Below are 144,179 nucleotides of genomic sequence, written 5' to 3'. Positions count from 1 at the left end.
ATCAGTTTGGATGCTAATTTTCTACTAGTCAGTTGTAGAAACTGACTGATTATGCATGAGGTGGAGCACTCATAGCAATAATTTTAATTAAAATTATTTAAAAAAAAATTATGTTCAAATATAACTTCTCAAAACCCAGCTGAAACCTTTCTATTTTCTTCTCAGTATAAAAAAAATGATGAGTGTGATATTGCCCCATAGATGTTTTGTCATTTGTTTATGTCCATTCTCTGGGCCACAAATATATTTTATTAATGTTTGTGTATATTCATGTATGTGTGACAGCTCCAGTGTTTACTGCACCTTCATGATATTACTCTCATTAAAGACAAAATGCTGACCTTGGAAAGACACAAATGGATCTTTAAAAGACAGGCTCTTCCATCACAGTGAAATGGAGCACTACCCATCTCACAATACTGCTATTAAGTTTCATCAAGGCTCATTACATGCTGACTCTATGTCATCTCCTGTGGACTATAAAATCCCTCCCTGCAAACATACAATACCACAATAGGTATATTATCACACATACTCACAATTGTTGTTAGTGAGTGTCTCTTACAATTAATGTTTTTGGGGTATCCAACAAATAAATACAGAAAAATATCTTCGGCAGTGCAAATGACCCACTCACTGAAACTGTGCAAAAATGTTATTCAGGGTGTCATCAGGACTGCGTCTGTTACAAAAACAATATTCATTATTTAATGGCAAAGCTACAGTATGGTATTCACAATGCAATGCAATAATCAGACACCATTGTGGAACATTAATATCTCATTGTTCATAATACATCAAATTGTACCCCATTCATCCTCTGACTGATGCCAGAACTGAATTCATTGCCTTACCAGTCAATGAATAGAGCATTCATTCAAGGCAAAATAGCAGAGCAGCACACCAGAGAGAGAAACAGAGAAAGTGAAAGAGGGTGAGTGAAAGAGACAGGCAGGATGGGAGGCAGACATACCAGCATGCTTATATGATCTTGACCCAGCAGTCGATAGGGAAGGGCAGTGAAACCTGATTACAGACAGCCCACATCCCAGCCTGCTGATTTTATTTCCCTCTCTGCTCATTCGGGTAAAAGAGAGCTGTGACGTTCTGCACCAGCACACTGCATTGGCTTGATTAAACTTTAATTTCTTTTTGCTCAGGTGTGACGTTACCTGTAGTGTACATATCTGTTTTACTGGCAGTTACTTTCTGCATTTACACTCCACACTAATGAAACTAAATGTGTACATTTTTGTCCCCGTTTTGCTCCTTAATTTACACTTGCTTTCCCTAACGAAAGAACTGAATGTGTTGCATATTTTCAAATGTTTATAGGACACTGAAAACTGTGAAACTACACACAAGTAACATTTGTCTAAGCAGCCTGTCACCAGCTGGGAGAGTGTGTGCATCTTCTTTGTGTCCCTCTTGGCCCCTTCTTGCTGCAGTGGAGAATGCAATGAAATGTTCATCTCAACTTTCTTTCAGACACTCTACGTGTTTACGGTTATTTATACTTCTGTCTCCAGAAACACACACCACAGATACTGGTGGATTATGAGCTCTGACACAGCTCTGATTTTTTTCCCTCTACATACAGCTTTTTTATTGAATCTCTAGATTTTAATTATTCTTGCACTGATCAACAGAATATCTTTGAAATGTACTTATGCATGAGCCACTACTTTCTGTAGAAAAACATGCTGTAACTCAAACAAATAAAAACCACAATTAAGGAGTATTTTAGCACAATGGAAAACAAACTATTTGTGCGATACACATTCAATAAAGGAGCCAAACCCAGTGATACATGTTAATGTTATGGACACTTACAAAAGTGTCCACTTGTTATGGGCCATTAAATGAGTGAGTGAATAAAACTGATTTGAGACCATCTAACTTTATATTCACTGTGGAAATTCATCACATATTTTCTTTCACAGCCAAAATCAATTTTTATACCCTTTCTCCCCTCATATTAGCAGACAAAATGCCTCAGATATGACTGTAACGCTGTGTGCCTTCAAAACAAACTTTCTATGGAATTTACTTTCTGGGCGAGATTTATTTATTTCATTATCAAATTTAATAGTTTTTATGTAACAAATAAACACACCAGGAGCCATGTATTTGGCAGCCTAAAAGTATCTTTCTGACATTTTTCTATTATTTACTAGGGATGGATCATTTGAAGGAAACCTGCTAAGTATCCAACAGCTCTCTTTTTTTTTTTTTAATACTGTAGCAAATAATTCACCAGAGCTTGATATTTACAAATCAACCATGTTACTTTCATTTTGTTTTCTTAATTGATGTTTTCCACAAACTAATGACTTTATATTATCTTAACATTGTTGTTCTTTATATTAGTAGTAAAACCAAAACATAATATAATGTTCCTCTTCAATATTGAATTCATAGGAGACAAACCCCCCTTTACTTAATTCATTATACTCAGGTTTTTTAAAGCTTAAGTAGTTCTTGGTCTGGTATGACCAGAAACCTATGGTTGCCTATGTCAGCCAACTTTAAAGAGATGCTGACCAACTCACGTTAATGAGCCTGTCTGCTTATTTGACCTTTTAAAAACCATCATCCCACCCGTGGGACACTTGGCCTTGGTAGAGCTACATTAGATGTGTTTTAGTCTATACTGGACTGAAAATCTTTTCTATTCTATTTTTTGAAACAATGAAAAAAAAAAAAAAGCTAATTTTTAGTGCCATTATGAACAACTTTGACATAGAAATGGTTTAAACTCTATACTGTTTTCCAGTCAAAATGTATTACTATATGCTTTAGTTTAGCCTTTATTTCAAAAAAGGGTGCTGCAAAACCCATGTTTGGCCATTGTAACCCTGGTTCATCTCCTAAATTAAGTTTGAATGTAAAATTTTCAGTTACCTTTCACAGGAATTCAGGGTTATGAGGGTAAAAACAGCAATGTTTTTGTAAGGGATTAGTGAATCTTTGTCTTTTTCTGCTCCAGTCAAACTACATTACAACAGCTCTCAACATCAAGTAAAAGACAAGAGAAATTCAGTCATTGCTTACATATCACTTATGCCAGTGTTCAGCTAAAGTTACGTATAGTCTCACTTAAAGTGAAAAGAACATTTTTCATGACATGCAGCATTGAGTTTAACTCCCATCTCTACTAGGCACATAATTTTAATTTGATTTCACCTCATGATGGCCTGTCCCAATAGACTAGTACTGCTATACAATAAAATGAAAAATCTGCTATTTATGATCTTATGTAAAGTCTATATTTCTGCATGGTAGAGGGATTCACATCATGTTTAATTTAGCTTACTGAAAATTTAAAGTATATATGTGACAATGTCAGTCAGGCTTTAACCCTTTCAGGCCATTATTGTAAAGATAATTTTGTTAATAGGTGGACAAAAAAAAAACAACAAAAAACAAACAAAAAAAAAAACAGTGGATACACTTCCAGTAACAACTGAGCTGAGTTTTATAAGGTATTGTTTTGCCTCCTTAAAACAGAGAAATAATGTTATATCACTTAAAGGAGGAGGTTGTCAAAACAAATTAGCCTGAAATAATATGCCAACACATATCTGATGTAGTGTTGTAATTTTGAGCCACAGTGGGAAACAGAATTGTGGTGTGAGAAGAGCCGGTGAGAAATTCCTCGTCTTGCTACTGATATCTTTCTGTTGTGAAATGTGTTCTCAGTGCTGAAATGTATGCAGTGTAAAAAGCACACAAAATAGTGACAGTAATGACTAACCCATAAAAGCATCTGTCAACTGACCTTATATTTGGTGGTTTTCATTGTTTTTAGGATGCATGAGAGATGCAATAATCAATAAGCATGAATCTAAGGATGATAATGTTGGTCCAGTGCCACCACAGTCCACTACTTTAACCCAGACTGAATTATCTCACCGTTTAGATGGACTGCCGTGAAATCTTGTTCAGACATACAGATCCCCAGAGGATCCCCAGCTTTTGTCATGATGTTGACTTCCACTAGCACCACCTTATGGCTGGCATTAGGAGTTTGAGTGGAAATCTCTGACTACTGAATGAGAGTTCGTATTTAGTTAAAAAATGCAACATCATTGCAGACTGTTACGCTTTTTGAATCTGAACTTGAAGCAAAACATCCCACATCCAAAACATCCACAATTGAAACATAACATAAAACCAGACAAAACAAGAACTAGCTACAGTACCTATTTACTTCTATTAATGTGTGCCCTAAAGACATGAGAAATTACTCACCAACACTGAAATTTTGCTTTGTGAAGATACATCAAGTATATATGTGTGTGTATATATATATATATATATATATATATATACATACATATACTTCTTGAAGCAGTATAAAAGACCATTAGTCAAACAAATAATTCAAAGAAAATTATCTACTTTGTGTTAGTGTTATTTTCTCAGGGAGTCTGGTTCTACAGAAAAGAGGCTTCTTCAGTGCACACTTTAGATAATTAGCCAGGGTGAATGGCAGCCACCCAACACCTCTGTCAAACTAGGAGGCTACTAATGAGGAGAGCACTACACTTTCACCCAGAATATATTAGCATCCTATATGAGGATGCTGTCAGCTTCTGTTCTCAAACGTCAACTACCTCTGTCCTTAGAAAAATATTCTTTCCTCACATGTCTCTTCAGGCATTTCTTTAGATTATTATTAGATTAGATGTGTCGTTTTCAACCATGCTCTTCTTAGATGACTGCAGTGATAATGTGTGAATAATCCACACCTTGCAGAATGTTTACAGTAGACCAAGAGTATATAGCACTATGGCTACAATCAGCAGAAAGTCTCTTCGTGGCACTATGTCTTGTTGTTGGCATAGCTGCTCAGAGATTGTTTTTTTCACTGTCAAATCAGTGTGTCTGAAATAGAAAAAAAACTTAAAAACTGACTCTGGTCACATGTGAAGATCAGTCTTCACACATTCTCAATTTCCACTTCCATGTCAACACACGGTGCTTTTGTAATCCATCTATATATTATATTTATGTATAGGCTTTGCATCATTTTAAGCAAAACAAAGAGCAAACTATGGTTTGTTAACCCATGCTTCAGTTACAGGCAACACTTTAATTGCATTGTTGTGATTATATTTAACATTATGAAATGATCCTTGGTTGAAATGAGAACTGTCTAACCTGCGGTAACTCTTGGCATGATAACGCTGCCGATGCCTTAGAGACTCAAACATAATTAGCATGCTGAATGGTCACATATCAAATAGTTTCAGCAACTTAGCTGTACAGTATTAAGAAAACCTCATTACAGGAAATGAAATATTATCATGAGCTAAAGACTTTGTCAGAGCAATACATGATAAAATGTGTTAGATTCTGAGATTATTGTTCTACTCTCAGTAGAGCGTCACCACAGTCAGTCACATAGTCAAAATAATTTATATCAAAGTACCCCATGCCAGAACCATCATCATCATGCCCGCAGTGCTATTGCCTCCAGAATACATTGTGCTGTTGTCTTATTCTTAATTCTCTTACTGAATGTATTCCATTTTCTAGTTTCTAAAAAAAATAAAGAACAATGAAGGAACAAACTTGCTTCTCTGTAAAGCACTGTTGGTATCAAATGCACAGTACTGTTATTGTTGCCTGTTGATCCATTTTGTACTAGTTCATGTGGTTAGAATTTAGAGTGAATTGGGTGCAGAAATAGCTGCTTTACTTGTCATGCTGTGGGCATGCCCACTGCTTAATTTTAATTCTCCAGAACAGGTATTGAATGCATGGATGAATGACTTATTTTGTTTTCCAATTAAAACAAAACAAGAGAAAAACGCAAATAATGTGGAAATGCTTTCAGTTAGTAGTTTTCTATAAATGTTTTGACTTTCTTCAATTAAAGTGCTGCCTGAGTTTCTACATAGGCAGTACAAAGAATTAATGGACAAATTTGTCACAACAGGTGTTTTCTCGGGCGTTATCATATTCCAATAGAATTGCTGCAATCACTTGTTTTCTTTCAACATCAAGTCCAGGTTTCAATAAATAACCAACTGTGTTTGCACAATTAATACAATCCTAAACGCTCTACAAATTCAATAGTGTAATACAATTAAATGCCCTGACATATTAGTAATTCATTTGTATTTGATCAGACCATATTTGCAGTAAACTGCCAACTTTTATTCACCATATAGGTCAGCTACATATATTTATGTAGAAAGCCACAGTAAGAAACATTTTATGTATTCTATATATATATTTTTTTTAGTATTCATTATTAGTGTTTCTTTCTTCTTCTTTTTTTTACCCATTTCCATTAATGGTCAGGCATGATTTTATCTTAGATCTGTGATGTATTATTGTTATGCACCATCTGCCTGACCAAACAAAAGTATGGTACGACATCCACATAGTCGTTCGGCTCAAACAGTATTTTTGCTTGTAGGTGTTACCTTAGCAAAAGACTAAGATGGCATACAGTATGACACTACATATTGTTTTTTATCTCAAACCCTACATTTTCTAACTTGCAGATTATATGTGCCGAGTGAAATTAAACATAAAATCCTGTATTTAATTCATTACAATGAAAATATGTAAGTCCTGTTTTTCTGGATTGTGACATATGGAGATAAAATGAGTCTGTATATTAACTATCCAGATTATCACTATAATAATTGTAGACTGAGTTTAGTTTATGTGAACAGCTTGAACATAAGATTTTTTTTATGAGTCACAATACTCAATACTTCATTGATAAAGTGATGAATTCAATTTTCTTCTCTATCTGGGCCTTGAAATACAGCGTTAAAGACCGTTATTTAATAAGAAACACCTTCAATTCTGCCCAGTAGGGACAGTGTTTACTGTATAGTATTAATAATGAAGTACTCTTCACATAGCAAATGTGTACAATAAATATACTGAATGAAGATCAATATACTCTACATAACCAACACCTCAAAGGCATATCTGACAAGGACAAATTGATACCAGGGGACAAATTGGGTGTATTTAGGCCATTGTGAGTCTGCACAGTCGCCAACAGTTGATGTACTGACACATTATTATTTTAAACCTCCATGCTGCATGGGTTCACATAAAGCCCAGGGTCACTGCTTACACTCTTCTCTGCACTTTAAGCTTCTTTGCAGGAGATGGTTATGTCTTTACTGAGGAATCAGCTACAATGTCTGTGTGTGTATGTGTGTGTGTGTGTGTATACACTCTTACATGGTGGTTTACACACTCACAATTATGTATGTCAATTAATTATCTAATACCAAGTTTGGTTATGGTCATTATTAGATTAAAGTTAGGGTTAAGGGTTGGTCAGTAAGAGGTATGGTCAAAGTTAAGGTTGGAGTTAGGGCTCTTAGCAGGCCTAGGTGGTTAGGGTTAGACTAGTGGTGACCAGGGTTAGGATGTTAGGTGGAGTAGTTCTATCTCAATGACTCTCCCCACTCTGTATGTTGCAGAGCAGTTTGGAGTAGAGAACATCAACATTACAACTACTGCATTTTAAGTCATTTGAGGTCTATAGTTCTGATCTAGAAAAATTATAAATGACCAAAGATATTGTTGACATTTGAATATCAGCTGTTTGGTTCACACATTATTTGAGGGGCAAAGACGCCGTCCTTAATGTAGTTGTACTATATCAAGGTGACCTTACTTTACCTTGCTGGTACTGGAAGAACATCCTCCTAGAAGCAACATTTCTAAATTATAGACTCATTATATAGTTACAGCCTCTCTGCAGGCTCAACAGTCTTTCAAAATCACACACGGCAAGTCTGCCAAAGGTGGATGGAGCCACGTGAGCGTGACTGATGGGAGCACAAAGGGCCATAAGGGGCACACTGGCAAAAAAAACCAAAAAACAAATTTCTCTCTTCCACTATCATCCTATAGGAAAAACAATATTGTGTGCAGGAAAATGTTAGTCCCGACACACTCCAGTTGTCTCTGGTGAGGGAATGAGTGCAGTTTCTGTTACTGAACCTCAGAAGAGCTGTCTCTGACCTGGGGCTCCATCCACTGTGTGTACGTTGTGTGAGTGTCCAAGCTCTGATGCGTATGCCATGTGCGGTAATGAGAACAAACAGGCAACCGCAAAGAGGTTTGTAGGAGCAGAGTAAATGATAAACTGCAGAGTGGAACAGTGGAAAAAGAGGCAGATCAGAGCAAATGCATTTTAGCAGTGGAGGCCACCTTTTTAAATTTCTTTAAAGTTCTGCTTTCGTTTTCATGGCCATCCACCTCACTTTTTTTAAAGGGCACTCTGAGCTCCTTAAGAAATGACAAAAATGTAAAGAGTGAAAACTACAGAAAACAGACAAAGTGAATAGAATTCCACATTAGTTATGGGGGACAACTGAACCCTCTCCTGTCTGTACCCGTCTTTGTCACTGCCTGAATGAAAATGTGCCTTTGCAGACTGGCTGACTAGTGCATGGTTCCAGTGTCTAGCATTGAAAAAAAGAAATTAAATTATTTAAGGTTTAAATGTAATATTTTAGAGTGTGAGTGTGTGTGGTTGTTTGTCTCTGTGTGTCTCTATGTGGCCCTGTGATGGACTGGTGACCTGTCCAGGGTGTACCCCTGCCTTCCACCCAAAGAGAGCTGGGATAGGCTCCAGCAGATCCCTGGGACCCTGGTTAAGGAATAAGCGTGTATAGAAAATGGATGGATGGAATATTTTAGAATAATGACTGGTTGTGTGGTTAAATTGAAGAAATATTTCTCCTGGACCAGAAATTCTTCTTGTTCTTTGTATGTGATGTGTAGATTAGAACCTGTAGGATCAAACAGCCAAGTCAGGGTTTTATCCCAAGTGAAAAAACAATCCGACCACCTTTTGGTGCATGAGTCTTGTTATTAACAGCACTGTCAGTTGTTGTCTAGTTAAATTAATTGGAGATTTAACAATGAGCATCAAATATTATACTACCACATAAGACAACTGTCGCCAGAAATGTTATTGTATTTATTGTAAAACAGTAGCAGACTTTACTACGGTGTAACTTTAATAACTCGATTCTATGGTTAAAATATACTTAATGAAAGAAATTATACGTGAGGATCATGGCATTGATTATACCCAATCTTACTGTGCACTTTTCAGTGCCCTTGCAGATGAGGCACATTTTAAGGCAGTGCAGTAAATTATAAAGATCTGCCCACAGGCTCTTCCAGGATTACCAGTAGAACTGTGACTGAGTAGAGTCATACACAAAGATTTACAGTGTAGTGGCTAAATACCATCTAGGCAGCCTCTCATGATCCAGTTATGCCAATCCAAAACAAAAACAGTCAATCTGGGGAAACGTGCAAGAGGCAAGGTCAAAGAAATAAAAGAGTCCGAGATAGGTAAGTAAATCCAAAACAGGTTTCACATACAAACAGACAATCTGACAAAGAAAAACAGGTGATGTATTACTACCACTTGTGTGGGTGTGGAGGCTGGAGTGGGTAACAAGGCAGTAAGAGGTGGGTGTGCAGGGCAGAGTTGGAGGAAAAATCTGGGGACATCTGGAGACTGGATGAGGAATGACAGTTCATGGAAAAGTTTAAAAAAAAAAAAAAAACAGGGCCAAAACCATTAAGACACATTATATTCTTCCTTTTATTCCATTTGTCTGCCTCTCGTCTGTTGCCTGAAAGGTCAACACTGTCAAGATGATTTGTCATTGGGCACTAGACAAATTTGCATATTAAAGTTCATCAATATGAACTCAGTGGAAAAGATTCAAGAAGATTTACTTTAATACCACAAGAATTCCACTAAACTGCATTTCTATTGAAATACACAGATTTACACAGTTTTTAAATGTGTCTTAATGAGCATCTCCCAAACAGATTTTGTACTGGGAAGCCCATTGTTGTTTTAATGAGAAAAAGAAGCACAAAGTCATTCCTAGGACAGTTTGCTAAACTAGGAAACTTCTGCATAGAGCTACGAGAACTCTCAAGGTACAATCAAAAATGCCATCTGCAAAAGCACGACTGCATCACTAGTAAAGTGTTTACGTCACGTTTCAGTTACATGGCATTTCTTTATATATGTGTGTATTCGATTTAATAAGAACATGTTTGCAATACTGATCCCCTGATACTGTAGTTTGACCCTTGCATAAAGAAGTGAAAGAGGGGAACCACTGTGAAACTTGAGCAGTCATTAGTAGATAACCACAGCATAAATGTATCAGAATATAGGGACCATGAGTCAAGGTTAATCGACCTAGTCATGTGCTTCTCCTGGGACCAGCAGCTCAAGGCTGAAAGGAAAACACAACCTGATTGCCTTGGGCTTGGTTATATGCTCCTGAGGCAAATACAAGATGGATCAACAGGAGTGAAGGTAAAGGGCAAGGACAAACTTGTTAGGCGTTGATTCTTCTCCCTATATTTGTTCATAGCTATGTTTTAGTAGGCTACATAAGGTTATTATTGAGTGGTTCTAAATTGAGCTGGTAATTTCCTGATAATCAAAAATTGCCAACAGAATTAATGAAGAAAAGATAGAAACTTGCAACAGAGAAAGACAAGCTAAGCCAAAAAGAAAGGAAGGACAAATCTTTTGAATAAATAATTATTTTAGTCAAATTAATCTCAGAAGCAGTATCTTTACTGTGTATGAAGTCAGATTCATTTTGGTCAAAATATTGTAAATTTATGATGAGCTAATTAATACAGAATTCAGCTAACTGGTATTAAACCAACAGATTTATGCAGCACGATTGTTTAAATCTCATTTATAACTCAGGAAATAAAAATGTAGCTCTGTTGCACCGCATCTGTGGAACAGGTCACAGACATGGGAAATGTCTCCATGAAGAGACGAGATCACAGGGTGTGCATGACCCTACAAGAGGCTGCATGTACCCCCAAAAAAGATCTGGAGTGTCTAACACAGGCCACATTTCAGTCCATCAGCTACATACAAAACAACATAAGCTGAGGAAATTTATATAACAAGGTCCCTTTTGAAATGCTAATGTAGGCTGAAGGAAGCACAGAATTTTAATTAGATTGTCTTTGCATTGTAATAGTTGCTCTTTTATTGCTGCTCTCCAGCTCTGATAATTCATTAATTGGCCTTTTGGCTATAGCTATGGCATTTAATTAGAAGTTATGTGTAAATGAAAAGACTTTATCAATTACTTTTCAGTTTGTAAAGTGGATACAAACATTAGCAGATGTTGATGAGCCTGACTTCAGAATTGACAATTTAAGAGTAAGGTTAAACATACAGCAACAAATGGTGCTAAGAGATTGTAAGTGGTATGAATAAACATCATAAATGCATTATTTTCATGCATTTTAAAAGTGTGTTCTAGAGGCTTACTCTTAGTCAGATTTGTGTGGAGAACATTAAAAGAGCTCACTTCACACAATTTAACTGTCACCACTGGTTTCTGTTTACACAATGACCACTACAGTGAGGACTGTAGCTATAAATCTGTACAGTCTGTTTATTATTTGCATTTCCTACATTCTAACTTAACTTGCTGACCAGGGTAAAAAATACATTAGTTTTGTGTCTGGTATGGGAATATTTCATTTTTATTAATCGTTCATACAACAAATATTTTTCTTTGTGCACTCTTCTGGACCTTAACAGATATTTAGCATTTACACAGACATGCCAATTTGTTAGATTCCTAAGTATTCCTCACTGTTCTTCCTTTTGGGCCTGTGTCCAGCCATGTGTGTGTGGGTGCCTGTGAGTGTGTGGCCTCACCTATTGTAGCTGTCTGCACTAAGGAACTAGCTGTCACATCTGATTAGGAAGAATATCACTCATGTTTCCCAGATTTAATTAGCAGAGTCTGGGCCAAAGCTGCCCTTGGGAAGCCAGTTTTCCTTTTTCTTAATTGGTGCATTAATTAGATCAGAAAAGCACATTGTGTTTGCCCACTTGAAAGCTTGACACTGTTTAAGCATCTTATGAGTGTAGGTGTGTCTCTGCATCTAATATTCAGCATAAGAGGAAAATAATTATACCTTCAAAAGCAGAGGGGAGAGACAGGGTGGTGGGTAAAATAAAGGTCTAAACCACAAGTTCCACACATGCTACAAGTGATGGGCTCTACTTAATTACATATCCGCTTTCTTACATTAACTACACTTTACCAAGCTGATAAAAAGACAATCCTACCATATGTTTGTATATGGTTCATCATGTTTGCCATATCTAATCATGCTCCAAAACCCAAACTACTGAAAATAATTACACTTATGAACCCAAAGAGATGCAGTAGAAGCTCATGCTTTGAAGGGACCCATTATATCCAGATGACAAAAAAACCACAGAGGTGCCAGGTAAAACACAGCTGACTGCAAAAAACACCCACCCACTACAACCTGCTATCTTTGTATGATTCACATGACAACAACAGTTATCACTTTTGAAAAAAAAAGCTACATATAACAAGTTTGAATTATTAATATTCTTATGGACTAATTCAATGGCCACTGCATTTCCCTGCATCAGCTACACTGGAGATTTTTTTTTTTTTTTTTTGCAGTTGCTCTGTATTCCAGGGGATGCCATTCAAGTGGCTTTATTCTAATACACATGTATAGAATCTGGGTAAAATTAAGGCTTGCCTTGCTGTTCTCATAAAGTTATCACTTGTCCTCGAGCAAATTAGGCTCATTATAATCCATTAGTGGGCTTCTTAGGGGTCCCTGTAGGCTGAAGGAAGGCATCGCTTATCTAAATCACTGGTAGCCTTCAGAAACATTATAAAGCCTAATATTTTCTGATATTTCTGGTGAGGCTGTGTGTGTGTGTGTGTGTGTGTGTGTGTTCTGGGCAGTGGCACTGGACTGCACAAAGCATCATTTATTGAATAGTTGTACTAGATAGATGAAGAGTTACAAGCATGCGAATAACTCCCTAATTAACTCATGTGGTAAGTTAAGAATTTGGTACTTGGACAGTTTTTCAACATACATACTGTAGATATGACAAGTACCTCTTTGATGTGTTGTGGACATAGATGTAAAATATCAGCATTCAGCTGTCCTTTGCATATCCCTTTATAATTGACTCAATTAGCAATCCCTCACTGTCCCAGTTCTCAAGCAGCCCAAGCACTGCTGGGAAATATATTCAACTTATTCCATCTAAACCTTTGCCCGCCTACAAAGGCAGACGCCTGAAAACTGTAAGGAAATTAGTCCCAGTGCTACGATCAAACTACAGCTCAGCTGGAGAGAATAAGTGGAGATCCAACAGCCTTGTCATGTTTTATTTTATACTCCCCTACCCTCCTCTTTCCTGACTTTGTTTTAAAGCACCATGCCTGTAAATGTCTAATGCAATGCCTCATTATCAAGTGTACCTCCTATCTCCATCTCCACTGTCAGGGTATTCATCACACAGCAGGTTATATCCCCTGTTAACAAGTTTGTGTGATTGGAGACTTGTGGCCCTAACTTCATTTTTCTGTTAAATAGCCTTGTACACATTTTTGGAAAGCCGTGCATTCACCAAGAAGGTAGACAAACTTCAGTATTCTAGTTACAAAAGGAAACATGATGAATAGAAAAAACTTGTTGGTAACACTGGTTTGATTTTGGATTTTACAAAACAGTTGGAAGATACAAAACAGAGACTTGAGAATGATATTTGCAGAGAGCAGAGTAAACACATACCAGACAAACTTTTACTTCAGCAAGTACAGAATGGAAAAGAATAGAGGATGTATTTAAGAAAATCACTCCCCTGCAGTCTGCAGTAATAAGTACTGCTGTAACCATAATTCTTTCCTTAAGCCTATGCATCAAGATATTGTTACCTAAGGACCATTACCAAAACCCTTAAATATCATTCATATGTAGCACTCAACCCCTGTAACTCATCTTTTGTATGAAGAAAAATAATAATAAAGGGTGTTGAAGTACTTTGGGCAAAGCCCTGAGTTATACTCAAACATGGATGACTGGATTACCTTTAACTGTCATATTTCTTTTAACATTTATTCTGAATCAAATGAATGGCAGTGCCTCCACTTAGCAGAGATTTATGAATAATGATTTCCTTTTACCTACTAAGTATAGTTTACCAAGTATTTTAACCAATTACCTCTCCTTTTAGACTCAATTCACACCTTAATAAAACTTAGAAGACTCAATCACTGTATTTCAAATGCAAAACATGAATTTAGTCAAACTTAAAATTTCAAATGCACAAAAAAAAAGTGTACTTGGCTCATGCAATAAAATTAAATCATGCAGAAACTATTCCAAATGGTGCTCGATATTATGTCTCAAAACACTTAACTTATGAAACAAAAAGGGCCAACATGCACACACTCACTCTGCTAAATAAAATTTAAAGTCCTCTGTATAAACTAAATGTTGCAGGCCTGAGACGATGCTTGTGGCATCATAGTCTAAAACTGAGTGACTCCTTTGTTTGCAAAACAAGCAAAAAACAAGCAAAAAGTATGTGCACAGTTTTACTCACGACCTCAGTGGACAGTCAGTTGGTAGACAGTAGGATGAACCCATTACTAGGCACTGATGGGGATGATGAGATGAAGAAACACTAGCAGGCAGCTTCAACAACCAGCATGGCAGCGATGTCCTGTAGCTGAGGTTCAGGTCACGCTCCCCACAGGCCAAGGAATGTCTCCTGGTCCAAGTCCTTCAGTGAGCACACAGTGTCTCTTACTCAATAGTGCAACTGACCATGCTTCTGCATGTACACAAAGAAATTATGTGCAGGTACACAGACAAGGAATATGACCACATTTTAACCCTGCAAATGTACTGAAATTCCAGGACATGAAAATAAACATTTTCATATATATATGTGTATGTATATATATATATATATATACACACACACACACACACACACACACACATATACACAAATGTACTTTACAAGCTATTCATTCATTTATTTATTTTAACTATAAATATTTATCCTTTATCATTTATATTGTAGGCTGGGCCACACATAGTAAACAATTTTGCAAAATATGTGAGCATGAACATGTAGTAGCAAAACTACTGCAGCTGTAGTTGAGTTGTAGTACTTAAAAATATTGAATTTATTAGAGATTTTCCTCATTAGCACTGTAATTGTCATAAAGTTACTGCTATGTTTACTCTTGCTAAAATCTGGCAAAATATATTTATTGCTAATAGTTCAGCTTTCTTTTGACAGTGTTCATAACTCCTAAACTTCACACAGTATTAGAAATCTGATTATAAAACAATATAAGTGTAGTGATGGAAAATCCATTAGTAATTCAGTTGTTTAAACAGGCAGTCAGGACTCACTGTGGCAAATAAGTCATTTGTTCACAGATCAGTAGCAAAGACTAAGCAGGCAGCAAAAGCAATCAGGATCTTCCATTCAACTTGTGAATAAATGGGCTGTTGGGTGAGTGAGTCAGGTTGTGGGGGTGTAATATATAGCTTCAGGGAGAAAACTATGACATACGTAGAAGAGAAGAAACAAGAAATTATACATTTGTGCCCCCCCCCCCATCATCATATACATTTTGTTGTACATTCACAACTACACCATTTTTCCAAAAATGTAGAACTGCTGAATAATATCAGCTCTCTGTTTACTGGCATTCTCCTTCATTCATTTCTGATGGCTCCAGACTTGTCTTAAATATCTAATTCTAGCCTGGTTTACAGACATTTCTTTCCTCAGCAACTCACTAAATGTTAATGCTCTACTTTCCACTATAGGAAACTGTGAACACTGCTGTTAACTGTATTTGTGGCTTAAACTAATGGATGTTGAAATCTTCAACTTCATCTTTGGTTCTTAGAGATAAGGATAGCTTCATCAAGAATTACAATTCATCACATTAACAAACTAGGTATTATTACTGACAGCAGTGTGAATTTTAATAGTCAAAGCGGGAATTTGGCTATTGAGTAGCATTCACCGGGAACAGGAATCCAGGAAATCACAGGGCAGAAATCCAGAGACCAGGAATATTAGGTGATCCTGAAGACGCACGAGGAGCAGGTGAGTACAAACACCAGGGAAAACATGAGTCCATGAAACACAGAGAGCCAGGTGAGACGTATAACACAGGAAACAGAAACCAGGTGGAGATCACTGCAGAGGCCAAGGAGAGCTGCCAGACAAAGGAACATCCAAGGCAGAAGTATTCATAGGAAACAAGAACTACTGGGAACTGTCAACAGCATAACACAACAACTGTTAGCATCATGGGTGAAGCACAACCATGTGTTGTGGAGCACTGTCTTAAATACCAATCCTACTAATGGCCAGATGAGCATCAGGTGTGGCTTATTAATTCATTGCCTCAGCCGCACACATACACATACACAGAGAAGGAAAGAAACATGGAAGGGGAAACCAGGAACTAGGAATCAAACACAGGTGAAATCAATCAAGGACAATGGGAACATAAATCTACCAGGAACACAGGAAGCACTACCAAAACAAAAGTCCCAAACAGGAAGCACGGAGTGGATCCTGACATGCTCGTCTGCATCAGGATCTGTGAGCGACATTATGTAAGTCCACAGTCACAATCCTTTCTTATAGTTGAATTTGGTAGTTTTAAGAAGTCTGCTTATTCTTAGTTTCAGCAGTCTAAGTAATATGCTAATATGGCAGCCCTTTATCACACTCATGTACAGCCACCACATCTGACTTTCATTAATTTGAGCATTACAGCATACTGTTGTTTCAGTCCTAGTGTTGCATCACAAGAGATAAAAACACATAAAGGGATAAAAGAGACCATATATATATTACTGCAGTATTTTTAATACTCCCCATGTAGAAACTAAAACCAACTCTACTCACAGTTAATGTCCACTGTGCTGGGAGTCATATTTCTTCATTACAACACCCCAGAACTACATATTTTTTTAAATGTTCTCCAACATGCATGCAGACTTACTGTACATGCAAAATACTCCTAATACAGAACATGGGCTGCTGTGTACTTTAAAATAGCTGTCTGCATGTGTTCTGATTTCCATCACAATCATAACACCTATTTAGATGTTGGAAATAAATTAAACACCTAGGAAATTCTTTTTTCCACCCTGCTATTTTCTTTCTTCTTCTTGTTCAGCCACCACCGATTTAAAGGTCTTGATAATGACAGGTATGAACACCATTGCAGGAAGCAAAAACAATGGGGCCAGTTGACTGCAGGTTTTTAATTAGATTCTATTAGCAAAGTAATTACATCAGGAATGCTCATAATGAACTCTAATTACTTGTGGAGGTTTAAATGAGAAAATCAGTGGTAGGCAGCTGTGGGTAAGGGAGAGTTCAGATATGCTGCAGCTGACTCTCCTTGGGGAAATTCTGGTGACAATTGACTCAGTGTTCATGTTCACTTACATGTATCCATACTCTAACAGGTTCTGTAGAACCACTGTCTGAGTCCGTGTAGCATTGTTCAGTTATTTCACTTGTTCATATTGCCTTGTGTTGTTTTGCTAATATATAATTTATCTGGAGTAGTAATTCATATCATTCTACTGTTTTCTCCCTATGTGTCATTCATTTTACTCCTGCAGTCTTACAGTAGATGCCTCTGCCTCTCACCTACATCCTAAGGCTAAATGCCCTGTAGTGTTCCCAGGCTGACCAGCTCCTTCCATCTCTCCAGGCTCTATGTCTTTGTGTACTTTCAGTGTTGTTGTGGTGTCAGAACAGGAGATTAGTCATTCAGTCAGGCTGAAGAGGAATTGTTTTGCAGATAAGGCCCATGCTGAAGGAGCTTCTTCTCCACACTGCTCCATATATCGCCTGAGATTGGCTTCCTGCTTATCGATGCAGTACATTTGCATCTCTCCCCCTGTTTCTTCTCCTTTCTCTGTCTTTGCACCCTCCCTCCAACTCGCTCTATCTCTTAGTTTTTCTGAATTACATACTTATTTTCTTCTTCTCTAACTGTTTCTTATTCTGCTCTCATCCACCTATCTTCAATCAAATTGTGCTTTTATCTAACATTAGGAGCTGGAGACATAAATGAATGTTCTCATCTCTTTATTTGCTCCGAGTATAGTCAATTATTTCTGTTTTATATTCAGACATTCAAAAGACATGAGTGAAATTGTTGAGCCTGCAGCCATGCTTGGGCCCCCTCTGTGTGTGATAGGCAGCCATTTTTGCTCAGCAAGTGTCTGTTCAGCATGTTGTGGTTATCAGAGAGTAGAATGACAGATGCAAGTGACAGGAAATACATGTGCTGTGCAACTTGTGTGACAACAAACATTTAAGATAGCAGAAAATAGGGACTTATTTTAGAGATTGCTGTAAAAATGTTTCCTTCTCTTAACTAACATCTCTGTATGTATTTGGTCCATATATATATAACAGTGTGTCAGTATCTATTCCTTAAAACAAAATAAGTGGGCATTAAGTGATTGAAGTATAAAACATCTGCTGACATTCCAGCATTATTGAAGTTGGAGCTTTCAAATAATCAGTGTTAGCTTTTTTTGTCATCATTGACACACAGCGTGACAGTTTTGACCAGCATGAGCAAAGCGACTAGTTCATTTTGTTTGCTAATGAAAATAAAATTGGTGACTCTTTTCTGAGGAACATAAATTTGATGCTTTTGTTGTTGGGGATCATAAATAGCAGACATGCTTCTAACATCCCACACTAAATGAAGCTACGTTGCAAATGAAAGGCAGAGATAGCTACAGCCAACATTTAATTTCTGTTCACATCTAATACTCAGCCATTCAACAATATTCATTTGGGTTACATTAATAATAAAGCACCTATAAGGATTATATACATGATGGAAGGTAATCAGTGGTAGCCCCATTTAGTTTCTGTTATCTAAAAATCATCCTCCAATAGAGAAATGCGCAGGAGTATACATGTCCAATAACCATACATGAAGTTCTGCCTTTTTCTTGTTTTTCAAATTAAATTCTGTCTGTATCTTTCTCTCTCACACTCACTTCTTCCATGAAAATTGGCTGCCTCTCCTCTGTCTGTTTTCTGGTGCAATGAATGATTCTACAGTGTGACGTTCTTCTTCTAGCCTGCAGCTTTCATTATATATTTACCACACTATACATTTATGTGTCTGTGCTGTTACCACAGCAACAAATGTTGATGATGCTTTCACACACAATTCACTTTGATTGCTTGCAAATTACACAGCGGACAGTCAGACCTAAAGGTCAAACCTGAGAACCAAGTTGGATTTGCCAGAAGAAAATGGTTATAGTTTGTCTAATTCATGGCAATGAGTGAAATGTTGTACTGTAAATTGTTTATGTCAGGTTCAGCAATTAGGTCTCTTAGATCTCAAAATTGTACCTGAGATCTAACTGTTTTTACTGCATTTACACTAAAATGCAATAAATAATGACAGTTAGCAGTTTTTTCTTTGAAGCAATATGCCAACATCTCAAGTTTTTCTCCCACAACATTAACGCCTAGAGACACACTTCCACACAGTCAGCGGCATTCATGCCTGTAGAGCCTGATCACACCTTTGCTGGTAGAAATCGTTTAGAGCACTAATCCATGTCAATAGCACATGCAACCTGATTGTAAAGAAGACAAATTAGCAATAGGATTCGGTGATCCTGAATATCATCATCCATTTAACTTCCCATTTAACCACCTCTGTGTTAATTGCATGGTATTTACCCCATTGTCTCACTTACAGTATGTCTGACTAATCCCATGGGGGCTCTTGTCACAATCACTGCTGACAACATTATGTTGGAAAAAGTGTTAAGCATTGCATTTCCATGCCAAAGGACAGTGGGAAACATTTCATGTGTGAACTCTATCCAAACATATTCATCCATCAAAGTCATTTGGGAGGAAGGCATAATCACCAAAAGGGCATTTCTGTATGGATTTTGTGCTGTTGTGGAAGGAAGCCGGCTAATGAATCTCAATGACTTGCAATTACAGCTGCTGTAGTTACATGCCAGAATCTGCCAAGCATGTCAAGAAGTGAGGCAAACTGCTGTAACTGCAGTGGGACTCCTTCCCCAGGTACTGTGCCGTGTCGTGTGGAGAGGCTCTTATTGATTCTACTGGAAACAGCTTCTTTATTAAAACCATCTGCTGTATGAATCTTAGCGGTGTCCATACAAACTGTGTGAACATTTAAACAGCAGTGTGTGTCCAAAGTGACTTCACTTACCCTCTGAATGTAACATGTATTATTTATTCATGCATGCTCCACCACAGCTGTCCTCCTGACCTTTGAATTCCTAGGCCCTTGATCATTTCATGTGAACTGACAATGAAAATATGATTCAAGATCACACAATACTATTGACAGTATGCATCACTGAATATACAGAGGATGTTTACCTAGGTCATTTTAGTGTCAACAGAAACAAATGTGACATTTTGCTTGTCATTCAGTCATTATCTGTGTCTTGTTGTGATGTATAGTCATGCCTATTTGGAATATGTCACAGTCCAAACGCACTGTAATATAAATATCCACACACATGCAGAGGACACAGACATATACTGTCGGACAGTTTTAAATAAGGTCTGAAACTTGTTATATCTGTCTGACGGTGAGTGATCAGTGTTCTGTTCTTGTGGATACAATTGAAACTAACTTGTCCTTGCGAATGTAATAACTGGAAGTGGAAGCTGGAAGCCAAGACAGAATCCTTCAACCATAACAAGACGGTTTTTTAATGTATGTAATTGCAGCTTGATAAGCTCAATTGATTTCATTTCATTTTAGTTACTACTGTTTATTTTTTATTGTTTGTCTTGTAGGGTTGTTTTCCACATAACCTACTATTTGATTATGATTTCTGATTAAATAGTACAATTTATGATAGCTACTAAAACGGCTTAATACAGGTGGAGAAAACAGGTATGCATCTGATACACCTACATCTATCTTTTAAAAACAAAAAATGTTGCTTGTAGTATGCGCTGTCTGGAAGGACAGTACAGTTCAATTCTTTTATTGCCTCAAGTGTATTGTGGGCAGTTTTTCTCATCACAGTTATTCAAACATCTATATTCTTTTCAAACTTCAGCATACCAGTATGTAGTTTGGTAAATGATGTAAAAATTAAATTTAAAGCTGAAAAAGTGAAGGAGCCTTTTTTTAAATCTTGGTAATCAGAAAATACTCAACATAGTTTATTCAAAACCAAGAAAATCCTGTAATGAAATGTCAGGTAACAATGGAAGCATATACTTATTTTCTAGAAAAATCACACTTCCAAGGTCTTTTTATTTCTTCTCTGATGTCTTCAGTGTTAGAGATACCATAATATCTTATACTAAAGTTATACTAAAGTTTATACTAAACTAAACACACAATGTTAATGACAGATTCCCTAAAAGGTTCAATTGGCCATGAAACTTAACAAATATGGTTATTTTATTAACTTGAAACTGGATCCAAAATGGAACCAGCTATTGCACATATCTAGAAATTAATTTTGATTCAGAACACACACTGTGACTTGACAAATTGTTCAGTTTCTAAGGTTTTGGGAATGTATTACTGTTGCACACTGTGTAATCAACATATGTTCCTTGTTGGTGTACTGTATGCCTGCAAGCAGGTAACATCCACACATCCAGAACCTCACTGCCAAATCAGATTTTTCCATCTAAATACCATCGGGCCTCTGCCAGAAATTAATTAGTTCTGATGGGACATAGTGGACACAGTACATGCCATTATCCACTAACTGCATCCTCTTTCTCTGCCCTACCTCTTTCTTTCCTTTGTAACCCTGAAGGAGAATTTAATGCCTCCATCTTGCCAGGCATCATAAAGCTCAAACTTTGAGATATTCTTCCAGGAGGGCATGAATCAGTGTTGTCCACCAGCAAACCCACACCTGCATGCCATGGAAACTATGACTTAGCTGAAATTGCTTGTGATATTGAAAAGTGAGCCTGTTGCTGAATCATAACATTAGTTTTTCTGACTGAAATTTGTTTCCCTGCTCTACAGTGTAAAAGTCGACCAACCCCAGTGGAATGAAGGATAAATTATCAACACAACAGTTTGAACACTTTCTTCCTCCTGTTTACTAAAGTTCTTAACCTTATGCACAACATGAGGATTTTAACATGTAAGTGTGCAAAGTGGAATAACCCATTATGACATTTCTGTCAGCACCTGTTTGAGATAGCTACGCTTAGAAGCAGAAAAAAACAAAGAGAGAAAGGATTTAGTGGAATAAAAATACGGACAAAGTGACTGAAAAAGGTCAGAATGAGAAGAAGGATGAATGAGAGAAAAAAGACAAGAAAAAGATTCACCAGGATCTGTACTGGCCCAGCAGCAGCTGTCACTGGACTTGCACTGCTTCCCACAGCGCCACGACTGAACCCAATGAGGAATAATGAGCTTTAGAAATCCAAAAAGGTCACTCACTGCAAAGATCTCTCTCCTCACACAGCCCAATCAGAAATGCCACCACCAGAGCTCAAAAAGAAAATTCTATAGTTTGGAGATGGGGGTGAAAATATAGAAAAAAGCCTCAAGAAGGAGAAAAGCAGAGCCAAGCACTCTAAAGAAGATCTTCACCTTTATCTGACAACCTCAGAGCAGAAGAGCAGTGGGGGGCTACAGCGGGAGATGAGAGGAGAGAATTGAAAAAGGGAAATAAAGAAAAAGGAGGCAAGGAAATGAAAACATTAAGGATAACACAGGGAGACTGTGTACTAAAAGGAAGGAAGAGATTGTTGAACTGGGGCACGAAAGTCTTGGTTGTGGGGCCGAGGCAGAGAGATGATAGAATTGGAATCATTAGAGAGACGGTGAAGGTGCGAAAATATTCTATAAAGCCTTAGTGTGTGAAAGAGAGCAATCTCAGTGAGGACATACAGAGCTTCTTTAATGCTGGATAAGTGTGCTGTCCTTCTATTCCTGTTCCCCCATACTGAATGGGAAAAAACAGGGATGAATGAAGTCCGGCCCACCCAATCGATCATTCCTGAACATGTAACAAAGACATATAATTGTTTCACCTGAACTTTACAACAGATAAACCATCCAGTACATTAATAATGCACTTTAATTTAAAGCCCCAGTATGCAATTAATGTATACAGCAGTTTCTACCTGACTGTGTGTGTCCTCGTGTCCTGCATTTCAATTCCATCTAGTGTAATAGAGCCCACGTGGTCCACATTTTAATACACAATACCTGAGCCACACTGGAATGCAGACCTTGAGAAAAACACACAACATGTTCCCACGTCTGTTAAGGCAAATTTGAAGGTTTAAAGAGCTAAAAAAGATACATTTGAGAATAATTTTAAAAAATGAATCAAAACAAATTTACATAAAATGCCTAAAACTATCAGTTACATTTAAAGAAATAGTTTGGCTTTTTGTTATGTGCTGACATGGTAAGAGAAGGAGAGGCAAAGGCAAATGCCGGACGCAGAATCTTTATTTACCTTGGCTCACCAGGTTTAGGTACAAAGTAAAAGCTCTCTACCAAACTAAAGAACCAACCAAACCTTGTTAATGCTTCAGCAGAGAACCAATGAAAACCAGATGTATAAATACACAAAGAACTCAGGCTAATAGGAAACAGGTGAAACTGATCAGGGAACATAAAGCTGCCGAGGACTGAGAAGGGAAGACAGCCCCAGAAGAGAGTCCTAACACTTTTTGGAAAAAACACTTACTTCCTTTTCCTGTTGAGAGTCACATGTCCATGTACTGTAGGTAAATACTGAGAGAAGCTAGAGCAGACAAGCCTTAGGTTAGTATAAAGGCTGGGATCAGGTTAAGGCAGCTAACCCAGTCCAGAGCTCACAGAACATAGTCCATGTTAATCAAGACTGCAACTTAAAGCAAGTAGTGAATTCATCCTTTCAAATATATGACACTCATGATTGAGTGAGGGGAGAAAATGTCCTAATATACTTGAGATGTTTTTCTGAAGTACAATGCAGCTGCAGCCCAGTCTTTCATAAATCAAATGATACAATATTATCTACTGTTAAAAGTGTAGTTCTATGTCTATAAACAGAACAATGCCAAGTGCTCACATTGCTGTACTGTATATTATGGACAATAAAAAAAGCTAATAAGTTTAGTAAAGTAGGATGAGAAAGAGACCTTTGACGTCAAGCATGACATCAATATTAGATAAGGGTAAATTTCTCATCCTGTTTGCTGTGACCCTACGCTGAATAAATCTGCTTCTCTCTCAAACTCTGATTCAACTTGCTTCAAGTGCTTTTGTTCCTCTGCCTCCTCCTGAGAGCTTTGTACCTGGTTATCAGTTGACTCATTGTTAGAGTGAGAATCAGTCAAACATTTCAATCCCAGTTTTGCTCTGGGACTATGCAGTAAAAATTTCATTTTGACTACAGCAGTGTATCAATACACAGCTAACAAAATGCATAAAATACATAAAACAGCTGTTATGCAGTGTATGTCACTCAGTCAGATGCCTGGACACAGTGCAAGCAGTGATGATTTCAAATGGAAGAGATACTTGTGCAAACCAGTGCTGGTATATTCAGGTGTTATCTTCCTAGAGTATACACTAAGTGAGAACCTCTGAATCTATTAAGTAGTGTTTTGAGTATTAGCCACTACACACCTTTAAGGCCACGGCTCTCTCTGAAGTCCACAGGCAGATGGAATGAGAGGTAATGGCAACAGGTTAACATGCTGAGGGCAGCAAGTATGTTCCAGAGCTGGTATAGCAGTAACTGAGGTGAGTTTAGTTAAGTATACAAATTTGTACTACTAAATGGTCTCAGCAGTGAGATGCAAGGCTGGAAAAATTGTCTGTGAGTGTCTGACTTTAGAATGTGAGCATACAGCTACTTGGAGAAAGTGCATACAAGCATAAACTCATAGCAAACGAAAAATACCAGCGTACTAGCACTTAATTTTTCAGACTACACTGTTTGACACTTGAACCCCTTGGCTAAAGTAACACTAATCAGTCTGTCAACCTCATCAAGGAAACAGGGAAACACGGAGGATGTGTTCACCACTGTCAGGCTTCATTGATGAGCATAATGCACATAAGAAGTACGTCATCAACATATAAGGTTAAGCATGAACAAAAGAAGGTTGGAGGCAATAATGAAGTGAAGTAGAGAGGAGGTGGAATAATAATGAATGAGATGACCAAGAGTGAGAATGCAGACTGATATATGCTGAGGCATGTACTGTCCTCCAGTTGAGCTCAGGATGACTTTTTCTTATGGTACACTGCAGCATCTCTAATGATTCAAACTACAGAAGTGCTTAGATCATCACAAGTGCACTTTTACACAACACACTCATCCAGAGTTGGCACCAGCTAAAAACACCCACAACACCCACAGACTACATGAGTCGACACAATACTGACATAGAGGTTCATAAAAGATTCCCTTTGAGCTGGGCCATTAAATCTCAGGATATAAAATGAATGTTCTTAAAAAAATCTAAAATATTATTTTATTACATTGTTATGTTATATATGTAAACTTGCATTATTTTCTTGAGAGTGTGCGTGTTATTGAGTACATACAGGCCATAAGATGTCTTCAAAAGAACACTACATGTCTCCAGAGTGAATCAATTCATTAATTAATCAACAATTAATTCTATAACTCTAAAGGATGGGTGAGCATCATTCTTCAATAATATGTTCCCTCATTTGGTGTGTGAATGATGGTGATGAACAGCACTAACACATACTAAACCAGTTATTTTCCACTGGAGAGTTTCTCTCATTCACTACAGTGTGTTTTAATTCTGGGACAGTTAAGTTTGTTTATAGATTACAGAGGTCATCACAAACCATGTGTAAATTGTATTTCACTGGGGATTAGAGATTAAATGTTGCTCCTTGTTAATTTTTGTTTGCTACGCTATAATTACTTTGCATGTCTCCTTGAGATCAAGGAGGGTTTTCCTCCACAGTCCACGCACATGAAGTCTGGGTTTACGTTAATTGGTGACTGTCTGTATGTGTCAGTCCTGCGATACAGTGGGCCATCTGTCCAGGGTGTACCCATCCTCTGAGCCAATGTCAGCTGGGAATAGTTCCAGCTCACCCTAGACCAAGGGTGCAGAGAATGAATAGATGGAGAACAGTTAAGTAGGCCATCAAAGCTGGACTGTAACCTGGAGCAGGTCTGGGCTACCTTTATCAACATTTCACAGGCTTTATTTGAAAATGCAGAGTGGAGGATAAAGTGCAGTATATAGAGAGTAGGTGACATGTGAAAACTGAATAATAGAATTAGAATAACATTTCTGATAAGAGCTACCATGGCCAAATAATGAAACAAAACAAAGAAGGCTACTAGAGAACTTATTTCTTCCAGTTGATATGGAATAAAGGTTGTTTTCACCAAGACAGAATACATAAGAAGGTGCTGTGTGAGAACCACTGGACATAGAAAAGTAATACTGTTTTAGTTTGTCTGAATGTGTAGTGGGCTGGTTTTCACAAGCATATACAAACACACAATTACACATCAACTGCACACTGACACATTTGCATGAACAGAACAACAAAAGGAGAAAGCAGGCCAGAGAGAATAGGTGAGAAATTACTAAAGTTTAAAAAGACCATAAATGCTTGGTCCCACAGTAATTGTATGGTGCTCCAACAGTGGGATTCAGATTATTACACCAGCATTCAGGTACCTCTGCATGCATTGTCACCTTGGAGCTATTCATCATACAGAGAGCTCTTTCAAAAAACAATTTATTTGTAACACAAGCCACGTAGAATAAAATTGCAGAAAAGGTGCAAAATAGGAACATTATCTGAGGAAAAGAAGAAAATTAGTGGAAGGACATCACAGCTCTTAGCCTCAGAAGTAATCACAACCACCTCACTGAGATAAGCCTCAGAGAGGTCAATGAGAAAAACTATATTACAAATGGCCACTGCTACGATGTCATTAAAAACTCAGCCTGTAAGACTCACAGGGCACATATCAACACATGAAAAGGAATAACAACAGTCTGAACATTAAACATAATGTCTGTCAGTGATTATCTCTTCATTATTGCTTTGAAATAACTATTAAGTTGCACTACTGAGATGTAGATGGGACATTTCGGTCATTTCAGGGCTTTAATTTGTGGCTCTAAGCTCTAATCCTCCATACTGTTTAGGCTCAGAGCTCAGGCAGTCTCACATACATTATAGTTGGCCTTTTGGATATAGCCAATATGAGGAAAACTTTGAGTCTATTCTTAGTCTCTTTTCATATTTGGCCTGTGGCGTATTAAAACAGTCGAGATGTAGGATCGGTGTTGTCATTTACACCCATTGTTCACACTGCCCCCTCCTCTTCTGTTCCATCCATATGTCCTGTCCTCTTGTTTTCTCTGTAGTGTCTTGCTTTTCACGATCCCTACCTCCTCACAGCCTTCTTCCTTTCCTCCCTCCACTGACTTTTAAATGAGCAGAGCACCCAGTGGATATATCAGTAACTCCATTAAGCAGGCACTGTTAGCCTTAAGGTGCAATCTAGTGTGTGAATATGTGTGCTTGTGTGCACTCGTGTATGCATGCATGCTTGTGTGTAACTACATACTGTATGTGAATATAGTGAGAGGAAGAGAGCGAGGCAGGAAAAGGGCAAAAAAATGGAGGTAAAGAGTTGGAATAGTGTGTGTGAATTAACTGCATGTGTGGGCGGGCTGCAGTCACGTACCACTGAGGTCAAATTTGCAAAGATTGAACATAAACGCCCACATTCCCCTTTCCCATTCATCTAAGGTGGAATTGTCATTAAATTAATGAGTAGGCCTCCCCACCTGTGTGCGTGCATGAGCCTGTACATGTGTAAATAATGCATGTGGGTATAGGAACACAAACAAATATCTGAAATAATGTAAATTATTAATGGCAGATAAAAGATGAGCAAGAATAAAAGACCAGACAGCTGTAGGTTACGCTTTTAAGCATGAATGAATCATGTTTATCTGTTACAATGCACATACATGATATGAACTAGCTTTATGAATGTTTTTCTCCGGAGAATTCCTACAGTAGTAGACATCAGCTGTTAGTGCTTGAAAAAGCACAAACAATATAGACATTCAGGAAGAAAAGACCCACTATTTGCTCCTCTATTCCTCAATGCATCCCAGATCGATATTAGTACCACCTGATTTGTTATCTCAGTGGTGCAGTCTGTCTTGACAAATGATGCGGCCTGTGTAGGAAGTGTGTAATGTAAGAGTGTAACATTAATTGGACTTACAGGAATCATTTGACTTTCTAGCTTTAGTGCTGTGTTTATTTATTGTAACTGAACACTGTTTAGTTTTTCTAGTTGGGCAGAATCTTTGGGAGGAAAATATGAACACATTAATTTTCAAAACAACATATTAAATGAAAGCACTCATTAACATAATAACATACTGTATAATCTTATGTCAATGCAATAATAATGTTTCTTCAAAGAGACGTGGGTAAAAAGAAAACAACATATTTTTCTACCCACAGCTATTGTGAATGGTTTGAAAGCCAACTGTGGTTAAGTATGCAAGTTGCAGAGAGAGAACAGCTTATGTCTAGTATTAAAATGATGAAGTGATCAATATTTGCATATTCATAGATTCATGACAGTGAGGGAGAAGGGGTAGATCTAGATTTAATTGTCCATTGTTGTGGGAAATCTACATTAGACACAAGTTATTATTCCAAATAGAGAATCTGACATGTCAAAAATAATGTTTGTTGAAAAGACATTTCCTTCTTACCCAATTCTTTACTTCTCCCCTCTGTATCAGGATACATCCTAGGAAAATAGTACAGTGCTACTGAGGGGTAGAGGAAATAAACCATATGGAAAATGAGGTTCTGAATGCTGCATAAAAGCAGTCTCCTTTGGTTCCAAAACTGTGATGGTCCAGAGTTGGCGACACAAATGGGAGGGCAGATCAGTCTATTTACAAAGCAACTTGAGCCCACAGCAGCTATGCCCACTTATGGAAAGCACAAATTAAAAGTGCAAATTGCAGTGTAAAAATCTCAGAGTCAAATTTAAATGTAAAACTTGAAGCCAGGGTGCGTGGAGCATTCTAATGCAGCTAGAGAAGAGGATTAATATGGTGCGTAATTGCAGGATCTGTCTTTCTCTCTAAAGCCATTTTTAATCAACAGTCAACTAATTACTAAACCCAGGAATGTGCTGAATAAAAAGTTGTTCATTTCAGGATGATGGGAGGACAGAGAGCTAAGAAAAATAGAGTCTTCCCTGCCATTCTAAAGGTATTATGTGCTTTTGATTATATATTAACAGAAAGAATTGCTGAAGCTGCAAATTCTGGGCCTCTGACAACAGCTTAACAACAGTTCAGACACCATAAATATCTACAATCCATGGTTTGATACAAGGCCTCTGTCCAGCCCCAGTCCCCCTAAATCACTGAGAAGATTTCTGTCCTTAATGGCACTCCTGTGCAGGAGTGTCACATCACCATGTTTGCCGGTCTCATGAAACTCTGAAACTGTTTTAGAGAGGTTTCTAGATCAATTTGTTTATTCTGTTCACTGATTGTTCCCCATGTTTTAATGGCAGATCAATTAATCATATCAGTCTCACAGCAGACAAATCACCCTAAAAGGAAGATAAAATATGGACTAATGCCACACAAAGCAGACAAGTGGGTGAGTTGCATTTCTTCCCCATTGACAATGCATTTTCAACATTTGGATATCCACAGAGTGTTCCTGGTAAAATCATTAGTCCAATTAGTAACAGTGTTGAAAAGGTCCAAAATTGTGAAGTCCCAACAGTGAATGACCAAGCTTAAAATTCTGTCTACTGCTCCACTAATGGAGTGTTTACAGTCAGAAGGTTTAGCCAGAGCTCATTAAATACACACAGCTGTAGATAAGCTCTGTTTGAGTCAGAAAAGGCTAGAAATACTGTATGCACGGATACCTTCAGATGAAGCAAATAATGTTTATCTCCTTATAATACATGCCTTGATGGTGAGTGAACAGTTCTCACAATCAACATGTTGAATGTGGGAGAAACAAACTCATTTGAAAACCTGAGCAACTTCAAAAAGGGACAAACTGTTAAATCCAGACAATTGTGTAAGAGCATCTCTAAAACAACAAGGTGAACATGGTGCTCCAAGTGATAGTATCTAACAACAGCATAGGGACAAACTGCAAATTGGCACATCATCAGTCAACGAAGGCCATCCGGTCTAGTCTGAACCCATGCTGTGTACTGTAGCCTGGGTACAAGGCTGCATAGCTGCAGATTGGTCACAGTGCCCATACTGGTAATAATGTTTTGGCCCATCAGTGTATCGAACCAGTGGAGCTAATATGAAAGATTATTTTAATTATTTCAGCCTGTTTATCGTAATTTCTAACAATACCTTCTCGCACTAAAAGGTTAATTGCACTGGCATGCATTATGCCCCTCTACTGTGATTCAGACTCCTTTCCTACCCAACAACTGTCCTTGGTGTGTTTCCTGAGCCTATCCAGTCACCTACATACACATATTCTTGTTCTCTATGTCAGATCTAATTCAATCTTTAACTGAGCAAAGACTGTTTTACTCCTCTACTGCTGCCTCATGATTCTTCAGATCCAACTGGAACCACTATTCTGGTTAGCTAATCCAGGAGTGATTATCCCTACAAACCCATAGAATCACCACCATCCTCACCAGTCAAATCCAGAGAGCAAATAAAACATGCAGTTTCAACATTTAAACACACTGCAGTTAAACTGTTAAACAACTGTTTTAACAGTCCATTTCTTAGCATTGCCCTCACATATTTACTTTGCTTAAAGCAGTCTTCTTTCACATTTACATCATATTAGAAGAAACCAGAAGTATGGATGTCTTAATATGACAGCTTGAAAGCATTTTTGCATTTTTCTCAATTGAACGCCCACCACAAGAATTGATTTTATGTGTAGGAATTACGTGTATAAAATCAAAACTAAATGAGCTAGAATGTCTTTTCTTAGATTTTGTAATTCCCTGCACAGCATACATCAGTTTTTGATTTTCATAATCCAAAAAAAATCACTGTACCAGAGGCTGGAGTATCACAACTTCAATTCCTAGCACAGGTCAAGGTGAGTCCAATCCACAATTCCCATAAGCCATCTCAAAATACAGCGTCTGTGTACGTTGTTTTTGTACATGCACTCCTTTTTTTTGCACTCCTTGTTTTTGTTACCTGCACTCCTTCTCCATCCATCCATCCATCCATCCATTATCTATACCCACTTATTCCTATTTAGGGTCACAGGGATCTGCTGAAGCCTATCCCACCTCTCTTTATGTGAAAGGCAGGGGTACACCTTGGACAGGTCACCATCTTCTTTTAATTTAATTTTAAGTTAATTTTTTTACTGCTTTTTATTTTAATTCTTGCCTATGTTCTTTTAACTTGATATTTAGTTTTGTAAAGCACTTTGAATTACTGTGTATGAATTGTGCCGCACAAATAAACTTGCCTTGCCTTAACTCTGACAGTGTCAACATGATGATTTCAAGTGTCAACTCCTAACATGGCTAATTTTCTTTCACATTATATTGGTACATAAGTAAGCTGCCAAGCAGATGTTTGTGTTGCTTGGCCTAGTTTACAGCATGGTGGCTGAGTTGTTGTCTCACAGCAAGAAGGTCGTGGGTTCGCAACCTGGCCTTTCTGTGTGGAGTTTGCATGTTCTCCCTGTACTTGTGTGGGTTTTCTCCAGGTACTCTGGTTTCCTCCCACAGTCCAAAAACATGTATGTCAGGTTGATTGGTGACTCTAAATTGCCCATAGGAGTGAGTGTGAGTGTGTGAGGTTGTTTGTCTCTATGTGGCCCTGTGATGGACTGGTGACCTGTCCAGGGTGGACCCCTGCCTTTCACCCAAAGAGAGCTGGGATAGGCTCCAGCAGAACTTTGTGACCCTGGTTAAGGAATAAACGGGTATAGATAATGGATGGATGGATGGCCTAATTTAACATCATTATCTGCTAAATCTCACCCAGAATGGCTCTCATTAAATTCTCTTGCCCTTATGAAAATAAAAATAGTTATTATTCAAAGTTTTTCGAAACTACAGCAAAGGCACAAAGCTGTGCTTGTCCGGTTTGTAACACATGTGGAAATAATTTCTCATGAGAAAAGAAATGGTTTTAGCTCATGTTGACTATTTTCACTTTGTATTTCTTGTATCAATTATGCAAACAGAAAGTTACAGAAACTTCAGTACCTGTAAATATACTCCAGTGCATGCACGGGATGCTGCATTTAAAGTGTATTGAATTCAATACATTATTGACAACATTTTTGAGATGTATCACACAGTCGTGATAAACAAAATGATAAATTTGAGAGTTTAAATTTTTATTTTGATATATTTGTGTTGCATGCTTTGGTAAAATGTGCTGAAAAACAGAAAATAACACTTATTGTGTAGTTTAGTATATGTCCACTGTGAACACTTTGTCTTTCTGTGTAATAATATTGTGACCAAAAAGTTACAGAGTTGTTATACTGTACATAAATTTATGATGGTTTTGTCAGGCAAGATAGGTCTTTCATAAAGGTGTGTGATGGCAGGAAATTTTTTTGTCGACATGGCACTTGTGCAGCGCTCATTAGTTTGTCAGATAACGTGTTCCCTGTGGGGATATGGCATCCGCCTCCTGCATTGCTAAGTGAAGAGCTGACAGATGTGTCATCCAATCACTGTTTGAAAGTGTAACTCATCGCTACGACATTTTGTCATAAAAAGGAGGCCATGCCTGCTAGTCTCAGTGCAACAAGCTTCACATGATGACAGCCAGCTGCACCAATCTGCTGCATGAAAGAAGTAGGAGGCAGGTGGGTGCTAAAGGATCTGGTGAAAGAGGGGAAAATGAGAAGTTGCATGGAGAATAGCTGAAGAGAATAGCAGAGTGGAGTCTGAAGTATTACATGGTGCTTAGGGAGAAAGACATGACTGGAAAAGAAAAGAAAGAACAGAATAGAGCACTGAGAAAGCCGAAGGGATTAAATCAGAGAAACAGGTGGATGAGAAAAATCCGTCTGAAGTTTGAACAGGCTGACATGAATCTCATTTGAAACAAACTCCATTTGAAATGAATATTCTGTCCGTATTAATTTTCAAGTTGTAAAAAGGGAGGGACCAGCATATCATGACAGTCAAAGACTTTGTCCAATCACAGCCTCAGGCAGGGATTCAAAAGGAGCTGACTGTAGTCTGGTAAACATAGCCAACTCTTACCCAAGCAGGCAGATGGCTGTTTCTTTAAATGCCTGGAAAGAGATGTATCAATTCACACTGTGACATTGTGATGTTTACTTTCTCTGTGGAAAAAAAGTGACGAGAATATTTTTAAAGTAAAACCACACTCTCGTTGTTGATGCAACTGTGACATTGTTTCAGAACACAAGTGACTATATGTATACGACACATCTCTACATTCATGTCCTACAGCTTCTGTTTGACATGTGACTTTCAAAGGGAACTACTTTGTATGAAGTCGGCACAGCAGTTTTGACAAGTTGAGTCTCACGCTCTGACTGTGTGGTCCATCATCTTTCCCCGCATCACAGAGAGTGGGTGGTTGCACTTGTCTGAATGGTTTCAAAACAGTAGGGGGTCCCAGGCAGTAGTATGCCCTTGGGTGATTTGCAGACTCCCTCCCTAGTTTAAGCAGGTTCCATGCTGAGCTCATCCGGTAAACTCAAATACCGGCCACAGTTTTGACATCAAGAACACAAGTCTTCTGTTGACTGATTTTTTTTTTTTTTTTTTTTTTATAAGACTGAATCTCGAGCTTGCCAGGTGTGTCACAGGTACGATGGGAAAGACCTAGAATACCTACACAGGCAAACTTATCTCTCAAAATAAAAACACTCTTCTGTAAAATAACACTTTCCTAAATCTGTGTTCCTCCATGCACATGTATACAATTATCTATTTGCATATTGATCAAACATGTTGTTTTGCCATGCAACAGTTGTGTTATCACATACTGCACATTGCATACAGGTGGAGAAATAATGAAGCTGCTTGATGAATAAAAGTTTGTTTGTTTGCAGAGGCATTAAATTCTTCATCATAATGGCTGAAGCACATACTGCCAAACAGCTTTGAAGCCAGGCCTGCTCTCGTCCAAAGCCAGCAGAGGATTTCACTGCAAATTGATGTGATCCCTTTTACAGTGTCCCTGCCTGAGTACTGATAGAGCTCCAATAAATCAAGGCAATCACAAGGAGAAATGGGAAAGACTTTGCCATAAATCCCACTGGGATCATAAATGTACCGCATCTAAATGCGTCAGTCTACACTACCTGTCTTTCTCTGCTCGTGCTGTCTGTCTTATTGCTTTCTTTTATTGTTCTTTCTTTTCATTGTCTCCTTCATGATTACAAACACTCCCATGTTGACACTGATCCTATCATTATTTTAATTGTACCAGTGCTGCTTTGCCAGTTTAAATGTTCACTAGCTTTCTGGATGACTGTGCCAAAATTGTAATAGAACACAGCAATAGTAAAATCATTCATACCAAGAGGATTAGTGCACACCACTAGACTTCATTAGTTGTGGCTCTCCATAACCACTTGTTTGATTTCTTATTACCCTTTGACATTGCAGTTGGTGCTGTGTGACCAACAGCTCATTAGAACTACTGGCTAGACAAAGATGCCAAAATGTTATGATTACAGTTCCCTAATCCCCATTTTATTATGGTACCATACTTAGCAATAAGTTACAATCTACATAAAACATTTATTTTTAATGTGAAAAGTTATATTAGTGACTGCAGTGACTTATGGTTACTTGTCATAAATTACCCCTTTTTTAAATTATACTTACATCCATACTTATGGATGGCTTACATGGAATCAGAATGAATTACAGGAACACGCAAGCCAGTTCTCACTTTTGTTGTCTGCACCTTGAGTAGGTAACTTTTTCACTTTTGCCCTGTTTTTATAAAGAAATGGCCCCTTTAGGTCACACAAATCCCCAGAGCTAGTCCTCTTTATGGAGATGACCCGTGCCTGCTGAAATATTCCAGACAGTTTTAGCACCTCTAGTCCTCCACTGTGAACCACTAAAGTCAGCACTTACTACAGTGTCCTGCTGTGAGGCCAACTGCCAAGTACATTTATCACCATGTTGCTGATATTTTGTGCTGCTGTAATTGGTGAATGCAGGTGCTTTGGTATTCATTACCTCACTGTCCAACAGTGTAAGAATCTCACAGCCGCATTATGGAAAGATTTTAGATTTTTTCAGAATGTGTTGTTCCTGTCAAAAGAGACTCTTTGACCAATGTCTGCTTTACATGTGATGCTAATGATGGTGTGGTCCTTATGTTGACCAGCAGGTGGAGAAGTTTTATAGATCCTCCAGCCCCCACCCCTTTCCCTTCTCTGCCTGTCTCGTGTTGCCCCGATGAAAGGAATTCCTGCACAAACTTCAATACACTCCACAGAAGGAGAACATATGTTGGAGATACAGAGGCAGAACAGAGAAAGTAGAGAAGCACAGCCCACAGCCTGGACTTATTCTGTTTCTGGAATATTGTATGAGTCTGAAAGTCTGTGTGTGTGTGAAGTGTCAGTGTGAGTGTAACTACTTGTAGACATGGATACATTGTTTGCTGTGAGCTCTCTTCTCCTGGCCCTTTTACTTTGCCTGCATCTACACTCCCACCTCCTTGTCTGGGCCGCGATGGACTCCTGCTATGATGAGCGGGGAGCCCCAAGCCGTTGTATGCCCAAGTTTGAGAATATTGCCTTCAATCGCACTGTGGATGTATCAAATGTGTGCGGCTCCCCAGCTGAGGACTATTGCATGCAGACTGGCTCAACACGCTCATGCCACACCTGTGATGCATCAGACCCAGACCTGAGCCATAATGCAAGCCTCCTGACAGACTTCAACAGGAATGAGGAGCCCACATGGTGGCAGAGCCAATCCATGTACTATGGCATCCAGCACCCCAGTTCTGTCAACCTCACCCTCCACCTTGGTAAGAGCACAGCAGAACATCTTTAGTTCAGTCTGACACCCAGAGTTCAACTTGCAGTGCAGTTTGTGGTCAGGTTGAGTGGTCTCGGTTAAGTATGTGTTTTCCCTTATGGTCTCGGTTCCTGTAATGTTGTGTATAATTTCCTATTGAAAGGTTTTCATGTGCACTGCACTTGCTGTGCCCATGAATAGAATATGTGTCCTCAATAGGCTGATGGTTTCCAGCTTTAAGAACCTGGAGATGGGAATTCACAGCCACACATGTTGTTGGTTTCTAAGCGTCACCAGTTCTGCACTTATTTTCTGCATGACAAATATCCTGATACTTTACTCTGTGTACTACTTGCTGGGGAAGAAATCTTTAAGACGAAGAAGCTCTTCTTACTAACGCAGGAGTTTCATTATTCCGTCATGGCCCTGAGCTGGCTTCATACAAAACAGTTTGGCTCAGACATAGCATAAACTTGGAGTATGTGTGAGTGCATAGCCACAAGGGCATGTCAGAGAATTTGGTTGGATTTGAAGTGGATAAGGAGGACACACAGTTGCATATCTCATGCCCAGATAGCAAATGAATGATGGCCCAGTGCTGGCCCATGCTTACTTCCAGTCTGCCCACATACCACCATGGAGTATTGGTGATGAAACCATCCAAATTTGGCTGCCATAATGCAGTCACCACACGAGATGATGAGGCTTTTTTTAGGCATGATTTTGGCCAGAATGACTTGATGAGAATATAACCATGGCACACAGCCTTCACAGAAACATGTCTCCAGCATGATTTGTGCCAGACTGTGCCCACAAATCAACTTTTATGACACCATTTCAGCTTGAAATTTACATTGCACATACAATATAACAAAATCAACATTAATCCTTTGCTACAAGTGATTAATGGGTTTTACTACAGCAAATATACAACCTGCCTGTAAATGAAACAGAAACCATTTGATTTTTCCAGAGAAATTATAGGTAATAAGCAGCTGATATGTTGCAGAAAATTCCTGAGTTTGGCAGTAAGTCTATGATGCATTTGGAATTCAAACGATATAGTCACTATACTTATTTTTCAGGAAGGTAAATTTCATTAACCCCTCAGCTAGAGCCATTTTTGCATAGCCAGGGACTTGGTCAGCAGGTCTGCTGTCACTTGAAGTTATGCTAATTTTACCTTCACTTATATGAAAGTTTTACTGAACTTTTGGAAAGAAATCACCCAGAAATACACTTTACTCTAGATTTTGGAGTTTGTCGTCAAATACCTGGAATTATTACAGTTCCTGTAAGAAGAAACAAATTGCCTTTGAAAATCCTGGCTGTTACTCATTGTTTGCTATGTTTACGATAAAAGTATCTTTAAGGTTTCAAAATTTGCGTTAAGATCACACAAATGTTTTTGAGTTAAGGTTTGATGAGAGTAAAATGACAAAATTAGAAACTTAAACAATATGTAACCAAGCACCACTTTTACCAAATATGACTTTGTCAATGCTTGTAATCAAATTGTATTGCCTTCTTCTTTTCCTTTCCTTTGCACATATTTGCATTTCATTTTAAATAATTTTATGAGACCAGCTTAAGCCATTAGCTTCATTATCCCATTACTATGCTGTGAAAAACTGAAATAAGTAACAGAACATATTTGTCACCTTAACTGAATTAAATGCTGGTGATTAATGTTACACAGCATTAATACAAGTCTTTCTCTGAAATTAAATGTCCCATTTCCATTTTTGCTGAGCTGGGTTTCAGTGTGTGTGTCTGTCACAAAGGTGTTCACAAGAATTTGGGGTTGCCTGAATGACTTGTTCTGCAGCACCCACTCCCCACGTGTTTATTGAACTAAACTGAATTAATTGTTATGTAAAAAACACATTTAAGAGATTGAATTTATTCTTAATTGGAACAGAGATGCTATGAGTAAAACATCAGTTTATATGCTGCTTATCCTGTCTTGTCTTTGCTTCTATCCAAAATACTCCTGTCTGACTCTAGAATCAGCAAATAATATAATATTCTAATATTGTTTAGAAAATGTCATTGACTTTCCAATATTATGCCAATGGTACAAGCTGGCAAATCCACAATTAACCTGCACAGGCCGCAATTGCTCCTGTATTTAATCTTAAGTATGACAGAAAAATACCTATTGGCTTTCTCAACAAGTCTTGAATGATGAATCTGTTTTATAAATAAATATGTACGTAGTGATTGAAGCATGAAAATTTATTTTGAAAGAGTTGAGTCTTGCTAGAATGGAGGTAATCCATCACAGTGAGCATTATTGTTATTTTTTTCATTTTTTTCCTCGAAAGTTATGTTACTGTTTGGAAATGTTGTTGTATCTCTTCTAAAGTGCTGAAGAGAAAAGCACTTTCTTTGTGTGCTGCTAGAAAGAAGGGACATAGTGAGGCAAACCTACACAGGAATGTTTGAGCTTTAATGGCAGGGGATACATCAGGGCTTCTGAGATACGTCTCGCCCGCCGTCATATTTCCTGGAGCTGTTCTGGCCAGTTCAAATAGTAGTAAACACCAGACCTTTGTGCTACTTTTGGATGTTTCGATCAAAGAAATGTCAAAACCAAGCAACAGGGGGCAACATTTCATTCTAAAAATACAATATTAATAATAATAAGTATTATTTATATAGCACCTTTAAAAACAGGTTTACAAAGTGCTTTGACAAACACATAAACAAACAAGTAAACAGTATTAAGAAGTAAAGTAAGATATATGTGCTCAGTCAATTAGAAGCTTCTGATTAGTTGAACACACCTGGTCCAGGTAATCAGCAGTGAGTAGAGCAGGGATAGTTGGAAAACAAACAGGACAGTGACCTAGAGGAACATACTGGTAGGTTGTTCTCCCCTGATCTAAGTCTATATAGCTAGGTCACATATGACATCTTGTTAGTAAGCAGTTAACATCACTGTTTCTGGCCACTTGGAAAATGTAAGTCCACTATCTTTTTAGCTTTTTGTCTCCACATAGCCCTGAGGGAAATTTCTGCCTCTCATGGTTGCTGAATGCTAATGTTACTTACATCATGCTAATCAGTCCCTGTCCATCTGCCACTTAAGTAGCTACAGTGGGTTCATTCAAGACTTGTTGAGAAAGCCAGTAAATATATTTCTGCCATACGATTAAATAGAAGAGCAATTGTGGCCTGTGTAGGTTAATTTGTTGTGGAAAAGATGAAAACTTTGAAATGAATGATTAAATAAAGTCCAGTAGAGCAGAGTGAAGCATAATAGTCGGGTGATAATTTTCTGTGGTTAATCACCCTTGAGAAGTTTGATTCATTGTTGTTGAAATGATTGTTTATAGCCATTTAAACTAAGGTTAGAGTCACCTTAACGTTAACTTGATATAAGGTATCATTGATTTAATCATTTGAAGTTCCTGAAACCTGTGCAGTGCGTGTGTGTGTGTGTGTTTTGGCTCCGAGAAACCAGTCCAGCTCCTGTGCAAAACCAGAAATTTTCTTGATGGGTTAGATCTCCTTCGGAGGGTGAGAGTGGGTGTTCCCCATCAAAGAACTCTGCTACAAAGACGAGATGGGGACAAAATGATGACAGAAATTGAAAATGTCAGAGCTTTGCTCATAGATGAACTTTAAATCACATGCTCGGAAAGAAAGAAATGCCTTTTTCATATGGACAATAATGATTTCCAATAGTAAGTCAATAACTGAGAGTGTTTTGAGGATTTGTTGTTTATAATCTCTGCCTAGATCTTTTTCTAAAGAAATGTGCTGTTGTGGCCCTTTTTGTCTTGTGTGTAGGGATTGTTATTCTTCAAACAATCCCAGCATCCACAAGTCTGTCTCTGTCAGACTAAACTGACCGTTGCTGCTTTTTGAGTCTCAGACACTTGTTTTTCTATAATCAGATCCTCTGTATTATTCTACCTGTGCTCTGGATTTTTAAAATGTATGATTACAGGTTCATTACACACAATTTTACATAATTGAATACACTTAAATGATGTATATGTGGCATCTCTTTGGTCCTTATGAAAGCTCTGTGATCCATCTGGGTTGCTGGTGGGGGGTGCTTTCGACAGTACTGTTTTCTTGTGCCTCTCCAAACCAAACAAGCACTCTCTGAAGGCAATACAGGCAAATGCTGGGATGATAAACACGACAGTAGGATGCAGGGACACATATTGGAGCCAGGTCAGAGTGGGTCTGTGGAAGAGTAGAAAGGAAAGGGGGAGTTGGGCTGCTTCAAGGGGAGTAAACAAAACATAATAAGGAAGAAGGGGGAGAAAAAAGAAAATGCTGGGTGGTTTTGCTGGTAAGGAATTGGGGTCAGGTTTTTCCCACAAAGTCTTGGTGAAAAACACACACATTCAAAAAGCACACTGATGTCTACAGCTGGTTCTCATTCAGCTGTCAAAGAAAAGAAACATCCTGTCTTTGATGTAAAACAATGATAAAAGTCTGTCACAGTTGGCATTAGATTCTCACAAGCCAGATTATTCATGTGCATATGAGACACATTTGTCTGGAAAAAATAAGAATTCATTTTTTAAACCTTGAGATGTGACTGAGCAATAAATCCACTCATCTGTATTTGTGGATCACAAATATCTCAGCTTGGTGTAAACAGATTGGACTGCCTGCACTATTTGTGTTTAGTCTCAGTCTGACCAGACAAGAGCAGCTATGTTAAGTTGACATAGATGACGCAGACCAGATCAGACGCTGAACTTCTGTCGCTCTAAGCTCTTACTCTTAAAGCAGTCTGTGTCCCAGCAGTCATTTTATTAGTCTTTACACAACATGAACAGCAACAGCTCTATTAAATACATGAAGTATGCACTCCTGCAATAGGAGAGATCATGAATCATTAAACATTATGCTTAAAAACATACAAGTATCCTTTGCAATTAGTCTGTATTTCATCACAGGGGATATCCAAAGAATGTTTCATTTTCTGCCTCTTTTATGTTTTTTTTTCCTTCAGTCCCAGCAGGGCTGAGTTCACCTCATGCAGGGAGTAAATGAAAGCTAAATGATCTTAGGGCTCCTAAAGGAAAGATACCATTAGAGATTTCTGCAGAGACAAGAGACAAAGATGCCTGGTTCTGACTTGGCAGAGAAAAGCAACAGATGTCATTATGGCTCTACCGGAGGATGGCATCCCTCTATGAATGTGCAGAGTAGCTGAGGCTTTGTGTCTAATGATGTAGAAAAAATTCCCCAAGAGTGCAATGAAGAAGCCTGTTAAGAGAGTTGCTATATGTCACTTCTCACTCTGGTCACAGTATGACTTCAGTTTGTGTCTGCCCAGTTAATCCCTGTTCAAATTGCACAACATTTGGCTGATTCTGACTGTGTGCTCATAGTCAGGATGTATAACTGTGCAAGTCTCCCTGATATGACTCCAAGATTATTGTTTGAAATGTCCACCATGAGTAAACAATGGGAAAAATTGACACCACTCAATCAAAATGTAAGTTTTTTTTTTTTCTTTAAGATTTGTGAAAAAGATCTCAATATTCCTACAAACCTAAATAAGATCATTCCAGTTTTCCACACAGGATGTGAAAAATGTGGAAAAAAATTAATCTGATTATGCAGTATGAAAAAAAAAAAACATCCCAAAATGCATTCCTTTCTAACCGTTCCTCTTGTTTAATTAAATATTTACGCGGGAGACTCTTGCCTCCTCTTACTATGCACATTCAAATAGTACTGTACAGTCACTTCTTCTGTTACAACACAACAATTAGAGCACAACTTATTTGGATCTGCTAAATCCCCCAACACTACCTCAGATGAAAAATCTGGGGGCATATCTCCTTGTTTGCTTTGGATCATCAAGGTGCACAGACTGTGCTTTGAAACCTGTTTTCCTTCTTCACTGATTGAATTCAGATCATTGGAAACACAAATATGTTTTTCACCATGATACTGTAGCCTATACCAATAAAACTCTGACTATAGATCGGTATGTTTTATTCTGTGCCATACTCAGCCCCTCATGGCACTCATTATTGTTTTACATGTTCTATCACACACTTTTGTCTTGATCAGGTTAATTTCCTGTCACACTTCAAATGTTGCATCAGATGTATTTTACCCAGTGATTCCTCAATACATGCACTCTTACTGTTGGTGATTTTTCATTCATTGGCTGATTCTATTCAACAGTTAATATATGAAAAACTACTTTTTTGCCTTTCCCCTTTGACCTATGTTTCACTTCTGGGGCTCATTATTATTTGTATAATGAGAAAATAATCCTGGGTATTCTGGTCCTACAGGGATGACATTCATTTACCCAGCATAGAGGCATGGGAAATTAAGCCTGTCCCATATTGTTTTCCTTCTTTCTGTAACGCAATTATGTCTTTTTTTTTTTTTTCTTTGCTTCCAGGCACTGAACTTGTATTTGTCTCATGTGTAACCAGCTCTAGTCTGTAACTACAATGCATCCTAACTACTGCATTATTTTAGTTATTCCATTGAAAGCTAATAATATTTGTTCTCCACAGGGAAGGCCTTTGAGATCACCTATATACGACTGAAATTCTACACCAGCCGACCAGAGAGCTTTGCCATCTTCAAGCGTACAGAGGAGGATGGGCTCTGGTTGCCTTACCAGTACTACAGTGCCTCTTGTAGAAAGACCTATGGGAAGGATGCTAAGGGCTACATTCGCCCAGGAGATGATGAGAGGACTGCTTTATGTACAGATGAATTCAGTGATATCTCCCCCCTCACTGGAGGAAATGTGGCCTTCTCCACCCTGGAAGGGCGACCCAGTGCATACAATTTTGACCAGAGCATGGTTTTGCAGGTGAGACTGTATTTCATTGTGTATTTTGTGTTGATATCATTGGTATATTTTCACATGTTTTGGTTGGCTTTTATTGGCTCTAATTTCATCTGTTACCACTCAAAGTAAAGGTCTCTCACACCTACTTATATAATATTACAGATTTTGTCTGTAGCAAATTAAATAATTGCAAAGACATAAGAAAACACTGATTAAGTGAAAAATATCTTCAGGGAGACAAATGTTATATATATTATTGTACATTTTTATGCCTGTTTGCTGATGAATGAATGTTAGATCCTGATTGTGTTGACCTTGCCCATATTTTTTTTCCCAATAACTAAGAATGTGAAAAAAGCACTGTGTCTCAGGCTGACAGTGTCAACAGCTTTCTTCAACAGACAGTTTTCTATAGAAAATGGTCCCATAACATAGATAGATGTTTTAACAGTGCTTTGTAACCTGATTGTATTAATACATGTGGTGCTCACGGTCATCACCTCAAGCATAGCTTGGATTATAAAACTCCTGTACTCCCCAACACTTTTACCCAGACAAACATACTGAAGCTATACACATATATATGCATGCCTTCAAGCCTTTTTGCAAAGCTGCTGAAGATCTAATGTTGATTAACATTGATGAAGCCTTGAGAGGGCTGCGCTGAATTAATGGCAGCCTCTTGAGGGAGCATCTGGGAGGGGTGGGCACAGTAAAGTGTTGCTAAAAATAAGTAAATAAAGCACTTAATGTAGCCACTCCTTTCCTTTCACGGGGCTCTGCGTGTGCATGCGTGCATCTGTTCATGCATCCGCTCTGTATTGCTTCGGGGGCTGAAAAACTTTTAGACTCTTCTGTCATTAATTCCTGAGGATCTTTGCTGCCATGTGTGTGTGCATCAGTGCCTATATCTGCCATTACTGGAAACTGTATACAACCCTGCTTCCAAAACTTAACACTGGTTATAATAAATCACAATGGACTGAAATTTAAAATTAATGTAACCTTTTCCTGACAAATTCAATAATCTGGCCAATTTGAACAGAGCTCCAGGACCATCTACTGATAAATAATGATAAACATGATAAACAATCCTCATTCAGAATCTGTCTTCTTCATAAATATCATGAAGGTCTATATTGTGCTTTGTCACAGCTCCATTTTTGAGCAGATGAAACATGTATATGTGGTCTCACACATAATAGGATATGAAGTTATATTTTAAAGTGACCAGTCAAGTTACAGCAGATTACGCCATTTATAGAAATCTATACCAACATGTAGTCAATATATATATAGCTAATATTTCATTTTCTTTGGTTCAAGTTCATTTCAAGGATTCTGAGTTGTGTTTCTATACTGCTAGTTTGTTTCTAAGGATATGTATAAGGATCATTCAGAATTTATTTGCTTATTAGTAAAGGTTCCACTACCTTCATAATCTGATTCGCAGGATGTTCACTATGTATAAGCTTCCCACTGGCCAAGTGTTTTCATTTTGCATTTTTGTCTTTCAAGCTGTCCTCTTATGCTTTCTGCATAATGCTGTTTTTATTCTCTGTCTCTACAACAACAACGGACATTCCTACCCTATAGTGGGCATACATTTCACACAATACTCTTTAATTACTGTAGAGAGAGGTTTATATCACAGTGATCACTCCACAGTTATGCTCTTCTCCTGCCATGAGCAAAATGCTTCTCTAGGCAAAAAATAATGTGTTTTTGTCTGACCTTTCTCCTAAAATGTAGTCTGGAAATAGGTCTGGCTATGCAAGTGAACCACCCCTGTAAAGGAAACTGTCCTCCTCCACATCATTAAATAAGAAGAGTAAGTGTCTTTTGGAGGATATGTGGAGGATATACAGTGCACAACCATAACCCTCTCCCACTACTATGAAAGAAGCCATCTTCCAAAACTTAATAAAGTAAGAATGACAGAATTTCTGAAGAATATGTGATACTCAGCCTGCCAGTATATTTGCTGTTTACTGTATATGATTGTTATAAATCAGTTTAAAGATTATTAAGCTTAGCTATAGCAAACCCAAACCCCAATATTTCTTCCCGGCTCCCTCTTGATTTTTTGAAACCCATCTGTGAAATATGTTGTGTTTCAAATCTCTGAAAACAACATTCAATGAAAAACTGCTGAAGCCTGATACTGTGCAAAGAAATTACTTTTTGTCCACCAGTGCTGGACAGTATGAATAATGTTCCCCTAAACTAATAAATAAAGAATGAAAGTGCTTTTGTAAAGATCTAATTGAAAATAAAATCACTTTATTCATTATGGATAAAATTAAGATAAACCTTGAAATAATGACATTTACAGGAATATCGAGCACATCGGCTCGTTCTAATAATTTGTAAATAATAAGGATTTATTGCAACACCATCAACAACAACAGAAATGTGCATGCAGTGGATGTGGTTTGTGAGGTTAAGGTCCAGAGATTCCACTCTGTTTGCAAGGACAACAAAGAAAGGAGATTGAACAAAAAAAGATTTTTGTGGCTTAGCAATCTCCTCTTAACACATTCTCAGTAAAGACCTTGCCCCCCCAAAAAAAACAATGATCTTTTCTCTCCACCCCATTGTTCCTTGATTCATCCCTTTGCTTCCTGCTCAATGTGTATTACTTGGCTTCATCTTCTGCGCTACACTTTTGCATGAGAGCAGTTTTAAAGTGCCTACAAGTAAGGTAGCTGCAGCCTAATTTTCTAGTTCAGAGATTATTATACTGTCCTTTTCTGATTAATCCCTTCACACAAACTGTCTACTACTGTGCTTTCTCAGCCTCTCCATCTATCTGTTATATAATTCTGGACTCTAGCAGGCTGGGACAATGTAGCTAGAGCTTAGTTTTATAGGACATCCAGGATTCAGGACTACTGAAATTTGGTGAAGTGAGCTCTAGTTGGAAATACATGTACCATGCATTAACAGAGAGAGAACTACTTTTTCTCACCATGGAAGGATTGTGTGGTATTCAGGAATTAAAGGGACTAAAGATTATGAGAAGAACTCATGGCAAGAAACATGTTGTCTGAGAATCAACAATAGTGTTATAGGAAGGAAGTACCTTCTGGTCTGGGTGGTGAAGACTTGCCTTAATCTCTAATAACCCGTGTTCAGTTACAATTTGTAAAAAGAAGAGGAACAAAATCTATATTCTGTTAACAAACCTATTTGTTTTTGTTGTGTTTTTTTTTTTTTTTTTTGCTAGAAAACTGGATTGAAGTTTATCTCTTATTACAGTTTGTTTATTTTGACAGCTTTCCAGTTTGTTTCACACTGTCACATAATTCTGTGGAGATGGCATCTAATTCTTGTCTATGAATTCATCTTATTACATCTGTACACAGCAGAGACATTTATGATTTGACATATTAAGCAATTAGTTCTGAATTCGCTTCATGATGATAAATAATGTTGTGAAGTGCAGTGTTTTTTATATTGTCTTATAAGGTATTGTCACATGTTAGGTGTAACATGAAGTTATACAAAAAAAGCATGTTGGATGAATGTGCTATTAATGATATATTTACCAAATCATCAGTAATTTTGTGTATCAGTGTTGGTCTACAGAGGCCAGTGTTGATGATATATTGCTATGAATTTCAATACACATATTCATACCTGCCATACCTTTTAAGATAAAGATTTTCTTTGCAGGAAAAACAGTGCAACATTCAATAATTAAACTATTTTCATAACAGACAAAACATTGTATATTCATACTGTACCTCTTGAACCTAAACTTCAGTGACATCTATTGAATTAGTTTTGTTTTTTACACTTACAAGAGTAATTAAAAAGGTCTGTTTTGTTTACCTAGGAAACTCTGATTCCCAGGTGTGTCCACAGCTCCAGCTTTTAGCTGTCTCATTTTGTCTAGGTCAGTAGCATCACAGCTTTTCCAGTCTAAATAAGGAACAACAGGCACTTTTGATTTTGGTGTCTGTTCTTCTGTGATTATTCCTGCTGTTCTGCATATATGAAACCACTGTGACCAGCTGGATGTAAAAATCAATCATTCAATGGTTCAGCCAATATTTTAAAAAGTCTTTAAAAAAAAAAACTGCATATACCAGTCAGTACTGGTGTATTTCATTCATTCCTGCTATATAGATGTTTGTGTTTAGAAAGTCTTGGCTCTTCTGTAGACATCTTGTTATATTAGAACATCATGTCTTTGCTGTAAAAAAAAAAAAAAAAAATATATATATATATATATATATATATATATATGTTTACATAAATGACTACCACTAAGTGCTGAATATTTTATTTTCTGTAAGTAATTAAGATCACTATCGAATACACTAATCAAACTTCCTATATTTGAATGTGAAAACTTGTTGGATAAGAAATAATTCTGAGATAAAAAAATTGTTTTTGAGTATCAAGAAGATTATATTACTTACTATAAAATGAAATATAAACATTTAAATATTAGCCCCATAGATGTCTACTTCACCAGATTCATGAAGTGTTTAAGGATTTACATTAATATTCCTAAATATAGTGTTTAATAATAGCTGATAAACAAAATCTTTATATAATGTAGTTTAAAGTTAAAAAAAAATAATTGTGGCTTTATATGTATTGCTAAATAAACCTGAGTACTAATGGTGTTGTTGGCTGTAGTACGCTTTGGATGATATCCACCCAGTTTTTAGAGCTGTGAGGATCAATGTAAGCCAAAAATACATAGATTGGGTGGCAAATCTCCGACTGGCCAAACACCTGCTCTTCCCCTTTCTCTCTCAGCCTTCTTCTTAAACATCAACATGTGAAGACCCATAATTGACTCTGATCTGTTCTCCCATTAGAATAAAAGGCAGACCAATTGCACTATTTCTTTCATTAAATCTTTCATTCCCCCTCCATTTAAAGGCTGGTGGGACAGATGAGTGTAGTGAGCAGAGACAAAAATGCATTAGCTGTCTTGTGTGCTGCAAAAACAAAGCTGGGGGAATAGAAAAGACTGCTTTTTCAAGACAGTGAAACATCAAAATAAAAATGTGACATACTCTTAATGATGACATACTAGCTCAGACTTGAGCTATGAATATGGGCGTAACAAGTAGAAGAAAAAGGAGCACGAGTAGGAAGCAGCATGTAAAATTTTGATTCCCACAACAGCACTGTTATTGACTCTAAGACAAAGGTCATAACAAGGGGGAGAAGAGGGCAGGAAGGAGTGAAGAACATGCAAGCTATTAGTTTTCACAATACATGTAAATGAAACCCTTTACACAAACCTAGAACATTTTTTCTCCTGTACTGTAAATAGTGCATTGTATAGTTTATTTCATTTCACAAGGATAATCCTCTCCATATCATACTGCTTTCTTCCTCTCCAGAGTCTTTGTTATTAACCATGTTGTACGGGGAAGGCAATGTGATGTTCAGATCTAAAGACCACGGTCTCTGAGGACTACTTCAGTAGATTTGCCAAGCTGGCTTTACGTGCTCTTTCATAGTGTGACCTGTCATGATGTAGCCAGGTTTAAAAGCTATGTTTAGATATGGAAAAATAGAATTTGTTAAAATTAAAAAAAAACATTAAAATGCTTAAAATTTTACTTCATCAAAGGTTAAAAAGAGTTTAGTCTTTGTAAATAAGTAAATAAATATGCACTGTTATTTTTTTAAATCCATTTATTTTATTTTGAAAAGGTCTTAACATGAATTGATTTGTGTATATGCAGCCTTTGCAATTTTTTCTGGTCAATTCAATTTCAATTCAGTTTATTTGTGTAGCTCCAAATCACAGTGCAGTCATCTCAAGGCACTAAAGAGGGAGAAGTGGGAGTTAGACAGGAAGAACATAGTCCTGTGAAGGGAATTGGCGTCCTCACGAAGGGTCGGATTGATTAAGTCGTAACAGAGAGAAAAATTCGACCATATTGTTGAAAATGTTCGTAACTTGTCTGTGTGACTCTAATTGACAGTCTGCTTTAAAATATAGCTACTACATGTTTTCTGTGAGCCACTACAATTTAAAGTTCATGCCTAACTGTTCCTGTGTGTATGTGTTAGCATTCATTAGCAAAGTCAATGGTTAGCTGTATAGTAGTTAAGAGCTAACTACTTTACAGCTAACACAGTTTAGCATAAAATGAACAAATCTGTTGATCACCGGTTTAATCTGGTCTCACTGCTTCTGTTCTGTCACAGTAATATTTACTGAAAGACCTAGTTTTTGAGAGTTTAGGGTCAGGTTATTGACTCTGAATCTGTGGTTTCTACATTCTTTACTAGAGTATGTTGACATTTTTGAGTAGTAAAGAAGCATATCATCAGCATACTATTAGACAGTAGACAGTAAAACAAAGTACATCTGTACTTTGTCAGCTACACATGGATTCCCCAAGGAAAACTGTGTTATAGAAAAAATTAAGCAACATCTTGAACCACTTTAGCATCAGTTGCCTCTGTGAAAAATACAGTTTTGAAATCATAACATGACACTGTAGACAAATCTTAGTCTCAGCAGAATTTTGTGATTACATCTGTTGAAATCTTTAGATGAAACTAGTAATTTTGCTAAACAGCACATGGACAGCAGTCACTTTCACTGAGGAAGTCCATAAATTTCACATGCTCCTTAATTAAGTCAAACCCTGTTTGTGTGAATGTGATTATGTTGCCATATGCAGGTAATTTTGGATGACTGGGTGGTTTTTATATGTTTAATGTGGGATAAGGGTAGTACTGCAAATGGATAAGTGTCACTCTCTTCTATTTGTAAGTAAGCCACATGTTTTGACCTGACAGTCTCACTGTTTTGACAGGTTGAATATTAACATGACTTGAAGTATAAGAGCTACAATACTGTGTAATACTCTTCAGGTATTTTTATGCTAGACCATGAAAACAGTTAAACGCATTAGGTGACCAAAGAAAACTTTCAGTATGACATATAGTTCATTAAATCTGGACTTTTTCAACTTTTTCTAGTAAACATATTTCAGTTTCAGGGGCAGATAATGGTGTAGACACTCAAGGAATTCTTATTCCTAGAAGCCATATTTATCACATTTATAATTTTTCATAGATATAAGGATTTTGTGTCAAGGGTTAAAGCCCCAGTCTTTATATACAGATTTTTTAACAAAGCATAAAATGATATCTGTTCCTCTCTGTGGCATGTCAGTGTGCCATTTCCTCTGCATATGGCTCATACACACCTATGCATATTTCATGAGGGTTTAAACAGAAATTGCATCTTGCCTGTTTTATTAGCATTTTAATCCCTTCGCAGATTTGCCCCGCGTGCCTCAGTTGAAGGAGCACGCAGTTTCAATATAGAGCCTTCATACACTTCTTCTGTTGCTTTTAAAATATATATATTTTAAAGCTAAATCACATTGAAGAAAGGAAAAAGGGGCAGGTGTTTTTTTTTTTTTTTTTTGTCATCTATATGTCTGCATAAATGTGGTGTTATGTGTTATAGTAGTGAACTAATGTGTTGTTTGCCTTGCCAGATGATTTTTATTTGGAACAAACACTCACCTCGTAACATGGCATTTAGATGTTTTCTCTAAAGTAATGGCTTACTTCAGAGGGGGCTATGTTGTCAAGTTTGTAAAGCTCTCTTTTTCAATAATCACGCAGGAGATGAAAGCTGCTGTATGAATTCAAATTTAATTTGTTCAGCCATCCATTAAAATGGTTTGTCTGTCTCCCCTGCCACCAGTCCATCCTCTCACACTTTCTCTCTCTCTCTCTCTTTCTCTCTCTCTCTTTTCTCTCTCTCTCTCTGTATCTATCTCTCTCTGTCTCTTTCTCTAGAAAGCTGTGTGGCAAATTGGAGCTCCAGCATTGAATGACAATGAGTAAAAGGGGGAAAATACATATTGAGGGCACAGTGAACTTAAGCAATTAAATTAAAAAGTTATTAACTTTGGAATGAGGGACACTGCTCTCTTTCCCATCACTGCCTGCAGCCAGAGGCTTCAGAGTTCAAGGAAACACACTGAAACAGGATAGGGGAGACATGTAGAAAAAAAGGAGTTAGAAATTGACAGGGAGGAAAGAAATGGGAGATTTTAGAGGTGGGGGTGAAGGTTATAAGAGCCTAAGCTGAGATGTCCTCTAAAACAGTGTTTGATATTGTCAGAAACTTTCCTGAGGATAATAAGACAAATATTATACTGTTCATTTGATCATTAGACCGTTATTGTCTTAAGCAAAGGATTGGCTCATTGCCACTCTTAACACCTTTTCCTCTCCCTAAGTCAGCATCATTGTAGTATTGTAAGCCCAAATTTCAAGGGAGTGAAAATCAAAGTTAATTAAGCTTTTGCTGTGGTTTGCACAAATAATAAGTAATGGACTGACTACTAATTAACCCTAAAAAACTGCTTCCTTTCAGTGCAGTAAGTGATATTTGGGACTATGTCTGCTTTCCCTTACATAATTAGTACTGTTCTTCATAGCATAACTAATAACTCTTCCTTGTGATAATGGTCTCTGTGATAAATGGAAGAGAGTATTTGCTTTTACTGCGTGTAAGAATTTTGAAATCCTAACAATTCATTTGAAACATTTTATTATCAATATGTGTGTTAAAGCATGAATGCTGGATATTGGAAACAATAGCAGAGAAGTACCAGTGTCAAGAATTGCCCCTAATTAGTAGAGATGTGATTCTTATGAATTTTTACACATATAATCGTCAATTTACTAATCATTTATATAATAATTTGACTAAAAGGCAGGTCATGTCTGTTATATCCTTGTTTTATGTTGTAAATACTAATTTTACACATAAAAATGTAATATGTCATCAGAAAATCTAACTAGTGCAGGGTTTCTCCTGTCATTTAATAACTGTATGCCCACAAAGTATAGTAATACAATTCTTTCACTGGCAATGATTTAGTTCTATTTCGATCCATAAGGCTTCTATTGTCAGAATCTGGCAAGGCACATTTGTGAGTGCCTTGCGCAAACCAATTCTACTTTTTTGGCAAATAGAACTTTTCATTGGCAGCCATAATATTTGGCATGTTTGCATGCTTTGGGCATATTTGGCTTTCTACTTTCACAGGCTTCCTCTGCTCTGCTTGCAACATGTCTCAAGAGATAGCAGTGCCAGACATCTTAATCTTTATAGGGGCAAACTTTTGTTATGATAGAGAAATCTGTTACTCATCATAAAAAAATCAACATGCAGTAAATCATCTGACCACATTTATCTCCTGAGAAGTTAAACTATATATATATATGTATATATATATATATATATATCATTTATATATGTATATATTTTAAATGTATTAATTTATTTTGTCGTCATTTCCTCAAGCTTACTGCCCCTCATTTGCCCCAATGTGCTTCCTTGCAGCTAAGTTTCCTATTTCAAACTTCATAGCCCCTCTCATAAAATATGTATGAAAACCATGTCATGTCCAGGTAATGTAACGCAAAATGAAGAATGAGCATCTGCTTTCCCTGGCAACTGCAGTGCATAAGGGTCATTCACTGTTGTCCAAACCCCATTAGCCAGCAGAGCCATGTCAAGCAGGGGCAAAGTCGATAAGCACTGGCCGGAACAATAGCACGCCAACCAACTGCACTCCATTCTACAGCACTGTATTCAGGGTTACTACAAAATAGCAGCTTTACAGCCCTCAATAGCCAATGTACAGAACAATATGGAAATCCTTAAGTACATTCTAGCTAGAGGGAGAATGTAAAGATAAGGCTGGCAGAAGGAGAAACAGTAAAATAAATCTGCAAACTAAAGGGTGAGAGGGCATTTGGTTTAAGAATATTAAAGAACAAAGGACCAAACTGCTAATTATTATTAATAGTGTATTTTTTGATGTTGCCACTAATTGTACAATACTAAGAACTCTAAAAAGTCAATTATTCAATTGTACTGACCATAAGTCCAGCAGTCATGCTGACACCACCCATGTAAGGGTTACATCCATCAGGAACATGTGTAGCTTATTCACACCAGATGTTCCAATAAAGAGCTGTTTGATGCCACCGCGGTATGTTTCTTGGAACTGCAGACAGAGACCACACAGGTGGTCTGAAGTTTCCTTTGGAACAAGAGGATGGGTGTCAAGCTGACAGAACAAGAAAAGCCATAAGAAGCATTTATTTAAAACACATTTAAGTTCTGAACTTTTACTGCAGTTCTGCTCAGGCTATTTTAGGCTGTGAGAAATCATGAAAGGTACCAGTGAAGCGAGTGTCATATTTGTCTTATTTCCTGCTACTAACCAATTAAGTCTTTTTTTTTTCTTACTTACTGAACACAAATGTAGTGCACCCAAACTGAGAGCCCAAGAACTAGTGACCTGTGAATGGCACTGCAGCAAACAGCAGGAGGCGATACCGCCACCTCAATCAGATGCTGTATTGTCAGACTCTCTTTGATCATGAACAGACCCTGCAGAGTTAACACATCGGCTCTGTGAGCCCTTTGTATTGGACAGACTCCCCTGATCACAACCAGCCATAAATCCCTTTAAACCATCCCTTTAGCAGCTGAACATATGTTCACAGATATGACCTGAAACTAACTAACTGGTTGATCCATCATCAAGGGATCTGGTGCCTCAAAATTCTGATTGTTCATAATAGTAATAATAATACTAATAATTCAGAAACCAAACATTATAAACATATTCATGTTTACTACACAAAGTAAAACTACAATGTTTTACCTGTTGAAGCAAAAGAATGGAAATATTCTTACATTTGCTCAGTGCTCATTAGGTACTATATGAACTATATGTGTTTTAAAGGACTATAGTTCTACTAATTTCATAGTTTCCAGTGTTTTTTGTTTCTTTCTCTACAGAATAAAAATAAATTTGCAGACATTTAAATCTTGCTTGAGATGAATAATCTATGAAAGGTGACTGATTAAGATGCTGTCATTATAGGATAATGCAGCTGTCAGCAGAGACTGAAGGTTTTCTGGATTGTAATCTCATATACTGTGACCCAAGATTTCCCAATCAGCTACAAAAGAACAACTTCTTTTTATTCAGCTTTGTTTTTCTTTCTCTACCACAACGTCCTAGTTTGCTTATTGCTTGGCAATGAAAAAAGCAAAAAGTGAGCACTACAAATTAGCAGCCAATGAAAAAGTATCCATAAATGCACCATTTAATTTCCAAAGGGGTCCCCGCTTTCAGCTGCGTTTCCACATTAACAGTGGTAACTTTAAAAAAAAAAACACCATTTGTACACTGTGATGAATTGTCTTTCTCAAGGAAGTTAGCTGAAATCAATAGAAATCAGGACCATGAGCCTAACAGCTTTGTGAGGCTGTACTCAGGCACACCAGCTGGCACACACTGGCATGCTAATATTCTCACTATGACAATGCAAACATACTGATGTTAAGCTGATGTTATTCCGGCATGCTAACATGCTAACATTTGCTAACTAGCACCAAACACAAAGTACAGCTGAATCTGATGGGGGGGCTATAACTGCATGTTATCCTTATTCTGGTGCTAAGGGAAAAAGTCAGTAAAATTAGTCTCTGGGGATCATTAATATCTGTACAAAATGTCCATCATCTAAGTTGGGAGTGACCAGCCTTGGCCCTCGAGAGCTATCCCTGCCCTTCCAGGTAATTAGCAGTGGACAGGACAGGCATAGTTGGAAAACAAGCAGGACAGTAGCACCTCAAGACCAGAGTCTGCCACACCTGATCTGGACCCATGCTGGCCAAGATATGGTGTGGCGTATATTTTACAATTTACAAATTATAACAAGATAAAGTGTAAGTAGAGCCTGTACTTAACAGACTAAAATTGGCTTAACCTGGTTCTATCCAATAGGTGTTGCCTGGGTGTTAAAACTACAAACTATAATGCCACAGAAAAGCATGAATGAAAGAACTCATCACATTTTTAATCTGAAGCCCATCTGCTCAATTGTCCTGCTCTGCCATTGCTGCACTTCAAAGATACCTCTGGGGAGAAGCTTCAAAACTTATAGCATTACAGTTGTTTTCAGGAGTGTTAAAGTCCCAACTCAACTAAGAAATAGAAAGTTTCTCTCCAGCTATTTATTTTAAAGTTGTTCCTGTTCATGGGTAAAAGATATTTCATGTCATTTGTTCTCCTTTTTACCTGGCCTCACTTTTATCTTCCACCTCACAATTGCACTTCCTGTTTGCTTCGCCTCTGTTTGCATTGTCCCTCTTCACCTTCTTTTCCCACTCTTGCTTCATCCTTTACCTTTGCAGTGGGCTCAAAGAAAGGAGCTTAAATCATGTCAGTAATGGGAGTTTTGCCAAGTGCCATCCATTTTAGTGCTGTCATATTTCTTCTTTTTTTTTCCATTTGGTAGCTTTTGTCTCCATTAATCCCCTTCTTTTTCACTTGTTTTTCTGACATTAACTCTATTTCCTGTGTCACACTCATCACCCACTGCATTTGCTCTCCCCTGCCCTTATACCATACCCTCATACTCTTTTCCTTGATCCACCAACTCTCACTTCTAACTTTCAACTTTTGCTGTCTTACAAATCCTTGCTCCTGTTGTCTTTCTCTTAACTAAAGCCCAGTTTCTGTTCTGTCCTTCCTGTGCCTGAGTAGCAGCAGGTAACACACTGATTCTCTTTCATTACGCTTTTTAAAAGTGGGTGACTTCAAAAGGTGTTTTCTAACATTTTTCTTATCCAGTTGGTTCCTTCTTTTTCCATTTGTTTTTTTTTTTCTTTTTCAGGAATGGGTGACAGCCACGGACCTGCTCATCTCTTTGGACAGGCTTAACACTTTTGGAGACGAGTTCTTCAAGGACATTAATGTGTTGCGCTCGTACTTCTACGCCATCTCTGATTTCTCTGTGGGCGGCAGGTAAGCGACACCTGAAAATGTGCTGTCCAGGACAATGTCACTCCAGATAGCCAACAATGTGAAATCTGAAAAGTTAAACATGAATCACTTTAGAGTTTAACCTTGAGCCAAATTAAATGGAAGTGTTTGTGGTGTCCATTTGTATTTTTGTGTTATTTATTTACGTATTTATTTTTTTTGCTTTAAATAACTTTAAATTTCTGGCTTTTATAATACCTTATCTCAAACATCATGAAACATCAACCTTGTTTCCTACAAATGGAGATAATTTATCTGAAGTTCAGGAGCAGGACCACGCCTCTTCCAGTCATAGGCTTGCATCTAGTATGTCCTCTACAAACAGATCGTCTTTCATTTCTTCATACCCCCAGCCGCCCTGCTCCCTCTGCAGGGGGTCTGCTAGCCGCAGAGCAGCAGTGATTCACTCAGAAGTCTAGCCCACACTGCAGAGGCTACCTCACCTTTCATCATCAGTCAAACATCAATCATTCATTCTGTCCTGCTTCGTAAGGAAACTATCAATCTGATCTCCATGAAGTCGTGGTCCTTACTTGTGAAAATGCATTTCTGTAACAGTATTTGGCTTTGCCAATTGTATTTTGTCGGAGACAATTGCTGGTTGGACATTAACAGCATAGATTTTGATGCCAGGTCCCGTGATTCATGGGCATCATCCCACATGTTAGATTCAGCTCCTAAACATTTAAAAGTTAAGTAAAGATCATTACATTAATTGAGTAGTGAAAAATCCTGTGTCCTGTCAGGTATTTTACAGTTAGCATGACTTTCGCAGCGTTCAACACATACCACAAGCTTTTCTGGACACATTCAATGTGAACCATTTGTATTTCCAATGAGTTTACAGATACTGTATGTTCAAAATAAAGTGTTTTTGTTATGATTATAAAACATTTTGGTAAGAATGACCTTTCCTTCAAAACATATTTAACATGTGAATGTCTGCAAAACAAGTAATCAACACCTTATCCAGGACAGCTGCTTGCAAAACTGATAAAAACACTTTGCTATCTGTCAACGTGACATCAGATAAGAATAAACCAAAAATAATTCTCTAGTCTCCTTCCACTTTTGGTTTATTACTCACGGTAATGAGAGAAGACGTGGCGCCTAAGCCAGGCTGCATGTAGGTGTTGCAGATAGAAGTGGACGATTAAGTGGTTGACATGAAGCCTTCAGAAAGAATATAAACTTGATCTGACACCTGTCATAAACACTTAAGATCACTGCAGCAGCATGACGAATTATCCACCAATGTCACAACACCTGGGGAGAGACCACATGACAACATATTAGTCTTGTGCCGGTGCTTCCTGTACAAGTACACATGCCTTTTTACCTCAGTGCTGCACCTCACCAAGTTGGCCAGATGTAGCCACAGATGCTGTGAAGAATTCCTCATGATATACTACATACTATCAATGCAGGCTGGACTGCTATGTGGTGCAACTATCTTCCAATTTGAAAAATGCTGTTTGTGCACCTTTGCTTTCCGGTGTAACATAAGGTCTCAACATATTGCACATCACTTCTTAGACTGCACATATGCTGCCTGTAGAGTTGAGGACAACTCTCTTATCACGTACTCAGTTAAAATTATTACCTAGCAGCTCAAATCTGCTCTGGTAGAGAGATCTGATATGTGGATTTGGAGCTGCTAGGTTGTTGTCGTCTCAATGACAACAGAAATAACTGGGTCTGAGCCCCAGGCAAGCAAATGTCTGTATTCAGGACAGCTGGCTAAATTTGACAGAGCCTGCCACTCAGTGACAAGTCCCTGTCCCCAATCACCACCACTCAGCAGAACCAGTGACACACAGAAAGGTGTCGCTGCTGCTGTGCTTGATCTGAAATGATACGCTTTCTACATGCAGAGGAAAAAGAAATGAGCCGATATTTTGCGTAAATTTGAAATAGTTGATCTCATGATTTGTTTTGCTACTTTCTCTTTTGAAAGTTTGCAAACACAAATTTTGAGATTGTGTGTATACACAAAAGATATTCCTATATGTAATTATGGGCATGCACCACTTTAATATACATTCACATACTAATACTCAGAGATACTGTATATGAATGTTGCTGTTTATTATAGTCTGGGACAGTGCACAGTAGATGAATAGTGCAGTTTCTGAAGGTGAATGAAAATCCCTCATCTCAGTGTTTGTATGAGAGATAACAGGACGTGACAACTGGTTACGGTGTAAATGCCTTCTCACTCTGCGTTCTCTGCTGCATTGAACTCCACACACTGTGTGTATAACCATGTTTACAGTTGGTGCAGTGAACAAAAAAAAGGGAGAGTATAGGAAAAGTTGTATTTGTAGCTTTTACTTATCTGGCTTTGTTTCCCTCAGATGTAAGTGTAACGGTCATGCCAGTGAGTGTGTTGAAGGGGAACATGGTGGCCTGGTCTGTTCCTGCCAACATCACACAGTGGGAGTCGACTGCCAGAGATGTCATGCCTTTTACCAGGACAGACCCTGGGCCAGGGCTACTGGGGACTCCGCCAACGAGTGTTTGAGTGAGTAGCCTGCTCCTGGGTCGCTGTCACAAACCCACTGCCTGTAGTCCTCTGCAAAATCCACAGGGCATCCTTGAATTTAAATGACAAGCTAAGGCTGTCAAAGGTCCCAATAAATCCATCAGTGTATCAGCTTTCATCCATCTCCAGTTTATCTTAAAATTTTGATTTACTCACTTGCAGCTTTTGCATTTGCTGCAACATAAGTAGATACCGCACTCCAAAAAAAAAAAAATTACAGTCTGCCCACCAGTATGGCAGTCAAGTGCTCCTAGAAATTGAAGTTCATTGATTCTCATTATGCTGAAAAATGTAATGGTATTTTAATATGGTTTCACACAGCCTTTAACTATTTGTCTGGTTCTACATCTTAGCTATGTTTTTGAGCAAATAAATGAAATTAATTTTGTAGTTGCATTACACCACATAATGATTTTAAAATGTCTGCTCTGTGAAAACTATAAATACGTGTGCGTATTTAACTTTGGTCATATGCACATATGTTTGCAGGCATCCCCTCTTTAGTGCTGGTGTGTATGAATTAGTATGAATGAGTATTATCACGTTTGACTCATCACTGAATGCTTTCTAGGATGAACTGTAATTGGCTGAGGGATAAAAATTATAAAGGTAAGTGGCTTGCAAATAGTTTGCTGAATTCTATTAAGCAGTAAGCCTGTTTTAATTACTTTTAGTCTTAGTTCCAAGCAGATGGAGTATTGCACCCAACTTAATCAATGCAGTATATTAATAAACAAACACACACCATATAAAAGAGACACAGGATGGACGTGTAAAAATGAATGCTTGGTGTAATTGCATGTTTCTATCTAACACAAAACTCATTTGGACTCACATTGGCCCACCAAACCTTAATATTTCTGTGTCAAGCACAATATTCTTTCTGTGTTTGGGCAAAGCATTTTGACAAAGGACGGTATTTTATTTGCTGGGGATGAGAATCAGCAAATCTGCATCAAGGAAATTAAAATTGTAAAATATAAACTAAATCAAAACATTGTAAACAATACATGTTTACAATCTATGTTTATGACACATTAACATTTAGGTCTTGTCAATTATGGCTGATCAGTCAACACAAAGGTTGGACAGCCTCACTTTTATTTTTAAAATAATATTTTACTGAGCTGTTAATGAATAAAACTTTGCATGAAAAATACACATACTGTTATTTGATTTATGTTTGTCATTGTGAGGTGAAACAATGTTAAGATGATGATCTTGCCTCTCTGCTTGGTAATTATAGGAGAGACACTTTCATGCTAGCAAATACAGGCTGAGCTGAGGTTTGAAACACTTGTGGACTTGAGGGGGCAGAGACCCTTAGTTATACCTGAGATCAAAGTCTGGGGAGTAGCAGCACCATTTTTGGTATAGAGGCTGCCGCATGTAATTTTAGACTCCAGAGAAATAGGTAAAATCGGCAAGATGCAGTTTCATAATATATTTAGGCCAAATCAAAAAAAAAGGAACATAATCTCTTTGCAGAAATTGATCTACAATAAAACAAAGCTCAGTCATGTAGGGCATTAGTTTTGGTACAGGCATTAATTGGCAGAACTTTTATACATGTGATATTTGTACTGTGTTTAATGATTGCTATTTTTAATTTCACTCTTTCTTATAGTGTGTCCACGTGTCATGGTATAGTGTAACACCTAATTGTACATGTTGTAATGATGGGAAAATGTGAATCCTTAAAAAGCAAACAGGAGTTAATTATTGTAGTTTTACTTTTTACTTTTTCATCTTATCAATGCTACTCTACTAGTCTGTGGATGATTTGATGTCTGAATTGAAACAAATCAAACAAATACATTGAAATACTTTTTCAATGTATTTTCTTTTTTTTTTTCTCAGCTTGCCCATCAATCTCAAAGCTCAGATGGTGTGAGATTAGTATTTGTGTGACAAGCATCTGTTCTGAAAAATATTCCTATTGGTTCTTTTGCAGCATGTCCTTGTATGATTCTATATAAAAACAAATTGAAAACCATTTGACAGACTTGAAAAAATAATATTATTTACATAGTTTGTATAGAAATGGGAAATTGCAGTATCAGTGCTATGTCATTCTCATAATAGATGTGGTCAGCATTCAGGCACTTGAAAGACCAATAACATTATGAATTGCAATTATGTGCTAAAAACTCAGGTTTCTCTTGGACATGAGTTAAAAAAGACAGAACTACTGTGCACTATTTTTGCATAACTGCTGGACTTATTGCATTTTGCATGTTCGGCCGTCATCGGGGCACTGTTGGACTGTACTTGAACATGGCTTGAAAATTAACGTCTTTGCTAGGTTATAGTAGAGGTGTAGGCAGTGGATCTGCTGGGTTTGTACACACCTGCATCTTTTTTTCTTTGCTATAATATATGTATATATATATATATATAAATATAAAATATAGGACACATATCCTCACACCACAAGATGTTTGCCCCTCTCCTTCAGCTTTGTATGGCTTTTTCCTGTAAATATTTATATCAAGTTATACAGCATTTAATGACTTCCTGGACAGTCAACTGCTTGCTAGGAAACCTGTCCCAACCAAGAAATAGTCTTGTATGTAACCCCTGGAAAATAGATATTATTATTTATTATTATTTTCCACAGTGGTTTTTGTGCAAACAGTATACAGCCAGTTTTAGAGTAATAGTAGGTGTTTTTGACATTTAGGGAGAGCCAGGTTAGCTGTTTTAACTCTAACTCTATTTCTAGTCTTGGCGCAGAGTTAGGTTGCACAGGTTTTAACTGTACAGTAGCTTCATATGTATTTCCACCCATAAATACAGCACATAGCAAGCTAAACAAATCTAAATTGTAATCCACATGTTATAACCAATGAAATAAAAACATTATAGCTTTTACAATATTCTAAACTATTTGCTAAAGCACAGTACAGCAACAACAGCTGACAGCAATATACTTATGTACACTATATATAACGCACTTAAATAAATGCAAATAAGAGGCAGCACCTAACAAACACGTCGTATTATGGGCTCCAATTTTTGTGGCACAAAAGAGGCATTCTGAAAGGAGGTGGTAATTGTGTTGTGTTTACTATGATGACTATCACTTTTAATAGAAGCTGAAAATTTACAGCAAATCTGGCAAAAATGTCAAGTGTCTCTTTCAAGCAATATCTTGGCAAATAATCTTTTAGAGGGTAGAATAGGCCATAACAGACTCATGACCTTTAGAGGCTTAGAAGACCATGAAACACAACAATAAGAAAACAATTTAGATAAAACCTGAACTTTACAGAATAAAAACAAAGTATAATATGGTTTATAAATTACTTACTTTGTGTATTGGTGCCTTGCTTGCTTGCTTCTTTAACTCTTCATCTGTAAATCCTATTTATCATGATCTTCTGTGCAGTAAATCTAACTGTGAGGAATTGAAACTTGCTACTCAGGTGTATTTCTTCATTTTACATAACTGACTAGCATCATCATGTCACATACAGTCATCCTGGAAAATCCAATTCCAGATTACTATCTATGAAGTATCTATTGATCTTAGCCACTGCTTGTAGTTTGTAAAGTTCTTACATTTCCCATTGAAATAAATTATCTACATTAAACAGAAGTGCTAAAATAGCGCCAAACAAGCACAGTAATTCAAACATGTTAAGGTAATTTCACTGCTGACCCTTGATGGAGTGTGTCAGTGTAATGTTTTGCTCAATTAGGCAAATAAATGTAGAACTCCCACATTCAACTGCACAGTGCCAACCTGCTTTAAAGATACAGAATGACTGTATTGCGTATCGCTAGTAAATACCATCTGACAGCAACTCAACCTACTCCCTATTATTAATATGTTATCTACAACATGAGGGACTTTGGAATAATTTGTGGTCAGAAAAAATATGCTATGCAATATATGTTTCTGTCTGCCAGATAAAAAAAGATGGAAGAAAGATAACCTAAAATATATTCTGGCCATTAAAAAACAGCTGCATGTCAGTTGTATTTAATATAATTTAAGATGTTTATTAGGCAGACTGGGGAGACTGCTTTAGCTTTAAAACATTTTCAAAGCACAGAAAGCAAAAAAAATGGTGCCAGTTCTGATCATTACAGCTATTTTATCTATTGTTATTGTGTGAATGGTAGTAGCAGGTGGTAAATGGAAGCCTCAGAGGGCTGTTTACATGAGTGTTCAGTGTTATGTGAACATGTCTGAGTGTTTTTATTACTAATTTCACTGTCACTCGAGGTGGTTTATCTACACTTGAAAATGAACTGTTGATTTCTTTTTTATTTTTTTATTTTTTGGCATGTTTGCTTTAAGGCATGAAGAAAAATGCAGTGGGTTTACACAACTTTGCTGTTTGTGTGTGTTTATGCGTGTGTATCGGAGGTGCAGTGGGATGTCATTCTCGTCAAGATTTTCCCCCTCTGAGAGTGAAATCATTTCTAGCCCGAGCAGGTTGCTGCGGGTCTTCATGATTTTCATTATTTGTTTGATGTTGTCATCAGCTTAGCCTGGGGCTGTTCCAGTAGGTAGACACTTCAAATCCTTTCTTGCCACTGATTTAATGTCAAAGGCTACAGTTATAGTTAGAAAACTGTGATCATTTTCCTGTATAACAATAATGTGGTTTATAATGCTGTAAATATATCAGATCATCATCTAAACCTCCTTACACTCAAACTGATATAGGATAAGGAAGTAGATGTAAGCCTAAAAGCTATTTAATCTCCTCTTCTATTTTTTTTTGTATTTCATATTCCAGATAGCAATATATGACAACACAAAAACATAAGATCTACTATTCAGTCTCTTTCAGCACAAAACAGACACAATCATAAATAGAGAGCTTTCCTATTTCCAAACAGTCAAGTAGCTGGTGGGTGGGAAACTAACTGCTACAATGTCATGAGCACTAAGACGTGGACATTTATTAGAATTTAGAAATAAAGCAATTTGTTGGAAATATGACGCATGAAATTCCATTAAGAAACACACAGCTAGTAGCAGTGGTTATGCTAAGTCAGGGTCACAAAATTAACTCTTACAGGTGGTAAGAAAAGACAGCAGGTGTTAAAACCATAAACTATACATTAGCATAAAAAAGTACCATTCATATAGATAAAAGTCCTGCTGTTCACCTGCTGCACAAGTAAAAGCACTTCCCTCACTGTGGATATTATAGTAGTAGTCGGCATGTATTAAAACCCTGTAATCTTATGCTGGATAGATACAAGACACATATAATTTAAAATCATTTATCAGTCATAAAGGATCATAAAAAGAGACTGTATACGAATGTTTTTCTGAGATGTGACTGTCTGTGGTTCTCTCTTTCTGCAATTCTCTGTCTGCTGACTATAATTCATTAGTTTTTGTACATTTTTCTCTTGATACTGTTTGTTGGTTTATGGAACATGAACCAACAAACAACTTACAGCAACATCCTTATGCTGATGTTGCTGTAAGCCTCAGCCTGCAAAAACCCACATGTTCTGATGGACAAAGAGTGGTGAAAAACACTAAAACTACTTGTAGTGTAGTAGTTTTTACTTATTTTTATTTTTCAATATATATAATTAGTTCAATACCATCCAAAACAATTTCCAGTAAAGTATACATATAATGTATTATACTGATCATGTTACCATATTGCTCATGTATGTGTGTTTTTGTAAGCAGTGTAACACAAATCTGAAATCTGCTGTTTTACTCCCACAATGCAAATTGGCACCTGTCACCATCCTTCCACTTCATTTCCTGCTGAGTCCTTTCCACCTCAACTGTCACATGGTTGAGTCCACATGAACCATTACTCTTTTGCCGAGTCTGGTCTGTGTGAACTCAGCTATCTGTGGGCCACAAAAAGTCAGGACAGAAAGTGCACTGTGTGGGATAAGAGCTTTATTTATTGAGCATATATGTAAATGGTAAATGGACTGCACATTCATCTTAACAAACAAAGTGCTTTACAATTTGCCTCTCATTCTCCCATTCACCTAAAGTACCACAAACCTTATATCTAATGGACACCTCACTGTATGTTCTGTGCCACAGTTGCCCTGTTATGTTTATTTATGTGAATATTTCATATACTTTATTTATGTGAATATTGAATATACTTTAGGGACTTGTGACATCAAACTGTCTCTGTAATATAAAGATTTAACTGCGGGAAGAGGAGAAAGTGGACAAAAGTAACAGTATTTATACTGTAATGGTCTGTGATTTATCTAATGTTTATTATTAACAATAACATTAGCATTAAGCAATAGCATTTATCATAACATTAACAGTGTCAGTCTCCAGTAAAGTACATAGATGTCAAGTTCAGACAATTACAAACGTTTACTCCTCTACTCCTTTAATGTGGTAAACAGTGGTGAATGGACACCGGGCCTCATGTTTTCAAATTAGCGTTTTGTTTTTTATTTTTTTTGTTTGTTTGTTTTCACCAGACTTATCAAAAAAGCACATCTTAACTTAAAATGCTGAATAGTGCGTGGGTTAGGTAGAGGTTTGATTTGTCTACAACAGTACGCTAAAGGTCGTGCAGATATATATGCAGCATGATTCCTCATAAACTGGTTTCTTATCACTGCTGGTGTTCTACTCTCTTGGCTAGTCCGACATCTCATTCGTTCAGCAAATTAGATATAAAAATGAGAAATTGTTTTGCCTGCAGGCATAGTAGTCCCTCTCTTCAGTGTGTTCTGCAGCAGTACTATGAAACTATTTATATAAAGAGTGTAAGACAATAAGATTGTGGATTGCATCATGCAGGTGAGATGCTGTGGAAACCCCCTTTATCCTCACGAAAACAGGTGTTCGTTGATACTTTTTATTGTCACTAACAACTAATTGAATATTCATAATTTTATTTTAAAATGTTAGATTTTTTACACGAACCAGGTTCCTTTTTTTTCATTTGATTATTTTACCTCTAAATATTAATCTTTATACTGTTGTTTATGTATGAAGTGCCATGTCATAATTCACTACTGGCTTTCCCTGTGTGCCCAGGCTAATCTTTATCAGACAAAGCCCCAAGGAACAATAAGACTAGAATGCCCATGCCTATATGGGCATGTTACGCAAATTAAAGAATCCTTGGAAGATCTCAGACAGCAGTGTGAAGTGTTGAAGGACCAGCCACTGGGCCATCCCAATGCAGGAAGTTTTTCTATAGTTGAGACATTCACTTAGACTTAGCTTGTACTAAATCTGTAGTGAAGGGTGGTTCAGATAGTTTAATAATATAGAGGTTGACCTTGGTATTTGTATTCCTGACTTAGTGTGTTAACCATTACTACAAAATAAAGCACCTGAATAGTGCTGACAGAATAATGAATTTGTGACTACTCATATCAGACTAATGTCAGGATGTCGGTATTAACACCAGTCATGTCTCACAGAAAGTGCTGTACATAACTAATGCTACTTATTACTATTGCCAAATAATGTACTTAATGAGAGAAACATAATTGTTCTTATATTATGTTATTTAGCGCCATCATTTCAAATGGAGGGAGTGGCATCTTTTTATACTGCAATCAAGAATGGTTAGAACGTATTTGCTCTTGCACATTAGTAGTATATGAACAGTATAAAGACAATTTTTAAAACTGCACTTCCATCGAAAACATTTTGCAAAAAAGTCTCCTTACCTTTGTTATTGAGAAACATACTGTAGAATGCATGGGTGCTGTGGCTGCATCTCATCACCAGTACACCCTTTAGTGTCTCCATCCATCAAAGAAAGACCTCCTTTGTACACTGTTTACCATGAGTATGAAGCTAAGTCTGTCTCCTTACTTGCTTGCAGCCTACACAGTGCACAGTCTGAGTGGTCACCAGGACAGAACTAAGGAAATCCACATATGGAAGAGGTGGCTGTGGGGAGCGAGACCTATAAATGTGGTAAAGATGGTCAAGCACAGGCTGTAGAAAGCTGTGTTGAGGTCTTTGTGTTAAACAAGTTGAAAAATCACTTCAAGTGATTTGCTCTTACTTCCCCTCAGACAGACTGTATATTTGCACTGCTTGTAGCAATCTTCATACCACATACACAATCTTTAAACTTTTCAGCTATTTTCATTCTTCCTACCTTTACGGTAAGAAGCATACCCCTGAATTTTAATATGCGTATCATATTATGTGTAATGGCTTAATGCCACTTCTTTCATGATAGGTTAACCACAAATGGCACCAATGTCTAACACTGTTACTGTATGTTACATTTAAAAATACACACCGTTAAAAACACATTTGAACCACAGTTGGGATTGAAAGAAAAAGCAAATTCATATAAATAATCTAAATGAAAACAGTAAAAGTCTTAATGACAAGCAGGTAGTGAAACAAGAGCAGAAAGTAATTAAAACATTAGCAAATATACTTTTGAACTTGCTGAGAGGGATGAGAAGCCAGATGTTCAGTTTGCCCTGAAGCTCATTTCACGATGAAGAACCATAATTAAAAACTCATTTTCCTCACTTCACTTTACACGTGAAGTAACGTTCCACATAACCTAATGCTGGACCTGAAGTTACATGGGTAGACATCATTTTGAGATAACTGTTAAACTGGACTGTACATCCCCCAGTATAACAATATATGTATTACATCACATTTTGTTGGACATAATCAGCATTGACTCGTACCACCAAAGGGGAATACAAGAAAGGCTTTGGCGGTTGTTGACAGTACTGCCACTTGAATATGAGCAAGCCTGACCAGCAGTGGCAGCACCAATAGCTGGCATGATGGAGTGAATGGGAGCTGACAAGTGGAGCCAACTGGTCGTGTTTGTGCTTTATTTCCCCACCAGTGCCAATCACAACTGAGTCATGCTGCAGCAACTTCCTATATGGAGTGTTATTTATTGTCAGATTCTGCTGCCCAAAGGGCAGAGGGATTGCAGATGTGATAACAAGGGACTTACCATTTGTCACAAGAGGCATGTTGTGTTCAAAAGGTCACTTCTAGCAGTGCAAAGGGTTTAGCTTTGTGCAGTGTCTTCTGACTCTGTCCATCTCTATGGTTTTAGCATTGGTGATTAAAGCTGCACTTATTAGTAGCTTTATGCAAACAAGGAGTCAAGTGACTGTGCAATGTGTAAGGAGTTGCCCATGGTGCAGAACCCAGAGATTTATTGCCCAACAGTTCTCCTCAGCACAGCGCAGCTTTGAGCTTATTGTTTTAGTTTTGCAGCTCTAGTCATTTTCAGACACAGCAGGAAAATGTTTTCAGAGGACAATCTCTGATAAAATTACTTAGTACATATTGCTGTTAGAAAAATGGGGTTGCTTTATATTATTATAAAAAAATTACTATAATTTGTTATATATGTTGCATCTTCTGTATTTAACGTGTACACAAAGAAAACACTGTAGTTAAGCAGTCTACAGTTTGGCTTTACAGACTGGCTCATTTAAGAAGACCTATCTTCCCTTCCTGTCGCTCAATGTCAGCTGGGATTGGCTCCAGTCCCCCCAACCCACCCCATGTCCCAGGATGTAAGGAATATAGTAAGTGCTAGAAAAGGGAGGAAAGAGCCAAATGAAATATAAAACTCTTTATTAAATATTAAATCAGTTTTTTAACAGCAATCCCAAGTTTATCCCATGTTTAAAGCACTCTAAGTAAAGTTCATTTTTATCATTGAAATAAGGTGAACACTTGAGCCTTCTTATTAACAGGAAGGAATAATCATATATTTATTGCCAACACAACAGGGAGCTTAATTCATTATAAAATGGGCAATTTCACCTAAATCCCCCCTCAGGGTAACTGGTAAACTAAGGAGGGATTTGGTGTGAGGGGTATGAGAGCTGTGATGGTGTTTTATCAGCTGAGTAATTTGCTCTTGTATAAACATGAATTACTGTTATCTAAGTGCCCCCTGACAGCCGATTGGCTCCTCATTAGGCCTGTGTGAAATGAGATTAGCAACAAACCTCTAAATTATGAGCCAATCCCAGAACAGATAATCTCTCACACATGTACCCTCCCTATGTCTCTCCCCTTCGTCTATTTTGGTCTTCTCTCTTTTTACCTTGTTGCCTCTTCTGCCTACTTCCCTCCCATGTGGCTGCTCTTTCTGTGTTATTCACGTCTCTCCTCACTTGACCTCTTGCTCTTTCTCTTTTTTTTTTTTTTTTTTTTGCTTTCTTTTCTTCGCTCGCAGAGTGTAACTGCAGTGGGAAATCAGACGAGTGCGTGTTTGACATGGAGCAGTACCGGAGCACTGGCAGTGGGGGGCGCTGCCTGAGCTGCAAAGACAACACTGATGGGCCCCATTGTGAGCGCTGCAAAGAGAATCACTACAGGAGATCTCCTGAAGAGCCCTGCCTACCCTGCAACTGCAATATCAATGGTAAGCTGCAGAGACAAAATCCTTAATTGTTTTGATAATAACTTAAGAACCCTAATTATAATCCATGCCAACATCATTACTTGCTACTTTTGTTTTCCCTGGTATGAGCAAATTTAATTATGGTTAAATTGGAATGCTGTATTGGCACAATAAGGCACCATAAGCAAGATTTTTCTACAGACAAAACAGACTCAAAGGCTTGATTGTTGCACAATTTATAGCCAAATGTTTTTCAATCATTAATAACACTGCATTAAAATTTACTCCAACCAACTACTCAACAGCCAAACCTTGCCCAACAGTAGAGTCTTTTCTAATGCATAATGTACACTATCTTGTTCATCTCATGTCTTTTGTACCTCATCAGATTTATTCTCAGCTTAGGTTCCCAATTGACCATTAGAGAAATCCATGACTTTACTCACCCCTGTTGTAAATTGATCCAGTTGACTCACTTGAACATTATCAATGAAGAGACTCGCTCCTCATTAAACAAAGTCTAATTTTAGGTGAAGGGACATTAAATGTTTGCACTTCCAATTACACCATCATCAGGGTAAAGAGGGAGAACTAAAGGCTGACATGAACAAATACACAAGATATCTTTTGCTCTGTGTTCTGAAATAGCATTTGCTGATTGGACAGCCCTGTTGGAGTCCATTATATTGATCAAAGGTTATAGCAGGCTCCGTTTTCTCTTATGTTCACAATATCTCAGCTGGTCCTTTATCTCCATTAACTAAAGCTACAGTGTGTTAGCAACAGAGTGGTTCTAAGGTTATATCCTGGTCTTCCCAACCCATCTCTAGGGCTTTTGAACAGAAATTCAATAACAGGTATTCATCACTTATTTACCCCCTTTGTGACAAATTATTAATGATATACTGATTCACTTCATGTCATTTACCAATAACCCTTATGGATTCTGAAGCTTTTTCAACTATTCATTTTTGGAAATACTCCTATTTTTTTTGTCTTTTGTCTTTTTGTCTATCCTTTACACTCTCTTTTTTTCTTCCTGTACAATCCATCTGCCGTCCCTCCTAGGCTCAGCAAGTCTGCAGTGTAATGTAGAAGGAAGGTGTACGTGTCGAGTTGGTGTGACAGGACAGAAGTGTGACACATGTTGGGCTGGCTTTCACTCGCTTGGCCCAGGTGGCTGCAGGTGAGCAACATGCACAGTCATAAACCCAGATGCACAGACATACTGACACAGAAGACATACAAAAACAAAAGCTGGGAAGAATAATAATGGAACTAGTGGTAAAGAAAGAAAGTGGTAAACAAGCATTTTAAAGTAAAAAGAGGTTAAGAGACATAAACAGGCAACAGATGTAACTAGACTGAAGCAGACACAGACTTGTTTAATAAATCTTGTCTGTTTTCCAGTTACCATCTAAAGCCCCGCAAGCCTAAATTTGTCAAACTACACAGCAGCTGTAAACAAGAGGATTTCCATTTTTCTGTGTGACACCACTGTGAATTAGTGACCCTCTTATCAGTGAGTACCAGGATGTGCCAAATACAGTATCAGACTGCTAACAACAGTTCAGTAATTTTCCACATCGAAATACGAACAGGGATAAACTAACATTTCAGTTTAATCAAGATTTCAATAAATATTTAAATGACAGGATAGTTAAATGTCACATGTCACATTATATACAAATGACAGTATTGTCACAAATATGTCACAAACATAAAAGTTTAGATAATAATTTTTAATGCAGTCTAAGATTTATGAATCTATAAGTGAACAACAGCAATTGATATGGGTTTAGTTCAGTTTAACACTACACTATGTTACACTCATCTAAAACAGGGACTGGCCGCCTGCAGTCATTTTTCACATAACGACAACTCCAACATTTGCCATGAATTCCCTCCTGCTGCTCATGGTCAGAGTTTTGGTTGGTCAGCCAGCCGTCCTGAAGAACAGGAGAGAAAGATCTGGTATTTGAAGTGCCCTTAGAACCAAGCCAGAGACTATGTGGGCTCCTCCATCTGTTACCATGGTGACTGAATCCAGACTCTGCCTCAGAAACTTTAGAGAACAGCTTTAGCTCCAGCCAACATTAACTCTGCTTTCCTCCACAGATAGTTGAATGCATGATGTTATGTCTAAGGTTAGTGTGGCCTACAGTACATTTGTATAACGTTATCCTATGCTAATCTGGTTTTACTATCCCAAAACTTCATAAGCTCTTTTTACTTTTATTAACTATTTATTAATAATTGATCCTTCACAATAAAAATATTAGCAGTAGTAGATACTTCAGGTGTATCACTTTATATTATGTTGCGAGGTTATATACTTTTCTTGCAGAGACAGGCAAATAACTGACTTGAAAAAGGTCACAACTGTCAGACTGATGGTTGATTACAATTGTTGTCTATTTTAATTGAGGTGGCACTCTAAATAAGAACAAAATTTCTACAACCATTAAGAAGTTGTTTTTAGATATTTGTACTTTGTGATTTGATTACTTCATTGTGCTATAATTGTGCTTTCATTCCTGAGATACATTACAAGTGTGAATGTGCAAAGAGTTGAATCACTGTCTGGGTGTTTGTCTGAAAAATGAAATTCCAACTTTATCTGACCTGAGAGTACTCATATTTAGTATTTCTGCACAGGACCAAAGTGAATATGCGTAAGAGTAGGCTACATGTGAGAATCATGCTGTAGTATTTATATTCATAAGTTGTCCAACTCCATCCAGCTCTCCCTGACCCCTCTCTACCTGCAGAGAGAATGTTAAGTTGTCATAGTGCTGAATTGCATATCAATGACTGTTGGTGTTTATATTATTTCTACCATCCCCTAAATGTGGATATGGTCACAACAGTGTTTAACAAACTGTTATTTATATATATATATATATATATATATATGAGTTTAAAACTGCTATAATACATGCTTGTATATGAATCAGATGAGAATATTCATATGTGAAAGGGGTTGTCTACAGTGATGAACCCACAGAGACCTACCAGATCCAGTTGTTTACCTCAGATCTACTGCCCCTTTTTTTTAGCATGTCCCAGCTAAATTTTACTGCCTGCAACTCTGATGTTTAGGTTCAGCCTCATCACTCTCATCAGTCTTGGTTCCAGCTGCAGCAGGCAGTCATTTTCAGCAAACAGGCTCTAAAAAACCATTGTATACTGTTTGCCCAGCACCACACTGCAGCCAGCCCAAGTTAGCAACTAGTTGGTCACTAGGGCTAAAATTATTTCTTGACCAGAAAAATAACTGCAAATTTTATTTTTGTATTTTCTTAATGTATAAATAGGTAGCTATTTGATAAGGATGATAATATTATATCATGCCTTTTAAAATATTGATTTATTAAATAAATTACCAGGTATTGAATTGTCAAAGTTTGGGCAATAATAAGTTTATAAATCAAAGGTGTATGTCAGAGATGCTCATGCCAACATACACACACACTCACACACACACTGCTTTCTCTCATTCATTCAAACTCAGTCTGTTGAGTTGAGGTGTGAATTACTCAGATCACTGGAGCAGAAATAAGTAGAGGCAGCTTGCCTTGGGATAATTGAATTATTTGTAATAGCACCTCATTAAAAATAGATTCTGTGTTACGTTTTCAAACAAAAGTAATCAATCAGGGAAGGTAATCACATAGGCTACATGCAAACTAATCGCTTTTTGGTGAAAACCACTATTTTTAATCAAAATATGTCATTTATCTGAATTGTGAGTATAGTGGTCTTTTTCCCAATAAAACATCTTTGGTGTAACATCTTGAGACATTTGGCCAATCACAATCAAGATATTGGCATTGCCTTATCTATGGAGGAAGCCAATTTTTTGTAGTACTGTGCCTCCACATGCCCCTACAAGGATTAAAGCCACAAACCTGTCATCTTTTACCATCTTTCACATCTTATGAGTTTGCAGGTCGTTGCTGAACCACCACCTACATACCTGGTATTATCAAGGTTTATTCTGCCTTCAAATTGTGAGTCCTAACTCAAGCATCTCTGTGTTGAACTAGTACAAGAGCACTTGTGCTTTTTGAATGAGTGTAGTGATCACAAAAACACTGACAAGGTCAGCTAAATGATTAGTGAGATCCAGGTTCAAGAATCAAGACAAGTATCCTTGTTGTTAAAGTGTCCTTGAGCAAGACACCCCACTGGTTCCAGAGTTGCTGGTGTGTAGATGACCATCTGTAATCCAGAGGGGTGGTGGGGAGGAATTTTTCCTTATTTTTCCTCTCATGTAAAAGGTTTTCTCTGATTTTAGATATGTGCATCAAGTGCAGTAGATTTAAATCTTCCACCTTCCCATTACCTTCTGTCTGTAGGTCGTGCGAATGTGACTCCAGTGGAAGTGTGGGTGACTGCTCTCCTCTGGATGGACGTTGCCACTGTAAGCCAAACGTGGAGGGACAGAGCTGTGACAGGTGTGTTATAAGCTTATTGCTACATTGCATATGTGCACACTTGACCTGTGGTTACCAAGGCAACTGTTTAAGCCTTTGCTAATGATATGTGAGTATAGAATATCATATTTTCGTCGTTTGGATTTTAAGAATAAAACATTAACATATGGTGTCTATGTTCAGTAGTAATGACAATTAATCAGTGATTGATAATAATAACAATCTCGATATAGAAGATGATGCCCAGAAAATCAGTCGGCATTACCTGCAGATGCAGCAGGATTAAAAATCCCTCAGGGTTTTGGAGTTAACCATCATATTGACTCTTTGGGCAATGAAAAATGAATGTTACATTATTCCAATAACCAAGCCTCCTCTTCTCCCAGTCTGATTCTTTCTTTTTCTTTTGGGATTCAGGATCAAACAGATAAACTCACTGTGGCATTAGCAATACACACAGCCCCAGGTCTCCCACTACTGGGTAATTCTGTGCTCCCTGTTTGTTGACTTTTTTGCTGATTTCACGGCTCGTTGAGCAGGTCCCTCTCCTGTGTAATGTGACTAGTGTAGTGGCTGATCTTTAGCAGTGTTTCTGTCCCACCCATATGCCACATAGTGTCTGTAGGTGAGAGCTCAGGGTCCTTGCAGCTGAGATCCATTTGGTCCCCTCTTCCTCAGTACTGCAGTTGCAGCAACCAACACAAAGAACAACTTAAATAGATTAGTAAGGACAACACTAGAACAAGGATGTGGTAAATAGCTGCAATGAAGCGTGTGTGGAGCATCTGCATGTTAATAACGTTTTATGCATGAGTGTGTGTATGTGTGTACCTACAGATGCAAGCCAGGGTTTTTCAACCTACAACAGGTAAACCCAGCAGGCTGCCAGCCATGTTTCTGCTTTGGCCACTCGTTAGCTTGCTCCTCGTCCAGCTACTATGCTCCTGTCAACATCACGTCTGACTTTACTGAAGGTAAGTGTATTTCAATGGGAAGTAGGATCTTCTGTCCATTCTGTAAAACATATATATCCAGATTTTTTTTACCCTGATGAGAACAGATTAAATGACTTATATTTTTCTTATAATTCTTCACCTTCAGATCAGGATGGCTGGTTGGGAGAGTTCTCTGGGGGACAGAAGTACCCCCTACTGTGGAAGGAAGGTGAAGTCTATTTGCTACCTCTTAGTGATGAAGACGTTGGCTTCTACAAAGCTCCCGGTGAGTCAGAAAGAAAATTATAAGATATTTGAACTGATCCATGAGGACAGTGAGGACAGATTGTTACCTCAGGTTGGATCATATGAATGGTTACAGTTCCCTGGAAGAGCTGTTGAAAGTTATGAGATAATAAATCTTCCAGTTATTGCTCTTCTAGCAAATATGTAAATGATAGTAGTTTATATAGCGCATCTGTAATAGCCATAGCTTGTTTCTGTTGTTCCTTAGCAAGATTAATCAGGGTCTTTGGCAGTGGGTCATATGACGGTTAATCTGAAACCATTTCTTCCAATCCCTTATCAGAGCCATTAGAAGATAAGGGAATAAGCTGGCCCAGCTATGGGACTTAGGGCCCATTTCTATCAGCCGTCCCAGCAGCAAAGGCCTGATGGAATTGGATGTCTTGGCCATGTTGGAGCAGCAACAAAGCGAAAATTGGCTTGATCTCTTCTTGTCTCTACTAAGTAGGTTCTAGGCATCAACTAACAGCCCCTCCAGCCACCATGCAGTCCGAAGCAGAAGCAAAACAGTAGCAATCCAATTAACTCAGCATCCCGGAGGTTTAATGCCCAAAACACATGATCACAGAGAACAACTCCATTTGGAAGCATCTTTTTTTAGAAATATGAGATGTGCACAGCTAAAAGTGGAGATGACAAAGCCTGCTGGTCAGGCATAATTTGTAGAATGTCATCATAAATATGTTGATATCTTGTAAGTTTGACTCTCTGTGTGTATGCACACATGACATGTGCTAACGTCCCTAATGAATGCTTGCTTGCTTATGTGTGTGTATTTAAATATAACTGTGCATATGGTAATTAATGGTGTCTCTAAAAGTTGCTTTCGTCTTCACATGGTCTATCATGATGTCTCTGTAGACCACACCACATAGATTAATGGCCCAACTGGCCAAGAGCAGCTTTGTGGCAGCCTGCTTATCTATTTCGTGCAGCGCTTGTTTATGTTGTTTCTCCACATAATAAATGCGCAAATCTATTGCCTTGCCATCCCTATTAATGATCTCATTTTCTCTCGCCTTTTTTTGTAGTGGTGCATGTGTACAGTTACTTTAAAGATTAGACCAGAGCGGCAGCAGCTTTGGAAGCAGCCCTAGAATTCTGCCTCACACTGCCACTGTCTCGGCTCTTTTTACTCTTAATTCGCATTTGCGCTGAAATCCCTCTACTGTGTTCTTCTCCAAAGTCAGAGATAATTCTGACTGACAACTGCACGTCAAACATCACACAAAGTGCAATTTTTGTGATTTCCATGAATGTGTTTGTCACCATAGTTCGTCTTGGGCTTCTGCTGTCACATTCAGGACATGATTCACTCATTGGCATTTTTGATTGTATTGGTGAAGCAAGAACGACGACTGTTTGGGATCTGTGTAGCTCACCATCTTTCAGAAATATCAGCTTATACTAGGACTCAGTAGTATTTGACAAGGCATTGTTGGGTGAGACAGGGAAACTTCTAGTTAGTGTGAAAGAATTGGCTATAAACAATTAATTTTACCTCCTGAAATCCCCATGACAATCAAACCAACATGGCACTGGTAAGGTTGTCAGAATTGCTCCTTCTTTTTCACTACATGGTAATGTTTCATTTTTATAAACCTATTTTTCCTTCACTGATGGTGTATGAAGTAGTAAGTGTACTCTATGAATGTTGGCATGCGTAAATGTGTATGTGTGTGCACTTGGGGAGACTCTTCCTCTGAGGCATGTGCATTTCCACTTGTCCTCCCCCTGATCCTGGACATCTGCTTGACAGTTGACACAGGCGGAGTTCAAGTCCCCGTGGTGACTCAACAGACTGAGCACTTGAGCACAGCTGCCAGGAACTATCATAGACAAACATGAAGTACATCCCTAAATAGTCACTTTGACCTGCTTCCAACAACCGTGGTCACCACTTGAATCTGCTGGACAGTAACTGTCGCTGTCTTGGCTCAACAGCATTTCATGCTGAAGGGGATATCATCTAACATAAGTCCTTACAGCCATCTGTTGAGACGCTTGTTATGTTGATCCTTTTCATATCTGCAGAGCAGGCCAACCTGCTAAGCCTGAAGCAAGAGGGAAACTGAAAGAAAAGAGGAAATAATGGAAAAAAGAAGGAAGAAAAGACAGAATTTTAATGAAATAACCCTCTAGTAGTAGGTTAGAGAGTAGCATATGGCTGTGCTTGTGTTCAGCTGAGGAGCAGAAGAGAGTAAGAAGAGCAAAGATCCATGTGAGCAGCTCCAGGCTTCCTGTCACTCTGATTCAAGCTGCAATTGCAGCTAAGAGCCTCACACAACCTGAGCGCTACCTGCACTCAGGACTGTGTGCAATCAAGTCTGGCGTCCTTGTCATCTGGAAACCATAAGCAAAACAGAAAGGAGATGCAGCAAGGGCAAATGAGAAAATTGAGTGGAGAGATTGAAAAGGCAAAGAAAGGAGAAAACAAACAAGAAGCATGGGGTATAGAAAGAAAGAAGGAAGCAGAGAGCAGAGGGAAAATCTGCTGCCATTTTGAATGTTGAGCTGATTTTGAATATGGGAAAGACGACTGATCAGACCAAGTTGAACTGGGTCGGTTTTAGTTTGCATTAATAGGTGCTGACAATTGGCAGATAGAGTCATGTTTGTGTAGATTCAAATCTTAAATCTTAACTCCAGTTGGTGCCTTAAAGCTTTTATTTAACATGTGGAGACGTGCCAGTAATTAAACAGCTTTACCTAACCTGAAGTTAGTTTCATTAACAAAAGTCCTCTCCAGTTTCCTTTGTGCAAGATGGTGAAACAGAAACATTTCCAAACAGAGCAAGTGTGAGATAAGGGGTTTTAGACCTTGTAAAACAATGCAGCATCATCCTACAGTAAAGCGCACTGGCCCATTAGGTCATATTTCTCATAGATTACTGTAATATAATGTATTTCTGCTAGGTACAACTCAAATGATTGCTGTGATTTAACATTCTTTGTGATGTGCACTGCTTTAACAGTGTCCCTGTACAATGAGTTGTATAGAATCAGATTTCTGTATATTGCACCTTCAGGCATTGCAGTTTAGTATTGGACTCAGTGTTCTGACTGTATTGGACCTGTTTAAAAGTTTACATTTTGCACAAAGCAGCAGTGATTTAATTGAACTGGAGTTAATTTTATTTGGTTGGAACAAAGTCTAACCCCTGACTGATCATGAGCTCCCCCACCAGTCCCCAGAAGTTGTAAACAGTAGGAACCCGTCACTTGTTGTGATGGTGGCTTTATGTGCTACTGGTGGAGTGTCAGTATTGGCACAGTCTTCAGATCACCCTGATAGACCAGAAAGAAAAATGTGTCATTTATTTATAATAATCCAGGCCATTAACTGCTGTATTTTTATTGTCTATTACTCTATTAATAATTTTATTCTCAGTGGTCTTTTGGTAGCTACTGTATGTCTGTCAGTTCCTGGAGTTTTCAGTTTTGTTCGACCATCCATCTCAAACACAAAGGTATTCAATGTACAAAGATAAACACAGAACAAGTGCAAATCCTCATATTAAAGAAGCTCAGACCTGGGAATGTTTGGTACTCCTGTTTGCTTTCTTGTTAAAAAGGAGATGAGGAGACAAGATGTGGTTTTACAGGGGGATTATGGGCATCACTCTTTATTGGAGGGGAACAGTGTTTTCCTGGAGTCTGGCCATTGTGCTAAGCCAAGCTAGATATCTCCTCTGTGTAGCTTCTTCCGTAGCTCTCCGCAAGAAAGCAATTTTTTCCTTTAGTAAATGATTTATATGATGAGTCAGTTTCAAAATTGTTGTCAATTAATCAGTTTTTGTCCAATAGTCTAAATACTATCTAAGTGACCAATTAATTGAATGTTACAAAGAAAAGTGAATCTCACTATTGTAAGGAGAGATACATTCTTGCATGTGCAGCCTGCACACTGTAGTATTTAGAGATTGCTAAACCTTTTAATTCTCTCCAATTTGTCATGTAAGATAAAATAATGAATATAAATCTGTTCCAATACAGAGACAGCAGATCAGACTTACACATGACTAATCCCTTTATTGTTTTTTTATAATGATTCATTACTTTGGAGAGGGGCCTGCCAATGCTGCCATTCTAGGATGGTCTATTACAGTTGTGAGAAATTATGCCTTGGTACCTCTGTCCTCACAGTCAGAGAAAGAACACCCAGGAATGACACTGATGCAAATCAAACCGCAGCAGAATAATGGCCAGCAAACTACATCTGAAACATTACCGCTTGCAACCATACGGGAGCAGTTTGGGAGAGGATATTAGCTTAGTCACACAATAGTATTATTGGGCTCATTACACACCATTATGCAAGGAATGTGGCATATATATCCTATTCATCATTTCAAAAGTAATAACTGTTGACTTTTATTTTCTGTGAACATGAGTTTCTTTACTCATTATTACACTGTGTCAGTCCCCAAATATAGGTAATTGCCTCTTTTCTTTTCTCCAAAAATAGTGGCTCTGCTGAGACTCTTCTCGTTTATAAAGTTAATGCAACAGCGATCATCTGCTGGCAGATGCTGTTTTGTTGAGTGCAGGCTGAGTAGTGTGCATCTGAGAGACTGACTGAAGAGGCCAAATTTTACAAAGTGGCAAATATATAGCATCTCATAGAGGAGAGTGCAGAGATGATGTTTGACAAAAATGCCTATATGTATTTTGCACAAATGTAATATATGGAGCTCAGAAACTGGCAAATGGCAGGAAAAAGGTTTCAGACGTACACTGAAATATAACTGAATATGTCCTGACTATGTCCTAACTGAATAAATATCTCTGTTAATTAAATAATTAAGAATACCAGCTTTAATAATAGCTTCCCTTTACATCCTGGATTATGAACTTGAAGTATATTAAATTAAAAAGCAAAAATAAGTTATTTAACATTTCTATCAACTAATGTGTTCAATACATATGCTCTAAAAATTTTTTTTTTTTAGATCTTAGTCTTGTACATTTATTTGTTTATGCAACATTTACTGTCCCACTTACGGCATTTCTTTTCACAATAAAGCTCCAGCCTTTTTACCAAGCTAGTTACCTGGCTGTAGCTAACTGCCTTTATAAAACCACAATAGGTAATGTTAATAATCTCCATCATCTGCTGAAAGAATAAATGTGAGTGCAAATTAGATCCATGCTGTGAACTGTTATGTTATGCTGGATAATTCACAGGCCTCAAAACTGACACTTTTAATTGGAACAAGTTATTCACAATGCCTATGAAAACTATCATCAGCATGTTTTTATGAAAGTATTTGGGAAAGAAAATATATGTTTTTTCAGAATTTGAGCAAATCAATGAAAACATTTTAAGTAGTCTATACCTACCTGTTGCAATGCAACAGCTATAAAGAGTTTCAGTCACCACATCACATTTGTCAGACTCAGAAGTGTGTAACATTATTGATCAGTTCTTTTATTTAGACCTCTAACCTCTCCCATCGTGCCTGTTTTTCCTGTGGTTAAGATGTTGAGACGTGTGAGGTACTCACGTCTGATATGTGATGGATTTAATCTATGCCTCTTTTCTTTGTGGACCGATTTTTCTTTCTTATTTTGTCATTAATATGTATTGATCCGGAAACTACACTGAGATGTGTGACAGCTCATTTCACTTGAAAAAGTGTTTTGTCTTTACTGGTGATGATTGGTGGTTGTTGAGATACTCCCCCTGCTGCTGATTGGCTGTAATTGTCTATTTTTATTGATTCTGATGTCATGTTGACATGAATGATGCCCTATTGGCCTAAGAACAGAAAGTGCTATTGATTAGTCATGTAATTGAAGCCTTTCCCCTTTCATCACTACCTGTTTTTCTTTTCCTTCAAATAGTGATCCCACAAAATGAAGCTTTTGCATTTTTTCATTCAATCATTTAGTTGAATGAAAAAAAATGCAAAAGCTTCACTTTTTCTAATGTAGGAGCAATAGCAAAAGCAAATGATACTGCAGCAGGAAGCCAATAATATTAATGAAATTAGGTGATTGGTAAAGCAAACAGCATTATTTATTGCACCATGAAAATCATGAAATGATGTAAAAAAAATACAATTTAGATTTGATTGAAATAACTGCATTTCTTCTTACTTTGAAATAATGAACTTATTTCATTATAAACAGTGGCCAGAAACCTAAATTCAGTATATCAGAAATAGGGTCCTTAAAAAGTATTAACAGGTCAGATAAAACACTGACTAATCTGGCTGCACATGTCACAGTGAGACCAGGCTGTGGATAAACTGAAGAGCACAGCACAGATGATAAAAATGAGCTGTTGATTGAGTAGACATTAAACGATCAGACAGTTGAATTGCTCCAAATGATGCCAGACACCCCTCAAAAGCAAAATCACCCACTCTAGTCCTTAGCCCTCCCAACCCCCAGAAGAGCTCAGGATGTACTTCACACACGATTACGCTCAAAAACAAGGTGGCAACCAAGCGTGCAACCTGTCAGTTTTGCCCACTTGTTCATCCAGAGCTAGCGCTGGTAGAGAACGGCAGTGTAGCCGTTTTTGATGAAAATTTGTCATGATTTCTTCATTTTTAGTGACGGTCAGACTTTTACCTATTTTCATATATCCAAAGTACAACTTATGTGTTTTTCCTTTAGCCATTTCTGGAGGTTGGTAGTGGAGTGGGGGAATGTATAGTGATGACTAAGTGAAGTCCTGGTAATGTGCTGTAATGAACCAGAAATTAGAGGGTGGGTAATTAAATATAAACTCCTACATAGGTTTGAAAAGCCTGACTGAAAGAGGAAGGAAGTAACTGAATATTTCTAAATGTGTACAACAATTAATAATTCAGCTTCTACCACAACACAGTTGTGAAAATGTAATTCTCTGTTACTATACTGATTGTAGAGAGTTGTGTCTGATTTCAAAGCTGATTCCAATCACCTCTCTAACATCCAACCTTTGTCCTCCCTGCTAGACAAATTCCTGGGTCACCAAGTCTACAGCTATGGTCAGCTTCTCTCCATCACTTTCACCTCTGAGACCCCTGAGCTGCTTCCCATCCACGTCACCCTGCTCCTCCAAGGCTCTGGGATCACCCTGTCAGCTGATCTTTCACCCCAACCAGTGGTTGACCATGACCCCAAACTTATTCCACAGCACTCCTTCATTGTCAGGTACAACTATACAGGCATGGTGCTGTCAGTTTGTGAGTCTGTACACAGTTTTTCTTTTTTTTACTGTGGAACTTGAGTCTCTCAGGAAAATACCAAAGCGATTTGTCTGAATGTGTGTATACAAATGGACGTTGTGATGTTTTCCCTGCATCTCCCACCTGTGTGACAAAATATATAGAGTCCACAGAGTACATATTATCCAGGACACCTGAGTAGTGAATACAGTTCACCCACATTGACTGTGCTGTCATGGTCCCAGCAGAATTTTGGGATATGAATGTAGTGATACGCCAGCTCCCCCATGAGATCTGGCAAGTAACAAGCAGTAGCATTACATTTCCATTTTTCTATTTTATACATTTAGCAGATGGTCTCACCTGGAGTGACATGAAATGTGTGCAGAAGTGGAAAGTCACTAAAAGTACAACAAAGTGATATTAATGTGGAAGATTACTGAAAGAGTCAACTTACAAAATTCCTGTGACCCTAAAGTGATCATGGAGCAGAGGTGAGCAAGCAAAACGCATTTAAAGGCAGGTAAATGTAAGGTACAAAAGAGTCTTGTGTAGAAGATTTGTACTGGACCACAAATACAGGAAAACCTCTACAGTATATTGAGTGGAGACAGGAGGATATGAAGTACTTCTTTTATAGATTAAACTTTCAGGTTTGATGTTCTTACTGTTGCTGGGTGTGTCACTCCAATATTTAGCACCAGGAGGCAGAGGAGTTGGTGTCCAGATGGAAGGATGACTAGGTTGTAGCAGGGAAAGGTGAGCTAAGTTGATTATAGCAACAGCATGCAGAGTGATAGATTGGTGGATGGGTCCATGGCCTGAAGGTAAAGTATGTGGGCAGTGGTCTCTTTGCAGCCTGATATAACAGCAGCAGGGCTTCAAATTGGATACAAGCAGCCAAAGACAGCCAGTGGATGAAATGGAAAGGTATTGATTTTGATGAGGAAAACTGGGCTGTTGAGGGAGCAAAGAAGAATACAAGTAACATATACCAGCTCTGTCATACAGATATTAGGGATGTAAACAAATACAGTATAAGTGTTTTGATATCAATAGATAATAGAAATATAAGAAACAGCATCCAAATTATATACAGTAGACTACTATTTGGACAGTAATCACCAGTGACCAGATTTGTTGGGCACAGCAGGTTAAAGCTTGACTCAGATTTGATTTTTTTTTTCCCCCTCAGGATGACTTGACAGTAGATGGCAATTACTAAGAAGTGGCTGGGTAAAAAGTCTTGTCAAAAGTCATTTGAAAAACAGCTTTGTTAGCAGCTACACTACATATATGTGCAGGGGCTATCACTGTGATATGAACTCAAGTTCCTTTAAAGCCTCTCCCATGAATACAATAATATATTCCCTTTAATATGTTATAATTCCATTGTATTAATAATTAAAATTCCAAATTAGTGGTTAATTATTTAACCAATAAAGACGGATATTTTGAATCTGATGTATGAGACAGGTTTATGACTGATCTGAACATGTTACTGTGGCCCCTATATTTACCGGTAAATCATTCAAGGCCTAGCAATGGCACACACATATACATTTGAGGGAATAAAAAAGCAATAAAACAATCTAGACAATTCTCAACAATGTCTGGTTTGTGAGGGCAACTGAAGTAACAATACAGTGACTAAGGAATGTCAAAAAAATATAGAAAATATTCAGGTGTATAAATGGGATACAGTATGTCAGTAATGTAGTTAATATTCAAAACTGTACACCTTGTGAAAGCCAAGTGTAACTTTAGATAACATACGCAGAATGTGCATACAGAGAAAAGTGAGAAATCGCAGTTCTATTTTCATCTTAGAAGCTGTAGAGGTTTGTTGCTGGAATATATTCCAGTCTGCATGCTGTGTGTTTGTGTTTGTGTGTGTGTGTGTGTGTGTGTGTGTGTGTGTGTGTGTGCATGTGCCCGTGCACGTGTGTTCTTCAGGGGCTGTACAGAGCTCTAGCTGCAGCCCACATGCTTGGATGCAGCTCAGTGACGATTTTTTAACATAATGTACAGTAGGGTTGAATTATATATTTTGTTTATGAACCTCTGAACTGAAACATCTCTGACCTACAGCAGACATACATAGAGTGTAGAAGCACACTTGCTATTATAGTAATCACATCACATTCATAAAGCCCCCAACAACATATGTACACATAAATCTAAACTCAGAATAATTTAACTTAAATTTATGACTTCTTACTAGTGCCTTGTACCAAGCCTAACAAATACTGTTTAGACCTTGCAGGTTGGTATAGCACAGGTATAATATAATTCAAGGGCAACTGCAGTTCTTTAAATATTGCAACAATCAGAGGTTGGATATTGTGATAAAGATAGCAGCAATCAAAATCAAGCTGCGACATAGTTCCTGTCTCGCAGAGCAGATGATGGTGTTTACATTACTTGTAACCGGCAGTCTGCTGGTTTTGTTTTCATGTTATATTATATAAAAGTGTTAGTGTCAGATGTAATAGTTTGCTTCATTATGAGATGGCTGATTCTTTATTTGGAGAATAAAACATTTAGGGGTCTCATAGCAGTCTGCATTTTGTTTTCACTGCAGCGTTGCTGTAAGTTTGTGTTGTTCTTTAAACAAGTCCATGCCGAGACATTTTTCTTCTTTCTTTTCCAAGCTAACCCAGAAAATCTCATTAAGAAGTGTCTGTGGTGGCCAGTATGCATAGAAGGAACAAATAAAGCCGCCAGTTACCTGTTTAATATACATATGTCTTATGAGGATTCTATTAAGACGGACGACAAAAATCAGCCCTGTCCTTGAGGTTATTAGTAATGTCTGCTCTACCAGTATACCAAAAAGGCAGACTGCTATAATTTGTAGTTCCTTCATAAGGAATCAGCCTATTTGGACCTCTTGTGATTCTCTTTATTCTCAGACCAGTCCAGTTTGTTGTTGATATTGACCGTCTGTTATTTGTAGAACTCTCTCTGCTGGAAATTCTCTCCTGGATTTTTCCTCTCACATTAGATTTCGGATGGTATTGCTGGCACCTACTTTGCTCTTGCCCTTCATGGCAAAGTGGTCAATCTGGAGGCAGAAGCGACTGGAGAAGGCAGGCAGGAGCTGAAGAAGAGAATCCCTGGTGTGACGATCTGTGGGGAAGCAGTGTAATCAGTCACATTGTTGTGGAGAGATCTCATTAGACCTGTCAACCTGGGGGAGTGGGTGCAGCTGGCCTGGTCTCTGCATTAAACCTGTTAAAAACAGGCTTAAATCATTCAGTCTATTTTTGTTCTCTTCCCCCACTTGGCCTGGCGTCTTGTAGCCAGTAATCCTTCTCATCCCACTCAGCACCTCCTTCATTCTGTTTTGTTGCAATTTGTCTTCAGTTCTGTCCCTGTGTTTCTATCTTTAATTCTCCTTTTCAGCAACCACAGACCAACTTAACTTCCTCCCTGTGCTCAGCCCTGGAAACCCTCTTCTTCCCTAAGAAAGGATTTAATTTCCTTTGTTTTCTAGGGTTTGTTTAAAGTGAACAAATAGAAGAAAGAAAACAGAAAACAGTTTAATGTGGCCGAAGGGTCCACGCAGACATTGACGTCTTATGCAGCTGGGGAGTCGAGCACTGACTGCACTCTCTGTTTAGTCCTGTCCATTAGTTCAAAACATTCCTGTAGAGCCTCCATGTATTTCTGAGATCACACTAACACGCTTGATAACAATGGGAAGCTGTCTGCTGCAGAAAGAAATCTAAAAAAACAGTGATATGTTCCATTTCAAAGAAGTTAAAGAAAAGGTAGGTTACAGCATTCAAGTTGTGCCTTGCTCAGAGGGGGGCAGCAGTAGTTCAGATGAGAGATGATTAAAGCATGAGCAAAGAGCTGGCCTGAATCCTTGGTGAGGAAAGTCTGACCTGATGGATGTTGTAACCTGCAGGATCAAGTTGTGGTTGCAGTAAAGGCTTCACCCAGCACTTGCCTGTCTAGAATCACACTATGATTGTTTGGCTGGTTTAGGCAGGAGTCAATATACTTGTACTACTCTCTGTGGTGGTGAAAAACTGAATTTGACAAAGAACAGGTCAGTTTTGTTGAAATTGCTTTTACCATGGTGTGTAAAAGCAGTGATTCCCACTTCAACTGGAGCTTTATTTAATAGGAAAGAGGTGATGGTAGCATGATGGAATAAACCTTTATAGAATGTGTTAATTGGACTCTGTACACCAGACTGCTATATTTCATATGTATGCCAGTATGCATGTGTAAACTCTATATATCCTTTCTAGTTTGTATATCTTTTGCATTAATACCAAGACCAACAAACATGTTACAGCACAATGGAACAGTGATAGTTCCATTTCCGGTGATTTATGGTTTTAGTGGAAGGTTGCTGTTATTTCTTGGCGGACAACAACTAGGTGCAGTGACTGTGCAGCATCCTTAAGTCCTGTCATCGCAGTGAGGTTCCTGGTCTGCACCATCAGGCTAACACAGAGACCAATTGTAAACCTGGGCTCAGCAATGGTACTGTAACTGGCAACCTCTTCCACACAGAACTACAGGGTAGACAGATGAGAAAACAGTTTGCTTTATACTTAATAGCTGTCCATTGTGTTTTCACAATACCTATTGATGAAACAGCTCCCAGTTTTACCACCACCATCAATTTGTTGATCACTTGAAGCCACCTTCAGTGTTGATAAGCTTCTAAATATTTGACTTTGCCCTATTTGTTTGGTTCCTGTGATTGATCCACTTGGGTCAGCTTGGCTTTTGAGTCCGGAGAAAGACACTAGAGGATTGCAGCCCTGAACTGGGACACAGCTTGTGTCTTCCTGTCCCCTCTAATACTCTCTTTGGTGTCTGCACACTAGTAATGAGTTTCCTCTTAGCACCTAGAGCCCTGGCTAAAGAGATCTGTGGTTCCCTCTCTGAAATGCACTGGAGCTGGGGGCACAGAAGCTGTCATTAAGTGTTCCTCTCTGGAGAAACTCTCTACAGATCTCATTACACTTCTCAGGTGCATGCACAGATGTACCTCACTATATCGTTCCATCATCCGGCTGTCTCTTTCTGCCTCTCAGTCACATACACAAACACGTGAAGAATTTGTGCAAGTTAGAGGTTGCACAAAAACACATTAATTCACGTGACCATCTGCTAGGGTGACTTGCTACAATCTGATGGAGCATTACAGTATGTATCAAAAATTATGTTCTTGAAAGTGGGAATATACATATTTCCAAGGGTTTTAGTTAAGACATTTGAAAGCATAAATAAACATGACAAGAAACACGTACAATCCACACCTCTCTTGACTGACAGCATCTGCATTCTGAGGTGGAAAATAAGTTAACCTGTTAAGTGGCTGAGAGTTCCCACCTGGTGCAAAGATCATTTCAAAATCAGTTGAAGGAGAAATATATGGAAGCGCTGGGATTTATGCTGAGGGGGTTGATGAGAGGAGGTGGTGAATGGCTTACATAAGGTAACATCCACTCTTCTCTCTAAGGTTCCTTCTGTTCACTTTCTGTTCCCTTGTAACCAGTAGGCGTGGAGGTTTTATTGCCTTGCTTGTAGCCCTGTTTGTACATCTACAGCATGTAAGCATAATATTTATGCCACATTATGGCATGCCTCAGATGCTCAGCCACTTTTTACAATTGACTGATAAATGTTCTACATACAATGAGTCACTTGTGATCAGCTGTTCCCTGTTTTTAATGTGTTTTAGGAAGCTGCTCATATGAATGCCTTTTAAAGGCCCAAGCCAATTCGCAGCAGAGCACTAGCAGCAGTGTGGGCATGTGGTCCATCTGGCACAGAGCTCATTTATGTCATGTTTAGAAAATTCATCAACTTTGATCATAGATCAGGGCCAGCTAAATATATTGAACAGAATGCAGACTTTGCTGCCAGAATGTAAAAAATGATCTGTTTTAGGTGACTGAGCAAAGTAAGGATAAAACTGAAATTACTCTGTGAATGTGTAAACCATATTTTTTTATGGTTTAGTAAGCAGGCCAATTAGTTCCTGTGCTTCTTACATCCACAAAATATTTTCAGGGTTTAAAGGACATTTTAAAAATGAAGAAATATCCAAGCATTATCTATGCCACTTATCCTATTGTGAATCGTGGGGAGACTGGAACCAATCCCAGCTGACTCAGGCAAGAGGTGGGGTACATCTTGGACGGATCATACACTCAGGCAATTTAGAGTCATCAGTCCATGTAATCTGCATGTGTTTGGACTGTGGGGGGAAGTAGGAGTATCTTGAGTGAACATGCAAACTCCACATAGAAAGGACACAGGAATGGACACAATGAACTATCTTGCTGTAAGCCGACAGTGCTAAACATTGCTCCACTGTGCTGCCCAACTCAAAGAAATACTAGATGTAAATTTATGGATTATGTGTTTTATATGCAAACTTCTGTTACTAAATCCAACTAATTAAAATCTGCAAAGTTTTTTTGTGTAAGTGACAGCAACCATGGGTTTATAACAACATCAAAATCAAGGTTATCTGTGTTCATAGAGGTCAAGGATCAAATCCTAAAAGAAAAGAGACAATTATTAAATGAACTTTTTATAGTCATTTCTGGTATTAATGACAGTGAGGCTGTCATATGTTAACAAGATGCAGATACACCAATCAATTAGATTATATTATATATTAAATATAGATTATATTATTTGATTATTCTAATATTGTGTCCCCATACACATTTTATTTGTGCATTTGTATATTTTTAACTTTACAGTCACTCACAAGCTTACGCATCCCAGTATCTCATCATTTTTCTTTCTCTTTCTCCACACCCTTTATGTTTTACTGTCTTGCTCACCTCAGATTTTTATCTTTGTTCTCTCACTAAGTGTGTGTGTGTGTGTGTGTGTGTGTGTGTGTGTGTTTGTCTGTGTATGTGTTAAGTATTCTCTTGGACTTTTCTCTCCTGATGATCTCTTCTCATCCTCTGCGGAGTCGGCTTAATTACAGTGTGGCTCTCCACGCTCTGCTTGCTGCTGATTAAAAGGGACACTGACTCTCCATAGGGAAAGCATGACTGGGAGTTTGTTCACTTTCATGCACCCTCTGCTTATCGCTGTCTGACCAGCTCCATTACCATGGCTTTGAGGCCCAGTTTGTAATTGCCTCTCTTTATTACTGTGCCTACATGTCAGGCCAGGGAACAGGGACCCGCCGCATCAATGGAGAGTCTGTGTGGCAAGCCAGGAATACAAATACACACACACTGTCATGTGCACAATGTAAATGTGAATTTAAGACAGAGGCCATGCACAACATTAAGTATTTTGAAAGTAAGTTAGCATCATGCTGAGAACAATTAAACTAATAAAATGCAGACTATCCAACATTCACACATGGAAGGCTTGATTTAAGCTAATATGGTCACAACAGTAAAGACTTTGGATTTTATTTTTATAAGGTTCTTGCTAATAATTACATGTTATGTATACTATATTTGGATACCCCTTTCCAAATAAAGTGCCCTTCATTAATGCAGTTTAAAAGTTGTAGCATATGCCTTTATTCAAAGTAAAACAAGACTCTATAGTCTGTAGTGCCTCTGTGATGCCATACTTAGCCACAGCAATGTTTTAACATGCAAACATTTATTATTACAACAATGTACAAAGCACATCTCAGGATTATAAGAATATAGTTTTGTCGGTATAAGTCAATGTACTGGAAAACTCTTTTGGTTGCACCGGATGGTGCTGTGATAGGTATCTTATAACACCGCCCTCCACAACCCTCAAAATTAGCTTTATTTCTTAAATGAAAAGTCAGTAGTTCATCTTCTGGGGGCTATGAACATTTGTATACATTTCTTTAGCAATTTATTTAATTGTTTCAGTCTGGACCAAAGCTGTCTGTGGGGTCACACTGGTGGCGTACCAAAAACAATATACTTATTTAGAATAGGTAAGATGGGAAAAAAAACCACAGTCGCTACAGTTTTCACTCATACACTATCCTGTATTAGAAAGTGTTACCTCCTAACAGACTACAGCTCCTTGCCTTTGGAACCTTCACTCAATAATAGAAAAAAAAATTGTAAGACAACATCACCTGTGTGCAGCTGACACAGCACCTGTCAACAAGATAGAAAGAGTGCATGATACCTGGAGTAAAACAGGCAGATGTCAGCTGTGCAGCCTGACTTTACAGAACATCCTTCAGCTCAAATATGTCTGTGAAGATTCTCAGCTCAATGATCAAGATCCCAAATATGTGTTGAAATCAGCATGTTTACGTGTGTGTGTCTATCCAATTACAAAACCGCTACACAAATGTTTTATATCTTTTACATGCTATGTTTTTGTTGCATTAGTATTTTAATGGGCTGCACAAACATCTTTGTTTTTATTTCACAGGCTTCATGAACATGAGATGAGCTTTAAACCTCAACTTTCTGCCTTTGAGTTCCAGCATCTCCTTTACAACCTGACTGCGCTCAAAATCAGTAATGCTGGAGGACACAACTGTAAGTGTGTGTTTGTGTGTATGTCAACAGATGTTTGTCTTTTAACTTGTATATAACTGTGAGTTTAAAAAATACCCAGTCCGTTATTATTGACTTCTTCACAGTGTACACCGTAGAAGCATAGAAGCATAGATTGTTGCAAAAGACAATGTCAGTGTATGTATTCAGGGAATACTTTGAGTGTTCCAAATATGGATCACAAACAAAGAAAGAAAAAAAAACAGGACATTTATTCCCAGATGTTAGGAACTAGTTCTTAAAATCCTTCTCTTATTTACATCATGTTCTTCCTCACTTTCTGTCTGATAGTCTGCATTGTAAAGTATATACAGGATCTGAGAGGCATTATGGTGGATTAGAGCAAAAAGACAGAACAGCTGGCCAAAATCAGCAGCTCCCTCACACTTACTTACACCATTTTAATTAGTTGCTCAGTGCAGGCGCTATGAAACACACACTAATGTAGCTTCATGTGCATTAGTGCATGCAGAAAGACTGCCATAGACGTTTGTGCATGCAGATACAGAGGAACAGTCATGCCTATTCCATCTAACAGTTTCCTGTAACCACCCACCCACATGAACGTGCAAACAAAGTCAAGCACACAGTTTACACTGCATCTATTGCACACCACCAGGGAGACACTCTTAATGATTTGTGTAAGGTCTCCAACTCATTCTCAAACAGTGTTAGAAGTGTCTTATCGCTTCAGGCTGTGAGGCAAACTTTAATATCAAAATCCCATAAAGCTGTCCTCTCATCTTTCTCCTCTCTCCCTCTCGCATGCTCCTTTATGCCTTAAATTTCTCCCTGCACCACAGAGTCTTTTATAACGAAGCATATTATTTTAATGACACTATTGTCTAAAGGCAGGCTTTGGCAGCAGTCACAATAAAGGCCTTTCATTTTCTTCGCTACAAAAATTCAGGTTTGAACAGAGAGCATAGCCCTACTGGAGGTTTATGAGAAATCAATGGCTTAATGGCTTAATGTACAGGTAACTAAAATGTCATATTCTGTGGGGCTGTAGCAAGCCATTCAATTGAATTAAAATCTTGACTGGTCTGACAAGGTTTCTTGGAGAAAGGATTGATGAAGTGAACTTGCACAGCATGACTTAAAATGAAATGTTTTTAATTAACTGAAATATAGGGTTCGGTGTCTGGAAACTGCTTTAATTGCACATTTCCCCCATTGAATGAGCTAATAGAATTCAAGAGGTAGAGGAGAGTAAAGGGTAGGGGCTAAGGCAAGTCATGGAGACAGAAGTGGACAGACTTGCCTACTGATTACCCCTCAGAGGTGCAAATGAACTGGGTTTCATCACCGCTGAAGGAATGGTTGGATCATGACTTGTTAGAAGTCAAAGTCCACCGTCTCCCCTGGTTCTTCCCCTTTGTCATCCCTCACAGTTTCTTCCACTCAGATTTCTCTCATTATGCAGCCGCTCATCCACAGTCTGATTATTTCCTATCTGACCAAGCTACATAGTCATTCGTGCACAGCATATTCTGTCCATATGTTCATCCATCCGTCCATTCATCTTGTGTACTGTCACAAAAGTAATTTTGTGTTCTGTGTCTGTGGTTTAAAGAGTAAAGGGTGAAAGGGATTTGGTTGAGGAAGGCCTGCTCCCATCACTATTCATGAGAGGAGAAAAGGATCCTCAAACCCCCACAGGAACTGCTCGTTTGACATACCTCCACTGAGTCTCCTGTCTCCTTTTCTTCTTGTCTTGCTCTGCTGCAGTGATTTATTCATTTGCTATATCAAAGATTCCCTGGGTGACGAGTGTACGTGTGTGGGCGCTTGCGATCAAATGTGTGTGTGCAAGTGAGTATTAAGTGTGGCATTTATGGCCATGTGGGTGGATGAATTTGTGTGTGTGTGTGTGTGTGTGTGTGTGTGTGTGTGTGTGTGTGTGTGTGTGTATGTATGAGAGAGAGAGAGAGAAACTGTAAACACAGGCCAGAGCCTGTAATGAGACAGGCAGGGTGGGACAGCACTGCAACAAATGCTAATAACCTACTGCTTAACGAGGTACAGAAACCTACACACACACACACACACACACACAAACTTTTACATACAAATACACTTATACATACATTTAAAACACATTCCTCTCATTCTATAGAAAAGCACATCAGCCACCCTCTGAGCTAACAATTATAACTGACTGCTGACTGACATCTTTTCTCTTTCTTCCTCTCCAGACACATCTCAGCTTGCAGAGGTAACTCTGACCTCAGCTTTCATCTACCATGGTCCTGCCAGCTCTCCTGCTCCATGGGTGGAAACTTGTTCCTGTCCCCTGGGCTTTTCAGGTCAGTTTTGTGAGCGCTGCACCCCAGGATTCACCCGGGAAGTTTCAGGCGGAGGAGCTCTCTCTACCTGTGTGCCGTGCAACTGCCACCAACATGGAACCTGTCATCCAGAGACAGGTAATAAGTGAAATATGTACTATTTATTTGGATTGTGCACAATATATTCAAATGCAAAAGTGTCACAAAGGCATGATGACTTTGGTGCCACTTCACTGACAATCAGTCAGCAATATTTCTGTTTCAGTGAACAGAACAGCGAAATGCCTGAAAAAATAAATTCATAAATCAAGTGCAGAATATTTTATATTTAAAAGGGTACTTTTTAAAGTTTTATTGCACATGCCAAGTCAGTGTAGTAGTCAAAGGGATTGCTCCACAGTCCCTGAAAACAGCTTTACAGTATCATCTGAGGCTTTAGACATCATCTGTTAATGTGTGAAAATAACACTGCTTTCCAATAATAATCCAACATTGCCAGGCATCTCCTAATTTTATTGATGTGAAAACTATACACCCATCAGTAATGCAAGATCTGCTCACTATTGAGTTTCAGTTATTTACAGAAAAGTGAGTCGATGAATAAACAGGGTAGGGGTTTTGCATAATTCATGTTTTAAGAATTGAAGGCAGGTCAAAGAACCATCACTATTTGACCCAAGCTGTAAAAAAGATACAAGGCGTTTAACTTAACACATAACAGGTTGAGTAACACTAGAATATTTTTACAGAGATTCAGAACCTGCCATTACATGTTACTTGTTACATCAGCATACTGTGTTTATTGTTAAACAGAACAATAGAATAGTAGTAATAAACTATAAAACTGATCCAAGCTGCTTTCTGGGCAAAAAAAAAATGTTATTTTGGAGCATTCATAGTGTTAAATAAGGGATCATCAAAGATTGTTGAGACAATACTTTCTGTCACTGTGCCTCTGAGGAAGGGAACACAAGACATGCAAGCTGAAGCATTTTTCTATGTCTTTCCAGAACTGACATTCAGTCGTCGTTGCTTCAAGGGAATGTAACTCAGTCATCTCTCAGGAGTATTGGCAAGCTATCACTCAAACTGAGAACTGTATGGCTGCACTGATAGTGCACTATGCTCATTTCACATGGCTTATCTTTGTAATAACAGCTAAACTAGAAGTGTGTATTTAATGCACCTGACATTGTTATGGGAAGCAATAACAGCAGCTGCAGTATTCTTTCAGATTCATATCCTAAACACAGTGTCCCATAAATGACAGAAGTAAAACAGCAGCTGTTAGGTGTGTAAACAAGTCAAGCTCTGTGCAGTTGTTATGTGTGTCTGTGTGTGTGTACGCACCTTCTTTCTTTTTCTGCCTGAGTCTTTTCCTCACTATCTTGCTCTCGCAGCTTTAAACAAGTCTCTCTGTCTTACCAAGAGCAGACAACTGTCCCATCTACAGTCACACTCTCCATCTTTTATCTTTCCTCAATCTCTTTCTTCCTCTCTATCTCCCCCTCCTACCTTCTGACTTAAAGACTCAGAGATCTGACCTAGTTAGGAGATGCCTGAAGCTTTGGCTGAGAATGTGTGGTATGTTTGAGTGTGTGCATGTTTATACAACTGTGTGTGTCTGTTTGAGGTCGGGAAGCAAGGCTGGTATCACTGCCTGCCTGCCTCCCCTCTAATTAGACTTGTTAACTGCCTTTTGGCTAATGATGTCTAATTTGCTTGCAGATTTCCTGTGTCTCTTATGCCTCTTCTCAATCTGGATGTCTCTTTCTCACACACACACACACACACATACATACATTTATTCTCTGTGCCTCTTCTCGTTCCCCAGACTCTCTGCTTGGCCTCTTGCTCTCTTCTGCTTCCTGCTTCGTCTCAGCTAGGATTGCACCTGCTCTCCCCAGTCACCTTGGCTTTGTTTTTAGCATCATTGACTCCCTTCTGTGCAGATTTCTAGTAAGCTTCCACTCTGTATATCCTCCCGTTTTTCACTGATGTATTTGGTTTGCATTAATGTAGTATGTAAAGTGCTTTTATGAAGAGATGTTTCAACAATAATTTTAACTGTAATCAGAGAACATGAGAGGTGAAATTTTGTTTAGTTATAGTGTGTTCTTAAAAACGATTCAAAGGGTCGGAAGAGAGGAGAGTGTTTTCAGGGTGGCCTGTAGACAAATGTGTCTGTACACAAATGTTCTGAGTTGTTAGAAGGAAATTAAATTAATTAATTGACCTTGACGGCATTTAGCATCTTAATTGAGATCACACCTGACAAGTCTGCACTTGTGAAGATTATTTTTCACGACACACACACACACACTCGGGACGAGTTGTAAATATTTAACACTAAGTAACAGTTGTCTGTCTGTCTATTTATCTATCTATTAATATATCTATCTGTAATGGATCCAAGGGCAGGCCATTAGCACACAGTTTGGGGCAGGTGTGCCCCACGCCCAGGTGACTGTGGACAATCTCCTTGACTTATAGCTGCAGAACAGTCGTATTGGCTCAGAGTGTGAGGACGCATTTGACCAGAACTATGGCAACATCACGGGCATTGTTCAGAGGGGCGTCTGTGGGTGATTGGTGCACAGCAGCCAACTGGTCTTCAGCAGACACATTTCATTGCTTTTACCATCTGGATGTAACAGTCCGCTCAAGATGTGCTACAGTATAAGAGGTTTGGTCTCTGGGTTCAGTTTCTGCTCTGTGGAGTGTGAATACATGTCCCATACAATATATGTTGTACCATGTGAATTGACTGAAAGGGTACGGAAGATTAGGGTTCTTGCTTCTTTTCCCTCAAGGACAATCCATGTTGCACAGCCTCACAGCTGAATGTGGCAAAGAGCGGCCATGAGCTGAGGGGCAGCTGCCGTGTCGGGGGTTATATGGGAAGGACATACACTCTGACATACGCAGCTATGTATACCTGTAGAGCCTTGAGTCCCAGTGAATTCACCCAGGACATGTAATGTTGTGCCAAGTGAAAGGGAACTATAAGTTCAGGTCAAGGAGAACTAACAAACTAAGTCATTAGAGACACCCCATTCATCATTTGTCACCAGGAGGGTGAACCAGCCTGCTGTTTCTCTATCAGAGTCTTAGTTGCTGTATAATTACCTTGTATCATCATCTAGGGTGTGCCCAGAGAGAGAACTGGGATGGAGTTCTTTCACTGCCGAGAAAAGCTATAGCCAATGGTGCTTCATAATACTGATTTATTAACACTCTGAGATGCGTCGGTCTTATTTGCCGTAGTACAACACAACAGATTGGAAATGTTAATATTTGTGGTGGAACGAGTAAATTGCAATTCCTGCCGAGCTGTGGTGCTGCAGGGCTGAAGAAGTCAAACATATGTCCTTCAGATACAAATAAAACGTTTGGGTAGTGCATGTGCTTCCACAATTTTGAGCATACCTTCTTCAGTATCTGACTAGAAAAGATATGGTTTTTAACAGTATGTATGCTGTGTTAACTGCATATACACTGTTCCTGAATTTCCCTTTGGGGATGAATAAAGTTTATCTTATCTTAAAACTGAAAAGAGGTCATAATTTATAAGTTCAAGAGTGGGTGTTGAAGAAAGAGAGAGATGATTGTAATGTATTGATAATATGAAGGCACTCAATTTACTCAGCAGTCATATCTGCAGGGAAGTGCTCATTAATCACATAAACAAATGATGCTCTCGATCCTGTAGTCTCTGGATATTGAGCATCAGGGCCTTGTTTTAGAGCTCCTCTGTTATTCCTGCTTCCTAATTGACCTGTGTTAGTCCTCCATGGAACACTACGTTGATATTTACACCTTCATAGAACAATGCCACCGCAGTAAGGTTGTCATGGGGAGTATTACTAAACTAGTGAAAATAGTTATTAAATGTCTTGTGTAGACAGTTCCAAACTGGAAACATTGGTTTGAATAATGTGGGGGTTTTTACTACAGACAGGCTGGGAGGGTCTCATGAAAATAAACTCTGTTTGCATTATTACAACTGTAGAATCATGTGCTAAATGTAAGGATATCTCAACTTCTGCTGATTTGATTTTGAGATTCATTTTAAGCCATGCATGCAGCATAGCTGTAGGACAGTGCCATTCTGCTGGCTGGTCCATGAATCCTAATGACTTCAGTGGTTTGGTATCTTCTAAACATCAGCATTATGACCTACATGTCCTTTTGACAATATAATATCTCAGATATTTAACTTCTGAATCATACCTCTCTATTTCCTTCTAATTATGTCACCAAGGCACAACAAGGTGGAAAATCACATGCTTTTTTTCACTCTTTCTATAAAATAATGTGTGTCGTTTAGTTGTTTTCAAACGGTTTTCATCTGTTCTTAGGTACAGAGAATTTTCCTTATTTTGGCAATGCACCAGGTGCATTGTGCCACATTTTGCTTTAGTTACATCAAGGAAAAGGTTGAAACCTTTTCAAATCAGTGATCTCTGACATTGTGACTGGAAACTAAGGCAGGCAGACAGAGTGTGCGCATTGTTTATCTTTCTGTTTATAAAATAAATGTGCTGGGTGTGTGCACATAGGTAAAGCATGCTAAATAGGATCATCAGGCGAAATTTCATAGTAAGAGTCATTTTAACAGACTACATCTGTCTTTTTTCAATCCTTCTCTTCTTTTTCCCCTCACTGTCACTTCTCATATTCCATCACGCTGATACAGGCCAGACATCTCAGAGCTTAGCCTGCAACAAATACAGCCCACCAGAGAGATTATGGGTTGGGTTGAATAAGCCAGTGCTAGAGCCAGCTTCACTCTCTATCTGTTTGTCTGCTTCAACTTTTTTCTATAGATTTTTCAGACTAATGACCTTAGAGAACTGAAGATGGCATTTAAACAGGCATTTGGGAAATGCACGCCCCTGCTTCCTCTGTCTCATTTTAAAGCAGCCCTTTGTTGGTAAACACCAACTCACAATATCTCCCTTTTTAACATAGCATTTTAATAAGTGTTTTAATGAGTAGCATTTTTGGTCAGTTTTTTTCATCTATATCCTAATTGATGCAATGAGACAGGTATTCTTGGTGATGGCCTTCAGTGTGTTTCGCTGCAGGAACCCCTGGTGGTGTGTTTCCCTTTACAGACCATGACAAAAAAAAAAAAGCTTCTATTTTCTGACCTCCTCCACCAGCCTGCAGTGGGTGTGACATTTAGCTATGCAAAACCAATGTGCATTATTCAAAAATTTGGCCTTGCACAAATGTCAATGTGAGAAATAAGCATATGCTGTTATGAAACAGAACAAGAAACAGAAAGTGCTTATTTATTCTGAGGTTTGTAGAGCAGATACACAATTTGCATCCAGGTACTTGCGGTCAGCAGAATGCGACTAACAAAAGCTGGCCTTCTTCATAGCACGAAGAATATAGACAGATATAAAGTTTAATTTAAAGCCTATATGAAGAAATGATCCCATTGCAGTCTGCCTCTAAATGTGGATCCACAGTAACAAAGATCAGTTAGATCAACAAGCATCTATGTCTTTGTCTTAAATGCTTTCAAGTGAATCCCATCACAGAAATACACTTAGTAGAAAGCAACAAGGTTTTCTTTGATTGAACAAAACCAATTGCAGTGTTATCCAAAATTTCCCTAACATTGTGTTTTGCATTTCAATAATACTGTTTTATGTAGCAATGTGTTTATGGATGATAACAATGGACAAGCCGTTGAAATAGATAAGACAAAGGATGCAAGTGATGAGTCTTTACAGTAGTTATTGACTGGGCCCATGTTACATGTTTTTTTAACCAGTTCTAGTAATATTGACTTTGAATATTTAATCCCGTTTTAACAGCTCTGTGAGACTGTACTTTTGCTTTGAGCTCAATTCTAATGTCACCATGATAACATGCTCACAATGACAATGCTGACATGCATATGTTATCAACTGTCACAATTTCAGTTAAGCATGTCGGCATGTTAACATTTGCTGATTCAATTATAGACCAAAATATTGGATGAGATCAAATTTGACCTGATGGTGTCACTAAGGAAAAGATCACCAAACACAATCATCCTGAGGGAGCCTTTGACTATCTAAGCCAAATTTCAGTAAAATGTCAAAACATTTCACTCAAAACCTGGAATGTCAACTTACTGGTAGTACCAGAGTGTCATGAATATCTGTCTCAAATTTTGCACCAATCCAGCAGCTAGATATTGGAATATAGCACAAGATACATGACAGATCCCTAAATAAAACATCAGAGGATCAGCTAAGTCAGTACAATATATTCTGTGGGCACCTTAAATGTGGTAATCCAGTGCTACTAGCATAGCTAAATAGAGCAAAAAGAGAGCAGTAAAAGTTATTTGTCTCCACCTAATGCCAGTCATATATCACAAATGTGTTTCAAAGGCTCAGCCTTGAAATAAATATTCAAACAATCAATCATAATAGTTTTTATCAGCTTGTTGGAGCTGTTTCATGTGTGAATTGACTTTTGATCAGGAAACATTTAGGTGACCCAGAGCTTTGGTGAGACAACATGAGCTACAGCTATTACTGCTAGACGCCCTACTCCTGATACCCCAGGGCCTTGGCCATAACAATTTCGCTGACAGCCTCTTTACACAAAATAGGAACTGATGCATTTATTTTCCATAGTCACAGCATGACAAAACATATTTCTCCAGTCATCAGTATTGTGAACATTATGTATGGGGGTGGACAGACTGCACTGCCCCTCCTCTTTTCTTTCAACATTCTCCCTCTCTCCTCTGCAGCAATTCACTCATTCTGACTCCACTGACAAGCCACATCTGCAGCAGCAGGCACTGGCAGCATATCTATGTTAAATTAGAGAGCAACATTGCCATCAAACAGTCCCGCAGCAGATTTACCCCAACGTCTACCCTCGAGGCCTTGGAGCTGCAGACAGGATTTTACTCTATGTCTTTCTGTTTTGTTTCCTTCTCTCCTTCATTAAAACCGTGGTTCACATGCATTAGTAAATAGATTTCCTTGGCCCGAAGCTTTTAATGTTCCAGTGGGCTAAAGAGACAAGCCTCCTGGCAAATATAGAGGTCGTGAAAAGCTCATGTGACATCAAATCCTTTTTGTAATTTGTCTTATATTATTCAAAAAGGAAAACAATGAACGTTCAGGTTTACTGTAGAATCATTTTGTTTTTCCCCAACTGTGCTGTGGAGTGAAGTGAATCAAAGCCTAAAGAGTCTCCTAATTCAAGCTAATGTTTTGATGTTGTGTGACTTGGTTTACTATTCTTGTATATCTGGACTCAAACATTATCGAAGACCCCACACTGACTTTCTTCAGACCTCCCAGGGTGGTGCAAAATCACATGCAGTGATCTTCAGAAACTCAGTTTGGTCAGTAAATAAATCTGGAGAGTTTGAAGACAAGAATGTAATAACACAAGCTCACAAGCACTCTGATCTTCTCCTAAACAAAAACATACTTATTAAAATGAATTTCTCCACTAGCTATTACAAGCTACTGCAAATCACTATAACCATTATCAATGAAAGTGCTACCCATCACAGTGTTAGAGAGGGACACTGAATGGGAGTATAAACTTACCAAACATGAGAGAAACATAGAAAAGGCAGGATGCAAAACCATCTAGTCTTTCATTTGTTGTGCATTGTCTGTCTGTGCCTCTGCAGCTATCATAGAGTGATGTATTCCTATTCTCCACAAGTGGCTACCTTAATGAAGTGCATTAGCTCTGGATGTGTGTGTAGTACTGTAGAGAGAGCACAATGAGGAGCACAGTGGAGGGATGAGGTGCAGGTAGAATGAGCACCAGAAAAAAAGGAGCTCTGTGGAGTATGAGGTGTATATGATCGAGGGCTCCTCTTAAAAAAAAAAAAAACTTGTTTCTCATGCAGTAATATTGTTCTACCATCACAGAACAGACAAGCTGAGCTCAGGCAGAGAGCAGAGTGCAGAAGTGCTCTATAGCTGAAAGGAAGAGTACGAGAGGGCGAGTGCAGCATAGCGAGATTGTGTGGATTTGCCAAAGAATTCAATGTGTGCAGTTCCACACAGATCCTCACAGTAATCTCAGTTGATTAAAGCTGAATGATTCATTGATAAAATTATTCTGTGCTGCTGATATGAAGTAATGATGATTAGCGTGACGATGAGGAATATCATGTAGAGAGCGATCATGCCATTCAGTGACAGTTTGTGATGCATGCCGTTAGCTTTTCTGAGGAGCCGATGGAATGATAATAGTGTCGAGGAGGCCCTCAGTGGCTCTACTGCCTCATATCACGCTCAGTCATCTTCACACTCAGTAAAGTCAGCACATTTCTGTTGCCATTAAATTTACTATGGCTCATTGGGGATTGACACTGCACACCATCAGTGTCATTGTAATGCCTTGTGAAATTCAAGAAAGATTCACTTCTTTATGCTAGGAACAATCATTATTACTAAATACTCTATTCAAATGACTGGCATTATATGCTTGGAAGTCATGTATTATTCACCTCACCTCGCCAAAGAAATAATGATTTTTACTCAGAAGTCTACACTTCACCAGGCAATGGGATAATTGTTCCCCCTAATGGCTGTGTGATCAATTTAGGTTTGAAGCCGTTATTTTATCTCATATACTTGACTTACAGTCTGAAAGTTGACAGAGCTTTATTTAGGGACAGAAGACACTGGTTGCAGTGACCCTCGTAACTAGAGGCAGAAATTTCTTTACTCCAATGTTCAGTGACGTGAGCAGATTTAAAAATGCAGAGCAAAGAGCTTCTCACTGAATCACACTGTAGGCTATGAGGGGGTGATGGGAAATTTTAATGAGGAGTCTGTAAGATTGCATGCCCGAGGATTATTTGCTGTGCATCGTGATGTTATTGGGGTTCTCTAGAAAATCAGCACAATTATTGTTATCAACCCATGCTGAAGTCATTTGAAAAACTTTGAAATTTTAGAAATGATTGAAATTATTAAGTTCTGTGATATCCAGCTCAGTGAATACTTAAAGCCAAACACCACACAGTGCAGTAGGAATGCTAAGTAGCTTCTTGCAGTTACACAGAGCAGCACAAAAGCAGCTATTTTGTTACCAAATTAAAATGCATAAGGTTGATTAAAATTTAATGTATATCTGCTCATTGTGATATTATGATGAATTTAACTTTGTAAGCATCTTAGCAGTTGCTTTTTTCTTTGTGATTTTCCAAGAATGTGAACACTCATTACTTTGTGGTGCTCTGTAATCTTTAGTCAGTGAGTTATTAAATTAGAATGCCACATTATATTATGTCACATTTGCACAGTTTCATTTCAGAGGTTGCTGTTGCACAAATTTAGCAAGCAGAGAGAAGGATTTGAGGGTGTATGTGTGTCCTATCATCACAGTCTGTGACGTTAGACCCACTGCGGGTCACTCAACTGAAGAAAGAGACAGGGTTTTTGATGTTGTAAAGTCGTAGAGTCCACTCTGGCACAATGAGAACTGAAAATGTGAAATAAGCAATTTGGTGTATATACACGTATGCTAACATGTTGCATATGAACAAATCCTTTGATGTGGTTTAAAGTGGATTTGTGTTTCTAAGGATTTTAAAACATCCTCAGGTGAATTGCTTTATTTCAGGAAAAGCTTTTGGACATATATTTCCCAAAGCAATCACAGCCAGGGTGAATTTAGTTGTCTGCTTTCCACAGTGGGCTGTGGGGAATGTTGTTTTACCAGATTGGGTTGTGGAGTGGTGCATTTGTGTGGAGTGGCTGGTCAGAGTTATGGTCAGAGACACAGCACTCTCTGCTGGCGATAGGAAAAACATCACCCCTGTGTGTCAAACCCAATGTGTGAGAGAGAGTGATCTATATAAACAGGTTACACTCGCTCTCTCTCTCTCTCTTTCAGGTGTGTGTGAGTGCTCGGACTTCACCACTGGGACGACCTGTGAACGTTGCCTGGATGGTTACTATGGCAACGCTTTGATTGGCACACCTGGTGACTGTCAGCCTTGCCCTTGCCCAGACCACACCAGCTGTGCCCAAATTGCAGAGACAGGACAGGTGGTCTGCACCAACTGCCCTACAGGACAGACAGGTGAGATGAACAATGTAAGGTCATTTTTTATGACACCACACATAAATAGCTTTATGTCAAGACCACAATGATAAGAACATTTTCACAAGACACTTCTACACTGAGAAGACTGCGACTTTAAGCAGCTCATTTGCAGGGACTGTCAGACTACAATGCCATCTGAGATTCAGACACATCTGATATGAGTTTTTAATTTAATTAAAACAGACTCTGAGGTGACATGAGAATGACCTCCAAAAGCCTTCTGGTCCTTCTAATTTCTGCCCACTTCTTTCACTTTTCCTGTTGAATAGGGATGCGCTGTCAGATGTGTGAAGATGGTTACTATGGTGACCCCCTAGGACAATCTGGGGCTGTTCGTCCATGTGTGAGATGCGACTGCAATGGCAACGTAGATTTCAACGCCGTGGGAATATGTGACTACCTTACTGGGCGATGTTTGAAATGCCTGGGACACACAGAGGGCGACCGCTGCCAGCGCTGCCAGCGGGGTTTCTACGGCGATGCCTTAAACCAGGCAGCTGGCCAGAAGTGCAAACGTGAGTAACAGGGGGATGACTCAGATGGAACACTGGTCAATCCATTAATTATTATTTTGCAACTTATTAAAGAAGATAGGGAAGACATTTTGTATCTGGTAGACAACAGCGATCCCTTTGTACTTAAAAGTTTGTTTAGCATTGTGCTCCTCAGGTGTTTGACCTGCACTATGCAGAATGCTGAATTGTCTGTGCAGAGTTTGACACTAGAAGACTATTTTCACATTCATCTGCTAAACAGAAAAAGTTTGTCTGCATTTGAAACATGTGCAAATTCAAAGACTTTGGAGTGCAATGAGAACAGTCTGTTATGATTCAGCTTGTTCTGTTTCCACCGAATAGGTAGAGTCAAGTGATCAATATTTTGGACAAATTCTATTAGAGACTACATGGCCTTGGGTTCCACTTCTAAAGAATGCACAATTAGTGCATACAAATGGACTTGCCTAATCAATTTAGGAGTTCATCTTCATGAAAGGCAACAACTGGAAATGCAGCAAACCAACAGCTGTCAGTGAGAAAGATCATCAAAAAGAAAGAAAAAGAGAAGAGTCAAAGTTACAAAAGGCTGACAGAGACCAAAGAGTAACAGCTGTGATGTGTTCTGCCTTTGACTTTTTCTTATAATATTTCAGATCTATCCAGGTATTCCTGGGTTGGATTTCTTTGTAGAACAATGTCAGGGAGGCACCCAGGAATCTCCCACATATTGTCTGTCATTTCCTTCCATTTTGTTCCTTTAAGTCCTCTGCGATCAAATCAATAAAGAGTCCTGCATGCCAATGAGAGACGTGGGCAAAATCTAAACTATAAAGCATGTAATGTTTTGTTTTGTTTGTTTTTATAGCCTGCAGGTGCAATCCTGCTGGAACCACTGGGCATGTAAATGACTGCCATCCTCAGACAGGAAATTGTCATTGCCTCAGTCATGTGACTGGATGGGATTGTAGTAAATGTGAAGTTGGCTTCTTCAACCTCCAACCAGGCATAGGATGTGAAAGGTAAACAGATTCCCAGTGTGAGTCCTGGTGGATCTGTACTGTATAGATAGATAGATAGATAGATAGATAGATAGATAGATAGGTAGATAGGTAGGTAGATAGATAGGTAGGTAGGTAGGTAGGTAGAGCACTTATTAATCCCCAAGGGGAAATTCTGGTGTTACAGTAGCAGAAAAGACAAATAAGAAAAACTAGAGACACAAAATATAAATGCTGTCTCAAAAACCGTATAATAACAGGGCTTGCTAACTGAAGGTGTTAAGACGTTATTTTCATGCCTTCCTCAGGTGCAAATGTAATCCGATTGGCTCGTCGTCCGACGCATGTCATCCAATCACAGGGCAGTGTGTGTGTCGTGCAGGAGTGGAGGGGACACTGTGTGATTCTTGCCGGATGGGCTTCTTTGGATTCTCATCACGAGGTTGCAGAGGTACAGGACTTTACTTCAGGCATCACAACTGCACTATGTGCCATCCTCTAAATCTCTCTACAGATCACACATAAAGGCATTTTAACTCTTAATATTTATCTCCGCTCCTCTACTGCTTCCCTGTCTCCACATGAACCTGGTGTCCTGTCCTCTCCCAGCCTGTAACTGTGACCCCATGGGCTCTGTTTCCATGCAGTGTCACAATAACGGTACCTGCCACTGCCGTCAAGGCTTTGTGGGTTATAAGTGTGACCAATGTGAGTTAAACTATTTCCACAACAGAGTCACACACCAGTGTGAGGAATGCCCCGTTTGCTATGGCCTTATCAAGAAACAGGTGAGTTTATGTGTTTGTATGAGAACAACCATTCAGAGGCACTTTATAGGCATGGGCCAGCAGAAAGTAGTTGTGATTATATATACACAGCATATCACTGGAATAACTAGTAGGCCAAGTAAGAATACACAGCAGATAAATACACAGCAACTTTGGAATTACCAGGAGTTGGGTCTCTGGCCATGTGATGAAAATAAGTCCAATAATCACACATTAAGTTGTATTAAACTATAAGAATACATTATATTTTAAACATATATATTTTAGGGCTGAAGCTGTTTTCATCGATTTTTCTGTATTTTTTTAAATTTAATAAAATACTCTTATTTAAAACTTTCCAAAAGTGAAAGGTGTAGCATTTTAGAAAGCAATATATTACAATTGTAGAATACACTACTTGAGTAAATGTACTTATGCCCTGACTATAAATCTTTATTCTCTCCCCCTTATCCATTTTTCTCTATATTCCTCATCAAGTTTATAAATTTATGTTTGCTCTGCATATTGTTGCACATTCTGAATTCATATAAATGTGCTGCAAAACTACATTAAGTGTGGATTATGTCTTGGCATTTGCTATTACAAGGTGCAATTTGTTCTTGAAATAGAACAGTCCTTTTGCACATCCTGCCTTTGTAGGCCTTGCTAACGCCTGTATGTCTCCTTTGTATTTGTAGATTGCAAGTAAATGGTAGATGTGCAGTGAAACAGAAAGAGACATTTGCCCTAATGATCTCCTGTGCAGTTTTTTCCTGCCCCTTAAGATTTGCTGCAACCCATTTCCATATGCTAAGGTGCTGTGTGCCTATATTTGCCTTCTGAGGCCAATCCAATGCTGATGACATGTTCTGTCTTTTTCTCTGTACATATTCCTTCTAAAGTGGATATGTGTGTTAACTCCAGACCAGCTTGTACCTGTGTGAATGCATGGTGTGATTTCCACAGTGTTAGCAATTCAGTGACCATCCCAAGCCTTGTATGCTCTGAACACTTGCAATTACTCTCACTGTCCTCAGTCTCCCCCAGCTCTCCCTTTCAGCCTCTCCTACTCTCTGTCTTTCTGCTCACATTTTCTGCTGGCTTACACACAGGAAGGAAAAGACTAACGAGTACAAAGAGAAGAAGGTTGAAAAAGACAAAGATGTGTGTTTGATGATCAAGAAAAATATTAAAAAGAAACTGGAAGGGAAAATAAAGAATGACGTAAAAGAATGAAAACGATATATGGTATGTTATAAATCACTGCAGAGTAGGAGAGTATTTTTTTATAAAGCATGCATTGTACCTTGTGCTAAAATGACTGGACTGTAGATGGGAGCTTGGTTGCTAACTAATACAATAAAAAGAGATTTCTAATAAAAACCCGTTCAATAACTAAACACATGTACAATAGCTGCAATATGCTCACTGAGTTGAAAAATCGTGATCACAGCGATTACAGGCTCTTTTATAGATCTGGACCATTTAACCACCAGGATCAACAAATTGGTGCCAGTCACAGCAATTTCATTCCATTTTCAGACCTGAACTTCTCTGAAAAGTCTAATCTAGTTATCTTCTGAAATGCTTTTCTTGGCTGTATGCAATGCAGAGAAAAGTGTGAGTGGATGCAGATATGAAAACTGTTCTCTCCTTATCCTGTAGTTGATATTCATTTATTCATTGCTTTTGTTGAAATACTACATTTTGATGTTATGGTGTACCAAGAATCAGAGTCCTATCTAAATCCCCATGTCTGAATAAATAAATACAGATCTGGATGGATAGATATTTTGTTGTGGTATTTCTTGTTGTAGCCCTGTGTTTTTTATTCTTAAAAATCTGTATTCTCGTTGACACCATCAGTGATAAATCTTGGTGTTATTACAGGTAGAAAAGCTGAGGACTCGCTTGCGAGATTTGGAGAAGCTGCTGGCTCACTTTGATTGCAGAGGTAGATTTGGAAAGCAGCACCACCTGCTGAAGTATCACATGGCCAGGCTTTATGAGCATGAGCACCAGAGGGAGGATACTCTACCCAATGCTCTTGAGGATTTTCTGGCCTTCCAAGGTAACAGCAGCCAGAAGCCAAGATAATTCCCCTTGGCCTGTCACTCCTTTTAATGTTTCCTCTGTGGTCATGACATCTGAATGGAGACTTGGCAGCCTGTGCTTTGTGAAACATGAAGCTCTTTTATGTGCCATTGTTAAGTATTTTGACACATTTTCACTGAAAGATGAAAACATGCCACATCAGGACATGCAAAACCAACAACTATGGCTAAGAAATTGGACATCACACCCAGTGTTCTGCAAATGGGCTGTTGCTCTGTCTGTCTCTCTTCAGTGTGATGTTGTTACAGTTACAACGCAACAAAGCGATTAAATCAGGAAGCAAGCAACACTACAAACCTCTCCCAATTACTTTAACACAATACTGATATATCCTCATTATCTTTGGAGGGGAAAGGGCTTACAGGCTCAGCTGCACAGGCCAAATGGAGACAAATCATAACAATATCAAACAAGGCGCTGTGTGACCAACTTAATCCCCATTTATATGACAGGCGGTGCATCTCTAATCCCTGGTTTATAATGATTATAGTTGCAATCATGATAATAGTTGTCTAGCAGTCCCCCTCCCAACACCCACATACTCACTACACAAAGTTTCCAGCCATGCTCTTTAAGACCCTGGGTGGCCCAATAATGATTTAATGAGTATGTGGGAGCAACAGACTCTGTGGGCACACACTTATTTTATAAGGTACAAAACAAAGAAGTAAGTACAGTATATTGCAAAATGAAGCAACAGGGATAAAAACATACAATGACTTCAAAAAATACTCACATCCTTTAATTTTTCACACACGTGATTGTATTTCCTTGATGCTTTCTTGCCATAAATCTACACTCAGTGCTAATAACACTCATAGAAACCTCATATGATACTGTGGAGAGCCCTGAGTATGGCATTTTACTCTTTTCATGCAATCTGTTTGTCACATGTCACATGTCACAGTTTGAAAGGATCCTCCAGGAAGAATGGGATAAACTGTCCAAATCCAGGTGTCCAAGTTTATAGAGACTTACCCAAGAGATTTAGCTAAGATTTGGATTTTTAATGCATTTGTAAAATAATAATACTTTATGAAATACACTAGTCATGCTAACCTCCAGACCAGCAATGCAACCAGCCTGATTAGACAGTGAGAGAGACAACATCTGGGTAGAATTCCAGACAGGAAGGAAGAGAGTCTGAGTTCACACAGTAAATGAGAGAGAGATGTTAGCTTACCAGCCACAAAGGGCTGGAACAAAAATCTTGGTGGAATAATCTATAAAGAACTTAATGTGGTTTTATTTGCTTTGTGTTCTTTGTTCTTTCAGAGGCACGGGAGGCCTTCATAAAACAATTTTCTGTGCTAGAAGCTTCTACAGGCACACTCTTAGCCCAGCTGAATGTTATTACATCTGCTTTGAACTGCAGCAGCAGCATGACAAAGAAAGAGGGGAAGGAGAAGGGGAAGGATGAAGGAAGCAGAGGTGTGTGTCAGACCTTTACAGAGACTGTGCTCATGATCAGAACATCTCAGAAACAGCTCAAGCGGGCAACACTGGACCTGGACAACATGGTGGGCAAATCAAACATACCATATCCTCAGTATTGTGTTTTTCGATGGTATATATTTTATTGCGTAAAGTCCCCGGGTATTTATTATGTAAGCATGCTCTGTTATTGTATGTAATGTAATCGATCTCTTCTCCTTGTGAGGATGTAGTTTACTGCTGTTGGTGGAGTTCATTTGTCTAGATCCATAAAGCAAAACAATATTTTGTACCTCCAACCTCAGCAACCCTCAGACAGAGTGACAAACTCCTGCCTGAATGAAAATTCAAAAAGTGTTTGATAGAAACTAAAATTAACAACTTGTACTTCCCCCACCGCAAGGCTTTCCACTGTTTCCACAGCATTTCCAAGAATCTATTATGGATACTGCTGCCATGTTATTTAGGTTTGGGGAGATGAGAGAACTTGTTTTGCCAATATATAGCTCTCTATTTCCGATTGTGTGTCTGCATGTGTGCACCAAATTACCTCTGTAGCCCTTATCACTTGGGTAAGCCTGAAGCAGCAGCAATTTAATTTCATATTAATAAACAGCACCCCCCACCCCCCAACCCCCCAATGAAAAAAAATGCTACTCTAGCAATTGTTGGTTTGGTTTTCCCATTTTTATTTGCATTTGCTCAAATTAAATGTCACTTGGGGAAGGATTCTGCATTCGACTGTGTACGTATTACATTTATCAGGATAAAACTTCAGGGAATTTATTCTGAGTGATGTTTTTCCATATGCCCCTGTTTTGAACCTTCTTCATTGCATATATTTAAGTGGAGAAGTTCATTTATGAGTTTTATTGTTTGCAAATTTAAAGCAAACCAGAGATCAACATTTTGAGGCAGACTCACGGCTGCTTTTCTGAATTACACCCAGGTTTTTCTAACAGTTATTACACTGATCCAAAATTCTCAAACAGCCCTGGGTCTGAAAAAAACTCTCCACTCAGCTGGAGTGCGAAAAAGCTCTTAATTATTAGATGCCGACTTTATTTCACATGATTTAATTAAACATGTCAAAAGAGTGTGACGTCTTTTCAAGGCCAGTGTTTTTTAACATCTCAGACCTGCTCAGTCTGTTTCTTTTCCTCTCTAACTTTTTTATAGATCATTCCTTTTGAGGTGCTGTCAGGACCCAACAAATGGAGCATTATGGTGAATGACTCACACATCCTAATGAAAAGGTAAATCAGGTCATTGTGGCCAATTATGAGCAAAACCCACTGTCGTGAACTCTGAAATGCCTTCGCTCCTGACTTGCTACTTAAAGCTTTTCTCTTACATTGTGGTTAGGCCACTGTGAATTGATGCCATTGGCTTCTTAGACTATGCAGCACTATTATGTAGTAGTTACAGAAATCTGGATTGGAGAGCCAACGAGTGGAAGTCATTGATGCTGAAATCCATTTCCATCTCTCCTCATGCAGTTGTAATGGTCCGTTATTCTATGTTACTCACATTTTCCCTCTCCTTTCACTTTGTCTTCCTTTTTCCCTGCCTTGTAGTCACAGAGAAATGGCAGACCACATCGAGGCCGTAGCCAACAGGGCGGTAAGAGCTTCAAAGCAGACCTTCGGTTCCCTGATGGATCTACTGGAAGACAACTCCACAGAGGAGTATATCAGGAACCTGACGGAGCAGTGAGCACAACAAGCAAACCCAAACACACGCCCACACAGACAGGCACAAGCAGAAAGAATGTCTCCTACTCACATAAAACGTACTTTACTGCAAAATCCCAACAAGCCGCATGACTCCCTGGATTATTGTGCTTTTGCAGTATATTTCTAACAAAGTGCACCTATCCCTGTATTACCGCTCAAGGTCCTCTTCTTCACAGCAGTCTTTTAAAGCACATTGGAGTTTAGGAATAAGACATTTAGCCACAGGGGGACAGCTTCTCTCCACTGTAAGCCTATTGCTTTCTTGGATTTGCCGCACGCTTGCTGCATCTCCTAGCGTGTGATTGCTCTGAGGATTATCCAGAATGCTAGACAGAATGATGCAAAAAGCCCTCCGGTGGCCATGATGAGAGCAAAAGCGAGGAACTTAAAATTGATTACCCCCTTCTAACAGTAGTCAGCTTGGTTCAGGAGAGTTCTGTTAATCTTTGGAGCACTGCTGGATGACAGTGTGTGTGTTTGTGTGTGTGTGCGCGCGCATGTGTGTCCGTGCCTGTGTGTGTTTGTGTCGCTTTTTAGAATGTAGAGTGAGTAGTTTATGCACAGATGGGCCGCATAAAATTGCATTTCCCACACATATTTTCCTGTGTGTTGCTACTTAAGCAGATCAGATGCATTTTATAGGCAGGATGGCTATCCAGTCAGAAAATGACAAAAGGATTCAAGCAGTCACTAACAATAAGTCTGTATTACGAGGGTCCAGATAAGCCAGTATCCTTAAGAGTACTTGAGATTGTTCTCATCAGAAACTCTTATTTATTTATTCACACACTTATAATCACCCATTTTTACTTTTTTTTATAAACAATTAACACCTATTTTTACACCTAGTTGCAGAAAAAGCAGATGTAGTGTGATATACTACCACACACGTGTGACAGTTCAGGACTAACAGAATTACATAAGTTTTTCAACTTTCTGCTGCTTTGTACTTCTACTCCACTGCAAGAAGCAAATATTCTATCTTTTGTTCCACCACATTTATTTAACAGCTGTAATAAGTACCTACTTGCTACACTCCATTAAGATTTTACATAAAAAATCTGTGTATGAAGTACGTTGTATTTAAAATGAGTAACTTAATTCCAGTGTTATAAGTAGTGTCTTGCTCCAAGCCCGTTCACACCACTGACCACACCCAGTAATCACACCCGACAGTGATGTCAGTTTGTTAAGTACACTTAAGAACACATCACTGTAGGTCAGTGAGAACAGGATTTTCACAGGGGATTAGGTTACGCTTTAAAGATTAAACTAATGGTTTCCAACCTTTTTGGTTTGTAGCCAAATACAAACACCTCAGTGTGACCTCAGTGTGTAGTTAAAGATTTTCATCTCCATCATGTTTCAGATCACATTTCAGTTGCCAGAGACTGATTTTCCTTCTAAACTTCTCAAAAGGTCTGTGCTGGAGAGACCTTACGAGAAGACCTGAGAGATATAGATGTTAGACTCAGACATATATTATGACCTTTTAGAGGGGACTCAGTAGAATGGAAAACACTGGCCTAAACTACCTACAGTAACTACATATTAAGTAGTTATAACTACTTCCACTATGACAAAAGGTTAAATGTAAAATGTATTGATGCTTGGGCCATGTTTCTGCAGAATGAGTACTGCTTGTTGTGGGATGCATCCCATCTCATACAGTCAACTTTAGTTTCCGTTAACCAAATGGGCAATCGCTACCGTAGTTGAGCAGTTTTAGTTGCCTTGACTTAGACCTTTGCTGTACAGACTGTTTTTCAAAGGCACCCACAGACAACCTGTTTGTCATTTATGTTTGTGTGCCTTTTTGCATCAGCCATATTTCACGCCGAGATAATACTTCAAAGCACAATCTTCCAACATTCCAGTTTTCTGCCAAATACGTTAAATTAATTATTGTGAAAATAAATTATTTTTAGCAGCCCAGGAGAACTGCATGTACTTCTGCACAGCAGATTTGAAAATAGGCCAGAGTGACACATAATGTGATTTTTTGTGAATCTGTTCTGTTGAGGCAAAACAGATTGGATATCATTACAGCTGTGCAGGTGATAAAACTGTTCTTTGGCATCTACTGCACCTGCATAACACCTTTCATGAATTCATCATTGCTTCTTTATACTATGTCACCTTCTCTTTACTCACTTACAACAAGTCAAATTGTCTTGTTCCCATATTTATTTTATTGGTTTCACTATGCCACAGCACAATCCTTTTTAAATTTGTATAGGGTAAGACATAAAATTAAATGTTCTAAGTGACGTGAAATATATGGGGGACACTCTGCAGCATAGTTTCTCTTTTCATGACTTTAATGCTAATAAATCAAATGAACAGAAGAAATATTCATAGATTACACCTGCTACTCTATGTTTCTACTACTTTCATCTTAGAATAACACAAATGCAGCAGCAGAAGGAAAAATTGACAGCGCAGGTGAATGATGCTGCAGCCAAACAACTAACCCTGGAGGGTGAAGCTGCTGGTTTAAAACTTGCCCTGGGTAACATCACATCATCCTTACATCAGCTGGCTCTGACAGATGCCAGCCCATCACAACAGCTCAACCAACCACATCCAACCAACATTATAACAGAGGTCAGTTTGGACAGCACTTGCAGGGTTCAAATACATTTAGAAGATTTATGTTATAGACCAATGAGTGAATCCCATAGAATAGTTATGAGCTGCTATGACAGCTACACATTTTATATAAAAAAACACCCCAGGTCATTTAACTTGGCTCATGTAGAGATACAAGCATCTCTCATTTTTTGAAGAGTGGGCAGTTAACTCCACTCCATTTTATTTTCTTGATTTAACATTTGGCAAGCAGAGGGGGACACTGAGTAGGCACAGGAGAGAAGATTTTGGCAGGATTTGCTGCTCATGGGGGTTTGTGTTTTTCAACAGGAGGGTGATTAACCACTGCAGCATCTCTGAGCAGAGCAAATACTGGAAAATGACACAGAAATAGACTAATGTGTCCTCTGTAAATGGCTGAATACAGATTTTGCAAAAGTGCTCGAGAAATAAAAACAAGGCTGTTTTAATCTTAGCGCTGAATTTGTGTGTCCTTCCTGTTTAGTGGGGCGAAAACCTACTGAATCAGACCAAAGAGTTGGACCAGCAAATTCAGACCAAAGATGATCTCATCAGTAAGGTCACAGACAAGATGGAGGCTCTGAAAAAAAACACGAATTCAAATCTGGAGATGGTGGATAACATCACAGAGGTGACAAAATGTACTGTAGCATGCAGTATTATGTCTACATATTTCGAATGTGTATTGAATTTTCTCTTTAATGCTTAATATAAAGGTTTTATTAGCCTTGATATCAGGTATGTCACTTTGCCCATTGGTTGGTTAGTTCACCACTTGGTCAGTTCAGACTGAAATATCTCCACAATGGACATGTGAATGGATTTCCATGAAATTTTGTACAAGCATTTTATGTCCCCAGATAATGAATGCTGACTTTTTTTCTAGTGCCATAATACTGTGCAGTAATATAGTTTATTTAATATAGTTTGCTACCAAAGACCTGTATTTGCATCAGTGTCAGCTGTACTTGTCTTTATTGCCAACAGGCTGTGATTGTAGACATGGTGAACATGATATTAGAATCTGTAGCCAAGTATTTCCTTACAGAGCCCCTAGCATAACTGTAAACTCTGTTAATGAACCATGTGCCGTCTTCCCACCAGCTAAAGATTATACACTACAATAAAGATTTTACCTTCTGTTGTATGCTTTGCATACACTTGACTCCAGTGAGCTCATGTATTGTTGTATGGGTCTCTTCATGAAGCTGCGAGCTCGTGCTGAAGGGGCAAAGGTCGTGGCTTTGTCATCAGTGGTGACAGGGAAGGAGGTGGAATCAGAAGCCATCAGCCTGCACAGAGAACTTGAAAGTAAGTATCGTTCAGACCTATTAATCATTTTCACTGTCCTTGCTGTCTGTTTTTGTTGAACACCCAACTGAATTGTTCTCCTCAATTTGAAATGCCAAGTACTGAGATTGAAAAGAAACATACAGTAAGCGCTACAGGGACAAGTATTACTATAATAAATATGTCATTGCCATTATGATGTTCCCACCTACTTGTCATTTATTGAATGCAGCAGCAGCTTTTGTGGAAAATGTGATGAAGGGGAATTTTTTTTGAGAATTTTTACAGCATCAACTCCATGAATTAAAGTTGTCTGCTCAGACTTTTATTAAAATAGTAAAGCAGAGTAGAACAAAATAAGTAGATGATAAATTAACAGATTAAATACAATTCTCAGAAAATTCAGCCAGTGGACATAACCATTTATTTGAATATAACTAAGATTCAATACAACTTTGATTTTAATTGTAATCCTGATTTTAATTGTAATCCTTCTACCTGACCTTCCTTCACGAAGACATGGTGAGGGAGTGGCCCCGTCAGCACGCCCAGACCAAGGCTGCACTGAAGAAGGAGAGACCCCTGGAGGGAAAGGTTTTAGTTGATGTTAAGAAAAGAGTCTCACAGATTGAGAAGATGCTAAAACCTGCTCTGGAAAACTCCAGTCTGTCCACCACGAAAGAGGCAGAACAAAGAGCACATGCTGTAGCCAAGGTATCTGACTTGATCTTAAATTGCAATAAAATTTTGTTCTGTCATTCATGGTCCCCAGTGACCTTAGTGGTAAACCTACGTCACTGTGAGGTTCAGGCTATTCATTGATTCATTCATACATTTGGGGTCTCCAGAAGCTGATCTTGGTGATTACATGCAGGTCAAAACTCCACTTATTCAATAAAATATATCTACATCTACAGGATGGATCAGGTGCAGACATCCATGGTTGATGTCATTCAAGGTGATAAATTACATTGACTGAACTGTCTCAAAAAAACACTGGATGGATTGCACTGGCATACATGTCCCCTCAGGATGAATTGTAATAACTTTGGTAATCCTTTATCTTCTGTAAGTAACCCGAACATCTTTTAACAGTCAACTGCCTGCCATTTTTCTTTGTGTGCAGGAATCCAAGACCGTTCTGACCCAGGCCAAGCATACCAGAACTGCCTCTGCTCACCTTAACTCACAAATAGAATCTGTTTTACAGCAACTGGCTGAGCAGAAGATGCTAACTGACACAGTAAATTCCCAAACCACCTCAGAGGTATTTAACAGCCTTACACATTTCAACAGCAGGATCTACTGTATACAGCTATAATATCCATTTTTATTCTCAGCCTGAGGTGTCTCTGACCAACATAAAGGAAGACATGGAAGCGGCCAAGCTCCAGTTAGAAGCCTATTCTCTTACACTAACAGAGCTAATAAACAAGATCGGTAAGTACTGCAGTTTATGCTTATGTTGCGGTTTAGGATACAGCAGTATTGTATTATGCCCCATTTCCTGTTGAATCTATTGCACAATTTGCAGAACTAACTAGAAAGGTAGGAATCTATATATAAGCTACAATCTTAAAATAGGCTGTCTTTTTTTTCTCCGTCTCTCCTCTCTCCTGCATGTCCGGAACAGATGGGAACGTGCCTCTGGAGCGTTTTGACCGGATCTTGAATGAGACAGCACGACGTCTGAACATGCTTCGCGGGAGTGTGAAGAGCCCAACACTGGACACAAAAATTCAGAAGCTGCATTTGGCTGCCAAGGAACAAAAGAGCCGTCTGTCCCTCATTGAACAGGACTTACAGGAGATCATGGAGGAAAGAGGCAGTCTCAGAGACATTGCCCTAAACTTGCCTCAGTCCTGCCCCAAGGCCACAGGAGCAGGTAAGGGCTAGATGTCGTGGATAAAACTATTAAGACAGCTGAACATCAGAAAAACCTGGGAGGATTTTCATAATAAAAGGGTATGAGATCGTGTTTTATTAGGCTTCAAAAAAGTCTGTGATATCCTTCCTCCCTTTCTTTTTGCCAAGAGGTACAATTTACCAGGTTGCCACCATAGTACGCTGACACATATACAGTATGTTTCCACCAAAAGCCACAGACTTCTGCACTGTCTCCCATGATTTATGTCTTATCTTCCATCTCTTTCATTTTGTTTCTTTTTTCATTTTTTTTTCCTCCCACTCTCTTTCAGACAACAACAACCAAATTTTAATTTCACCATGAATAATAACCAGCAATTCTGAACTGCTGGAGTGCACTGTCAAGTTTAAAATAATGCTGATTTACTATTGTGGGGGTACAAGGTGTGTCTGAGTGCTTCTCCAGACTGACACATTCATTTACACTTGAGCTATTTTTCATCAGCCTGGCTTAATTAACAATTAGTCCTCTTGGCCTCAGTGGGGTTCGGGTCAGGCTTCAACAGCACACAGTCTGTGTTCAGGATTCTTACATTGCCTACTTCTCTGTTTTTGTGTGGGCTTTTTTCTTTCTTTCAGTGTCACTATCAAATGCTCAAACATCTATTGTGTTAGGGCAGTGATTGGTTACACTGGCTTAAAATGTAAAAGGCAATGGTCATTGTATAGCAACTTTTTTATTGGCCAGACTCTGAAATGATATACAACAATATACAAAACATGTACAAAATGATATGCTTTTTTATGAATGCTGAATAACTGGTCAGAGATTAGACTCCAACAGCCAGTTACACATCTACATCTACTTAAAGTAAGTTTAACTATGTTTTGAGTATGTAAAGCCTTTGCATAGAAACCATTACTTATTAAAATATATTTGAAAGGGTTTTTCTGCATAGTAAAGTAATTAAACAACTTTTTAGTGAACACTATTGTACGACTGCAGTTTCAAGTGCGTCTATGGTGTTTGTATGATTGGAAATCACTGTGCAGGGGAGAGTTTAGCAGACAATTAAATATGTTTTTTAAAATGCATTTATAAAAATGCAGTTATAGCTTATCAAATTTTGACAAAGATCTGCACACGAAACGGTTGTTTTGGTTCCCCAAGTCCCACAGAGGAACCTCGTCCATGATAAAAATTACCATGAGCAGAAAAGTTTCATGCCTTGGGCAGATAATGTACATTTCGGTGGGCACAATATAATGCATTTTGTAAAGAACTTCCTCTAATGCAAAAACTGTTGCCCAGTGTGGGAGTTCAGTGATATTAAACCAGGAGCCAAACAGAAACTTGCAGTGAACCATAGAGTCGGTATGCCTTCTGGTGGATGGGATAATTACCAGCTTCTTGGCATCTGTAGGAAAAATCTACCTTCACATACAACTCTATATATGTCAAGATGCTGGCAGTCATATGATGGACTTCATTCACACAGTAACCATGTGCTGAGGATAGATTACCTAAATAAAACAAATTCTAACCCAAGCAAAACATATCAATGTCAAATTAGCTGCTTTAATATCTACAAAAAATAACCTGCCTGACATGGGCTGAACAGGCAACACCACTGCAAATTCTTCACATCAAACAAAGTTACTGACACATCCCCTACTGTGACTCTTGTCCCACTTCACAGCAAGTCATTAAATGAGTTCAGGAAAGGAAACCAAACATGTTTGTGCCTCCTGAAAATAGCCTTACCGCTTTACCCCAAACCATGCCATGCCTCATGCACTGTCAGAAAAGCAGAATACAATTCTTCACTCTTTCATTTGCTTTGGTATTCAGCAATCACAGAGGAGCTGTGAATGTAAGCATGTTATAATTATCGCATAGAGAATGAACGAGGCTTATAACAGGGGAAAACTAAAGTCAGATGACTCATAAAAATGGCAAAGCCCACAAGTTGAAATTGTGACTAGTGTATTAATACAGAAATATGCCTTAAAAAGGTGTTGGGTATGTTTCTGATTCTTTCTACTGAAACACTGTTTTGGCATAATAATAATAATAATACAGTACGCCCCATTTTGTGTCCTCAACACATGCTGCAGTGAATCACCCAGATTTAATATCAGCTGCACAAAATCTATGCCAAAATGTTTCTATATGTGTGCTGTTGGAACCAAAGTAGAGTGACTTAGAGGCAGGTTATTAACATTTTTACTATTAATATAATGTGTTTGAGTTGTCACAACATTGATTGTTTTATTGAAGGAGACGTCAGACTGTAGTGTGAAAAGAAAGCAGATCTGCTTCCATCGTTGCACCAAGTGGAATCATTTTAGTTAAAGCTCTAAAGAAAAAGGTTTTGCATGATGAAATCATTGTAACCTCATTTACAATCATACCTCATACCTAAAGTCCTGCTTCATTTCCTTCTGAAGAACACATCATGAGCCCCTCTCTTTTAGCTTTAAACAAACCCAAATTAACTCTGAAAGCTATGCTGTTGTTGAAAGCTGATGTGTCTGTCTTCAGTGGAGAGTGAACACGGTCAAAATAATTGGCAGATGAAAGAGGATTTAGATCAGTATACTGAGGGCAGTCCGGTCTGAGTTATGTATACAAGCTACATATGGTGCCAAAATGATTCGACAGGAAAGTCTAAAAATGAAACTACCCAAAGTACACATTGATGATTGATGGGAATGTTGACCAGTAATTTTTCTTTGACACTGAAAATATGTTTTTGGCACAGCCTGTGCATTTAAATACACCTTAAATACATTTTTGGCCACTTGGAGAGAGAGCAACAAGATGTAAACTATTGCCTATTGACAGATAATGTGTGTCTCAATAGTACAATTCATGTGTGTTTCTTGGACACCTGGTAAATGTACAGCCAATATTCATTATCTATGCTGCTTATCCTCCAGTGGGTTGCAAAGGGGCTCAAGCCAGTCCCAGCTGACAGTGGGCAAGAGGCAGGGTGCATCCTGGACAGACTAGTCTGAGACAGACCATTATAATACTTGGATCCATTAATAATATATTTATTAAAAAAAAAGTAAGTTTAAGTTAGCTGTTTAAAAGAAATACAAGACAGACAAAAAGACAAAAAGTTAAAACTTTAAAATGACACTTGAAAGGAACTAATGATACAGATTGGTACTGTTATTGTAAGATTATAATATAAGAAAAGTCTTCTCATTGCCTAATTATCATTAAATGGTGTTTTTAATCAATTTCTCCTTAATATTCATCAAAAAAATCACCAGAATATGAACCACTGTGAGATTGGCTCCAAAACATAAAAGTTGGCAGCAATTACAAGGCATTTTCTCTGCCTGAGACCATTTTTAGGTCCCCAAATTCTCTTAGAGAGCTGTCAAGTTGTCGGGCTCTGGTATGCCTATGTGTTATTCTTGGATAGTGCTCATTGGGGAAATAGTTATGGTTTAAAATATTGTTTGACAATAAAAAGGCTCAGGCTGATGTGTAATAATTGTCTCCTAATACAGCCAGGCGGATAATAGAGCAAATGTACATACTCTCTCCATGCTCACAGATTTTCTCATTCATTTTTTGGCAATTTAAATGGAATACATTTTTTGCTCTGTAGAGTTACTCCATGAAATTTAACAGATATCATTGACGTCACTAAAAGAAAACTCTCTTATGTTAAAGCAGTCATGCAAGTATAATTGTACTTGGAAAGGGAATTCACTTGTGAGATAGTGGCTTGAAGTTTTAGGAAATCTCAGAAGTGGCATAGTTTTTTTTAGTCATGGTTCAACCCACTCTGTTGGTGTTTTTGTGCTCTAAAATAACATTTAAGGTGCCTTAGAACCACAAACACCTGCTGGGGAAGGGTGACTCATAGCTGTAGGCTAATTAAGACATTCACCATATGCAGACTTTAATTCCTTAAGTAAGAAACTTTATAGGTTGGAAGGTATTTCAATCAAAGGCAAAGTAAAAATGTTGTCTACAGATATTAATAACCTTAATTAATTAAAGATTTTAGGTTAAAGCCACTTTGTGTTCTTCTCACTTGGCCCTGTTACCCAACATGATCATGTTTGGTATTAAAAAAATAATTTATTTTGTTATGTTTATTAGTCAGTGAAATTTGCAGTCAAACAGAGCAGAAGTTTTGAAAGTTAAAAAGTGAACTTTCTGTGGCACACTGGAGTATGAGCTGTGAAATGATCACTGGTGTGATGAGTGATGATTGAAAACAGGTGTGTAGGTGAAGTCTGGGCACTGTCAATCAAGGAGAAAGGGGTGAAACTGTTTTGCATCAGATGATATTCCATTAAAATTTGTGCAGTTTGTTATATTTGTGTGCATTCATAGTGAAATTGTAATGTCAGCAATTGCTAAATGACTGTCTTGTTTTTGTTTTTGTATATTCTGTGAGTGCATACATTAGTTAAATGATCACCTGCGTGCCTGAACAGATGGTACAATCCAGCTTAGGTGAGTCTGCACTTCAGGCAGATGAGGTACACTGTTTATATTCAACATATCGGCAAAATACGGCAAGTACTTCATATGTATAATAACAAATGATATCCAAACATGTAATACATTGTCTGCCACTTAAAGCACAATTAACCATTTTTATTTGCTTTATTGTACAGCCACAGCACTTGGTCAAAATTCATAAAGATTTTGTTGGCTTAGTAGTGGAATATAGTCAGAGGATGTCAGCTATGTGAACTGATGTCATACATGTCATGTGAGTTAAAAATACATTTTAAAAATGTCTGCACTCCAAGCCAGTGATGGGTGGCCTGCATCAGAGATCTGCTCCCGTCTCAGTGAGAAGCTTGGAGGTTTGATTAGACTGCAAGGGAGACAGAGCTGCCAAAAAATAACTTCTATGTTAACAGACTTGCAAAAAAAGTAAGAAGGGGAGAAATTAGGTGATTAGAACAGACACCAGATCTTAATTAGTAGATCTGAGATAGAAACTGAGCCACAAGAACTTCTTGCCATTCAAAACCGAATAATGAGCTGATCATAGAAGTTTTTGGAAACTTGTATTCAGCATGGACAAGAAGGAATAAGAAATCATCTTATAAATAGGAGGCAAACCATGGTACATGCTTGTGGAACTGCATGAGAAAAGTATATTATCATGGGTCAAACGTGAGAAAGAGGTCACAAAATAAAATGGCGCAATTATCAGAAACCACAGAAAACACCAAGTCATTCAGCAACCTCAGGAGAGGACATGACTCAGTGCTGTACTGCAGCCTGGGCCATGACTGGAATTCATCCACAGTACTATTGTTTGTTTAAGGATTAATTCACAAATCTTTTCTCAATTACACCAAGTGATATCTAACCGTACAGATATGATAAACAATGGAGATTAAAGAACATAAAGATCTGCTGACCTCAACATGGACAATTTTTTACTGGAATGATGTCTTTAGTATTCAGTGGATTTTTTTGTGGGTCGTAAAATCCCCACCACCTTTTCACAGGCTCAGCAAACCATCCCATGGACAAGTGTGTAATGCAAAAAATGATAGAGCAATATTCAGTTCAAGAATTAGCAAAATGTTCATAAACAACAGGCTTTGGAATTTTTGTTCAAACAGGAAGGAACTTGAGAGTAACAGGAGGAATGAAAACTGAAACTGAGTTGTTTTTCTCCTAGACAGGTAAGTGCAGTTTACGTTATCTAGCATTTATTAGCTGGAATATTGCTGTCAGGGGGATTTGTATAGTCTCAATAACTCCACTTTGAGAAAAACAACCCATGCTGAGCTGTGGAGGTTTGAGCTTTAAAAAGATAAAAGCGCATCTGGTTCATTATGAGATTTATACCGCTAACAGATATGTTTGTAGCAGCGCTTCATCATGATTGACGGCTTGTTTGCATGTTGTATTTTTATTTCATTCTGTATGTGTTGCTTACTGCAAATACACAGAGCACATTTATCATTCAATGCTTGTGGAAAAATTGAAATATTCTTTTATCAAAACTATTTTTAAAATAAATTCTATGATTCTGTTATGACAAATGGACAAGTCAAGATTTTTCACTGTGTTAATGGGAGTGGTATTTGTAATTAAAGTTAAAGCTGCTGTAGTCAATATTTGTATATTAACAGTAGTACTAAGGATTATGTGTAATATAATATGGGTTGCTAATAGTGATCAACCCACAAATAATCATCTCACATCTCTGCAGTCTCCCTCAGCTCTACAAAGTGTTTCAGCCTCTTTCAGCTAATTGATTTACAGCCTGCAATTTGTTTAGGTTCACTCTCGTGGTTCTTATTAACATCATTTGACTGCAGCAGGTATTTTGTCATCAGTGAAAAAATATCCAAAAAAATGCCTCTACACTAGCTTCCCAGCATGAAGCCACAAAGAGATACTGTTAGTTGTGAGGATATGTCAGTGATGCATTTACGGCTTGGAAATGAATAGTTTAAACGTCTAAGTTTACACTAACACTAGAAATGATATTCTTATTTTCTCCTCATTTAAAGTCCTCCATGGTCTACAACCAAACAACATGAATGTACCTTCAGTATGGAAATTGATTCTATATTCCATTAACCTTATATAATAGAAACAAGATACCAGAATGGGCTGGTTTTAGCCTTTCTCTTACTGTAGCCTGACATGTTCTCTCGGTGGGCACACCAGGCAAATACAAAAAGATACACGAGTTGAATGAAAAGGGTGTAGTACTCACTTCAAACATCAGTTCCTACTAATCCCTACACACTTTCAACCTTCACACAGTGACACCTGGACACTGACACTACCCACTCAGCTAGGATTTCCATTCCAGACTGATGAGTAGTAAAGGAAAGGAAAGAGATTATTTGCTCAGGAAAAAAGGAGACAAGACACTGCATCTGTCTGCACTTTAGCCTGGTGTTTATCATTTTCCACAGATGCACATGCTTTATAAAAACCTGTCTCCAATCTGATCAGGTAGCATTGTTGTCTGTTGCCATAACCTGCAGAGTATCTTTCCACACTCATTCCCTGCTACACAACAGTACAAAGTCTGCTCCGGTGCATAAACCCATGGAGATGATCTGTGAATTTCAAAGAAAACCCTTGAAATCTTCATAATTCTTAAAAAAAATCTTACTGTGGCAAGACAGCTTGTTCGTTTTAGGACACTGAAAATGGAAGCAGTTAAATATTAAAATGATAAATATTATTTAATCTGTGACATATGCCATGTTTAGTGGGGCCAGAATATTTTTGCTTTTTAAGCTTTTATGTTGTAGCAACTGTCACATCTCACTGGCACCGTGGAAGCTCAAGAGCCATTCTAGCTAGCACCGCTGACTATGTCCAGGTCAACCGGGGAAGACACTTACTGGGTTGAAATATCTGTTCATAATCCAGCTACACATTCAGAGTGTGAGACCCTGTTTTATCTTTATGTGTATATGCAGTTTACAATGAAAACCTATTTTAAAAACTGTTGTCATTTTTGAAAAAATTTCAGAGCGAAACGCAAGTTGCTTTTTTACACTATAAGGACTGTGTATCTTGTAAAATACAGGCAATAAAAACAAGCCTCAGAGCTTTAACTTCATCACCGTTTTTCTATTCCAATGTATTGGATAGTCATTGTATCCTCAGCTTTAACATAATGTACTTTTCAAGAGCAAATTCATACAAGCACATACAAGGTCAACGTAGCTGTTGATCTGATGTAGATTCTGTCAGCCCACTCTCGGATGGCACGTTACAATGGTAATGTTAGCAAAGAGTGTATAATCAAGGTCACAAACTGGACAAATACTTCAGTCTGAGTATGACTCACAATTGAGGACAACAGGTAATACAGGAAAATGTGTCTGTTGTGCAGCTTTAGCTGTTATCTTCCATAAAGCTATGGGGGTGAGTAGCCTCAGTAGGAGCACCATTCCCCAGTCTGGGTCCAAAAAATGGGCCATGGTGTGTTTATTTTGGGCACGATTCTCTTTACCAACTCCTCATCTGATATCAGGTTGCCTCAGGTGTCCCTAACAGGAGCTCATGTTCCTGAAAACATTGCTCCCAGGGTCACAGAGGCACACATATCCGTTCCACCAAGATAAGGTTGCAAATTGAGAAGCAACTGAACAAAGAGGTGTTTTATTCACAAGTGATGGTAAGAAGGATCACAAGACTGACCTCAGTTAAGGGCATCAGCTGCAGTAATACAGTCTTTGTATGAGACGGTGCTGGTGCACAGAGACCTGAGGCACAAAGTAAAACTCCCAATTTATAGGTCATTCTTAAGTCTGATACTCAACAAGAGTCAGAACCTTTGAGAAGTGACCAAAACATTGTGCAGATAAAATGAGATTCACCCAAATGGCTTCTGATTTCACCCGCCTTGATAGGGTGAAAGATGTTGTCATATAAGAAGACCTCAGGGTCCAGCTGCTGCTTCTTCACACTGATCCTCATTTATCTGTATGTTCATAAATGTGTCTGATAAGCTGCCTTGTATTTTTAAATATTTGGGGATGTTTGCATTGTACCCATGTGTGTAGAACACCCACAAAGACATTTCCCATATGGGAACTCCTGTCAGACGCAGAAAAATGAGTTCTCTGAGGCAGAGATGGAGACATAATAAATGATGTTGAACCAGAATAAACAATTATTATTTAGTAGCTGACAAAATGGGGTTTTCAGGGCTGCATTGTGGTTGTCATTATTACCTCTTTCTTGGACAAATAGTAAATAAATGAAAGGATTGGTATATTAAAAGGTAAAGTATCAAAACCATGTTGGCTCATTTACCAGCTCAGTTTGATAAGTGATGAGAACACAATTATGAAGATCACCATTATTTCATGGTCTGATCATGTAATGTGATTACATCATCTAATCATAGAAAATTAATTAACATGGTTAACTGTTAGTAGTTCATTAGTCATTAGTTCAACAGCTAATTGCAATCCAATATACAGTAAAACAGCAGAACCTATTTGTTAATTTCCTGTTATGTACTGACAGTGAGTTATGCAATGAAAAGTATGGTCCTTACCTCTCAATAATTTATTCCAGATTATCTGCTTTGTATTTATGCTATTTGTGTTGTTAAATCAAGCCCAGTCACTTTTGAATGAGAACGGCAGAGCCATACATGGATCTTTTTAAGTAGGTGGGGAGTATAAATATGTAAACTACAGCCATGTTTCCTCATCTTACTTCAACACACAACACGAGTTACTTAACAGTGAGAGGTGAAATGCGAATTGGTATAGATTATCACAGAGAGCCTTGAGTCAATTTGAAATGAATTATTTTAATACACAGGTTCACATGAGGGAATAGTAAAAGTTTTCCTCCTGTGTTCAGTTTTTTCAATTTATAGTAGACATGATGTGTATTTTCAGTTGTTATTCTGACAAGAATTTAGAAGAAGAAGAAGAAGTACTTTATTAATCCCATTTAGCAGCATTTTCTAAGCTTCATCTTTGTAAACTCAGCAGCTCAGCATGAAACTTAGTGGACTAAGTCTTTTACACTATCAAGTATATATGCTAAGGAGACTCTTTGCTGACTACAGCAGATTTATCTGGCCCTTATATCCTTTATGTTTAACTCTGGCTGCTGATGCCAATAGTGCTGACTTTTATTTGAACGTTTACCTTCCTGATTTTTAGGATCCGGTATCCAGCCTATATAACTACTCATTAATCTACCAGGGTGACGCCTGTGATAAATAAGGGAATGGAGCTTGGGTGAAGTCAGTATCAAAATTGTTTTCACATTTAAATTGATTGAAATTGCTCGTCTGTGTTCTGTGTACTTCTGTTGTCAAGATTTCTGTTTTTTTTTTATCAACCTTCATGATTTCTGTGACTGACTTCCTTTGCTCTCTGCCTTTGAAATAATAGGTTATACTGCATGCAGTATAAATATGGCTCAGCTGTCAAAGAAGCAACAGCAGTATGAATCAATGCTGCCCCCATGTGGTTTGTTTGAGTAGCAATTCAATAAAATGACAGAATGCATTGGCTGTGTTTCAAATTGTTCCCATCTGCCAATGGGTCACTGAAACTAGTTATGCATGGCTGGTCTGTTTCTTTATGTATGCTCTAATGATGATAATTGCCAAAAAGTGCAACAAATCCACAGTTTGGTTTTGTATTTTCCTAAAATTGTACTGACTCTGCTTAAGGACATGCTGCATAACATGTGGTGTCCTGTCCTCATTCCCTTCTCTGCTACCCTGCTATTGTCTCACCTAATCATAACAGTGAAACATTCATGGCCTACTGCACCCCTCTCCTTTCCATCCACTTCTCATTTTCTCCACTAAATTTCTTTTTCCCACTTTCTACACCCTGATGAAATCTTTTCTCACCTCAGCTCCCTGCAGCCATTCATCCCTCTGCTCTGCCCACTGAGGACTGTGCCTCCTACTTTGAGAATATCTCCCACTTTAAGAAGACCTTTGACAGCCTCTGAGGATGCAATTACCCTTTCACCCTTGCCCTAATTCACTTACAACATCTTTCTTCATCCAGTGCTTCTAAATTAACATCACGTTCTGTGCAGCTGTGTAAGAACTCATTTCCACCATGATACCTGCTGCCTGACCTCCTCCCATCCCTTCTGCCATCAGATAATTAGGTCTGATTATCCTAAACGTGTATGGCGTCAAACTGCAGACTTTTTCCTTTTTACCTTCTATTTCTTTTTTAGTGTTGCACCACAATAAAATAACTTTCCTATTACTCCACACAAAAGCCTTCCATGCAGAAAAACTGTAGTCTGCTCTTCACGCTGCTGGAGCTCTTTCAATCTCCATGGTCCTCAACCTCAGTTACCTTTGACACTTAGAACCAGCAGATGTTCTTTGTCGGCCTGGGGATCTCAGGCGACTCTCAAAGAACAATAACAGAGGGAATGGGAACCTCACCAGTGGTGGAAAGTTTCTTGCACTTGTGTGAACTGTGGCAGGCAAAATCCGTAAGCCCTTGAAGTTGAGACATGGAAAAATAAGGCTGATGGTGTTACATATTTTAACAAATCTCATGACAAAACAAAAACAACAACATAATATTGACCCTTTATTTCCCACTTTGAGTCACTCACACCCCCCAAGTGCATTTGTTCCATCTGACTATATATATATATATATGAGTCTTTGGTCATAAATACACAGTTTAAATTTCACAAAGAGCTACATCATTTCCTAAAACAGCAGGGCCTTGTATTTTTAGAGCTGTTTACAATGGTGTAAAACTGAGATACTAAACAATGTAAATGTTGTACCTGCTAAATATCATCAGGTTGGCATTGTCATTGTGAGCATGATAGCATGTGAGCAGTACAGAAAAGCAGAATACTGTGGAGATGCTTGTTTGATAAGTCAATCTGTCAGCAACGTGTACTACAAAACATCTAAGCAGAAAAGATCTGTAGGCCAGCCATTTCTGAGCAGCAACAAAACTACATGATAGCCTGAAAATCACTGGGAGGCCAACATATTATAATTTGAAAGTGCTTTGCAGTCTGTTCGGTTTAGTAGCAGACTGTGGTCTTGCCAAGGTCATAATTTATTAAAAAGGAAGCAGGCCTATGATCTAGCACTGAATTAACGAATGCAAAAAGCTCTCAGAGTAGGGCCTCATAGATGCGGTCTGGCTGATATAAAAGAAGTAATCCTGTAGACCTTTTTTAATGTAAATCAGAATATTTGAAGTGAAAACTGTTTCCTGTGATTAAACTCTAAATAAAGTGCCATTCAGGTATTCTTCTGTAAATTTTGTCTGGTTGTGCGGACATAGTGACCAATGATACAAGTCTGTGCCTGTTTTGATTTCTGAGCATAAATGTGGCATCATGTGAAAAAAAATGTTTTCGCAGTCACAAAGAGATATGACTTCTGTTTGAACCATATTTTCCTGTTTTCTAAAGACAGGTCTGTTTTGCTTTGTGTAGGTGTATGTGTGGGTGTTTCTTTTTTTCTGTTATGTCTCTGTCGTGTTTTCACTGAGGGAGCAAAATCATTAATGTGCTGATTCCTGACAAAGGCTCTGCCTTCAACTAGCTTTCTATTGTGTGTATTCACAGAAGCCATACCAATACTTATGCTATTGTGTGGGGGTTTAACATTACTGCTGACATGTTATATGTAAAATACTTGCATCTATTTAATCAGGTGAGACGGTGTCACTTTAAAATGTCTCACCATAATAACATGCATGCCCTGAAACTGTGAATTAGCAGCATCAAGTCAAGCTTATCCACGAAAGGCTAAGAGTGCAGAAGAGCCCACAGTTACACTCTAAAAGCCTTTCACAGTGCCTACATTATTAAGCAATTAGTGAACATGACACCCCCAAAGACAGTGGAACTGAGAAACCCATTAGGAAAAAAAAATCCTATAAACCTAACAAAGAGCCCACACAGAAATAAATCCCCATACCAGACGAGTCAAATTTGTAGCAGGCTGGAGTTACGTTTAGAGACACAAACAGGCAGCGTCATGTTTGATATGGACATATATGGATATTATCTTGTTTTTCTGCAACTAATTAATTTCATTTTCATCTTTTGGGGAAGTGAGGACATTTTGAGATGGGCTTTTAAAAATTATATGAAAAATATTAACTTGTTGATAAGTGGGTTAAAAAGCACAAAACACTAACCATCTCTGATCAGCCAGGTTGGGAAGAAAGCCCAAGTGTTTCCAGTCTGGAGGTGGTGATTCAAGGTAGAGCAAGCAGCTGCTGGAGGCAGGGATCAGGACTTCCTAGGAGCAGAGTTGGAGTGCTTCTCCACCAACCAAGATGGGTTTTAATTCCCTAAAAATAAAAACAGTGACTGAATAAAATGTATTTTGGTCTGTTCATTTGAGTAAACAACCTCTCTGTCATAGAACCAAGCTACAGTACTGAGTCCACATTTACTTGAGCTCAAGCCAGAATTTCAATTGCCGTTCCCTGTAGATATTTGATCTTCTTAGTGAGAACAAACTGCTTGAGGTAGGCTTGGGGCCTACTAGGTTAGTTTTTCTGAGCATGTTGGGGTTGTGGGTGCAGGCAAAGAGTGAGGTGGTTCGGGGATGCTGGAAAACATATTGAGCCTTCTCTCTGTTGTGGTCCCATCTCGACAAAACACCATTATTGAGAGAGTGCCCACCTGATGACCCTGCAGACCTGCATGCACTCTCACACCTGCAGAGAAGGTCCATAGGGGTTAGTTCAAAGGAATTGCTCTTAGTATTTCTTCTTAGACTAATGTAAGTTAACTCGTGAGGAGAGGACACAAAACACCATGACAACCAGTTGTAACTATGGGACTTGAGCTATCCTGTTGTCACGGAGTATAATTAACCAGCATAGCTGTCATGTGCCCAGTATGAAGTTCTGCCTGGGAAACCACTGGATGTGCACTCTATGATGGATTATTGTTGGAGAGTGGTCTTGTCATGAGGCCCTGAAGATTTATGACAGCTTGACCTGATAACCCCCACTGAGGTCTTTGGGGCCACATGACAGGGCAGGACTCTAGATAGTCTCCATAGGAATGATCAACCATTTCTCTGTGCGTTCCACTGTGTACACTGGTAACTGATAAATATTATTTATTCATAAACTGAGTTTTAATTAACATAAATTTAGGCATAAATGTAAAACTGTGCAATGTAGTACAGCTGTACAGCAGCCAACTCTATAACCTCCGCAATGATCATGCATTTATTTTTTGTTCCACATGGTATTATTTCACAGGGTTTGCTAGACTTTTATTGATTCTGAGAGGCCAAAGAGACAATTTTGTTGTGGATTGTGACATTTTGTTGAAAGATGGCTATGACCTATGTGGTTATCTCACCTTAATTCTGTTGTGAAATGTATTTCTAACATTCGAGTGGATTTAATTCAGAGAAATGAGCTTCTGTTCTGCCTATTGCTCCATCCCTGCGCTATTGTCTGGGTCACACCCTCATTATTTGCAGTTCTCTCACACGCCGCATGGTGGTAAGCGCGGCTCACAAGCGTCCCAATTTACTCCAAGAGCATCATTCACTGATAAGGATCGTGTATTAGCACAATGATACCGGAATCTGGATGTGTCAACCTTCATAATAAGAGTTTAAAATGAACAATTAAAATGGACATTGTGGCTACCAGTAGTCAGCTCTGGTGTACATGACTAAAAATATTTTTGTAACGTCTATTAAAAAAATGTACTGAGTTGTGACTCAGTAAAGGACATTATACCAAAAATTAAGAATTTAACATTTTTGTATTTTAGTGCTAGTTATAAACGTAATAAATTTTCGATTTTCTAAGGACATTTGATTTTTTTTATTTTTACATTTTCAAAACAGACAAATCCAAGGAAATTTAATGGGCATAATATGTATGTGTTTCTTCTAACGAGGGTTTAAAAGATGGATTAAACACATATATACAATAGAATTTTAACACCAAACTAGATCATAGTATTTCCAAAAGTAACATCAATAATTCTAAACATGATAATATACGGATAATAAACTGTTTCATCAATAGCCTGTCACCATATAAGGTCTGATCTGATTTCTGAAAGTTTGAATACCGAGTTTATTTTGAAAGGCTCCACCGGATATCCCTTTGTGGTTGCGTCTAACTTAACGTCGGTGCCGAGTGGTCCACTGAGTCCAGTCTCTCAGAGACCAGGAGCCTTATTGACCCGGCGGACGGTCGTGGTAGCCTTTTGGCTTGGATATCGATCATTTTTCGGCATTTCTAAATCACAGGAAAATTCCGGGATGCCTTCAAGTCAGAGCACCCAAGGTAATAAGTAGTACGGTAGTCTGCTGATGTGTGTGGCTAGCTTCAGCTTTGGTCTTTACAATAGAGCATCGGGAGGCCGACCCCGGCTACCGTTCAAGCTCAGCCCGTGTCGATATTAAGCAGCCAGCTATTGAAACAACGTGTTGTGTGTTTTGCAGGAGGGAAAACCTTTGGGCTGTTAAAGGAGCAGCAAAGGCAAAAACTGGAGGAAATAAACAAGGTACGCATGTTCTCTTTATTAGCTTGCAGCGTGTCTAACAGCACCCAGGGGATTTGAATTTAATTAGCACACATGGACTGGACTTGGCCTTGTTCGTGGATGCCACACTGAAGGTCCAAGGCCTCCAGGTTTAACTTTCTGTGTAGCATTAGTGCTTTAAATAATGAAAGCATCAAATGCCATGTGTTCACCATAGCGATGCTGCTGGTGCGTTTTATTGATTTTCTCCTGCAGCTGTGGCACTTGTTGAATGGCAGCATGACCTGATCATATCGATGAATTGCTTATCGGTGAAATGCACCTGAAACGTGTTTTGTAACATTAGTGATCACATCGAAACTCCCTGTTCCTTCAGATCTGCAGTGTACTTCATTTCTTCAACAGAGAAACACTGTAGGAAGAAATTATAACCTCTGATTTCAGATAGGTCTAGAAATAGGACTTTTTAAAGAAAATTCACAAGTTTCATCTTGTTTAACGTGTAAAATTAAACACTTTTGACTGTTAGTCGGGCAAAACAAGACATTTTAAGACATCAGACTAGACACTGGGTAATTGTGGTGGACATTTTTCACTGTATGTGATGATTTATGCACCAAACTATCAGATATCTGATAAAATACTCTGTGGGCCTATATCAATACTTGGTAGAACCTGACTAGTGTATCAGTATTGCTGTATTTTTATGACAAGAATTGAAATGCTTATATGTTTTTAAACAGTGTCAGCACAGAATGCAATGTCCCATTGTGGTTGCGTTTAAATAAAAAAAGATGTTTATTTGTGGTATGATTTATGTAAACAAAATGAATATTGGCCCATATATAATAGGGGTTTGTTTTGGGCTAAAGAAAATAACACAAAATGACTTGCCCTCTATTATAGTGGATTGATTATGTTCACTCTTCCTAACACGGAGGCTGCACTTGTTCAAATTTACTTGCACACTTGCAAGATAAACTGACTGTGAAAGGACATTCCTGTGTGTGGAGGCTGCAGTGGTGAATCAGCACATAGTCACGAGTCCATGCCAAACATCCAGTTGTGCTGTTTATGCTTATCACCCTAATTACAAAGTTCTCAGACACTTAGAGGTCACTGCAGAAAGCAGCCTCACTTTCTGCCTCTCTTGTTCTTTTTTGTTTCAGTGGAGATTGAAGTTGACTCCCACATGGCAGATTGCGACATTATAATTTGATTAGAATAGCTCCCTTCAGGCTCTTTCATTTACACCCATGTGGGGTGTTCCATTTAATCAAAACAGTAATAAGCCGTGACGATACATGTCTTCAGACTGTGAATCATCCCTCTCATAGAAACTCTTAGTTGAACTTTTTGACAGCTTTAATCAGATTAATGTACTTAATGCACTAATTTAAATGTGGGTTTCTCCCCTCGATTGTGTATTATCTAACACTAATGCAAATTTTCAGAAAGGTTTAGAAACTGTTTGGAGGACTCGGTTACATGCAAAACATGTAAAATGTGTCTTTTCTGTTCACCTTCAGTTTCTCCTCTCTCTCCACCTCAGGAATACTTGGAAGACCAAAAATACAGTGATGAAGACGACCTGGCTGAAAAATTGGAAGGTTTCAAAAGTAAGCAAATCAACTCCTCCCTTGAGTCGAAGTAGTATCTGCTATTAGGTAGTTGTCTTTTTGAGGGTGTGGCCCTTTTACTTGGCTTTTTTCCCTCAGTGATTTATTAGTCAGCAGTCTGCATACATACGTAGTCTTTAGCATTTTGTTTTTCACTGTGAGAAAGGCAGACTGCTGTGATCTAAGAGGTTTCTAAGGCCAAGTCCTCCGTGGCCTTGGAGGAATGTTGTGTTGGGCGTTGGTTTGCTTATTGTTACAATATTGTGAAGTTTGCTGGTTAAAGTCATACATCCTGGGATTAGCAAAACACAGATCTTAGGAACTAATTACAAGAATAAAATTGAAGATTTACCAAACAAGTCCTCCCCATTTCAGTGCTGTTACACGTGGATTGTGCACTGCACTGTTTTGTTTTTTTTTTTAATGTTTGATTTTCCAGAAAGAATAACATAAGGCTGCTTATCCTAAAATGGTGCATATGTCTTGAAATGAGAAACATGCTCCACTGTCCTACTTACTATCTATACTTGCTGGAGGAAATGGAGCAGTAAACAAAGGGGACCCAAAACCCAGATTTTTTTCCCCCCACTTTTTTCTGTACTGTCCCAGTAGCTTAGAGGTCAGTATCTAAACCAAATCAAGAGCCAATTCACATCAGTGAAACTCATGATAACAAGAAATCTTAACATGCACTACCTCAGTCTTTACATAAAAGCTCTAACTAGTATTTTTATTGTGGATAGTTTAATGATGATGTATACTTGCCACCATCTTTGTCACTAAAATAGCCATTATTGTGGAAATGCCCCACCTCACCTGAAGTAAGCAGGGCCTCTGGTAAGCCCCATAATTCATGATGTACTTGTCCCATTTTCTCCTGTGTGAGGACTTCTTTGTCATATATGATTATATGATGGTTAAGCAGCAGCTTAGATGCCAGGCTGATGTTAGTTAGTTGGTAGGTTTGTATTGTCAGACAGGACGCTGTGTCATGAAGTTCTGTTATCACCTCCTATGGCCGTCAACACCTTCAGAAACTAAATGTTCACAAATTATATCAACAGAGTAGTAAAACGGTGGGAAAATGAGATAATTTTAGTAAAAATCAGTCTGTTCTGTGTGTTGCTTCCTGTGGGTTTTTGTTTTCAGCCCAAGGACGGGTGTAGTTGCCAAATCTACCAATTAGCCAACTTTTACAGGTGATACTAGTTTTTATGTGGTTCAGGTATGTTTGTAATTCAGTGATAAACACAGAGGTGCACACTATTTTTCAGTTGTGACTCTTTGACAGATGTGCAGTTAAGAACAGAAGCCCACACTGACGCCTTATCTGCCTTTAGGGTCAGTGTCTATTAAAAGGATGGGGAAATTCCTTGTTTATCTGTTGGCCAAAGTGGCAGATGAAGACGTCATCTACCACAACTATTTTATCAGCTAGGTCCTTTATAACAATGCTAAAGCCCCATCAAATGAAAGCAGTTGGCAGCATCACACAACTCAAATCAATGCAGAAAATAGCTGCTGGCACTGTCAGTCGCAAAAAGAATGTAGGTCAGGAAGAAACATTAAAGTTTAGTTGGGCTGAGCCATTTTCTGTGGCTCCAGATGATCAACAGGCTGCACTATGACAAGTGGGCCACTCTAGAACCGCTGTGTGTACGTGGAGGCCCACTCCTCAGGGTTTACGAACAGGGTTTGCATTGTCCTGTCCCTTTCCCCATGGGTTCACACAGTTAACAAAGTTCCCTCTCTCTTCCCCTCCAAATACATACAGAGCTTCTATTGTGGGCCAGAAATATCAAGTGTAATCTGACTAGAGCTGTCTTTTAAAAGAAAGATTGGTAAAAATTAAGGCAGAAGCAGGAAAATACCTGCTTTTGATAGTTCATAGCAGAAGCTACTTCAGTCGCATGTTATTGATGAGCTTTTACATGAGAAATCAGTACAGAGGTAATAGTGATATATAATCTTTTGGAGTGTGCCCACATTTAAAATAGTATAATTAGTGTTATGGTTCACAGTAACTGCACCCAGCCATGTTTTTATAATGCTGCACATGTAATCATTTAAGAGTTTTGTTGGCCTATGATGTAGTTTTTTTTTTTATTTGCAGTTATAAGAGTGTTTTCTTCTCAAATGTAGCTAGCCTCTGTCTGCATGGATTTGAAAAATCATTTCATCTGAATCATCTGGCCTCTCCCTGTGACAACATCGGCAAAACTCCAAGGTCTACTAGCATTAGCATTAGAAAACTCTATATAAATTAGATTTATACCTCAGCAGAGGCAGTAAACACACAGTCCATCCAAATAAATCTGTGGCATTCTGAGCTTAATGAGATATTCAGGGCTGACAAACAGTAACTATAACTGTGATAAACAGCAGTAATACTGCTTCATACAGGCACACAAACACACAGCTGCCAGATCAGCTACAATACAGGTATCTACACTGTGACCCTCTCAAAGGGACATAAACATATTTGTAATGACTCACAGCTCCATCAGACTCCCTGTATTTGCTCAACCATCTGTCCATTCTTATATTCACATTCTCACTGCTCTTCCAACTCCAGGTTGTGTTTATTTGATTCATTAATAATGATATTAGTGAATTTTCTTATAGGCAACTGAGTAGGACTGATGGATAAATGTCAATAAATTCACACACATATCTTTCACACTTAGACCAGTATTGTCATGAAACAGGGAATAGCCCAAAGATATTCACTATCCCTTCTGATTTCTGTGCTTTAAGATCTCTGTGGACTTTCTGACCCTCTTGTTCTTCAACTGTTCCTTGTGTCAGCCCCACTCTGCTTACAGACAGGCAACATATACGCACAAAGCAACACCTGTCATTATCAGCTGTTTGTGTCTTTCATTTTGCCAGGTCAGCTGTTAGCAGTGTAAGACAGTGCGATCATGTGACAGTGTTTGCCAGCTGTTTTGCTGACATGTAAGATACCTTAGCTGGGGCTCATTGGTCTTTGTTAAAATGTACTTTAGGATGTGATCTGTCGGCTGAGAACATATGACTGCTGTTGGTGAAAATCTCCTCTGTGTGTTTGTTTTACAGATAAGTATGCTGAGTTTGACCTGAATGACCAAGGAGAGATTGGTGAGTGAACGACCAACTGCACCCCAGATAACAACTGTCTGCTGACCTGTGTGCAGTGTCAACATGAGGGGACAGTAATTAATACTGTGTGTATTGTCTAAGTAGTGGGAGCACATGGTTTGAACAAGCTCATGTGTCATGTTTGTATTCTGTATGTAAAGTGAGAACATACTGAACACCAGTGTACTAAGCAGAAATCTGTCAGACAGCAGACATGGTTTAGTCTGCAGGGCTTGAAAGAAATGTAGGAATGTTAATGTTGTTCGATCTTAGTCCATCGCTCTGGTCCAGACTACTACGTTACAACAGCTGTTGCACGAATCCCCGTGAAGTTTAGTACAGATATCCATGGTGCCCCTTAACTATTTCCTATGTGCCACCAGTAGGTCCGTTTTTCATTTGTCCACTGAAATACCTAAGATTCACTAGATTGACTGCCATGACAGTTGGAATGTTGAATTCCCCCATAGGATGAATGTAATGTGGTTTGGATGATAATCTTTAAACTTTTACTTTGTCGCAATAAAAACTCTAATTTCAAATATTTGTTTTATGATTTCCAACACACCAGTCAGCCTCAGCTCTGTTCTGTGTTAAAATGTTAGAAAGCATGCCTGCTAATAAATGAACATGAAAATCATTACATCTGCTAAACACCAGCATATTAGCACTGTCAGCATGATAGTATGCCAATGTTACCATTTAGCTCAAAGTGTCACTGTCCAGTCTCACAGAACTGCTAAAAAGGCTGTGGAGTCTTAACTTCCTGTTACATTTTCTCTGATTCACTGATCCAGAAAACAGTGATGGATATGGCCAATTCAGTTGCTGTAAAGTCAAAAGCTTGAAAATTTGCACAACATACAGTTTAGTAATCTTCTTTGTTAAAGTGGGGAAACTTGCAAGATACAGATATCAGTGTTACGTCTGGAACCCAAACTGAGATTACGGTGATGACATCATCAGGATTATTTTTCTAGGCTTTAGAGATTTGCCCGGTGTATATATACATTATATAACTGTTTTCACAGGCTGAGTAGTACACCTTGTTATTGATAAACTGAACTGTGGTGGAGTTTCCCTTTCAAAATGGTTTGTAAACATGAAGTTAAGCATCTAGATAATGATGTTATTTCCTTAGTGTCATATGTGCTTGGAAATACAGATTTAGACTCATAATTGCACAAAAATGGTTCACATTTTCCCACCCAGTCATGAATCTGATAGTCATCTGTACCTTATCTCAGATCTGATGGGCCTGAAGCGGATGATGGAGAAGCTGGGTGTGCCCAAGACCCACTTGGAGTTGAAAAAAATGATCGTTGAGGTGACGGGTGGCAGCAGCAACACAATCAACTACAGGGACTTTGTCAAAATGATGCTGGGCAAGCGTTCAGCTGTGCTCAAACTGTAAGTAAACCTCTGTGCCTGTCTATGTACATACAGACTTGGTTAGTATTAGCTAGGTTAGTGTTTATAAAGCTTCTGCTGGTTTATTGTGTTTTACAGTGTTAACATCTTGAACAGGGAGGATATGAATCATGTGTTGAGTCAACCAGTTGTTTTATCCATTAGCATGGGGTTTTGGGGATGACTAGTGATGATGTCACAATGCACATGCTGTCTTACTTAATTAATCACCATGGCAGCAAAACCTGTCTCTGTAGCCTATCCATAGCCAGCCCATCCTTATCTTTAGCTGGGATCATGTGCTTAGATTATAGGCTGATTAACACTGCCAGTCACGTAGAGCTGACAACAAGACCAAAACTCATCAGATTCTGTCAACAAAATTCCTTTAATAAATTATTTCTATTAAATGGTATGTGGTGGTCCCTTGTGGTTAAGGTGACACATTTCCTGTTATTGTGAAATAGCTTTGTGTAACTAGTATAAGCCTCTCTCTGGGTCGGACTGCAGAGCCAGAGTGTATTGGCTGCTACATGTCAGCTCTGATCAGCTAAGCTGCCTGGACCCAGACAGATCTCATAATCCCAACAATACCAACTAGACGAAATGCATAACTTTTTTACCTTTGCCCTCAACTACTTTTTCAAAAGCATATCCCATAATCCCCAAGCTGTTTTTTATAAACCTCCCTCTTATTCCCTGCCTCACTCATCTACTTTATAGCATTCTGGTAGAATAGTTTCTGTATTGCAGGGGAAGATAATGTTTGTAATTATTTTTAATAGGACAAGTGTGCATCAGCACATAATCACCAAATCTAAAGAGAAGCTGAGAACTCATTGACAAGCTTTATTTTGTTACAAAAACATTTCTATCTGTATTTTTGAACTTTTCCCTTGTGAAAGCTTCGCTGTGCAGAAGGTTACATTACATTATATTCCAAAATAGACATTTTGTGGCTAATGTAATGTGTTCTCCCTCCACATACATTATTTATGTACAGTGACTTGCTGTTTCTTAGTACTTTGTGTAACATTGACTGTCAACTGCAGGTTTTGTCTGTTGAAAGGCTAGAACCAGCTTTAGAATACCATTAGTCAAAGCATTTGGCAGGACAACAGGTTTGGTTGCAATTAGAGGAAAATGATTGAGGTCATTCTCTACAATCAGGCTCAGTTTATGAAAGCTCTTTGAATAAAGTCACCATTAGTGGAATAAAGTACAAAAGTAGTGAATGTTTATCTTATGTATTCAGTTCCTTTGTCTACATCTGCAGGTTAATCTAACTTGTAAATGTGTTGACGAGTTTTCTTTTATTGTGAGTCACAAAATATGTATTCACATAAGTCCAGTAATTCATTTCTTTACAAAAATATATTTAATTTTTATTGGATTTATTATTGGATCAAATAGTTGATTGATGACCTCACCCACTTGATCCAGCCATGGGGAGCAGAGAAGGTATCAGTAGTATGAAGACAGGTTGCCAGAGAGATGTGCCTGAGCGTGAGTTGCTGAGTGCCAGTTTTGTTGTTGGATCATTGCTCCTTATGGGCTTAGTGGAGCTTTGCAGAGTTTTCCAAAAAAGGACATTACAGACAGGCATTCGCTCTGAATAGCTCCCGTCAGATCCTTCACTCTACTGTGTACAAGATTGAACCGCTATTCCCTTTGGTCCCTTTGTGGGTTCCCTTCATTCCTTTCATTTCACTTACCACTCAGCTGCTTCATACAGTGACTGTGCTGAGTATCCATCGAACCAAAATTCCATATCGTTATCTCTGCCAGTTTACATCCATTTCACAGTGATTCATTGAGTATTCAGTTAGAAAATAAGGTACTTCAATAATTGTCTATGTAAGTAAAACAAATTCCAAAAATTATGTATCTCCAGTTTCTCATTTGCAAAGATTCTTTTTGTCTTGTGTCATGATAAATGGATAATTTGGGGTTTTGAGATGTTGGTCAAACAGTGAAAGTTATTTGACCAACTTAGGCTTCAAGAAATTGCACTTTCCCCTATAGTTTTTAAACCAAACAATTTGTATATTGTTTTAGACACATCCATCCATTTTCTATACCCGCTTATTCCTTAACCAGGGTCACAGGGACCTGCTGGAGCCTATCCCAGCTCTTTGGGTGAAAGGCAGGGGTCCACTCTGGACAGGTCACCAGTCCTTCACAGGGCCACATAGAGACAAACAACCTCACACACTCACACTCACTCCTATGGGCAATTTAGAGTCACCAATCAACCTGACATACATGTTTTTGGACTGTGGGAGGAAACCAGAGTACCTGGAGAAAACCCACACAAGCACAGGGAGAACATGCAGACTCCACACAGAAAGGCCGGGTTGCTGTGAGGCAACAGTGCTAACCACTCAGCCACCATGCTGCCCTGTATTAGGCATAGATATTCATAATCAACTATAACAGTCAATGTAATGCATATGTTTAATAAAATTACATTTAAGAAAATCCTATTAGTAAGTTTATCTTATTTTTAACTTGGTATCAAGCTCAAAAATCCAGGAACAATATTTTGTTTAAAATCCATATTGGCCAGGATATACTTTGTATAACTGTGTACTATTTGTTTTAAAGCACTGCTGATGTATTTGGCTTTTCTTACTATTTCATGATTCCTGTCTCTTCACAGTGTCTTGATCTTTGAAGACAAAGCCAATGGTTCTCCCTGTAAGCCAGAAGGACCCCCTCCAAAGCGGGACATTGCCAGTCTGCCATAAGTGTAGATGTGAGCCTCCAGACTGGTAGTGGTGCAGAGGGACCATCAGTGGTTGTGTGGAACCTTTTTCATAACATGGAGTGTTGTACTAGTGTGGGACCAGTAATTTGAGGATGTTATTTTGTGAATATATGGTGTGTTCAGGGTGTCTGTTACTTGGAAGAGTGAGCCCACATCTAACTAAATGATGTTTGACTGTGAATATTATTCATTATTTTCTTCCTTAATTAAAATGAAATGTAGCTTTGATAGTTGTAATCTGCTTGATACATTTTGTAGTAAGTGTTCCATGGTTATATTTTAAGGGAAGGTTTTTTTGTTTTGTTTTTTGTTTTGTTTTTTTTTCCTTTTTGGGACACATTCATTTTAACAGTATGAGATTAGGATTAGGATGCTTTTGGCAAAGCACAAGCAAAAGAGGCAGTTTTCCCAACACATTTTTGTACTGTCCTCTGCGGTCTTACATGGAGTCCTGTCTGGCCTATCTTGGAGTCTCGCTTAAGATCATGTGCCAGAAATTACAAGCCTAGCCCATTTCCTGTGGGTCAGAGCCCTCGGAGCCAAAATGCTGATCTGGAATCAGTGACTAGGTTATCATGACCAGCTTATGATCTGAAAAACATTTTTGTAGTGAGTGCTCTGCTATGCGTCTTGAATATTCACTCACACCAGTTAAGAGAAGAAGGGATCGTGTTGACCAGCATGTGGCTTGAGGAAGAGCAAATTTGACTCTGTTATAGATCTGTAAGGTTAAGCACATGTTCATTTTGGAAGGAGTGTGATTTACAGATTCACAAGCAGAAAAAATGTACATAATATACTACACACAGTACAATCATATTCTTTCCAAGTGCCTCAACATGCAGATACTGTAGAGCTTAAACACACATTGAAAAGGTAGGGAGTGTTAGCTTACTAATTCCAGAAAACCGGGAAATAATGTTCTTTGGTATTTGGTAAAACAGTTCTAATGATGCTTGTTGAATTATGTTATGGTGTTTATTGGTTTCAATAACACTGAGTGAGTGAAATTCACCAGTTGTGGGTTTTTAAGTGTAGTTTAAATTTCATACCATTATATTTTTCTGTCACTGCATCATTTAACCTTTTTATTGTGTGTTTTCAGTAAGTGTGTACCATATTTGTCTTGCAATTCATGTGTGTTTCTAGTTTGTCTGTTTTAGAATAATCTCTCTCCTCCATATTTGTCATCAGTCAGCCATTCCTGTCCCTTAAACTGGGTTCATTGTTCTGTGAATTCTGTAATTTGTGCCTCAGTGTTTGTCTCTCCAGTTTAAGTTTCCCTGTAACTCGCACTATTTACTGTGAAATTGGTATTTGTAGTAGGTTAAACACACATTTTAACAAAATTTTTGTTTGGAGTCTGATAGGTATATTAAATCTTTTAATGTTGTTAAAATGCGCATTGTTTGCAGACACCAAAGGAATAAAAATTCTTACACTGGCTTTTTAAGTTTTGAATTGTTTATTGCAGTAATGGAGAGCTCTTCTAAATTGAACTCTCAGTTCAGGTTTAGCAGATATTTATTGATAGAGTAGTGTTTATCCATGTTTAAATGTATATTTTTATTACACTAGAAACACATTTCCAATATTATGTTTATAGTTGGAGACATACTACACTGGTATGTAGATTAGATGCAGTAGTTGTTTACTGTAGGCCTCTACAAAGTGTTCCACAGTCATAATTGGCACAATTTGCAATCCATCCAGTTAGGCATGTTTGTGGTATTATTCACATGAGAGACATCTTTGCCTTTCAGTGAAGTAAAACTTTTGCATTTGCAGTGTAGCTGCTGAAAGTAAATTTCAAACTCAGTTTTGCCTCGTTAGCTTTCACATATCAAGCTTAACAATGTGTGGAAATATTTGGCAGTAACTAGTTAAATGTTTTTATTCCATACTTTTTTTTCTCACACCATTAAATGTTCATATTGCGTAATATTCATGGAGTTGTATGCATACATACTCTTGAGCAATAAAATTTTTCTTGTAAAAGTAAATAGCTGCTAGTGCAATGTCTTAAATGGGCTTGTGTCTTTCCTGTAAATAAGTCATTCATTCCTTTGCACTGGAAGAGCAGTTACTTGTGTTATAGAGAATAATAAGAAGCAATACTTTAACAAGCCATGCCAACAGGTGGATCCAGGATTATATAAAGCGTCTGAGTAACAAATGTGGTAGTCCCCTGTATTAATAAAAATTCCAGGGACTTATGTACAGTGGAAGAAATACCAGAGTTAAACAATCAGTGCTGGTATCTTCATGTATGAAAAAAAATAAACATACCCCTGTCAGTATCCCTGTTAGAGTACATCCCATTTTATTTACTTTACTTTCGACAAGCAACATTAGTCTATTTTACACTTTTTATGTTTCATCTACAATAGTCCATCAGACTAGTTGAAATGTCACATTATCTGGTGTAGTGCTGCCACACTCAGGCTTCTCTCTGTTGTTTCTATATTGTAAATGAATGCAACACCAACCTATCCGGAGTGTACACAGCCTGTCGCCTGAAGAGAGCCAGGACAGGCTCCAGCAGATCCCTGTGACCCTAAAGAGGAATAAGAGGGTATAGATAATGGATGGAGGGATGAATGCAACACTGCAGTGCATTCTAGAGGTGGACATTGTTCTCCTTGGTCACCTGTTCTCTTGCAAGGACAGTGCCATCTACTGGGCATTCAATGTCAATACATGAGAGACTTTTGACACATATACAGTATATTTCATAGGACAGCACACTGCTATTGTGGTTAGCACCTCACAGCAAGAAGGATCTGGGTTCAAATCCAGTTTAAACCTAGGGATATTCTATGTGGAGTCTGCCTGTTCTCCCCGTGTTTGAGTGGGTTTTCTCCAGGTCCTCTGGTTTCCTCCCACAGTCCAAAGACTTGCAGTTTAGGATTAGGTATTTTGGTGACTCTCAATTGGTCATAGGTGTGAATGTCAACGGAAGTCATTGTCTGTTGCTATGTGTCAGCCCAGCAATAGACTGGTTATCTGTCTGGAGTGTACACTGCCTCTCACCTGTTGTCAGCCTGGATTGGCTCCAACCCCCAGCAGCCCTGAATTGGTCTGAGCATGGAGGATGGATGTTTTCTCTATCAGTACCCCTAAGCAACATAAGCATAATAGTTAAGAGTATCTTTTAATGCAAAATGTTACACTTTGTCCTCCAAGATTGGTGGTGATATGAAGGTGAAAGTGTCATTCAGCCCCTTCTAAAAACTTTGGTTTGACCTGCTGTAGTTCAAATCACACATTCACACTTTTACGCAAGATGTGTAAATAAGCATTGCTCAATTATCAAGAAATGTTCAAAAACAAACAGAACTTCTGCCAGATCAGATTGTCACTTATTCCACATTGTTTATTTCTTCTTAAGCATTATTGGCGGATATGTTATGTATGTATGTCTCACTTCCTTTTACTCAATGAGATTTAAACAACTAAATATCTCTAAACTATTTTGGGTGTTACACATGACCTTTGTTTGTCACATAGACCAAATAGTTGTAGTCCATTTTTGACAGCTTGTTAGACATTGTACTTGTAATGAATTTGTTAGATTATCTGCTTATTAGTGACACTGCAGCATTTTAAATGACTTTTCAGCCTATCTTCAAATCCTGTTCAACCCTATCGTGGTTTGAACTGTAATGCCTCATTTAACCTTTGACCTACTTCCTATGGTAAATGGAAAAAATCATGCAGCAGACCATCACCGTGCTCTGCTGCATGATTTTTTTTACAGGCACATTCAACCCACACATGTTGCTTTCACTGTCAGAAAGTATCTCTTCTTGGCCTGAGTAGCTCATTCACAACTAACAAGAGCTGACCAGAATCACAATTGACAAACAAAAAGCTACACCTGCAGTATCCACAAGCAGCCACAGGATGTTGCCACTGCGAAGACGTTGGTTGATAACATCTGTGTGTGAGATTTGAGTTGTGCTGTTAGAATGTGTGCAGCCAACGAGAAGAAGAAATATTGCCACTTAAGAGCAGAAATAAGAGCAGAAACAGAATATAATAATAAATATACGTAATGCATGTCGCTGAATTTCCCAAGCATGAGTTGTGCTCTAGAGACAAGTGGAGAAACTGTGTATAAAATTTTTCATTCAATCACTATCTTTGCATCCCTGTCATCTCAAAGCACATACAAAGAATAGAAGAAGCAAACAAAGACACACAAGCACACGCCAGGCACTGTCAGTGACAAGGATTTTTGGGACTGTTAATTCCTACAAGATGTCTCAGGGAGTCATGGTAACTGTTAACTAGGCCATTCTTTCTTTAATAATCACTCATTCACTGAGTGAAACGAGTGTTTGTTCAGCGTGTACTCTGAGTTATGCAAAAAGTTATTTAGGATATTCTTTGAGTTATATTAGGTTGTGCTGTGGGGTATAACTGAAAATGCTTTGAGGGTGCTCAGTGCTATTCATCACAGTGTATTCACAGGTTTGGTCATCCATTACTGTCACTGAGCAGCTTGTTACATCCTGATCAGTTCATTATTATTCACAAAGCGTCTACAACAATTCTCTCAGGTCATGAGGTACATTAGGGGCATTCGTTTAGTATTCATTTGCATGAATACCAAGGTTTTACAAATCTCAGTCACTTGAGGCAAATGAGTGTCCCTGCTAGTCCT

At 38.4% G+C, this 144,179-nt stretch overlaps 2 protein-coding genes across 3 annotated transcripts; both read left to right on the top strand.

Annotated features, from left to right (window-relative positions):
* Positions 1–35,441: 35,441 nt before the first annotated feature.
* On the top strand, positions 35,442–116,588 carry lamc3 (laminin, gamma 3). 2 transcript variants are annotated; one of them, XM_026297480.1, is made up of 28 exons: positions 35,442–35,974; positions 42,483–42,787; positions 55,490–55,620; positions 57,996–58,162; positions 68,362–68,550; positions 69,598–69,715; positions 72,891–72,989; positions 73,806–73,942; positions 74,070–74,189; positions 81,160–81,358; positions 89,758–89,867; positions 92,084–92,311; positions 102,068–102,256; positions 102,550–102,795; positions 103,643–103,796; positions 104,084–104,226; positions 104,385–104,563; positions 106,433–106,613; positions 107,933–108,177; positions 109,271–109,347; positions 109,669–109,803; positions 112,230–112,434; positions 112,925–113,071; positions 113,649–113,751; positions 114,248–114,444; positions 114,857–114,997; positions 115,077–115,170; positions 115,364–116,588. In XM_026297480.1, the coding sequence occupies exons 1-28, from the start codon at positions 35,587–35,589 to the stop codon at positions 115,624–115,626; spliced, it is 4,890 nt and encodes a 1,629-aa protein (XP_026153265.1). In that variant the 5' UTR covers positions 35,442–35,586; the 3' UTR covers positions 115,627–116,588. The 2 variants fall into 2 exon arrangements, with proteins under 2 accessions (XP_026153265.1, XP_026153264.1); XM_026297479.1 differs by having other exon boundaries at positions 115,071–115,170.
* A 13,637-nt stretch (positions 116,589–130,225) lies between these two features.
* Positions 130,226–140,956, top strand: aif1l (allograft inflammatory factor 1-like). Its single transcript, XM_026298105.1, has 6 exons — positions 130,226–130,392; positions 130,551–130,612; positions 132,144–132,210; positions 135,289–135,330; positions 136,578–136,740; positions 139,403–140,956. Exons 1-6 carry the CDS (start codon positions 130,368–130,370, stop codon positions 139,488–139,490), a joined length of 447 nt encoding a protein of 148 aa, XP_026153890.1. The 5' UTR covers positions 130,226–130,367; the 3' UTR covers positions 139,491–140,956.
* Positions 140,957–144,179: the final 3,223 nt, after the last annotated feature.

Source organism: Mastacembelus armatus, chromosome 12 (genome assembly GCF_900324485.2).
Source record: "Mastacembelus armatus chromosome 12, fMasArm1.2, whole genome shotgun sequence".
Classification (NCBI taxonomy): domain Eukaryota; kingdom Metazoa; phylum Chordata; class Actinopteri; order Synbranchiformes; family Mastacembelidae; genus Mastacembelus; species Mastacembelus armatus.
The sequence above is the reverse complement of the archived record's forward strand: the minus strand, read 5'-3'. Positions and strand labels throughout refer to the sequence as shown.

What these genes read in the sequence shown, in the direction of transcription:
- aif1l (XM_026298105.1), top strand. Translation starts at nt 130,368, where the DNA reads ATGCCTTCAAGTCAGAGCACCCAAG. An exon ending in AACTGGAGGAAATAAACAAG is followed by an intron (nt 130,613 to 132,143) that starts GTACGCATGTTC and finishes TCTCCACCTCAG; the next exon opens with GAATACTTGGAAGACCAAAA. An exon ending in GAATGACCAAGGAGAGATTG is followed by an intron (nt 135,331 to 136,577) that starts GTGAGTGAACGA and finishes ACCTTATCTCAG; the next exon opens with ATCTGATGGGCCTGAAGCGG.
- lamc3 (XM_026297479.1), top strand. Translation starts at nt 35,587, where the DNA reads ATGGATACATTGTTTGCTGTGAGCTCTCTTCTCCTGGCCCTTTTACTT. An exon ending in CTGCCCTACAGGACAGACAG is followed by an intron (nt 102,257 to 102,549) that starts GTGAGATGAACA and finishes CCTGTTGAATAG; the next exon opens with GGATGCGCTGTCAGATGTGT. An exon ending in CACTGGACCTGGACAACATG is followed by an intron (nt 108,178 to 109,270) that starts GTGGGCAAATCA and finishes ACTTTTTTATAG; the next exon opens with ATCATTCCTTTTGAGGTGCT.